This window comes from Schistocerca gregaria, chromosome 10 (assembly GCF_023897955.1).
Source record: "Schistocerca gregaria isolate iqSchGreg1 chromosome 10, iqSchGreg1.2, whole genome shotgun sequence".
Taxonomy (NCBI): domain Eukaryota; kingdom Metazoa; phylum Arthropoda; class Insecta; order Orthoptera; family Acrididae; genus Schistocerca; species Schistocerca gregaria.
In genome coordinates this window covers 70,426,604-70,570,782 of record NC_064929.1, presented here as the reverse complement: position 1 = coordinate 70,570,782, position 144,179 = coordinate 70,426,604, and the positions used below count along the sequence as shown (strand labels likewise).

Here is a 144,179-nt window from a genome sequence, read left to right as displayed (position 1 = left end):
GATGAATGATGAAGCAATTTTCTGTACATCACGAGTGTTACTTGCGACTCCTTCTCAGAAAATATAGCAAACTATCCACTTTGAGGATTGAAACTTGTTACAAAACATGCCTCCTCTAGCGACCCACTCTCTGTTCTCTCATTTAGAATCAAATAAAGTAAAATGCGTGCACTATACTTAGGCCTACAGTTCATACATAACAACTGCTGGACTCCTTACTTCTGAAGTGGCAGAAGTTGAAAGATTTTCATTAGACACCTAAGCACATGTGTCCTGTATGTCTGAATTTGAAATTTCCCCTTAGGAAAGTTTATGAATTACTGTGCTGGTAAACCCCAGTACTGGTAAACACCAGTAAGTGTTTTGCAGTAATAAAAATGGTTCAAATGGCTCGGAGCAGTATCAGACTTAACATCTGAGGTCATCAGTCCCCTAGAACTTAGAGCTAATTAAACCTAACTAACCTAAGGACATCACACACGTCCATGCCCGAGGCAGGACTCGAACCTGGGACCGTAGCAGCAGCACGGTTCCGGACTGAAGCGCCTAGAACCGCGCGGCCACAGCGGCAGGCTTTCAGTAATAAACGGTATTCTATAAGGTACTTGTGCGGTCGTATTCATCATTTAAAGTCGTTAAGATAGTACCTGCAAATTTTATTTATTTGCAATCCTTCATTTATAAATTACAATGTTGCAGTATAAATTCGGAACTGCTGAGTGATAGTAAACCTTCGACCATTCGATTCATGCGTCTATTCATATTGTATACTGCAGACTCGGCAGTATTTGGCTTGTAATGCTTCAACTACGTATCCCAGCCCCTAGGCAACGAAACCAGCCAAAACTTTTTGTATTTCAACTATGAGTGAGAGGGTACGTAGTTGAAGGCCACACCATTTCATTTTATTTTAGAAAGCCCGCAACAAACAGTAGTATACACCAAATTGTGAAACACATTAATGATAATATTTGGAAAGAATGCTATTATTGGCAACTTACGTAATCAGTATAACGAGATAGTGTAATATTCATTCTAAAAATAATTTAATGTCATGACTGAAACGCAACTCAACGTTATTGTTTTTATCTCTAAGAAAATTACATTTTATCACTAAGGACGTAATTACCCCCAGAGTGGGGACGACTGGCTTATAAAGTATTCTCTGTGTTGTAGGAAGCCGGCCGGGGTGGCCGAGCGGTTCTAGGGGCTACCGTCTGGAACCGCGTGACCGCTACGGTCGCAGGTTCGTAACCTGCATCGGGCATGGATGTGTGTGATGTCCTTAGGTTAGTTAAGTTTAAGTAGTTCTAAGTTCTAGGGGACTGATGACCTCAGAAGTTAAGTCCCATAGTGCTCAGAGACATTTGATTTTGTTGTAGGAAGAATGGAGGCAATACGACTTTTAGTAGATAACAGTTTAGCGGCAAGACATGCGCGAAGTTGATACACAGCTCTGTCACCAAGCGCAGGTCGTAGGGTCCTTTCTTGACGCCGATCGTGAAACGTAATAGGTGGAGGTACCTTTTCGCCGCGGAGCGCATTAAACAAACGCACTTACGAAGAATATTCAGAAAGTAATTTCCGATCGGTCAAGAAATGGAAACCACCGTGAAAGTCTAGCAAAGCTTTGAACATGTGTGTTCGACAGTATCTCTAGTATGCCTGTCGGTTACATCACTTCGCTGTTTTCAGTTCTCAGAGCATGGTGAGCACATAAAGATGCGTAGAAAATAGTGTCTCCCACCAAGTATGAGGTCCTGATCAGAGACTTCCGACTGATGGCCTCAGAAGTAGTCGCTTGGTGCTCAGAGCCATTTTGAGAGATTTCCCCTGATGCTATGCAGCCCACATTACATAAATGTCATACGGTTCCTACTTTGTGACAATTCTCGGTCGCAATCTGCAGGGGCAATGAAGATGCTCCTGCTGCGATCACCAACAATACAGTCCGTAATTGGCTCCCTCTGTGTTTCACCCTTGCTCACATTAACTACTGGCTATGAAGACAACATTTTCGCACAGACAACGAGCTACAGATGAGCGTAGAGAATTGGCGAGAAGCACAGGCTGCAGCCTTCTATGACGAGGCCATTGGAAAGTTTGTACAACGCTACGACAAATGTCTAAGTCAGTGTGGTGACTAAGCGGAGCAGTCGCTTGAAGCTGTAGCTAACTGTTGCAGATAAAATATTTCTGATTTTCAAAGTGGTTTCCATTTTGCAGTCAATCGGAACTAACGTTCTGAATAGCCCTGCTATCAGCAGGCAGAGACGCGGAGCGCATCGCGTGCCGAAGCACGGGACCGCGCCGCCACAAATGCTGATGAATATTTAGCCGCGCGCGTGTCGGACCGCGTCGGCAAATAGCAGCCGCAGCCGCCGCGGTGCGTGAGTGCGTGCGTGTTTGCGCGTGCGGCTGGCTTTGCGGCCTCACGCACTGCTCCGCCTCGGTCTGTCCGGCCGTTTCGCCAAACACGCGGGCGCAGGTAGGCGGGCGTCGCCGCCTGCCGCCACAAAAATAAACGCCGCGCGCTATCAGCGGGTTTAGTCGGGCGTGCAGCGGTTCGGTCGCAGCACGCGCCCCCATCATCGGGAGCGCACGGCAAACACGGGAGCGGTAACGTCACATCCAGCGGGCAAACATCGCCGCTACCGGCGGAAATCACTCCACTCCATTTCGGACTACCTGTAGTTAACAGCTCCGGTCTCGGAGTGGACAACTTCCGCCGACCCTCTGGTCTGCATCCAGACCTACATAAAAACTATGTTTCGAAAATGACACTGAAAACGTGACGCTGATAAAGTACAAGACAATAGAAGCTAAGCGTTCCAGTAGATGAGCCGCTTGCGACATAATTCAAATATGAGCAACTCATTTCAGTACGAAATATTGTCCTAGATACCGAAAATGTACTTGAAATGTAAACTTTTCGCTCGAGTCCTCGTCCAACTGGACTAAAATAGCTATTGTGCACTTGTGCAGTACGGTATGAAGACGGGTTTGATGTACACTACTGGCCATTAAAATTGCTACACCAAGAAAAAAATGGAGATGATAAACGGGTTTTCATTGGACAAATATATTATACTACAACTGACATGTGTTTACATTTTCACACAATTTCGGTGCATAGATCCTGAGAATTCAGTAGCCAGAACAACCACCTCTGCCCGTAATAACGGCCTTGATACGCCTGTGCATTGAGTCAAACAGAACTCGGATTGCGTGTACAGGTACAGCTGCCCATGCAGCTTCAACACGATACCACAGTTCATCGGGAGTAGTGACTGGCGTAGTGTGACGAGCCAGTTGCTCGGCCACCACTCACCAGACGTTTTCATTTGGGGAGAGATCTGGAGAATGTGCTGGCCAGGGCAGCAGTCGAACATTTTATGTATCGAGAAAGGCCCATACATGACCTGCAACATGCGGTCGTGCATTATCCAGCTGAAATGTAGGGATTCGCAGGGATCGACTGAAGGATAGAGCCACGGGTCGTAACACATCTGAAATGTAACGTCCACTGTTCAAAGTGCCGTCATTGCAAACAAGAGGTGACCGAGACGTGTAACCAATGGTACCCCATACCACCATGCCGGGTGATACGCCAGTATGGCCATGACGAATACACGCTTCCAGTGTGCGTTCACCGCGGTGTCACCAAATACGGATGCGACGATCATGCTGCTGTAAACAGAACCTGGATTCATACGAAAAAATGACATTTCGCCATTCGTGCACCCAGGTTCTCCGTTGAGTACAACACCGCAGGCGCTCCTGTCTGTGATGCAGCGTCAAGGGCAACCGTAGCCATGGCCTCCGAGCTGATAGCCCACGCTGCTGCAAACGTCGTCGAACTGTTCGTGCAGGCGGTTGTTGACTTGCAAATGTCCCCTCTGTTGACTCAGGGATCGAGACGTGGCTGCACGATCCGTTACAGCCATGCGAATAAGATGCCTGTCACCTTGACTGCTAGTGATACGAGGCCGTTGGGATCCGGCACGGCGTTCAGTATTACCCTCCTGAACCCACTGATTCCACATTCTGCTAACAGTCATTGGATCTCGACCAATGCGAGCAGCAATGACGCGACACGATAAACCGCAATCGCGATAGGCTACAATCCAACCTTTATCAAAGTCTGAAATGTGATAGTACGCATTTCTCCTCCTTACACGAGGCACCACAACAACGTTTCACCAGGCAACGCCGGTCCACTGCTGTTTGTGTATGAGAAATCGGTTGGAAACTTTCCTCATGTCAGCACGTTGTAGGTGTCGCCACCGGCGCCAACCTTGTGTGAATCCTCTGAAAAGCTAATCATTTGCATATCACAGCACCTTCTTCCTGTCGGTTAAATTTCGCGTCTGTAGCACCTCATCTTGTGGTGTAGCAATTTTAATGGCCAGTAGTGTAGTTCTCCACTCTAAGATACCCTGTGTAAAGCTCTTCACCTCAGGATAACATTTCCATCTGCGCCTGCTTACTGCATTCATCCCCTGGTCTCCCTCTACAACTTTTATCCTCCCCCCTCCCCCCCCCCCACACACACACTTCCCTTCATTACCAAATTGACAATTCCTTCTCGAAATGTGTCTTACCCATGGACTTCAGAAACCTCCTGAGCCGGCCATCCTGAGGTAGGTTTTCTGAGATTTCCCTAAATCACTACAGCCATATGCAGGGATGGTTCCTTTGACAGGGCACGGCCGACTTCCGTCCCCGTCCTTCCCTAATCTGATGAGACCGATGACCTCGTTGTCTGGTCTCCTCCCCCAGACAACCTAACCCCACTTCAGCAAGTGACACATGTAGTCCCACGTTACCACTACCAAGCAGTGAGGGTGGCGCATTGTGAGAAGAGAGTACGTATTCCACGTACCCTACAGACATTGTTCTCCTGCGGCAAGGATGACAGGTGCATCGCAGTGTCTGTGTCTGAATTTGCACTTAGCGTTTCTACTACCACTAGGGCCAATACGACTCCATAAGCACATGTATCCTCCTTGTTCGCAAAACTATCCTTTTCAAAACATATGACTTCCTTCCTCTGAGGCAATTGTATCCAACGGTGTTACAACACATAAAAAATTACTCATGGTTTTTGCATTGATTACCACTCAGGTCAATATGATCCTTGAATGTAACATTTATGAAAACAGAATGATGTATGTTACGTTGAGAAGCTCTCACATCAAACACCAACAACACTGATAATATAGTTTACCGCTTATATTAGTGCCCACTGTCAGGGTTTCTTGTATCAGCTGTTGTTGTAAGCTTCCTAGTCGCGATTGGGGTCAATATGACCCCACAAGCACTTTGGAAAATCATATCTCCCTTATTTTCAAAACTATTTTTATCGAAACGTATGACTTTCTCTCTGTCTCTCTCTGAGTCAATTGTATCCAGTTATGTTTTGTCCAGTTTTACATTTACAACACACTAAAATTTATTTTTTGCTCTGAGTACCATTGGGGTCAATATGACTCTAGTCTAACTTCCTTTTTCTTTCTTGAACGTAATATTTATGCAAATAGAATCATTACTGTTATAATAAACAACTACAGCGTATATTTTTATGTCAAGTCATTAATAAAATACTGCCAAAAAAGTGGCGTAAATCACACACACACACACACACACACACACACACACACACAGAGAGAGAGAGAGAGAGAGAGAGAGAGAGAGAGAGATCGTAATCAGCAATTACACATTTCTTTGAAAAACTTTTTAAATATTTTTGCATTTGACATATTTCATTTTTTCAAGAAGGAGAAATCGAGTTTTTGTTGCTGGGCTGCCATGGATACAATCACAAAGTTTATCCAATATTCCGTAAGCTGGTATTGTGTTCACTTAAGAACGGTGTTGATCTACACTGACGCAAAAAAATTCGTAACATCAACAGTGAGTTATGCAAGACAAACGAAACTTGGTGGGCATGTTTCTACGTCTGATACATGACGTCTTTTCAAATTTCCCACCAGTCGCACGAGGGTGGAGCTAGAAGCGCCTCTGTGAGGATGAAAATGAGGTATGGTTTACTGAGGTTGGACATGATGAGTTGATATTATTCAAGAATGGTTCGAATGGCTCTAACCACTATGGGACTTAACATCTAAGGTCATCAGTCCCCTAGAACTTAGAACTACTTAAAGCTAACTAACCTAAGGACATCACACAGATCCAAGCAAGAGGCAGGATTCGAACCTGCGAGCGTTGCAGCAGCGCGGTTCCGGACTGAAGCGCCTAGAACCGCTCGTCCAGAGCGGCCGGCTATTCAAGAATGCCTTTAAGGCAACAAAGACGCCATTTTCAGCACCTCACGGAGTTTGGACAAGGTCGTGTAATTGGGAAGCGAGAAGCTGAATGTTCCTTCTGCAATGTTACAGAAAGTCTTCGCAGGAATGTAACCACTGCACATGTTTGCTGGAAGCGGTGGTCACGGGAATATACAGTCGCAAGAAGGCGAGGCTCCGCACGGTCACCTGGCACTACCGAGAGGAAAGACCATCGTGTTCGGCGTATGGCTCTGGCGCATTGCACTGCATTTGCAGCAGCTGTTTGAGCAACAGTTAGCACTGCAGTGACACGACAGACTGTTACACAACCGAACGAAGTGGCGCAGTGGCTAGCACACTGGACTCGCATTCGGGAGGACGACGGTTCAATCCCGCGTCCGGCCATCCTGACTTAGGTTTTCCGTGATTTCCCTAAATCGCTCCAGGCAAATGCCGGGATGGTTCCTTTGAAACGGCACGGCCGACTTCCTTCTCCGTCCTTCCCTGATCCGATGAGACCGATGACCTCGCTGTTTGGTCTCTTCCCCCAAACAACCCAACACAACTGTTACACATCGGTTGCTTCAAGGACAGCTCCGAGCTAGGCGCAATGTAGTGTGCATTCCACTAACCCCAAACCGCCACCATTTACGATTTCGGTGGTTTCAAGAGAGAGTGCATTGCAGGGCAGGGTGGAGGTCTGGTGTGTTTTCTGATGACAGCTGGTTTTGTATCGGCGCCAGTGATGGCTGTGTGTAGTCTATGAAAAGTGCAGTTGTAGACCTGAAACGAATCTGTGTGTGGCCTAGACACACTGGACCTACAGCTGGAGTTATAGTCAATAAAATTCTTCTGGGATTGTGACCGCATTGTCAACTATAAAATTCTCACGTTTCGGCGACTGTTGCAAGACACCTTCCTCAGGCTGTACTGCTAACTGCTGAATGAGCACGTGTTTGCTTGCTCAAAGAGGGTGTAAATTTTAAGTCGACAAACCAGAGTAACTCGAAAAATAAGCTTCACACGAAAAATGTGTAGAATCCAAAGTTGATTGTTTTCGGGGTGCTAAAATTAGCCCACCACCCCATCCCCCGGCAGGGTGGGTCGGGAGGCAACTTTAAAATTTCAAATGGGAACCCCCATCTTTTATTGCAGAATCAGATTCTACATAAAAAACTACTTACATTTTGTCTTAAACATTTGTTTTGATTCTTGGTAGTTGGCACTGTAATTGAAGAAAATCCATGTTATCATTTTTACGTGGAAAATGGTTACGGATAAATAAAAAATTCTTATTTACTTCGTAGATTTTGATTCGCTAAAACTAAAACTCTCCTTCTCTTCCCATAGGGTGGGGTTTTGGAGAAAGGAATTAGAGTTTTATAAATGTTGACCCAAATATTCATTTTTTCCGCAGATTCGGATACGTTTTGTTTGTTTCATAGTCATGAGGCCACAACTTTTAATTATGAAACAAATGGGAAGAGAGGGAGAGCTGTAGTTTTAGCGTATCAAAATTTAAGAAGTAAATAAATATTTTTTATTTATGCGTAACCATTTTTCACCCAAAAATGAGAACATGGATTTTCTTCAGTTACAGCGCCAACTACCAAGAATCAAAACAAATGTTTCAGACAAAATGTACGTAATTTTTTATGTAGAATCTGATTTTGCAATAAAAAATGGGGGTTGCCGTTTGAAATTTTAAAGGTGCCTCCCGCCCCACCCCCAGGGGGCTGGGGTGGCGGGATAATTTTAGCACCAGCACATGTCCCCCTCGAACATAATCAACTTTGGATTCTACACATTTTTTCGTGTGAAGCTTATTTTTCGAGTTACTCTGGTTTGTCAACTTAAAATTTACACCCTGTATACTATGGAGGAGTGCTGTCACTGGATATGAAGGTGAGGAGGAAGGGTATTAAGTGTAGCCGCTCAGTTTCCCATTCGCCGATTTCCACCAATGGCAAGCAACAAAACAAAGTCCAATGGAAAACGCCTATTTCTGCCAATGACAACACTCAGTGCAAAGACCAATAAAAGAACACCAAAGCAACCAAACAAGTGCTCACTCAGCAGTTAGCAGTACTCCCTGGGGAAGGCAACAGTCTCCGTAAGGACGGAATTTTATAGCTGACAATGCGGCCTGAAACCCAGCAGAAATTTATTGACTGTGACAACGCCTGCGGAAGCCTACGTTTACATTACACAGCTGGAGTTATGTTCTGGTGTGCGATTTCGTATGACAGCAGGAGCACATTCGTGATTATCAAATTACATCAAATGTATAAGTCAGTCAGGTGATTCGACCTGTTGTGCTGCCATTCATCGTTCCATAGGCTGTTTTCCAACAGGATAACACTCGCTCACATACCGCTGTTGTAGCCCAACGTGCTCTACAGAGTGCCGACATGTTGCCTTCATCTACAATTACATGGTTACTCTGCAGTTCACTATTAAGTGCCTGGCAGAGGTATTTTCATACTACTTCTCTATCGTTCCACTCTCGAATGGCGCGTGGGAAAAAGGAACACCTAAGTCTTTCCGTTCGTGCTCTGATTTCTTTTATTTTATTATGATGATCATTTCTCTCTACGTAGGTGGGTGTCAACAAAATATTTACGCATTCGAAAGAGAAAGCTGGTGATTGAAACTTCGTAAATGGATCTCGCCGCAAAGAAAAGCGCCTTTGCTTCAGTGACTGCCACCCCAACTGGCGTATCATATCACTGACACTCTCACTCCTATTGCGCGATAACACGAAACGAGCTACACTTTTTTGCACCCTTTCGGTGTCCTCCGTCAATCCTACCTGGTAAGGATCCCATACTGCGCAGCAAGATTCCAGCCGATGACGGACAACTGTAATGTAGGGTGTCTCTTTATTGGGTTTGTCGCATCTTCTAAGTGTTCTGCCAACGAAGCGCACTCTTTATTTCGCCTTCCCCACAATATTATCTATGTAGTCTTTCCAATTTAAGTTGCTCGTAATTGTAATTACTAGGTATTTAGCCGAATTGACAGCCCTTAGATTTGTGCGATTTGTCGTATACCCAAAATTTATGGGACTTCTTTTAGTAACCATTTGCATGACGTCGCACTTTTCTTTGCTTAGTGCCAATTGCCACTTTCCACACCATACATAAATTCTCTCTAGATGATTTTGTAATTGGAATTGATCGTCTGATGACTTTACTAGACGGCAAATTACAGCATCATCTGCAAACAATCTAAGGGGGCTGCTCAGATTATTAGCTCGAAAATTTATGTAAATGAGGAATAGCAGAGGGCCCGTGACCCTACCTTACGGAACGCCAGATATCACTTCTGTTCTACTCGATGATTGACTGTCTATCACTACTAACTTGACCTCTCTGAGAGGAAATCACGAATCCAGTCTCACAACTGAGACGATACTCCATATGCACGAAATTTGATTAATAGTCGCTTGTGAGGAACGGTCTCAAAAACCTTCTGGAAATCTAGGAATATGGAATCGATCTGAGATCCCTTGTCGACAACTCTCATTGCTTCATGGGAATAAAGAGTTAGCTCTGTTGCACAAGAACGATATTTTCTGAATCCGTGTTGGTTATGTATCAATAAGTCATTTTCTTCAAGGTGACTCATAATGTACGAGTACAGTATATGCTCCAAAATCCTACTGCAAATTGAGGTGAGTGACATGGGTCTTTAATTCAATGGGTTTCTCCTATTTCCTTTCTTGAATAATGGCGTGACCTGTGCTACTTTCAAGCGTTTAGGAACAGACCCTTTCGTCAAGTGAGCGGTTGTATACAATTGCTAAGAAAGGCACTATTGTGTCTGCATACTCTGAAAGGAACCGGATTGGTATAGAAGACTTGTCTTTCTTAAGGATATGAGTTGTTTCGCAACACCTAATATATCTACTTTTATGTCACTCATGCTAACAGCTGTTCTGGTTTCGAATTCTGGAATATTTAGTTCGTCTTCTTTTGTGAAGGAATTACGGACAACTGTATTTAGTAACTTCACTTTACTGGCACCATCATCGGTAACATTTCTATCGCTATCGCGCAGTGACGGCATAGACTGTTTCTTACCACTGGTGTACTTAACATACGACTAGAGTCTCTTTGGGTTTTCTAGCATATTTAGAGACAATGTTTCCTTGTGGAGGACAATTAACAGCATCTCTCATTGACGTCCACACTAAATTTCGAACTTCCGTGTAGCTTAGCCAGTCTTGGGGATTCTGCGTTCTTCTGAATTTGGCATGCATTTTTCGTTTCTTCTGCAACAGTGCTCTGACGTCCTCGTCACCAGATCTGCCTCCAGTCGGGCATGTATGGGACATCTTCACGACAACTCCAGCGCCATCAACAACTGGCCATAACAGACCAAGTGCAACAGGGCATGGGACTTTACCCCGCAAACTGACATCTGGCATCTCTACGACACACTGGATGCATGTTTGTATGCTTGCATTCGACATCCTTGCGTTTGCACCGGCCTTTTGAATACACCGGCCTTTCACATTTGCAATAGCTCTTCTCGTGCTAATACGGGGTGTTCAAAAACTCTCTCCGCAGTGCCGTATGCTTGTTCGCCTGCCTGGGTTACTTCCCTTTAAGTGGACTCTCCCAACATTTCATGTTTCGTTTATCTCAGCCAGAGTCAGTAGTGTCGTTGGTGTGTGTCGTTACGTGCTGACTTGAACGTTTAAGTTTAGTTTCTTTTTTTTCGTTTGTTTCGTTTTTGTCACTGTTAAAAATGCTAACCATTAAAGAACTGTGGTTGTAGTCGAACAGGTGTTCAAAACTGGCGGTAAATACACAGTTTCAGTTCGTCAAAGATTTAATTCAGTTTTCCCGAAGACAGCACTCTCACATCGCGATACTGTGCGAGATTTGAATAAGAAATTTCGAAGTACGGATTCAGTGACAATGGACCGAGAAGTGGTAGTCCTAGCGTTTTGTCTGAGGATAAACTACTCGATATTTCGCAAAAATATCCACGAGTCCGAACAAGTCAATCAGAAAACTCGCCCAGGAAATCGATGTTAAGTGTCGGAACGGCCCACACAGCTGCAAGGAAAAAATTAGAACTTTTCCTGTACAACGTGACAGTCGTGCAAGAACTGAAAAATACTGATCATGGCAAGAGAGTGCATTATTATCAGTGATTCAAAAATTTCGTTCAGCTAAATGGAAGGGATACTCTTAATGAAATTTTTTCGCTGATGGGGCGTGGTTTCATTTCTCGGGGTACATGAACATGCAAAATTCTCGTATGTGGAGTACTGCAAATCCATTGTGTATTCATGAGGAACCACTTCATTCTGTGAAAATAGGAGATTGGATTGCAATTTCTAGACATCGGATTGTGGGTCCCATATTTTTCAACGAAACAATAAACGCACAACGATACTGCAGTGATATTCTGTACCCATTCATAGAGGAACTTGTGTTAACTGAAATACTGAACAAGATGCTGCAACCGTGCATACAGCTCACGTTTCAATGTCACTGCTCGCTGATGTTTTTGGTGATGCATATTTTCACAAGGGACTTAAGCCTCCACGACCGGCTGACCTAACACCACCTGACTTTTTCTTCTGGGATGCGGCGAAAGCAACTGTCTACAGAAACCGTCCAAAATCCACCGATGAATTGAAAATTGCAATATCCACTGTCAGTGCTTCTGTTACAGAAGAAGTGTTACACTTTGTGTGTGGAAACATGATTAGGCGAATTGGATTGTGTATTGAACAACAGGGGGGACACATCCAACATTTAATGTGAAAATTTGTAAGTAAAGATGAATATTCAATATATTAATATCTTGTATTACACTGCTTTTCATTTCGGTATATTCACTGCGGCATACGGCACGCGCGGCTTCAATCATACGACACTGCGGAGAGACTTTTTGAACAACCTGTATAAAACTGTGAACTTGCAACGTTAATCGCCGACCAGAGTAGCCGAGTGGTTCTCGCTACAGTCTGGAAACACGCGACTGCTACGATCGCAGGTTCGAATCCTGCCTCGAGCTTGGATGTGTGTGATGTCCTTAGCTTAGTAAGGTTTAAGTAGTTCTAAGTTCTAGGGGACTGATGACCTCAGAAGTTAAGTCCCATAGCGCTCAGAGCCATCTGAACAATTTTTTGCAACGTTAATCGCTTAAATACATTACCTAGACATGTGTATTCCCGAATTTCATTACTCTCCATTATTTATTTCTTGATGCTGTGGTTTTCTTCCGTCAGTGTCTATCGAAAGTCAAGGAGCACGGCCTTAATGTTACTCCATTACGAACGATCCTCTGGATGTCAAAAATTTACAGAGTAAATTGATTTTCGCACGATCTCTGTCCGATGAATTCACTTCCATCAGTACATTTTCAGTATGCGGAAACATTTGTGTGTTTGTACTAGGGGTCGTTTGTTCATATTTACCGTCAGTTGTGCGTGTGAAATTACCGTATCCGTGCAAGGACGTCAGTATGTCTCTCTTGAGTGGATAAGGCCTTAGCGGTACACGTTGTTGTTGTTGTTGTTGTTGTGGTCTTCACTCCTGAGATTCGTTTGATGCAGCTCTCCATGCTACACTATCCTGTGCAAGCTTCTTCATCTCTCAGTACCTACTGCAATCTACATCCAACTGAATCTGCTTAGTGCATTCATCTCTTGGTCTCCCTCTACGATTTTTACCCTCCAATGCTAAATTTGTGATCCCTTGATGCCTCAGAACATGCCCTACCAACCGGTCCCTTCTTCTTGTCAAGTTGTGCCACAGACTGCTCTTCTCCCCTATTCTATTCAATACCTCCTCGTTAGTCATGTGATCTACCCATCTAATCTTCAGCATTCTTCTGTAACACCACATTCCGAAAGCTTCTATTCTCTTCTTGTTCAAACTAGATATCATTCATGTTTCACTTCCCTACATGGCTACACTCCATACAAATACTTTCAGAAACGACTTTCTGACACTAAAATCTGTACTCGATGTTAACAAATTTCTCTTCTTCAGAAACGCTTTGCTTGCCATTGCCAGTCTACATTTTATATCCTCTCTACTTCAACCATCATCAGTTATTTTGCTCCCCAAATAGCAAAACTTCTTTACTACTTTAAGTGTCTCATTTCCTAATCTAATTCCATCAGCATCACCCGACTTAATTCGACTACATTCCATTACCCTCGTTTTGATTTTGTAGATGTTTATCTTATACCCTCCTTTCAAGACACTGTTCATTACGTTCAACTAATTCCATCAGCATCACCCGACTTAATTCGACTACATTCCATTATCCTCGTTTTCATTTTGTAGATGTTTATCTTATACCCTCCTTTCAAGACACTGTCCATTACGTTCAACTGCTCTTCCAAGTCCTTTGCTGTCTCTGACAGAATTACAACGTCATGGGCGAATCTCAACGTTTTTATTTCTTCTCCATAGACTTTAATACCTACTCCGAATTCTTCTTTTGTTTCCTTGCTGTTTGCTCAATATACAGATTGAATAACATCGGGGAGAGGCTACAGCCCTGCCGCACTTCCTTCCCAACCACTGCTTCCCTTTCGTGCCGCTAAACTCTTATAACTGCCACCTGGTTTCTGTCAAATTTTAAATAGTCTTACACTCCCTGTATTTTATCTCCGCCACCTTTAGAATTTGAATGAGAGTATTCCAGTCAACATTGTCAAAAGCTTTCTCTAAGTCTACAAATGCTAGAAATGTAGGTTTGCCTTTCTTTAATCTTTCTTCGAAGATAAGACGTAAGGTCAGTATTGCCTCACGTGTTCCAACATTTCTACGGAATCCAAACTGATTTTCCCAGAGGTCGGCTTCTAACAGTTTTTCCATTCGTCTGTAAAGATTCGCGTTAGTATTTTGCAGCTGTGACTTATTAAACTAATAGTTCGGTAATTTTCACATCTGTCAACACCTGCTTTCTTTGGGATTGGAATTATTATATTCTTCTTGAAGTCCGAGGGTATTTCGCCTGTCTTATACATCTTACTCACCAGATGGTAGAGTTTTGTCAGGACTGGCTCTCCCAAGGCCATCAGTAGTTCTAATGGAATGTTCTCTATTCCCGGGGCCTTGTTTCGACTTAGGTCTTTCAGTGCTCTGTCAAACTCTTCACACAGTATCATATCTCCCAATTCATCTTTATCTACCTCCTTTTCCATTTCCATAATATTGTCCTCAGTCACATCGCTCCTGTATAGACACTCTATGAACTCCTTCCACCTTCCTGCTTTCCCTTCTTTGCTTAGAACTGGGTTTCCATATGAGCTCATGATATTCATGCAAGTGGTTCTCATTTTTCCAAACGTCTCTTAATTTTCCTGTAGGCAGTATCTATCTTAGCCCTAGTGAGATAAGCCTCTACATCCTTACATTTGTCCTCTAGCCATCCCTGCTTAGCCATTTTGCACTTTCTGTCGATCTGATTTTTGAGACGTTCGTATTCCTTTTTGCTTGCTTCACCAACTGCATTTTTGTATTTTCTCCTTTCATCAATTAAATTCAGTATCTCTTCTGTTACCCAAGGATTTCTACTAGCCCTCGTCTTTTTACCTACTTCATCCTCTGCTACCTACACTATTTCATTCCTCAAAGCTACCCATTCATCTTCTATTGTATTTCTTTCCCCCATTCCTCTCAATTGTTCCCTTATGCTCTCCCTGAAACTCTGTACAGCATCTGGTTCTTTCATTTTATCCAAGTCCCATCTTAAATTCCCACCTTTTTGCAGTTTCTTCAGTTTTAATCTACAGTTCATAACCAATAGATTGTGGTCAGAGTCCACATCTGCCTACATATGTGTATTTTCGAATTTCATTATTCTACATTAATTATTTCTTGATGATGTGGTTTTTTTCCGTCAGTGTCTATCTAAAGTCAAGGAGCACGGCCTTAATGTTACTCCATTACGAACGATCCTCTGGATGTCAAGGACTTACAGAGTGAATTGACCTTCGGACGATCTCTGTCCGATGAAGTGACGTTCATCAGTACATTTTCATTATGCAAAAACATTTGTGCGTTTGTACTAGGGGTTCTTTGTTCATATTTCTTGTCAGTTGTGTGTGTGAAAGTACGGCACCCGTTGAAGAGCGTCTATGTCTCTCTTGAGTGGATAAGGCCTTAGCGGTACACAACACCAGCTAAGCTGTACGGTCACATGTGGTGAACGGGAACAACGGTGACTCCCCCACGTCCACGCTGCGAGCAATCACCCGGCAGATGGCTCTGCGCGCGTGTGTGAACAGCGGGACCCTCTCCCCCACCTGCGCCAGTGCTGCCAACGCCGCACTGCGAAAAACGAGCGGACGCGCGCGCCGCCACAGTAGGTCTGCTCTGTCGATAAATCGCGGCAGGTGCTAAACTCATTCCCCCCTAGCGCTGCAGCCGTTTATGGGGCTCTGCGATGATAGCGGCCAACCGATCAATGGCCGGCGTCATCACAGCGGCGGCCGCGCAGCGAAAACAAACCGCGGAATTTACTCAACGGCGCGGCGCGGCGCCTGTTCAAATACGTCCCTCCCACCCCTCCATCTGCCGGCTATCATTTCACCCGCACACATACACACACACGCGGACAAACAGCATTTTGGACGCACGCCGGTGGCGGCCTGGAGTACAGGTAATGCGGATTCCGAAATCGCAGCCACAACACGGCTGCCTCCCCTGCCCTCTTCCAATTTCCCGGCCCCGCACACACGCAGCTGGCCGGCGCCGTGTATTACGGCCGAAACCGAACTGGCCACCAGCTGGCGAGGTAGTATATCAGGAAAAGTGCGTGGGTGGAGGGCGGTATGTGTGTGTTGTGTACGTGTGGGCGTCTCTGATAGCTGTGTGTGTGTGTGGTGGGGGGAGGGGGGGGGTGGGGGCGGTGGTTATCAAACGTCGATTACAGCAGGATAGGGGCGTCAGCGCGGAAAACACGATATGGCCGAAAAGGGGTGTCCCTGACCGCCCAGCTAAATGGCTTCAAAGGGCACCGCCGACTATTGTGCGCTCGGGCCGGCGATCCTGAAATATTATGTGCGTGCGCGACCACATGTGGTCAGCCGACTCCACTCACACACACACACACACACGCACACACTCACACACATACACAACACATAGGAAGCAGCCTTGTTCTGCTGGAAGTTGTCTCCTGGATGGCTGCTTTGCGCGACACGTATGCTGTTCAAGAATTCTCATTAGTCAGTTGTACAGAGGGGTTTAGTGGATAACGTATTGGTTCAAATGGCTCTGAACACTATGGGACCATGAACATCTGAAGTCCACACACACACACACACACAACACATAGGAAGCAGCCTTGTTCTGCTGGAAGTTGTCTCCTGGATGGCCGCTTTGCGCGACACGTATGCTGTTCAAGAATTCTCATTAGTCAGTTGTACAGAGGGGTTTAGTGGACAACGTATTGGTTCAAATGGCTCTGAACACTATGGGACTCTGAACATCTGAAGTCCACACACACACACACACAGAGAACACATAGGACGCAGCCTTGTTCTGCTGGAAGTTGTCTCCTGGATGGCTGCTTTGCGCGACACGTATGCTGTTCAAGAATTCTCATTAGTCAGTTGTACAGAGGGGTTTAGTGGACAACGTATTCGTTCAAATGGCTCTGAACACTATGGGACTCTGAACATCTGAAGTCCACACACACACACACACACACACACACACACACACACACACACACACACAACATATAGGAAGCAGCCTTGTTCTGCTGGAAGTTGTCTCCTGGATGGCTGCTTTGCGCGACACGTATGCTGTTCAAGAATTCTCATTAGTCAGTTGTACAGAGGGGTTTAGTGGACAACGTATTGGTTCAAATGGCTCTGAACACTATGGGACTCTGAACATCTGAAGTCCACACACACACACACACACACACACACACACACACAGAACACATAGGACGCAGCCTTGTTCTGCTGGAAGTTGTCTCCTGGATGGCTGCTTTGCGCGACACGTATGCTGTTCAAGAATTTTCATTAGTCAGTTGTACAGAGGGGTTTAGTGGATAACGTATTGGTTCAAATGGCTCTGAACACTATGGGACTCTGAACATCTGAAGTCCACACACACACACACACACACACACACAACACATAGGAAGCAGCCTTGTTCTGCTGGAAGTTGTCTCCTGGATGGCTGCTTTGCGCGACGCGTATGCTGTTCAAGAATTCTCATTAGTCAGTTGTACAGAGGGGTTTAGTGGACAACGTATTGGTTCAAAAGGCTCTGAACACTATGGGACTCTGAACATCTGAAGTACACACACACACACACACACACACACACACACACACACACACAACACATAGGAAGCAGCCTTGTTCTGCTGGAAGTTGTCTCCTGGATGGCTGCTTTGCGCGACGCGTATGCTGTTCAAGAATTCTCATTAGTCAGTTGTACAGAGGGGTTTAGTAGATAACGTATTGGTTCAAATGGCTCTGAACACTATGGGACTTTGAACATCTGAAGTCCTCTAGACTTTAGCCGTCGCCGGCCGGAGTGGCTGAGCGGTTCTAGGCGCTACAGTCTGGAACCGCGCGACCGCTACGGTCGCAGGTTCGAATCCTGCCTCGGGCATGGATGTGTGTGATGTCCTTAGGTTAGTTAGGTTTAAGTAGTTCTAAGTCTAGGGGACCAATGACCTCAGATGTTAAGTCCCATAGTGCTCATAGCCATTTTTTTTTTTTTTTTTTTTTTTTGCATCCGAACTTTGAGTGTTGAGCGTGCCGAGTTTCTGACGTCACAGCGTGGAGTAGCACGTTAGGGACTCTTTCCGAACGTGCAGAGCAGTATCTGGCATGTCAGATATTCTGAGCGTGCTTCTGAGAGTTGACCAATGAGATGGCACAACGCCACCTACCTCACACGCACGCCGTCTCCCTTCAGTACAGAGTTGTGAGGCGCCATATTGGCATTCATTTCAAGGCTATATGTATATATGCCGTGTCTGAGCACCAGCAAATTGAGAATCACTCGAAAACCCCTTGATTAACTGTGTGATTCGTTGCAATAAAATAATGAGAAATGTCATATTCGTGACAAAAGAATTATTGTAACTTGTGTGTTATGAGCGTATGTCATTTAAAGGTAGCGACACACAGATGATCCACAAAAGATCCATTTTTCTTGGTGCAATTTGTTATAATTAAATTTCAGGTAGTAACATAGCTACGATTAAAGCACTTGGAATGTGGTAACATGTTAGAAGTGGGCATAGCTCAGCGTGTTCGGTCAGAGGGTTTAGTTATCCACTGTAATAAAAAACTGAGTTAATGGATCAACAACGAACTTAATCGGATGTCTTACGACGTCCACCACGAGCAGATGCAAAGAACAAAATGAGATAATAAAAAAAGTGAGTAACGCCAACGATCCCCGACTAGATGGGTGGTGAAACGATGGTTCGTGCCTCTTGAAACTAAAATATTTTTTCCCCTAACATTCGCGTATTTAATGGGTTCTGATGATTTATTATTAGTTTAATGTAAGTAGGTCAAAAGATACTTGAATTTACGTAAATACAAGTTCACTATTTTTTGAGGAGTGAGTTAGTTCGATTGGTTTAATCTACAAGACAGCTTGCGCTACTTGTATAAAGATATTTTGTTCCTTTTCCTTTTGAGATCCGTAATTCACGTCTTTTGAAGATTCTGCTACTGGGTAGGAACAGTGAGCAAGTAAGACTGACCTTAGGGTTTTAGCAAAATGTAGGAAAGATAAAATAACGTTAATCGTATGTGGAGGACTATCGGAAATTTTGTGTTGTTTGAATTGGAATCCTTATTGATTGGACATGGTACTTTCCTTTTTGTCTTAAAACATGTACATCGATATTGAAGTTTTTGTGTACATTGTATATAGAATAACATGTGTAGGATACAGACAATGGAGGAAACGTGCGTTTTAATGGAACTGACGTGGGAATTTTACGCGCGCCCATTGAGTAAACAGTGTGATTTACGAACTAGAAGCATCCCTCAAGCGCCGCTGGAGTGCGTCGCGATCGCGTATGCCACGTTGGTGCCCACGTGCCGTGTGCACAAGTCGCATCGTTCCTGAGCGTTCAGCAGCACGCTGAACTTGGCACGCTCACCGTTGACGTTCGACAGCACGGTCCGTGTGCCGACGGCTTGAGAACTACTTGAACCTAACCAACCTTAGGACATCACACACATCCATGCCCGAGGCAGGATTCGAACCTGCGAAGGTAGCAGCAGCACGGTTCCGGACTGAAGCGCCTAGAACCGCTCGGCCACAGCGGCCGGCGGATAACGTATTACACACCAACATACGTGATAGGAAAATAAAATTATGGCCATCTTCTTAATAGGATGTTGGTCATCTCTGTAACGCAATGTAGCAGCGATTCTGCATGGCATGATTTCGACAAGTTCTTAGTTGGTTACCAGAGCCATATGGCACGAGATGCCTTCGCACAGGTAAATAACTGGCAGGTGGTTAGTGGATGCAGAGGTGGTGCCAGATAGCATTCCAACAGGTTCACATGAGGCGAATTTAACTTGAGTCATGCACCTCCAATCACTGTGGCATGATCCGGCCTTCTAACACAGACAGTTGTCCTGGTGGAAGCTGCCTTCACCGTCAGTGAAGACAATAAGACGAAATGATGCACGTGTCTCCAGTAATGTTCATAGTCCACAACTGTCAAAGTGCCTTCGACTACTACTACTACAGGTGCAACATAAGCCCAGGTGGATGTCTTCCATCTTCCATAACACCATACTATCCCCGAGGCAGTCTGATGCATTCATTCGCCTGGTTCACGACGTATCTGTACACAGTCATCACTTGCTGAAACTGATGTGCCCTTATTGCAGAATAATTATGCATCTTCCCACTGCAGAATAAAGACAGCTGACTGGCCTCCACAAGTCCCAGCTCTTTTCATGGCCAGGTCGCAGGATTTCCAAAGGTGACGGCCAGATAGCGTCGAGAAATCAGCAATAGTTTTCTTGCCGTAGCTGCAGCTGCAGCATCTTGTCCACGAGGGAATTGGTGTGGAGCAAACTTCGTGTGTACATCAACACTGCGACTACTGCAAGGTGTCCGTGTACTCATAATGCACCAGTTCCTGATTTGTTCTTTCTGGCCGGCCGGCGTGGCCGAGCAGTTCAAGGCGCTTCAGTCTGGAACCGCGCGACCGCAACGGTCGCAGGTTCGAATCCTGCCTCGGGCATGGATGTGTGTGATGCCCTTAGGTTAGTTAGGTTTAAGTAGTTCTAAGTTGTAGGGGACTGATGACCTCAGATGTTAAGTCCCATAGTACTTAAAGCCGTTTGAACTGTGCATCTAGTGTAATATTAAAGAAATTTCGTTTACATATATTCGTGAAAAAACAACTGAAATTATAAAACAGTAATATAAAGAAATATGCATAATGTACAAAATGTATAAGTGCAACTGCTGCACGTGTCTACAACGCAATTTTGTGAACGTCTCTATGGCAACACCTCTATGTAGTTCTATAGACAGTTACTGTTTTCGCCTACAGCCGTTTTAGGTTCGCCTTTGAAAGCTGTCAAATGCACTGCCATGTGCAAAGGGATTTCCTGAAACTGGCTCAACTATAGCACTATGTAAGTAGTAAACAATAAATATATTAAAACTTCATGGATGATGCGGCATTTTTTCACACATCTCAATGTTTATGAAGTCATATATCTTGAACTATGTGCCCTACAATGATATATTTCTTTAAGCACACTTACAGACATAGTTGGGTACTGTCTGCGAAATACGTTGCGAATCGATTTAGTAGCAAAGAAGTAGCAAATTTAAACGTCACTCACAATGCGACAGTTTTTCACGGATATCTGCGTTTTCCACGTCACATCTCCTGAACTATGTGTGCTACCATGGTACGATTTTTTAGCTGCATTTAGCGGCATACATGGATATGTTGTTGTTGCGGTCTTTAGTCCAGAGACTGGTTTCATGCAGCTCTCCATGCTAATCTATCCTGTGCAAGCTTCTTCATCTCCCAGTACCTACTACAACCTACATCCTTCTGAATTTGCTTAGTCTATTCATCTCTTGGTCTCCCTCTACCATTTTTACCCTCCTCGTTTCCTTCCAATACTAAATTCATGATCCCTTGATGCCTCAGAACATGTCCTACCAACCGATCCCTTCTTCCAGTCAAGTTGTGCCACTAATTCCTCTTCTCCCCAATTCTATTCAGTACCTACCCATCTAATCTTCAGCATTCTTCTATAGCACCACATTTCGAAAGCTTCTGTTCTCTTCTTGTCCAAACTATTTATCGTCTAGGTTTCGTTTCCATACATGGCTCCACTCCATACAAATACTTTCACAAAAGACTTCCTGACACTTAAATCTAGTCCAGTAGTTTTCGCACTGAAGGGCCTAAAACCACTCGGCCACAACGGCCAGTATGCACAGTTAATTTTTTTGTTTTCGTTTCTAATAGGAAACTGACAGAATAAACAGACGGGCAATGCCAGATTTGTCAGCTATTAGCTACATAAAATGTTTTGCTACGACACAGAACAAACGAAAAATATCAGTCTGTTCAAAAGAGGAAAGGTCAAGGCTGACGTATGCCATGCCGTAGTTCGTCTGAAACACCAGCCATGTTTATCAGCTGCAAAACAGAAAGACATGTTGACACTGTTGCCATTTACTCTTCAACGGCACACAGAGTTTTACGATAAACTTGGCAAAGTCTGATCCCGGTATTTGAGTTGCGTGAGAAACAAAACAGGTTACTGAGAGAATTTTTTCCTTAACTTTAATCTTGTTATAATCTTAGAAAGAAATTAAAAGGAATGAGAAATTGTTTTTGTTGCCTGCAGGTCTGGCTAAATGGTTCAAATGGCTCTGAGCACTTTGCGACTTAACTTCTGAAGTCATCAGTCCCCTAGAACTTAGAACTACTTAAACCTAACTAACCTAAAGACATCATACACATCCATGCCCGAGGCACAATTCGAACCTGCGACCGTAGCGCCTACAGGTCTACCCGCTAAAATATTACTGCTGTGTTTCTATATTTGTAAATAGAGTGCAGTACCTCTGTACTAATGGCAGTTGAAACAAAAACTTCCGTATTGGCACTTGGAACCTGTCGGGTCCCTTATGCGTCGCCTAGACGTCTTGATAAAATAGTTATTATCTAGAATGAGATTTTCACTCTACAGCGGAGTGAGCGTTGACATGAAAGTTCCTGGAAGCTTAAAGCTGTGTGCCGGACCGAGACTCGAATTTGGGACCTTTGCCTTTCGCGGGCAAGTGCTCTACCACTCAGCTACCCAAGCACGACTCACACCCCGCTCTCACAGCTTCAATTCTGCCAGTACCTCGTCTCCCACCTTCCAAACCTCACAGAAGCTCTCCTGCGAACCTTGCAGAACTTGTCCGCGAAAGGCAAAGGTCCGGAGTTCGAGTCTCGGTCCGGCACAGAGTATTAATCTGCCAGGAAGTTTCAGTTACTTTCTAATTTGTTTCATTACTTTTTGCAGTGATGAGACGAGCAGCATAATTCTATGGTATGAGAATACCTAACCTTTTTTTGAAAAAATAAGCTATGGACACAAGGAGATACACTGTTTTGCGATTCTCCTGATAAAGTCAGATTTAGCGCCTAGACTGATGCCGGCACGGTAGCTCAGCGTGTTCGGTCAGAGAGCTGGTTGACTTCTGTAATAAATAAAAAACAAATAAAAATAAAAAAAGCTTTGTGGAGCGATCAACAAACGAACTTTTGCGGATGTCATGTGACGTCCGCAACGACCAAACACAACGATCAACAACGAGCAAAAAAATAAGAAAAAACATGGATTTTTGACATTTGCACTCTTCACGCGTTGGCGAAATGAATGTTCTATTACGACAAGCGTGGAGCGTTGGCAGGAAGTGTCTCGCAAAACTTGAGCCTCAAAGAGCACATTCCGTGTCTCTGACGTATATTACCCGTGACTAAGAGTCTACAAAACTGCAGTAGTTTTCTGCAGCCACGTCTGGTAGTAACCTGCGGCGAGTACAGAGAGACCATTTTTTCGGGAAATTTACGGACAGTAACTCTGCAGGCAAGGGGGAGACACAGTAGAGGCCCAACCGTAGCTCGTGCTGTCACTGTAGCAGAAGTTTGCACGACGGCGTCAGAAGCATTGGAACGTCCGATGCAGCAGGCGGCTAGAGGCAGGGCAGGGGGACGTACGTAAACAGCGGCACGCAGTAAAGAGAAACAGAGCGTGCAAAACTGCCGTAAAAACTTGACGTAATAAGTTTCCGCAGCAGAAACTTGGTACACGTGGTTTATGCTTCACACACACACACACACACGTAAGCTCCTCTTATGCACAATACATCTGTACTCTGGAAGCCACCTTATGGGCTGTGTAATATACAGGGCGATGGTAATTAAACTTTCGCTAGTTGAACCAGTGTACGCAGAAAACTACACTGAATACAGGTGGCTATTTCGCGAACGAACAGGTGCAAAGCAACGGTTCACCAAGGTGAACGAAACGACCGAAGAACAAATTGCAAGGAACGATCGGTTCATAGTTCACTTTGGTCACGGCGGTCTACTTATAGTTCCCGGGAACGAGGAACGATCGGTTCATAGTTCACTTCGGTCGCGGCGGTCACTTCGGCAGTTCTCGCTCCAGCCTCGGTCGCGTGCTCGTCTCAGCCTCGGCCTCCCTCGGCCGCACTCGTCGTTCTTCGCATGACCACCTGTCTCAGTTCCACTGCCAACTGCTGCTGGTTAGTTCAGTATCCAGTTGTTCGTTTCGTTCGCTGCGCTCGTCCACTTTACATGTGTTCCAAACTGTTCTTGCACTTGGTTCTGGCTATTCAGCGTCCACGACCGGTAATCAAAAAGTATTTTATAGTTACGTAAATTACATAAAAATTACTTTGTATGTAATAGGTACGTCTTTTCAGGTAACAAAAGGGCATATCAGCTCACTTCAGTATATCGATCAACAGCAGAAGATATACTTATAACAAGGCAAGATTTTTTTGTTACTCATATATTTTTTAGTTTCATCGATTTGATTTAGCAACTAACTGTCAATAATTTGCTTAATTTTGTGTAAGAAAATTCATATAGTACGATTTTCGTGTATCTTTCATATACAAAACATTACATTTAGGAAGGCTCTAATTATATTTAAGTTTGGTTGTTTCCAATTAGCATTATCTGCTAGTTTGGTGTCTTTGAAAAAAAAAGTGGGTTTTGGGTCATTTTGGCTCAGTAGGAAAAGCGGTGGCTCTCCATTTGAAAAGACATAGATTGACATAAAATCGTATTTACTTATTATCTCAAAAACATTTGTTCAGAAGGAGCTTTCAAACCAAAAACTGTATTATTGCGAACTTTATTATTATTATTGCAGGCATTAATTTTAATAATGCAACATAAAAACCTAATTTTTACTAAGCGCGTGACGCAAGTATGATGAGAAAAACACATTTTATTTCATGCTTCCATAAAATCTAGGTCGCCTACGAACTCAGAGACAACGTGAAGTATATATAGGGTGTAAACGATTATTGTTTACAACGTAGCATAGCTATGCAGTGGAAGTCAAAACGAAGAATTTTATACAAGACACTTGTGGTCTATTAAGTTGGGAAACAGCCACCAACACGGTTACAAGACTGCTTGAGCTATAGCCCATGCGCGTCGCGTGAGATTTTCATGTTCTCTTCTCCAGCTCTCTACACATCGTCATGGATTGTTTCGCCATTGTTGCTTGCATTAACTTGTTATTTCTTCACTGCCTAATTATAACATGTTTGTCTGTTTGTTGTATCTCCTCGTATCGGGCAACACATCATCCGTAATTGGCGAGCAGTCTGTACTCGGGGCCGGTTTTGCATGCGCCGCCCTGTATAATTTCCCTGCGATCAGCCACACAACGCTACAGTTGGCTAAACGAGAGGTTCTGCAGAATCACAGAAATTATTTTTAAAAGTGTGTAAGAATTCTGTAATGAAGAAAAACTCTATACTCAAGGGGGGAGGCAAATGCCCCCTCTTGGTGCCCTCCATCCTTCAGTCACCTACACTACTAATTTTCAGTTTTTCATAAGAACCATATAGCAAGCACAAATCAACGGTGAACGAGTGAAAATGAACGGTTCCCAGAAAGGGACGACCAGCGGTGAACTAGGTCCCAAGGATGAACCAGTTTGCCCATCTCTAACACTGAAGAGCCAAAGAAACTGGTACACCTGCCTAATATCGTGTAGGGCCCCTTCGAAGTGCCGCAACACGACGTGTCATGGACTATACTAATGTCTGAAGTAGCGCTGGAGGCAACTGACGCCAATCATCCTGCAGGCCTGTCCATAAATCCGTAAGAATACGGGAGGTGGAGATGTCTTCTGAACAGGACGTTGAAAGGCATCCCAGATATTCTCAATAGTGTACATGTCTGGGGAGTTTAGTGAACAATGCAAGTGTCTAAAACTCCGAAGAGTGTTATTGGACCCACTCTGTAGCATTTCTGGACGTGTGGGGTGTCGCATGGTCTTGAAACTTCCTGGCACATTAAAACTGTGTGCTGGACCGAAACTCGAACTCGGGACCTTTGCCTTTCGCAGGCAAGTGCTCTACCAACTGAGCTACCCAAGCACTACTCACGCCCCGTCCTCACAGCTTTTCTTCTGCCAGTACCTCGTCTCCTACCTCCCAAACTTTACAGAAGCTCTCCTGCCAAACTTGCAGAACTAGCACTCCTGAAAGAAAGGATATTGCGGAGACGTGGCTTAGCCACAGCCTGGGGGTTGTTTCCACAATGAGAAAGTTTGGAAGGTAGGAGACGAGGTACTGGCAGAAGTAAAGCTGTGAGGACGGGGCGTGAGTCGTGCTTGGGTAGCTCAGTTGGTAGAGCACTTACCCAGGAGAGGCAAAGGTCCCAAGTTCGAGTCTGGGTCTAGCATACAGTTTTAATCTGCCAGGAAGTTTCATATCAGCGCACCCTCCGCTGCAGAGTGAAAATCTCATTCTGGTCGCATTGTCTTGTTGGACTTCCCAACTCCCTTAGAATGCACAATGGACATGAATGGTTGCAGGTGATCAGCCAGGATGCTTACGCATGCGTCACCTGTCAGAGTCGTATCTAGACGTATCAGGTGACCCACGTCTCCAACTGCTCACGCCTCACACCAATACAGAGCCTCTACAAGCTTGTACAGTCCCCTGGTGACGTACAGGGTCCACGAATACATGAGGTTGTCTCCATACCCGTAAACATCCATCTGCTTCATACGATCTGAAACAAGACGCGTCCGACCAGGAAACATGTTTTGAGCCACCAACAGTCCATTGTCGGTATTGAAGGCCCAGGCGAGGCGTAAAGCTATGTGCCGTGCAGTTATCAAGGGTACACGAGTGGACCTTGGCTCCGAAAGCCCATATCGATTATGTTTCTTTGAATGGCTTGCACGTTGAACTTGCTGATAGCCCAGCATTGAAATCTGCAGCAATGTGATGTGTTGCCGGATTCCTGATATTCACGCTACGCTCGCCGTACGGGAAAATCCCAACTTCATCTCTATCTGGGAGATGCTGTGTCCCATCGCTCAATCGCCGATTATAACACCACGTTCGAACTAAATCTTGATAACGTGCCATTACAGCAGCAGTAACCGATCTAACTGCACCAGACACTTGCGTTATGCTATAGCCGTTGCCGACTGCCGCGCCGTATTCTGTCTGTTTACATATCTCTGTATTTGAATACGCGTGCCTACTCGAATTTCTTTGGCGCTTCAGTGTACTTACGGTATGGGTACCAGATTTCACGGAAATCATTTGCATAGTGTTATGTGTCATAACTTGCCGTTAGGAGCGAGTGCTTGTAGGGTTGAAAGACTAGTGTCAGTGTGCTTTACAGTTGCTGGCAGACAGCAAGGGACTCAAAAACGTGAGCAGGGCTTTACTCGTAAAGCTGCCCTTAGGGAGTATCGATGCATTAAACGAATACGGAGAGGGCCTCTTTCCGCACGGTGTTGAGGAGCATTATGCGGAAGTTCGAATTAACTGATGATTTGGGAATTGCTCCTGGCAGAGGCCGATGGCCAGTTCTTGAAAAACTGTTTGAAACATCCCCTTAGAAAAATTAATGAATTACTATGCTGGTAAACCTTTTACGTTATTTGATTTTCAAACAGCTGAGCACAACTGAACGTACTCAGACATTTCGCTCTTTACTTATTCTGATCGACACTAAAGTGGCACACAATATTTTTAGCGCAACGCAATCTCACATTCAACAATCCCTACAAAAGAATGGCCCTGACTAACAATAACCTATACCTTTCATGAATCACTTACATCAGAAAAATCTTCGTTACTCGAACTACTGCAATACAGCGAGCGCCAATTCTGTCAGCTAAATAAAAGGTTCTAACTACTGAAGGCACTAACTACTGGTAAATATTCAAATGTGTGTGAAATATTACGGGACTTAACTGCTAAGGTCATCAGTCCCTAAGCTTACACAACACTTAACCTAAATTATCCTAAGGACAAACACAGACACCCATGCCCGAGGGAGGACTCGAACTTCCGCCGGGACCAGGCGCACAGTCCATGACTGCAGCGCCTTAGACCACTCGGCAACTACTGATGTTCATGACCTCTAGTGTTACAAATTTACTCTTTCTGATGGACACACGTCCAGATCGTCCGCTCTCAAAACTCCGCCATCTCTTTCCCCACATCCACCACTGCTGGCGGCTCACCTCCAACTGCGCAACGCTACGCGCTGTTCACATACAACTGCCCAACACTACAATAGCGAATATTCCAACAATGCCTCCCAACCACAGACTGCACACAGCACAGCCAGTGATTTTTTTTACAGAGCGCTAATTGGCGTTACCAACATAAAAACCTAAACAGCCTACTTACATGTTGAAGAAGTTGTAACACCGAAAATGCAGGATGCATGGCACCTTCTACCGATACATATATTTTTTTTTTTTTTGCTGAATTGTATGTAAATATTTGTAATTTAAATGCTTTCTTTTAATAAGTAAGGGCATTTCTTCGCTGTATGTGTAAATTTAGGTAGAAGTCTGTTGACATTTCATTGTGTTTATCTGTGTCTTACTGCGAAACATATAAGCTCTGGGGAAAAGCCAGAAGAATTGTTGTTTGCATCGACTGGCAACGATAATAGCAGTGCTTGTGCGTTGTAAAATCTTTGGGTAGGGGGTTGTTGCGCAGAGCACACGGAGGGAGGGAGGGAGTGAGGGAGGGAGAGGGGGGGAGGGAGGGAGGGAGGGAGGGAGGGAGAGAGAGAGAGAGAGAGAGAGAGAGAGAGAGAGAGAGAGAGAGAGAGAGAGAGAGACGGGTTCTAGTGCTTGTTGTGTGCGGAAGTGTGGTGTTAACGCTCTCTCAGTAGAGAGTACCATTTTCGGCGGCATCATGTACGCGCGCCGGCCATATGTCTAGTAAGCAGGAGTAAGGACAGTGGACTGGCAGAAGAGGCTGTATTAATTACGATTGCCCGTCACTGTAATTGGCCGTGGCCCCACAGGATGCTACCGTCTTCAACAACAGCAGCTGTTCCAACAACACAGTTTCGTCGTCGGCTCTGAGTTTCGCCGTATGCACAGCAATGAAGTAAGACTGTTCACTGGAATAAAAAAATAACACCAAACCCAGCAGCACAACTAAATATGATTTGATTGATAAAATTCATTTAAATAATAATCAGTTAAACTCAGGGCGACTGTTTCCTCAGAGATTGTTACCAAGCTGGGTCCTTGTTCCTTTTTTTTTCTTATATGTGAAACAAGTATGATAAGAAGCAAATCGAATAGTTACAGCCAGTTTATTAATGAATAATTTCACTTTTAAGAATTTCAGCCTCAGTCTACTTTCAATTAACTGTTGTACAACAGAGGCTTCAGTATATAAGTAAAGCAATTTCATTTTTCAAGTGTGAGAACGAATCACTGCAAAAAAATCCAAATCTAAAGAAACGCACGAATTAAGTGTGTGGAAGTTTTATTTGTTTTACATAGAGATTGGAGCACGTGGCTGTTTGATTTGGTACGTATTCTAGTATTTAATTCTGTTCAAGTCAGTAAAAAATTCTCAGTTGTTCAGGCGGTAATCTGAAATCGAATATGCAAAATAAGTAACTGCAAAGTAAAAAGTGCCTGCTTTTTTTCTAAATTTCTTTGATGACGTTATGCTGAGGCCACTGAAAGTCATTGCTCACGTACCGAAATTGAGTACTAACATACGGTTTATTTTCATATTTTCAAATAATTACTCTATTGTTTCTTTTTCAAAATTTAATGTCCAACATAACGTAAGAGTGACTTCTCAGTTTTCATAATCATTACATAGTCACTTAAAATTAGTGTCAAAAAAGTGACAACCTTCATTTGCCACTTCAACGTTTAATAGTACATGTTTTTCTTTCCCATCATCTTGTGCAGGATTTTGGATGTAAATTACCCTAGTGGGCTGGCGACCGTTAATTATTTCCTTTTCGATCACTTTCGGATTCATGATCAGTGGTACCCCTTTTCTGTCCAGTGTTGTTTGTGAGTGAATGCTCATTTTTCCAAATTATAGCCCTGTTCGGTTTAATTACTCTTCATTGTTAGTAGACTTTCCCATCACAAGGGTCCGTTGTACACTTTCCTTCTATTTATCTGTAATACATTACTGGTCATTAAAATTGCTACGGCAAGAAGAAATGCAGATAATAAATGGGTATTCATTGCACAAATAATTTATACTAGAACTGACATGTGATTACATTTTCACACAATTTGCGTCCATAGATCCATAGCTAACACTTGGTTCAAGAATCATATACATGGAAGAATCCCGGAGATACTAAAATGTATCAGATAGATTATATAATGGTAAGACAGAGATTAAGGAACCAGGTTTTAAATTGTAAGAAATTTCCAGGGGCAGATGTGGACTCTGACCACAATCTATTGGTTATGAACTGTAGATTAAAACTGAAGAAACTGCAGAAAGGTGGGAATTTAAGGAGATGGGACCTGGATAAACTGAAAGAACCAGAGGTTGTACAGAGTTTCAAGGAGTGCATAAGGGAACAATTGACAGGAATGGGGGAAAAAATACAGTAGAAGAAGAATGGGTAGCTTTCAGGGATGAAGTAGTGAAGGCAGCAGAGGATAAAGTAGGTAAAAAGACGAGGGCTAGTAGAAATCCTTGGATAACAGAAGAAATATTGATCTTAATTGATGAAAGGAGAAAATATTAAAATGCAGTAAATGAAGGAGGCAAAAAGGAATACAAACGTCTCAAAAATGAGATTGACAGGAAGTGCAAAATGGCTGAGGATGGATGGCTAGAGGACAAATGTAAGGATGTAGAAGCTTATCTCACTAGGGGTAAGATAGATACTGCCTACAGGAAAATTAAAGAGACCTTTGGAGAGAAGAGAACCACGTGTATGAATATCAAGAGCTCAGATGGCAACCCAGTTCTAAGCAAAGAAGGGAAGGCAGAAAGGTGGAAGGAGTATATAGAAGGTTTATACAAGGGCGATGTACTTGAGGACAATATTATGGAAATGGAAGAGGATGTAGATGAAGACGAAATGGAAGGTAAGATACTGCGTGAAGAATTTGACAGAGCACTGAAAGACCTGAGTTGAAACAAGGCCCCCGGAGTAGACAACATTCCATTAGAACTACTGACAGCCTTGGGAGAGCCAGTCCTGACAAAACTCTACCATCTGGTGAGCAAGATGTATGAGACAGGCGAAATACCCTCAGACTCCAAGAAGAATGTAATAATTCCAATCCCATAGAAAGCAGGTGTTGATAGATGTGGAAATTACAGAACTATCAGTTTAATAAGTCACAGCTGCAAAATACTAACACGAATTCTTTACAGACGAATGGAAAATCTGTTAGATGCCGACCTAGGGGAAGATCAGTTTGGATTCCGTAGAAACATTCGAACTCATGAGGCAATACTGACCCTACGACATATCTTAGAAGCTAGATTAAGGAAAGGCAAACCTACGTTTCTAGCATTTGTAGACTTAAACAACGCTTTCGACAATGTTGATTGGAATACTCTCTTTCAAATTCTGAAGGTGCCAAGGGTAAAATATAGGGAGCGAAGGCTTTTTACAATTTGTACAGAAACCAGATGGCATTTATAAGAGTCGAGCGACAAGAAAGGGAAGCAGCGGTTGGGAATGGAGTGAGACAGGGTTGTAGATTTTCCCTGATGTTATTCAATTTGTAAATTGAGCAAGCAGTGAAGGAAACAAAAGAAAAATTCGGAGTAGGTATTAAAATCCATGGAGAAGAAATAAAAACTTTGAGGTTCGCCGATGACATTGTAATTCTGTAAGAGGACTTGGAAGAGCAGTTGAACGGAAGGGACAGTGTATTGAAAGGAGGGTATAAGATGAACATCAATAAAAGCAAAACGAGAATAATGGAATGTAGTCGAGTTAACTCGGGTGTTGCTGAGGGAATTAGGTTAGGAAATGAGACACTTAAAGTAGTAAAGGAGTTTTTCTATTTGGGGAGCAAAATAACTGATGGTTGTCGAAGTAGAGAGGATATAAAATGTAGACTGGCAATGGCAAGGAAAGCGTTTCTGAAGAAGAGAAATTTGTTAACATCGAATATAGATTTAAGTGTCAGGAAGTCGTTTCTGAAAGTATTTGTATGGAGTGTAGCCATGTATGGAACTGAAACATGGACGATAAATAGTTTGAAAAAGAAGAGAATAGAAGCTTTTCAAATGTGGTGCTACAGAAGAATGCTGAAGATTAGATGGATAGATCACATAACTAATGAGGAAGTGTTGAATCGGATTGGGGAGAAGAGAAATTTGTGGCACAACTTGACTAGAAGAAGGGATCGCTTAGTAGGACATGTTCTGAGACATCAAGGGATCACCAATTTAGTATTGGAGGGCAGCGTGGAGGGTAAAAATCGTAGAGGGAGACCAAGAGATGAATACACTAAGCAGATTCAGAAGGATGTAGGTTGCAGTAGTTACTGGGAGATGAATAAGCTTGGGCAGGTTAGAGTAGCATGGAGAGCTGCATCAAACCAGTCTCAGGAGTGAAGACCTTAACAACAACCGATCCTGAGAAATCAGTACCCAGCACAACCACCTCTGGCAGTAACAACGGCCTTGATACAGCTGGGGATTGAGTCAAGCAGAGCTTGGATGGCGTGTACAGATACAGCTGCCCATGCAGCTTCAACACGATACCACAGTTCATCAAGAGCAGTGACTAGCGTATTGTGACAAGCCAGTTGCTCGGCCACCATTGACCAGAGGTTTTCAGTTGGTGAGAGATCTGGAGAATGTGCTGGCCAGGGCAGCAGTCGAACATTTTCTGTATCCAGAAAGGCTCTACAGGGCCTGCAACATGCGGTCGTGCATTATCCTGCTGAAATGTAGGGTTTCACAGGGATCGAATGAAGGGTAGAGCCACGGGTCGTAACACATGTGAAATGTGACGTCCACTGTTCAAAGTGCGTCAATGCGAACAATAGGTGACCGAGACGTGTAACCAATGGCACCCCATACCATGACGCTTAGTGGTACGCCAGTATGGCGATGACGAATACACGCTTCCAATGTGGGTTCACCGCGGTGTCACCAAACACGTATGCGACGATCATGATGCTCTAAACAGAACCTGCATTCATCGGAAAAAATGACATTTCGCCATTCGTCACCCAGGTTCTTCGTTGAGTCCACCATCGCAGCCGCTCCTGTCTGTGATGCAGCGTCAAGGATAACCGTAGCCATGGTCTCCGCGCTGATAGCCCACGCTTCTGCAAACGTCGTCGAACTGTTCGTGCAGATGGTTGTTGTCATGCAAACTTCCCCATCTGTTGACTCAGCCATCCGGATAAGATGCCTGTCATCTCGACTGCTAGTGATACGAGGCCGTTGGGATCCAGCACGGCGTTCCGTATTACCCTCCTGAACCCACCCATTCCATATTCTGCTAACAGTTATTGGATCTCGACCCACGCGAGCAGCAATGTCGCGATACGATAAACAGCAATCGCGATAGGCTACAATCCGACCTTTATCAAAGTCGGAAACGTGATGGTACGCATCTCTCCTCCTTACACGAGGCACCACAACAACGTTTCACCAGGCAACACCTGTCAACTGCTGCTTGTGTATGAGAAATCGGTTGGAAACTTTGCTCATGTCAGCACGTTGTAGATGTCGGCACCGGCGCCAACCTTCTGTGAGTGCTCTGAAAAGCTAATCATGTGCATATCACAGAATCTTCTTCCTGCCGGTTCAATTTCGCGTCTGTAGCACATCATCTTCGTGGTGTAGCAGTTTTAATGACCAGCAATGTATTTTTCCGGGGAAGATAGCCTCATCCAATTTATAAAAATCCATTATGCACACATGCGATCCACGGTCATATATTACATCGCAAGCAGGACAGGCCGATTTGTAAGGGGGAGGCTGGAAAGCTACTGTTGCCTTGGCTGAAAAAGTGCTGCAGATAATGTGGAGTCCCCAAGCAGTGCACGAATTGTATCATGACAGTTGAACGTTCCATGGTCCCACGTTCGAGAAGTGCTGCGAACAGCTGTGTAATTGTATCTGCAGTGCGGTTCCAGGCTGTCGTGGGTGCAAAATGTCTTCACATAGAGTAAGGTTTGTAACCCTGACAGTAAACATGGTACACAGTAACAAGTGTTATCCTATCATTTGGAAATTGTGTTTCTTTCAATAGGTTATTCCTTGTTTCTCTTCCGCGTGCCCCGCGGGATTAGCCGAGTGGTCTGGCCCGCTACAGTCATGGACTGTGCGGCTGGTCCCGGCGGAGGCTCCAGTCCTCCTTCGGGCATGGGTGTGTGTGTTTGTCCTTAGGATAATTTAGGTTAAGTAGTGTGTAAGCTTAGGGACTGATGACCTTAGCAGTTAAGTCCCATAAGATTTCACACACATTTGACAATATTTTTCTTCCGCGTGTCCTTACATATGTTTTCATAAAGTTTCCTTGTCCTACGATCACTCGCTTTTCGGAGCCGTTCTCTCATCTAGCGATTGTTTAATTATGATCACCCTGTATTGTTGGTTGCCAACGTGCGTCCGTGCAGGATACGCCTAAAGGGGAGACGGAAGGCAAGTGGACTTCAAAAATTCGATTTTTAGATTTTAGCACATTTGAAATGCCTGGTATTTGCTGCGTGAAACAGTGTTGTATATAAGTACAATTTTTTCGTGAGATATCACGGTTTTCCTGACGCTCTGTGCAATCTGGCATTTAAATTCCACGCCTTCCTTTCTGCGCCATGCAGAGATAATGTACAGCATTCTTTTACTTTTTATATATTATTTCACGATTCTGTTGTTTCATCGCTTCAATTTTTCATACCCTGCATCTACGATCGATACTCGTTTTTCTTTTCGTGTGCTAATGGTTGTATTCTGAAGTTTGTTGTGACTCAAGTACGTAATGATTTGTATTTTATTTGGTTCCGCGTGTTTTTATAAAAATGCAGATAATAAACAAATCCTCGTCTAAATTAAAAAATGGTTCAAATGGCTCTGAGCACTATGAGACTTAACATCTGAGGTCATCAGTCCCCTAGAACCTAGAACTACTGAAACCTAACTAACCTAAGGACATCACACACATCCATACCCGAGGCAGGATTCAAACCTGCGACACTAGCGGTCGCGCGGTTACAGGCTGTAGCGCCTAGAACCTAAATTAAAATTCAGAGGAAATAAATACGTAAAGGTAAATGAGGTTAGTGGGTCAAAGGATCCACGAGTGTTGGACGTAAAGAAAATCAGCACATCAAGAAAGAAACTGCAGTGTCTTCAAGGTATATCAGCTTGTGGAGATGAACATTCGTTTGGAATGCATGCTGTGTGATTTCATTTCGAAAAATACTGTGTGCTGAATATGTGGTGGTGACGTATCTTTGGGTGAGAATCAGCGTCTTCGTGAAGGGATGTCAAACCTGACACTCAGCTGTACAAAATATGGTGCAGTTGCTGCAACAATGACATCAAATATGGCAAATAATAATTTATATAAGAACAACATAAGGCTAGTTTCTAGAAACATCCCCCAGGCTGTGGCTAAACCATGTCTCCGCAATATCCTTTCTTCCAGGAGTGCTAGTTCTGCTAGGTTCGCAGGAGAGGTTCTGTAAAGTTTGGGAGGTAGGAGACAAGATACTGGCAGAAGAAAAGCTGTGAGGACGGGGCGTGAGTCGTGCTTGGGTAGCTCAGTTGGTAGAGCACTTTCCCGCGAAAGGCAAGGGTCCCGAGTTCGAGTCTCGGTCTGGCACACAGTTTTAATCTGCCAGGAAGGCTAGTTTATGGTCTCAGATCTACTGGTAAAGACATGGAGGCAGGCTAATGTCCATTACGCTTATGTCCATTACTTGACATTCCAAATCCTCCTGTAAAATTTATGACTTAAAATAATGTTATTGATACTGCTGCTGCTGATGTTCGAAACATCTCAATGAAGGAAGCAGCTGCAGAAGCACTGAAGGAAAGTGATGACAGTGAAAGTTGTGATATTTGTGCATGTTTTGGTGGCAGCTGGCAGAAGACACACTTCACTAAATTGTGTCGTGACAGCTACATCATTTGATGCCGACAGGTAACTGATGTAGAGATTCTAAGCAAGTGCTGTAAAACTTGTGGCAGTGGAACTGAGAAACAGCATGAACATAACTGTCAGATGAATTATACTGGTCCAAGTGGTGGGATGGAAGTAGCAGGAGTTATCAGGATTTTTAATCGTTTAGTGGCAAACAGAGGTGTCAAATACACACAGTATTTGGGGGATGGTGACAGCAAGGCTTATAACCGGGTATGTGCAGAACAACCCTGTGGTCATAATGCCACAATTTCTAACTTAGGGTGCATTGGGCATGTCCAGAAGAGAATGCGATCCAGGTTGAGATTATTGAAAGAAAAGTCAAAAATAGTATTGGAAGGTGGTAAGAAGATAGGTGGTAAAGGTCGCCTGACAAATGTTGAAATAGATAGATTACAGAATTATTATGGCTTGGCCATAAGAAGAAATTTAGGGAATTTAGAAAACACGAAAAAAGCTGTATGGGCTATTTTTTCCATAATTTTCCACAAATGAAAATTCAATGACCGAATGATCCTGACACTTGGTACAAGTACAGGAGAAGTGCCAGATATGATCACAAACATTGTTTGTCTGGATCAGTAATGAATGAAATTAAACCTACATTTAGAGACCTTTGTAAATATACCTTGTTGAAGAAATGTCTTCATAGGAAAACCCAAAATTTAAATGAATGTGTGAATTCTGTCATTTGGAACCGGTTACCGAAAACTGTATTTGTTCAGCTTACAACCCTCTAATTCGTTGTTTACGATGCTATTTTGTGCTTCAATGATGGTATAATTAGAAAACTGGATGTTTCGTAATTATTGGGCATAAGATCTAGTGGAAATACTGCAAAATCCTTGGTGCAAATAGACAGAGAGGATCTGCAAAGCAGATACCGCTCATTTAAAATGCACAAAAGAAGCCAGACACAAATGAAGAGCGACCAGGAGAAGAAAAGAAGATCAGTGTGATTCAGATGACGCTCAGTACGGTGCAGGAAGATATTAGTCTAAAGTAACTCTCATCAATAACTGTACTAGAAGTGCAACATTAAACTTTAAATGGATTTTTCTCGAAACTACACTTTTTACTGTCAGGTACCATTATTTGATAAATTAATGGGGTGAGGAACATCTGGTCAATTTGTACTGCAGATGGTAATAAGTTATTACATGTAAATTGAGAAACACCAAACAATCAGAAACTGTTTTATAATAATTAATGTACAAAAAAGTTAAATTTTACTAGTGAAAGAATAAAATTTTTTTCTTCAAAACCATGAGGTATTATGTTCATTTTACTTGTAAATTGAGGCATATATGTTATATACAGGGTGGTCCATTGATCGTGACTGGGCCAAATATCTTACGAAATAAGCGTCAAACGAGAAAACTGCAAAGAACGAAACTTTTCTAGCTTGAAGGGGGAAACCAGATGGCGCTATGGTTGGCCCGCTAGATGGCGCTACCATAGGTCAAACGGATATCAACTGCGTTTTTTTAAATAGGTAACCCTGTTCTTTATTACATATTCGTGTAGTACGTAAAGAAATATGAATGTTTTAGTTGGACCACTATTCACTTTTACTTACAGATTTTCACATAAGTTGAAAGTGTCTCCCCTGTTGTTGAATACACAGTTCAATTCATCTAATCATGTTTCCAAACACAAGCTGCAACATTTCTTCTGTAACAGAAGCAGTGAAAGTGGATATTGCAGTTTTCAATTCATCGATGGAATTTTGACGGTTTTTATAGACAATTGCTTTCGCTGCACCACTGAAGAACAAGTTAAGTGGTGTTAGGTCCGGCGATCGTGGAGGCCAAAGTCGCTGTGAAATTATGCCATCACCGAAGACATCAGCAAGCAGTCACATTGAAACGTCGTGCGTGTACCGTTTCGTTTAAAAATATGTGACCCACAATCCGACGTCTAGAAATTGCAATCCAAACTACTACTTTCACCGAATGAAGTGGTTCCTCATGAATACACAATGGATTTTCAGTACTCCACATACGAAAATTTTGCGAGTGAATGTACCCGGATAAATGAAACCATGCCTCATCAGTGAAAACGTTTCATTAAGAATATCCCTTCCATCTTGTTGAACGAAATTTTTGCACCTTTGACAATAATGCAGTCTCTTAGCACATTCATTATTTTTCAGTTCTTGCACGACCGTCACTTTGTATGGGAAAAGTTCTAATTTTTTCCTTACAGCTGTGTGGGCCGTTCCAAAACTAACATCGATTTCCTGGGCGAACTTTCTTACTGACTTGTTCGGGCTCGTGGACATTTTATCGGAAATATCGAGTAGTTTATCCTCAGACAAAACGCTAGGACGACCACTTCTCGGTGCACCTGTCGCCGAACCCGTGCTTCGAAATTTGTTAATGAAATCTCGCACAGTATCGCGACGTGGGAGTGTTGTCTCGGGAAAAACAGAATTAAATGTTCGACGGACTTAAACTGTGTATTTACCGCCTGCTTTGAACATTTGATCGATTAAAAGCACACATTCATCAGTGGTTAGCATTTTAACAGTGACAAAAACGAACAAAGGAACTAGCCATAAAAGTTCACGTCAACGAGACTACTGACGCTGGCTGAGATAAACGAAACAGTGGAATGTTGGGAGAGTCCACTTGAAGGGAAGTAACCCAGCCAGGCGAACAATCATACGGCACTGCCGAGAGACTTTTTGGACACCCTGTAGTTTCCGTCTGAAACTTCCAACAACCACTGGTTCGTTCAATTTATCTGGGTCTTATCACCATAGTTTCCCATCTTTTTCAGTTTCGTCAGTTTTCGACAGCAGCTCATAACCAAGAAATTATGACCGGCGTCCACATCTGCCCCTGGAAATAGAGTGCAGTATCGCAGTTTAAAATCTAGTTTTCAAATCTCTGTCTTACCGTTATAAACTGCCTGAATACCGGTATATGGGTGAATATTTCAGACATCCAGCTATTTAAGATACATCACTTATAAGGGGCTGCTACGTATATGCACGATAGAGCAACCTCAATGCTGGTATATAAGCACCGACGTGTAGGCAAGGAATTAGTTTGACATTTATATCTTTCTGATGTGCATGTGGTAAATGCAGAAATGTGAACTGCGGCAACGTTAAATGCGTCCAAACACGACCAACTTGCTGTTAAGGAAAAACTCCAATAGACACCCGTCAGTGAATGGAGAATTTGTGTGGGGCAGCATGTCGGTCGAAAACCATTGCTGTGGAATAAAGCGCGAAGTTCGGTACTGGTCGCGACTCGACACGAGAGGCCGATCAGTCTTCAATGTTAGCCTCATTACAGACGTCTGACCCTGCTAGGTGAGTGGTCAGCGCGACGGAATGTCATGCCTAACGGCTCGGGTTCGATTCCCGGCTGGGTCGCAGTTTTTCTCCGCTCAGGGACTGGGTGTTGTGTTGTCCTTATCATCATTTCATCCCCATCGACACGCAAGTCGCCGAAGTGGCGTCAATTGCAAAGACTTACACCAGGCGAACGGTATACCTGACGGGAGGCCATAGGCACACGACATTTCCATATATCCATTACAGACAACTCAAGTGAAAGACACTCAAGGACCTTCCCTAAGTCCTCCCCTTGCGACTGTCATGCCTTCAATCCCTTAAAAAAGGCCTTGAAGAATCAATGACTCCTGTTAGATGAGGATGTGTAGCTGGCAGCCATGGACGGCGATTTACCAAAGGGATATCTTTGACAGTACGTAGGTGGGATGATTTTGCCAGATTGGCATGCCTATTCTGAACTGCATGGCCTTTGAACAGCAACTTCTTAAGCGTCCCTTGTGCTTGAGTGTAAACAATTTATGTGAGCATTCCATGCAACAAGGTTTCAATGGCTCTCAGTGAAGAAATCATCAGATTGGGTAATTTTTGATCCATGGTGGTAGTTTCCGAAATGCGGTACGTTCTGGAGGTAAACTTAATGTATCCTAATAGTTTGTTTGATGGGATCATCGATTTGCATTGATGTCCAGTGCACAGAGTTCCATGATGATATCCCCACCTCACGTTGTTGACCACTCTTGAGAGAGAAACAAGGTGCATACTACATTATAGTACTCTTCAGCACAGTCTTGTGTTAGGTTTGGAACTGGATAGAGTCGCCCATACTGTTCACTTCCAACAAATCCCTGCTTGAAGGAATACTTTGATCTAAATACTGAAGAAGGTCTCCTGTGATCTGTTGATTTAAGAGAGATTTTTATAAACTTATAAATGAAACAACTGTCAGAAAAGAAGTGTACAAAATGTTGGAGACCATCACGAAATTCATTTAGTTACCTGCTGGGATGGGTGTTGTAGTGCAGGAGATTGTGATCAAATTTTAAACTGGCCTCCATCTTCAATAAAGTGAATCATTCTGTAGATGACTAAGGTTATGGTGAAGTTTATGAAACATGTTTGTGTGTATATTAGAGCTACCTGAACACATATACCTGTTCTATTACAAGGTTGCAAAAACACATTTTTTAGAGCCAAAGTTATTTTATATTGACATAAATTAGTTGAAGGGTTGCAATTCATATGAAGCTATAAGGTCCCATCCAGATGCATTCCACACACGTCGATATCCAGCTGATAATCCTTATGGCACAGAGCTGGCTAAAAGTAAGTTTACCAGATTGATAAAAGATAAGGCATTAGGTAACTGACTTAAGTTTATAGGCCTCCACTCAAAAATGTGGAGATACCATTCAGCACATGTGCCACACAGAATGGACAAAGGATGTGCAGAGTGCAGTCTCAGAGGCTATCTCAGTTGAGATTTACTTGAAGTGATTGCATGGTAGTGTTGTGGTGTTCACCTCCTCCTTAGGATATGTTGTGCCAACTCAGTATTCAACTGTAAAGACATTAGACAGTGAACTGCAACGGAAAATTGGCCTGTCATGTCATGATAAGTGGGTCATTTGTGCTGATGTGACATACCCTGCCGTATGCACAAGATTCATGTCAGTGGCAGAGTAGATGGATGGATGTATGTATGTATGTATGTGTTTTATATATAGCGAAAATGCATGTTTGCGTAAGGAACAGTATGACCTGCTAATCACAGCGTGTGTGTGGTAGTGTATTATGCGCACTGATGCAAAACAATTGCAGCACTGTAAAAAAGTAATGTAGAGTAATGAAATTTCTGAAATAGATTTGTCTAGGTAACGCATTTAATTAATTAACATTGCACTTCTTTAAGTTAGTGTGATTGGCAAATTCCATAGCAATTGTGAACTGCTGGTGCATTAATAACTGGTGCAACAGCCAGAATATTAAATGTGAACATGCCTGCATTGTATTGTATTGTATTGTATAGGAATTTGATGTCAGTTCGTCAGATGGAATTGCATGCCTGCTGTGCTTGGTTGGACAATACAGTGATGTTTAATGCTGGATATCCATAACGCTGGAACTGCCATCTAATGATGTCCCATATGTGCTCTATTGGTGACAGATCTGGTGACTGAGCAAGCCAAGGCGACATATCGACATTCGGTGGAGCATATTGGGTTAGAAGTGATATTATGGGTGAGTGTTCCTTTTTGAAACAGCTTTTGGAATGCTGTTCGTGAACAGCAGCATGACAGGCCAAATCACAAGACTGACGTACAAACTTGCAGCCATGGTGCATGGGTCAACCACGAGAGTGCTTCTGCTGTCATACGAAATTGCACCCCAGACCATAACTCTACATGTTTGGTTGCAGGATCTCTACTGGGCTGCTCCTAACCAACACATGGCCATCACTGGCACCAGGGTTAAACGGCTTTTATGCGAGAACACAACAGACTTCCACCCTGGTCTAAAATAAGCTCTTCCTTGACACCAGTGACACCGCAAATGGCGAAGGTTTCAGGGCCAATGGAATGAACGCTAGAGGGCGTCTGACCTGTCCTTGAAGTGTGGCACTGGTTTAACTGCTGCCCAAATTCTGACAGAGCGAGGCGGCGCAGTGACTAGCACATTGGACTCAGATTTGGGATGACGACGGTTCAATCCTACGTCCAGCCATCCTGATTTAGGTTCCGTGATTTCCCTAAGTCACTCCAGGCAAATGTCGAGATGGTTCCTTTAAAAGGGCACGTACAACTTCCTTTCCCATCCTTCCCTAATCTGATGAGACCGAGTCCTTGCTGTCTGGTCTCCTCCCCCAAAACAACCCAACCCAAGCCAAATTCTGTTGCAGATGCAGTACGATGCGCCATACACTGAACATGGTGGTCTTTCCTCTGGGTAGAGTCACATAGTCCTCTGGAGCCAAGTTTTCTTGCGACCATATGTTCTCGTCACCACCTCTACCAGCAATCATGTATAGTGGCTACAATCCTGCCAAGTCTTTCTGCGATATTTTCGCGGAAGGAACATCCAGCTTCTTGTAGCCCTGTTATGTGATATTCTTAAAACTCTGTGAGGTTTTGATAATGGTGTTTATGTTGCCTTAAAGGAATTCTTGACTAACATCAACTCACCACCTCCAATATCAAAAGTAAATAACGCTCATAACCGTTACAATGTGTATTTAATGCAAACCTGACTGGATCCTTATAGTGCCTCTACTAGCACCAGCCTTTCAGATGAAGAAACACCTACCAATTTCCATTTATGTCGCACAACGCATCCTGGTACTGCGATTTTTTTCTGTCGGTGTATATTCTTTGCACATTATGTGTGCTACTTGTCCAAGTTCTTTCCTGCTACAAAAATCAAAACTACTTTCCTAATCACTACTCACACATTACCTTTCTTCCTGCCTCAATCCTTCCATAAATAACTGTTTGCAACATGTCCATAAATTTTCATTACATATTTTTACTAGAAGGAGAGACACAGTTACAACTCATTAGAAGTCCTCATTTTTTTAAACTGCTTATGGTAGGCAGACATATGTTTTCCTCTCATATTTTGTAGACGAAGAGATTCATTCATACATTAGAAGTGTTTAATGTCTTCACCCACACTCAACGTTAGGCTAGCAATGAAATTCACACTAGCTCTGCTGCGTGACTTATTGCATGTGGACTTGGCAGTTGTTGGGGGTCTCTCCAACATGAAGTGCACAGTCCCACCATGGTTAAGGACTATAGTGCCCAGAGGCTGCTGACCTCTGCACATGCTCCGAGTGTACAAGTGAGCATCATCCTCCAGCATTTTGTTTAGTAAAACCATAAATATTCATATTCTATTTTTACAGTAAATGCTTAATCCGTACAAGTGAACTCGCAACTGTGTGGTGGAAATTGCTTAAGCATAGTAAAAGTAGACATAAGTTAAAGGAAAATCAGCTACTGGGTTTAAACTAACAGTAAGGAACTGTGATGTCGTAGGAGTGGGGAAACCAGTCATTTTTTTTTTATTTCCCACCTAAGTTTTAGGGCTGTATTCTGCAGTCAGAACATTTGATTCTTGGTTGTAGAGTATCCCTCCCCCACATTTTAAAGCAGTTTGTGGCGTAAGGGAAAAACCTATCAGATATCTTGGATCGCAATCTTGAGTTTGTGGGCCTTTGGACTGTACTCATATTTGCAGGTCCCCCATCTGGGATTCTGAAATTATACAGTGGTGGTGGTGGTTAGTGTTTAACGTCCCGTCGACAACAAGGTCATTAGAGACGGAGCGCAAGCTCAGGTTAGGGAAGGATTGGGAAGGAAATCGGCCGTGCCCTTTCAAAGGAACCATCCCGGCATTTGCCTGAAGCCATTTAGGGAAATCACGGAAAACCTAAATCAGGATGGCCAAAGACGGGATTGAACCGTCGTCCTCCCGAATGTGAGTCCAGTGTGCTAACCACTGCGCCATCTCGCTCGGTGGATCTGAAATTATACAGCTTGGGGAAAACACAGAGGCTATCTTGAGACATACTTAGCACAAGTGGCCTACTTTTAACATGTTGGATTTTCAACCAGTACAATAATTGCATATTTACAGTTTCCCACCAATTTAGGATTAGGACAGTAGGACTGAGTAATGATTTCAGAGGGGTGGGGGAAAACCCTGTGGCACAATGGGGTTGTTTTAAATTTCCCACCAGTTGCTGTATTTATGTCCTTTACATAAGGCAGTTGTCAGATGTATGGGAGGGGTAATCTGGTAACAGTGAATGACATCATCGATGATGCCGTTGGCAGGTAGCGATGAAGCTGGCAACAATGCAGAGTAGTCTTGGCCTCTCTCAGCTGTTCTACTCATATACACCGAGACAGCTTACTTTACTACCATACCAAACAATTTTTTCTTCACCAACAGTTGTGACTAAAGGAGGATGTTTTTTTTGTTGATTTTCTACTCACAGAAGAAATCGAGAGTAGTAATCTGAGTACTGACTGAATTTATTCATCCACCTTCCTTTATTCCAGTTTTGCCCATAAAAAGTCAACAGAACAGGACATTCTACATGCACTCGACACTTACAACAACTAACTTTTGTGGAATGTAGAGTATAGGTGATGTATGAAAATCACAGTGAAAACTTGTCCCTGGACATGCAAGCTGAATTTCTGTTGAATGGAGTGATTAGTATGGCTTTACCCATCATTCATTCAACAATATTAAAAGTAGTACTGACTGTTTCTTGGTAAAATGTGTATGAGTTACACAAAGTTGATTCCAACTACACAAGGTGAAGCAATACCAGAGCAGTAAGGGGAAGCATATATAACTGACAGAGCTCCTTCGATGTGCATATGGTCAGCTCGTGAATGAGAAGTCTTATACAACATATATTCTCAGACACTTGCTTTTCATGATCAAAGCATTAGAATTCTTGCTTACTTTGCATGTTTCCATTTACTGGTATCATACAAAATAATTTTGTGGGGCAATTTCACATAAAGGGAGTCAGTATTCAAAGCACAGAAATGTTCTGTAAGAACTGTCTCCATATTTGAACTTCATGTAGGGAACTATTTAAAAATTGCTCTTACGAAACTCGATGTGCAGATTTAGACAATTTAAAAAAAATGGAAGTACTCGTAAATACAACAGTAGGTCAATAACTATTCACAACTTGACATTACTTTTGGAAAGGAAGGAACAAAATATACAGGTATACAAATATGTGACTAATTCCCTTCTGAATTAAAGGTGCTATTAGATAAATGAAATTTTGAAAACAAATTAAATTTATTTCTGCTTGATAGTTGCTTCTAGTCCAGAGATGTATTTAGGAATAACTAGTATTTGTATGTGGTTGGATAACATTAATCAATTTTTTTTTAAAAATCAAAGAAAAACAGTTACATAATTGAGCAACACAGAGCCGCTTTTATTATACAGAAATATATTATTTGACATATTCCACGTCATATCAAGATATCATTCAGTTAACTGCTGAAACAGGTATGTGGAAGTATGCATTTTTATTGACTGTGATTTTTTGAAAGGAAAAATTGCTAAACTGCAATACAGTAAAGTTAGAGGGAAAGCAATATGTCTCCCACCACTGCAAGGAGCACAGTCTGAATGAGAAGTAAAGAAACTCTGCCGAAGCACGGCACAAGTAATGAAAGTTTATAAAAAAATCATTCCACTGCTGCAAACACTGTATAGCAGTCAGTATGTAAAAGGTGCAGTGGACAGGTAAGTTCCTGCAGACACATTCGTCTGTGTCTCACAATAGATGAAACCACGCACTCACAATAAATGCAGCCTGTAGCAGTGACAACAGGAGAAGGAGCGCGCCCACGCCCAGGGCCTGGCTTACACTGCCCCGCGCACGCAAGTGGCCAGTCTCCCCGCTGTCTCCCTACTTGCCCTTCTTCCGCTTCTTCTTGGAGTCGTCGTCGTCGCCCTCCACGTCGCTCTCCTCGGGAGGCGGCATCTTCTTGACGACCTTGAATTCGTCGTAGTGCGCCTTCCTGCGCAGCTCGAACTCCAGCTTCTTCTTCTTTTCATCTTCCGTCAGCCGCTCTTCGTCCACGTCCGACAGGTCCTCGGCCAGCGACGTGTTGGAGCTGCTGTGGTTCGTCACTGCCGGGTTCTCCACCACCGTCGGCATCGTCGAGCTCAGCGACAGCAGCTTCGACGCCAGGTCGCAGGCGCTCACCGACTGCAACAGAGAGCAAGCCGGAGGTAGGGTTCACACAAATAGCTTCACCCTTACCTGTGCAGATGGCAGAGAAGGAGAGGGGCAATGTAGAGGTTCACTGCATGGGGCTGCCATATGGGGGGACAAATTGATTTGAGCAGCTGAAACCACTCGCGAGCACATACATACGTTAATACTTGTTCCATAGATCATAAAAAATGTAATGCCACTTCCTCGGGCGTAAAAAAAAGGAAACAATAGCAACCAATACCCCAAAAATTTCCCCAAAACAAGTTCCAAATTCCATGAATAGTGTGCGATATTTAACACTAAATTCTTCTCTAACCTTCATATGTAAATGATGCTCTAACCCCCCCCCCCCCCCCCCCCCCGGCTTTTCTAACTCCTACATTTGCTGTTGCACATGGATTAAGAAGAAACGCGAACTGACTGTAATCGACCCTGCAAGTGGAGTAGAAAAGAATTTGGCACCTGCAATAATTTAATTTGATACAGGAAAGTTTCATTAATGTAGAGAGAAATGATATGGTTGCTTTACCAATCCACAGAATGAAAGTTGTGTCCAAACTAACAATTTGATTTATTATGACTAAACTCAAAATAATAAACAAAACACATCAAACATTTACAATATATCAAATTGGATACTCAAATGCTGTGAAGGTGAAGTTGGTCATAAACGCCACAAGCTAGTTTATGGACGAGTGGTATGTGGAGCCAATTCCTTGCAAATCTAATTTTAAGAGAAACACCCAGCCAACCCAACATTAATTGCTGCTACAGTAGTGAGAACTCAGACAATGAACACCCAAGACAGAACCACGTTACAAGAGACGGGAACAGGCTCGTTCTGCTGAGCTCTGATTATCACAGAGCAAACTCTCTAACCTGCCGGTGCTGCGGACATACATTGCCACGCTGTCTTCTTAACTGCAAGGACACGATGTGGCATGCCGGAAGCGATGGCTGGTTGCTTCGACATCCCATCGTGTTATCGTGTTGATGATAATGTCGCCAGTATAGCCCGAAACAAATTATCCTGGTCTGGTTGTTCCAGACTTCCTAGCAATACAAATGCCCCTCTGAGGGAGACGAAGAAGGCTCGCCACACAATCACTGACGGTACAGTGATTGATTTTAACAAGCGAAGTCATACAGTAACTCAGATACAGTCAACTTCAGCCAAAACTGCTCAAGATAGACAACATAGGCCGCTCGTACGCAAAACGCTCAATTGCCAACTGTACTCGGAAAGTTACGTTGCAGTCTAAACTTCAGCAACTTAGTCAAACAGTTACAATTAAATAAAAGTATATTGGACAGCCAACGGAAGGCAGGCTGTCCAGAGCAGCGAGAGCTCAGTCTTGTAACCTAGTCTGACCGAAAGGCGAGAGCCGACCCTCTCAAGAGCACCCGTACAAACCGAACACAGAACATTGCCGCCCCCACGACAGTGGTGGTGGTTGAAGGTTCCAATCAGCAACTCGAAAACTGGCGGAAAATTCCACTCTATTGCCGAAGCACTACTATTCCACCAATGGAGATTGGCGCCAATTTCTGCGCCGCTTTTGCTACGTCACGGAGCTATTCCCTGAGGAAGCCAATCACAGTTATGATTCTGCAGAAAACGGGGGAATTTGCCCGCCAAGACTGCCTGGGAACACAAGTCATTCCCACGCCTCGCTGGTAGCCCGCCAGAAAGTGTTTTCACTGAGTTTCTGCGAAGTAAAGGAATCTCTAGCCCAGCCGCTCCTCCAGGCCCCTGCGGGCGTGTCGCCGCCGCTCTTAAGACAATGTCAGCGTCTGGAAAGCATTCACTCGACTCCCTCACACCCATCGGCTTAACTCTTTCACGCTCAGCAGAACCCGCCTGTCACCGGACCACCGAGATGACGAGTGACTCTGCGTGGTAAGTCCATGTGTGAACGAACAGCCACTTTTCACCGCATGCAATTACAGAGGGAAATCGAATTACTCAGAGTAAAATAGAAATATGAGAGGGGGGCTCATGCCAGCTCTCAAGTGAACAAGTAACCAAAGTTCCATTTGTCTAGGGTGACCAGACGTCCAGCTTAATCCAGGTAGGTCCTTTTTAGCTCTTTGTCCGGGGTCCGGGCGGATTTTTTTAGTGTCCGACTTTTTTCGCAAAGTTGAGCATAATACAGTTAAATTTATAATCCGTTTTGTCCTATTGCTCTTTTCTTAAATACTTTAACTATTGGCACAGCCTTCGTGATAAACACACACGAAGGCGGTATTATTAGGTGGCACCAGGATCATCGATGTTACCGTTGATCGACTATAAGCGAATGCAAATATCGATTATTTAAAATTTTGGTTTTGTATTTTCGCTTTGCATTGGCTAGGCTTCCTGTAGTGCACGTGTGATTTGTGAGTGTAATTTTTAACCGAGTGAGTTACGTAAAATATTTGGCTATGCCTAAACGAAAGTGTACGTTTTCTGATGTCCTTTCCTGCAAATATCCGGCTTTCAAGAAACGGAGGGATGAATTTGAAGCGGATTATAAGATATGCAGAGCGGAACGTACGTCTCAGTGGCCAATAAAGGTAAGAAATAACTAGACATATTAACTGTCATGGTTTTATTTCATTGTTTCGTAGTCATTCAGTTTATTTGTAGTCGGTTGAAGTGCAGTTTACATGTCGTCACCTGCTGCTTGAATTGTAGATGTTGGTAGCAGCGCGTCAAATGAAAGGTGGTGAATGGTCTTACATTTTTCGCTTTGTAAACAATTCCGTCTTGTTGACATAACAGGACGAAAGCAGTAGAAATGTAAAGCCTTTGACATTAAAGATGCAAAATGCTTTGATCAGTTTTGCAATTTCAGGCAAATTCTAAAAAGGAATAATGATGATCCAGAATTTAGGACTTTATCTTGTAGTAAGAAATGGGCAAAGTTTCTTTGTCACAGTAATTAAGTTGACTGTCACTGAAGCTTGGTGAATACTTTTTCAGTATTTCAGGGCTAATGCCGAAAGACTATTTTCTCTAATTACCACACAGTGGACTGATGAGAGGAATAGATTAAACCTTGAATCAGGGAAAGGTCTGTTGATGGTCCAATATAATTTAAAAGAATTTTCGTGTGTGTCATTTTACAATTATCTGTTAAGTAACCCTAAACGTCTGCAAAAAATTGGTTCCTCCGAGAAGTATCAATAAATGTTAAGGAATGTATGTATGTTATGTCTATAAATAATAAACTCATTTATTAAAATTGAACGTGTGTTTGATGGGGAATACTGCAGATGAGGTTACCACCCATCAACTTTGGACAAGTCACATGAAAGCAGCCAATCAGGAGCGGCGTTTAGGCAGCAGTCTTTGTAAATCTTAAAACTAAGCATAAATATAAAAACAATTGATCCCACACTGTCACCACAATCAATGTTTTTAATTTAAAATAAAAAAATATTGCTCAGGGAATCACCACCTGACCACCAGTAACAATTAACTACCAGTTTTACCGGTAATTCCCGGCAGTCACGTGACTTGTCCAAAGCTGACGGATAGTTTCCTCATCTGCAGTTGGCCCGTTTGGTGTGTCCTCTTTTTTCTTCCTTTGTCCTTTTCTAACTGTTGCATCTGGTCACCCTACATTTATCACTATTATTTGGATAATAACCAGTAACGGAAACAAGAACCTTATACTTAGTGATTTATCAACATACACAAGAAAGAATCTCAGTAACCTCAAACTCAGAATCACACTAAATCGCAAAATCATCATCATTAAAATTAGCTAAGTAAGCCAACGATCTCAAAGAATACTTTGTGTGAATACTCTTTGAGAATCATGAGTAATAGTTAAGGAAAATTTGATCCATTGTCACTACGTTACGAGTGTTAGCCGAAGCTGGTCAGACTTGTTTGAATACTCTTATATGTGGGCGCGGTTAGATTGTTTTTCGAGGATTGATAATTGCGATCTACTACGACGCAGTGAAACTAAACACTGACTTCAACTATAACACAGTTTAGAATTCAGATAGAGGACTACCTTATATTAGACCGAAGTGAAGTTTTTAATTAGATACCTTGACACCAACTCTAGCTAGGCATTGAACAGTGATAGACCATTAACTTCATTCGTAATTGCAAATGGACTCTGGAACTTGGCAATAGTTTTAAAGCAAGCAATTTATAAATCCACCACCACCACCACCACCACCACCACCAGGGAAAGCTTCTTCCTCACGGCCTTGTTATTGTGCAATAAACCACCTTTTCGTGCCAATTTACTCATTTGTGATTCCAAATTACAAAATTGTTTAGAGACATAACTGTGATCTTTTGCGTTGCGATAATATTTGACTGAAGCGCTCGGAGCATATATAGAAACTCTTTGACGTTAGGAAGCAATCGCAATGTTACGACTTATTTGAGATTAGAAATTACAATCAAACTATGGGGAAGTTGGTGTCGGTGGAACCGAACTGCATTGAATTTATCATTAATATTTTATTATAAACTGTTAAACCATCGGATATAAATGAGTTAACTACGACGAGTAGCGTAATACTGGTCACAATTGGTGAAGTAAATATCGCGCACACGTCGTGAGTTCAGTTCAGCACTGTTTTTTGGAACGTCGTCTTTACCTAATAAGAGTATCATCGCTCTGCCGACTATCGCCGAGTTTTAGCCAGGGCTGATCAGTACTAATCTATCAACTACCAACTAGAAAAACCGGTGACGTTACAGTAAGACATTTCGTAATGATGTGAAACGTCTCACTTTACACAAGTTTTCTTTACACAAAATAATTAATCAAATTTTTTTTCAGTATGTTATTTTTTTCAGCATATCTAAAAATTCAATAATTGAGTAGGAGGAGTGGTCATTCGTAAATTCCTTTAATTTGTTTTTAAATGTTGGCTGGCTATCCGTCAGACTTTTGATACTATTTGGCAAATGGCCAAAGATTTTTGTGGCAGAGTAATTCACCCCTTTCTGTGCCAAAGATTTAACCCAGAATATCGAATATCATCCTTTCATCTAGTATTATAGCTATGCACTTCGTTTTTTTTTAATTGTGGCGGGTTACTAATAACAAATTTCATAAGTGAATACAGGGTGTTACCAAAAGGTACGGCCAAACTTTCAGGAAACATTCCTCACACACAAAAAAGAAAATATGTTATGTGGACATGTGTCCGGAAACGCTTAATTTCCATGTTAGAGCTCATTTTAGTTTCGTCAGCATGTATTGTACTTCCTCGATTCACCGCCAGTTGGCCCCATTGAAGGAAGGTAATGTTGACTTCGGTGCTTGTGTTGACATGCTCATTGCTCTACAGTACATCAGTACGTAGCATCGACAGGTTAGTGTTCATCACGACCGTGGTTTTGAAGTCAATGCAATGTTTACAAATGCGGAGTTGGCAGATGCCCATTTGATGTATGGATTAGCACGGGGCAATGGCCGTGGCGCGATACGTTTGTATCGAGACATTTCCAGAACGAAGGTGTCCCCACAAGAAAACGTTCGAAGCAATTGATCGGCGTCTTAGGGAGCACGGAACATTCCAGCCTATGACTCGCGACCGGGGAAGACCTAGAACGACGAGGACACCTGCAATGGACGAGGCAATTCTTCGTGCAGTTGACCATAACCCTTATGTCAGCTTCAGAGAAGTTGTTGCTGCACAAGGTAACGTTGACCACGTCACTGTATGGAGAGCGCTACGGGAGAACCAGTTGTTTCCGTACAGTGTACAGCGTGTGCAGACACTATCAGCAGCTGATTGGCCTCCACGGGTACACTTCTGCGAATGGTTCATCCGCCAATGTGTCAATCCTCATTTCAGTGCAAATGGTCTCTTTACGGATGAGGCTTCATTCCAACGTGACCAAATTATAAATTTTCACAATCGATTTGTGTGGGCTGACGAGAATCCGCATGCAATTGTGCAATCACGTCATCAACACAGATTTTCTGTGAACGTTTGGGCAGGCATTGTTGGTGATGTCTCGATTGAGCCGTATGTTCTTCCACCTACCTGTGCTGCTAGAACATGTGCCTTTACAAGTACGACACAACATGTGGTTCACGCACGATGGAGCTCCTGCACATTTCAGTCGAAGTGTTCGTACGCTTCTCAATAACAGATTCCGTGACCGATGGATTGGTAGAGGCGGGCCAATTCCATGGCCTCCATGCTCTCCTGACCTCATCGCTTTCATTTATGGGGGCATTTGAAAGCTCTTGTCTACGCAACCCCGGTACCAAATGTAGAGACTCTTCGTGCTCGTATTGTGGACGGCTGTGATACAATACGCCATTCTCCAGGGCGGCATCAGCGCATCAGGGATTCCATGCGACGGAGGGTGGATGCACGTATCCTCGCTAACGGAGAACATTTTGAACATTTCCTGTAACAAAGTGTATGGAGTCACGCTGGTACGTTCTGTTGCTGTGTGTTTCCATTCCATGATTAATGTGATTTGAAAAGAAGTAATAATATGAGCTCTGACATGGAAAGTCCACATAACATATTCTCTTTCTTTGTGTGTGAGGAATGTTTCCTGAACGTTTGGCCGTACGTTATTGTAGCACACTGTATATGTATTGCCAAGGTACCGTGAATATCCTGACTTCCTTAAATGAATGTCTGCAAGGTGATATTGAGTGGACCCCAGCATTATTCTGATTACACCCTTTTGTGCAATGAATATTTTTTCTCTTAATGATGAATTACCTCAAAATATGATACCATATGAAAGCAATGAATGTAAATAGGCATAGTAGGCTAATTTACCCTAATAGCATAACAAGCTAAATCTGTTTCATCAGATCATCGATGTGTTTCTTCCAGTCCAGGCCTACAAAAGGAAACATGTTCACATATGCCGATATGACCAATAATTCCACAAACCAACAGCCTCTGACACATGTACCAAATAGGACAATCAGTGTATAAACAACTCGCAAAGAGATGTTCCCCGCGTGGCATCGACTTTTTGAATCCACCTGTAGGTGACTGATGTGATAAAATGTTGCTTGCCGTTTTACTCAAGTTTACTGTTGTCTCCTTCAAAGTAGTTCCCTTCTGACTGCATAGACTTTTTCCAGCGCTTCTGCCACTGATGCAACATTTATGGAACTCATCTTCTGTAATACCCTCCAAGACCGTCGTCACAGATTTTTGGACATCTTGTGTTGTTTGAAAATGGTGTCCCCTGACCGCCGTTTTGACTCTTGGAAATAGAAAAAAAGTCTCACGGGGCGATATTTGGTGAATAAGGTGGTTGTGGTAGTAGCGAAATTTGTTTTTAGGTTAAAAATTGCTGTACTGACAGAGCAGTGTGGGATGGCGCATTATCGTGATGCAGAATCCAATTATCAGCAATGCTGGCACGGACACGAAGAACTCTTTTACGAAGTCTTTCTAAAATTTCTTTGTAGTAATATTGGTTAACTGTTTGTCCAGGAGGCACCAACAATTTATGAACAATTCTCTTGGAATCGAAGAAGCACACAAGCATTCATTTCACTCTTGACTTTGACATGTGAGCTTTTTTGGTCTGGGTGATCCCTTTCCGCACCATTGCGATGTTTGGCGTTTTGGTTCTGAATCATATTGAGAAAACCAACTTTCATCACCAGTGATAACACGACTCAACAATTCCGGATTGATTTACATTTGTTCTAATAGATCGGCTGCCACATTTTTCCGTGTTTCTCACTGTTGTGGTGTGAGATATTGGAGGACCATTTTTGCACATATCTTTCCCATACAAAGATCTTCAGTTATTATTTGACGAACCATTTCTCGATTGATGTTCAGTTCTTCTGCAATCATTTTCACGGATAATCTTCGATCAGATCGTACTGGTTCACGCACCCTGGCCAAGTTGACATCCGTCTGTGAGGTCGATGGTCATCCACTGCGGTCTTCATCTTCAACATTCGTTCTGCCTTCACTAAACATTTTATGCCAACAAAAAACTTGAGCTCTTGACATAACCTCCTCTCCAAAAGCCTTCTGAAGCTTACCGTAAGTTGTCGTCGCGTTTTCGCCCAATTTAATGGAGAAAGAAATGGCACAGCATTGCGCAATATTATGCAGTTCCATTTCTGTGATGAGAGACACAAACACTTGTTAACTTATTATAGCACAACTGACGACTGAGCAGTTGCTTCGATGTGCCGCTTGGGCTAGAAGCAGCTTATAGACCAAGGTCAAAGATATTGTGCTTACACAAGCCTGCAGGGTTGCCACATCTTGCGAAGAAAATGAGTCTCATTACTTTACTGTCGCACCTCGTATATTCGTGGAAGTCTTATCACGACTGCCAAAGGATAGTCAGCAAAAAAAAATTAAAACAATTAAAAAATGATAGTATTACAGAAGCGTATGCGTTTGCATCCATGACCAGATTTGAAAGCTGTTGAACCCTTAAGTGCAAGAAAGTCTTCCACATTAAGACTGAAACTACTGAAAATCGTTGAAAATATCTCAAACCTCCCTACAGCTCGCTTCAAAGTGGTCGCTGGACCTCACCATATGTGTAGTCTGCAGAGGGCAGCTGAACTACCTCCAGAACCAGTCCTTGGCTCTGTAGCAACAGCTTCCATCCCAGTTCAGCTCTAACTTTCTGCGTGGTGTCGGTTTGTTCCAAGTCGTGTTCCCCTACCACTTCCGCGCAACGACGCTCTGAGCGTGTTTTTTAGGGAATTGACTAGTTTGAACCTGGGAGCTGTTGCTGGTAAGGAGACGCCAGACCACACATGATATGTAGACTCCAGAAGAGTTCAGTGAGACTAGCGATGATATAACCAAATACTTAAGTTTACCATTGGAAATTTTATTCTACTCACAACACTGTTTATAAATTGCACTATTGATAAAAGGATGTGTTTTAATACAGGATGATAAATACCAACTGCATTAAAAGAAATGTGAACGAATATTCCCTGAATGCGTTTCCAAGTCCTATAATGGATCGAAGGATGACCTATGCCATATCACATCTATAATGTAGGTTTAAATTAACATTCATTAAAAGAGAAAACTATCAAAAATGGTCTGCAGTGACCCTCGATTATCTTTAATTACTTATTTATCTGGTCGTAAAGTACAGTGGCTGATGTGGCTTCTCAGTAATAATATAACAGAGAAATCATCGCGTTTCAGATTTTAACTTCAAGTAGCAAACGTGAATAACACGAAGTTTAATTGACGATCGACAATAGTATTATGTAAAAAGGTGGTGTAACAGATGAGATTCTGCAGTTCTGAGTGAAGCTTCATGTGCTCTTATACGGCATCGCGTGCGTTCATTACCTTGTCGGTGTTTAGGCAGCGTCAGGGCGGCAGGCAGCACAGCTCCACACACCGCGCCGTCTCGGTAGCAACTCTCCTCCTAACTTCTTCTTACTACAATTTACCGAAGTTGCTTTAAAAAAACTATCTGGCTGTGTTTTCATCTGACCAATCAGGGTCTCAATGTTAACCTTAAGCTCCGCCTACAAAAATTCTGTCTATCCAATGAGAAACGTCGTACTTTTCGTGGTGGAGCAATGTTTTTAATGTTTGCTCCGTAACAGAGACGCGTATAGTCTCTCGCTAAAACTTGCCGCTGGCGTGGCCCTTAGTGTTATCGTAAGGTCTATACTGTTCTTCTGGAGGGCTCTATTTTTTAATGTGGGCTGGGTGATAGATCTCTTGGCGGTCGGCCGGCGATGTGAGTGTCCCATTGTCCCGCTCTTATCGTAGGGCCTTCTAGCCTACACGGCTCTGCTCTCGGCTTCTGTTCTCGTTTCTCCCCTCGAACTGCGTCTGTTTCATGGTAGGAAGGTATGACATGCATTTAGGCGTTCTTGTGTTAGTCTGTGGTACTCCATTTGCTCACTCGTTGATCGTATTACTTTCGTTAATTTAATGTCAGGATTTATTCGGAGCTATGTGACATATTGCCAGATTTGCTATCATGTCAGGGTTTTCATGGAAGGTGTTGGATTTGCCTGACATCATACACAGCTCTGCCGAATGGGATGCTGTCGTCGTCAAACTGGAGGCTGCCTGGTTGGACAGTAACTTCCTGCAAAGACAACTCAGTCCTCTGCCTTGTTCTGTTTTCATATGATTAAGCCAATTATAATGACAAATAGAGAGAAGTTATCTTAAAAGATATTTGTCTCCCTCCCCTACACTCATTTCGGATGCTTTGCCAGTGACATAATTCGTAATTCTTGGCACTACGAAACTGTCTCCTACCCTCTCCTTCTCTCTGTTTAAGCCTGAGTCTCAACCAATAAGAGTAGAGCTCTGTAAGAACAGCCTCAGTTATGTGAAAGGATTCGTGATTTTGTGTCAGCCAGGTGACAGTGCAGTCGATGGGAAATCACCGAGTAAAACTGAAGTGGTATCTGCGTTTACCAAGGAAATGTTACAGGCCCTCTGACGTTCTGATATAAACGATGTAGGAGACAATCTGAGCAGTCATCTTTGATTGTTCATCGCTGAAGCTATCATTTATTGTCTAGTAAATAGGTACTGAGTAGAAATAGGAAGACAAGAAAATCGTAGCACTGCGTAACTAAAAGAAGGGCTCGCTTGATAGGACACATTCAAAAACATTAAGGGATCACCAATTTAGTACTGGAGGGAAGTGTGGGGGCGTAAAAATCGTAGAGGGAAACCAATGCATTATGTATGTTGAGATGGTTGTAAGTTGCAGTAGTTATTCGTATGTGAAGAGGCTTACACAGGACAGCATAGCATGGTGAGCTGCATCAAACCAGTCTCCGGACAGAAGACTACAACAAAGAAAGTCATCAGTAGAGCGAAGTAATTGGTAAAATTATTTAGACAATGTATCAGAACGCTGCAAAAAGTGGAAAGTATTACGTCAGCTACATGAGTACTAAAACAAATGCGTTAAATTTCGCTTACACGATAAATCACATAAATCTGAAGGCTGTCAATTCAACTAAATGTCTAGGAATTACTATTACGTACACTTGAAATTTGATCGATCAGGTAGAAATGTTGAGGGGAAGCGGAAGCAAAGACTGTTTTATTGGCAGACCACTTAGAAGACCAAACAGGTCTAGTAAAGGACCTGCCTACACTATTATTATTCGTCCTCTGCTACAGTGCATGGTATTAAAACATTTATTGCTTCGAAACTACAAGAGATAGGAACAAGTCCAAATTTTTATGCATTAATGACAGCACCATGTGTTACACGACAAATATTAAAACGATGGCTCATTCCCTGCCACACATGAAGCAGCTGGCCTCTCGTTATCGACTTCCCATCTTCAACAATGCGATATCGCGGACTTTCAAGAGCGTCAGGACGTAGGGGGGATAGAAACACGGTCTTTTAAGTAACCCCACAGATACCACGTACAAAATGTTAGGTCCGGAGAAGAGTAAATGAAACAAAAGAAAAATTCGGAGTAAGAATCAAAATCCATGGAGAAGATATAAAAACTTTGAGGTTCGCGAATGACATTGTAATTCTCTCAGAGACAGCAAAGAATTTGGAAGAGCAGTTGAACGGAATGGACAGTGTATTGAAAGGAAGATATAAGATGAACATCAACAAAAGCAAAACGAGGATAATGGAATGTAGTCTAATTAAGTCGGGTGATGCTGAGGGAATTAGATTAGGAAATGAGACACTTAAAGTAGTAAAGGAGTTTTGCTATTTGGAAAGCAAAACAATTGATGATGGTCGAAGTAGAGAGGATATAAAATGTAGACTGGCAATGGCAAGGAAAGCGTTTCTGAAGAAGAGAAATTTGTTAACATCGAGCATAGATTTAAGTGTCAGGAAGTCGTTTCTGAAAGTATTTGTATGGAGTGTAGACATGTATGGAAGTGAAACATGGACAATAAATAGTTTGGACAAGAAGAGAATAGAAGCTTTCGAAATGTGGTGCTACAGAAGAATGGTGAAGATTAGATGGGTAGATCACATACCTAATGAAGTGTTGAACAGGAGTGGCGAGAAGAGGAGTTTGTGGCACAATTTGACAAGGAGAAGGGATCAGTTGGTAGGGCATGTTCTGAGGAATCAAGCGATCACCAATTTAGTACTGGAGGGCAGCGTGGAGGGTAAGAATCATAGAGGGAGACCAAGAGATGAATACACGAAACAGATTCCGAATGATGTAGGTTGCAGTAGTTACTCGGAGATGAAGCTTGCACAGGATGGAGTACCATGGAGAACAGCTACAAACCAGTCTCTGGACTGAAGACCACAACAACAAACAACAACAAGAACAACAACAACAACAGGTCTGGAGACCTGAGAGTCCACCAGCGATGAAATTCATCTTCTGCTGCTCCTCCTCTTCCAATGGAATGATGTCATTCAGGTAATGGCGAAAGTGCTTAGAGAAATTCTTCATGCAGTCCAACGTCCTGCAATGGTGTCTTTCAGGTAATTCTCTAAGCACGTACGACGTTACCTGAATGACCCTATTCCAAGGCGTTGGATTGGAAGAGGAAGAGCAGAAGATGAAGATCGCCAGTGGCATCTCAGGTGTCCAGACTTAACATATTGTATCTGTGGGCTTATTGTATATTCGTGAAATATGGGCGACAGTTTCACGGATATGTTGCGGGTGGCAATAATTAAAGCATTAGTGTTTTCTCCTCTTAATGCGAAAATATTTTATTGATGCCAATCTACATAATAAGTTACGATCATCGTAATAAAACAAGAGAAGTCTGAGCTCGCCCAGAGAGTTTCTAGTGTTCGTTTCTCCCACACGCTTTTCGAGAGTGGAGTGGTAGATAAGTAGTTTGAAGGTGGTTCCATAAACCCTTTGCCAGGCACGAAAGTCGAAATTAAAGGGGAGTAGTGCACATGAAGATGTAAATTAACTACACTACTGGCCATTAAAATTGCTACACCAAGAAGAAATGCAGATGACAAACGGGTATTCATTGGACAAATATGTTATACTAGAACTGACATGTGATTAAATTTTCACGCAATTTGGGTGCATAGATCCTGAGAAATCAGTACCCAGAACAACCAACTCCGACCTTAATAACGGCCTTGATACGCCTGGGCATTGAGTCAAACAGAGCTTGGATGGCGTGTACAGGTACAGCTGCCCATGCAGCATCAACATGATAAGACAGTTCATCACTAGTAGTGACTGGCGTATTTTGACGAGCCAGCTGCTCGGCCACCACTGACCAGACGTTTTCAATTGGTGAGAGATCTGGAGAATGTGCTGGCCAGGGCAGCAGTCGAACATTTTCTGTATCCAGGAAGATCCGTACAGAATCTACAATATGCGGTCGTGCATTATCCTGCTGAAATGTAGGGTTTCGCAGGGATCGGATGAAGGGTAGAGCCACGGGTCGTAACACATCTGAAATGTAACGTCCACTGTTCAAAGTGCCGTCAATGCACACAAGAGGTGACGAGACGTGTAACCAATGGCACCCCATACCATCACGTCTGGTGATACGCCAGTATGTCGACAACGAATACAAGATACCAATGTGCGTTCACAGCGATGTCGCCAAACAAGAGTGCAACCATCATGATAATGTAAACAGAACCTGGAATCATCCGAAAAAAAATGACATTTTGCTATTCGTGCACACAGGTTCGTCATCCAGTACACCATCGCAGGCGCTCCTGTCTGTGAAGCAGCGTGAAGTGTAACTGCAGCCATGGGCTCCGAGCTGATAGTTCATGCTGCTGCAAACGTCGTCAAACAGTTCGTGCAGATGGTTGCAAACGTCCCCATCTCAGGGATCAATATGTGGCTGCACGATCCGTTGCAGCCTTGCGGTCATCTCTACTGCTAGTGATACGAGGCAGTTGGGATCCAGCACGGCGTTCCGTATTACCCTCCTAAACCCACCGATTCCATATTCTGAGAACAGTCATTGGATCTCAAACTACGCAAGCAGCAATGTCGCGGTACGATAAACTGCAATCGAAATAGGCTACAATCCGACCTTTGTCGAAGTGGGAAACGTGATGGTACGCATTTCTCCTCCTTACACGAGGCATCACAACAACGTTTCACCAGGGGACGCCGGTCAACTGGCGTTTGTGTATGAGAGACCGTTTGGAAACTTTTCTCATGTCAGCACGTTGTTGGTGTCGCCACCGGTGCCAACTTTGTGTGAATGCTCTGAAAAGCTAATCATTTGCATATGACAGCGTCTTCTTCCTGTCGGTTAAATTTCGCGTCTGTAGCACGTCATCTTCGTGGTGTAGCAATTTTAATGGCCAGTAGTGTATAACTTGAGAAGTCGGAGCTCGCACAGAAAGTTTTAAGTGTTCATTTCTCTCACGCGCTTTTCGAGAGTGCAGTGGTAGATAAGTAGTTTGAAGGTGGTTCGATGAACCGTTTGCCAGGCACTTAAGTCTAAATTAAAGGGCAGTAGTGCACATGTAGGTGTAAATTACATAACTGCCGCCAGTGTAGTTTACTATTACAATTTGGAGAGGGTGCGTTCCTACAGACCTACAAGAGTCAAAGAGGACATTACTTCCTCCTCTACATATCTCGCGCAAAGACAATTCAGGTAAAATTAGAGGGATTTGAGCTCATATGAAGGCCTAGCAACAGTCTTCGTTGTGACACAACTACTGACAGGAGTAGCACAGAGGGTAAGTGACAGTGTTACATGAAATACCCTACTCCTCCACACATCGTCGCGTGGAGTATGGGTGTAGTTGGGAGTGAAGACGGCGTCACCTTTCCCACGTGTTGTTCGAGCGGCTGTGTAAGATACCTCGAGAGATGCCGTGTGACCAACCTCGGCGGTGGCGGAGGTCCCCTCGCCCAGCTCCCAGTTGAAGGGCGTCTTCGGCTCGTCTATGGCGTCGTGGCCGTAGTCCTTGTCGGTCGGGTGCAGCGTCGCGATGATGTTCATCTCGTCGAACCTGGCGCTCTTCTTGCGCTCCATTTCCTTCTTTTTCTTCTTCTTTTTCTTTTCTGGCAAGTGAAGAAGTAGTGGAGAGTTACATCAGGAAACTGAGGAAGCAGTGAAATCAAGTGAAAGGCGAAGTATATACGATATTCTTAGCTGCTTTAGACGCGGTATCTTAAAGCTACGGACAACATATAGTGTAGTGTATTCCACACGCGTACAAGACCGCAGGTGATGGCACAGCAGCCTGCTCTTCACTGGCCTGGTACGAAAGCGATAGGGCAAACCAATTTCGTCTACAGAATGAGATTTTCACTCTGCAGCGGAGTGTGCGCTGATATGAAACTTCCTGGGAGATTAAAACTGACTCGAACTCGGGACCTTTGCCTTTCGCGGCCAAGTGCTCTACCATCTGAGCTACCCAAGCACGACTGACAACCCGTCATCACAGCTTCAATTCTCGTCTCCTACCTTCCAAACTTCACAGAAGCTCTTCTGCGAAACAGTTGTAATCTGCCAGGAAGTTTCATATCAGCGCACACTCCGCTGAAGAGTGAAAATCTCATTCTGGTAACCTCCCCCAGGCTGTGGCTAAGCCATGTCTCCCCAGTATCCTTTCTTTCAGGAGTTCTAGTTCTGCAAGGTTCGCAGGAGAGCTTCTGTGCCGGACCGATACTGTAAAGTTCTGCGAAGTTTGGAAGGTAGGAGACGAGGTACTAGCAGAAGTAAAGGTGTGAGGGCGGGGTGTGAGTCGTGCTTGGGTAGCTCGGATGGTAGAGCACTTGCCCGCGAAAGGCAAAGGTTCCGATTTCGAGTCTCGATCCGGTGCACAGTTTTAATCTGGCAGGAAGTTTCAATTTCGTATAGGTTTCAATGATAACAGATGTTACCTCCTCTAATGATACAACCATTGTATAGTCATGCGGCACTCACTCACAAGAGTACCGTACGAACTGCCCATTACCAGTCTGATTCATACTGACAGCACGTGTAGGACTTCAACATCTGTAAATCAGATGACTCAACTCCAAACCGTATCCGAAAAATACGAGTTAGAAAATTTGAGGCGTCCTTGCATGCTTTGTATCACCGCTAGCATCGAAGGAGTCTGCAGTTGAGTGAATAAGTGGTTAGTTTTGTAAGCGTGATGACTCTGGATCGTGAAGGTCAAATCCCAATATCAATACTCCATAGCTGTTCGTTGTAACTCCTCTAAATACGTCACAAAGTCGACCTCCAAGTTTTTCGACCACCTTGAATTCCATAACCCAAGGTCATTGTTAGGAAAGGCCCCCTAGGTCTTTGACAATGTCGCTTATTAGTATGTGGACCACCTTCGATCTTCAGATGATGCACCATTTTAAACAAAGTTACATGTTTTACGACTATGCTTTAAGTGAAAAATACTTATTGATTGAAAAATTAAAGATATTGGTAGCGCCTGACATCAGTAATCGCTGGTTCGAGCCCCGTTTCGTCCCATATTTCTTTTATTCTTTTTACAATCCTTTAAACATTAAATTCATCAAATGTATGCACGTCTCATTTGTAATTACATATCATACACAAAAAAGCAGTTTTCATTGGGAAACTGATACCTCAGCAATCTGGATTTCGTCCAGGTAAAAGCTGTACTGGACAAATGCTAAAGCCCGCACAGTATATAGAACATAGCTTTAAAGCTCGGTAGGTGACAGGAGTGGCATTTGTCGACTTGTCAGCGGCGTATGATACAGTGTGTCACCAGCTACTACTAGTCAAGGTCTACAATCTGACCAAAGATTTAGGTCTAACCAGACTCATCGCCTCTTCTGCAGAATCGCAGGTTCTTCGTCGACTTTCAAGGACAGCGTAGTCGATGGAGACTACAGAAGAACGGCCTCCCGGAAGGAAGTGTTGTGGCTCCAATTCTGTTTAATATATATAAAACCACGAAACTATAGCCTCAAACATCAGGATCTTCTTATATGCTGCGACCTCGCTCTGCGCTCAGAGCACAGATTTTGAATCAGTAGAGAACAGCCTCATGAATGACTTTTAAAATCTATCCAGATACTACAACACAAACAAGCTTAAAGCAAACCCGTCAAAGACCCAAGTGTGTGCCGTTCATTTGAGAAACAAGAGAGCCATTCGCAAGCTGAAAATAGTATGGTCGGGGGTTGAACTGGAAAACTGAGAAACTCCAAAATACCTAGGAGTGACACTTGACGGATCTGTCACTTTCAGAAACCACTGCATGAAATGCATGTCGAAACTTTCCACCAGGAACAATCTCCTACGGAAACTGACCGGATCACAGTGGGGTAGTCAACCTGAAACAATCGGAACATTTGCAATGGCACTGTGCTATTCTGCGGAAGAGTATGCCCGTCCTGTTGGATATAATTCAACTCATGCCGAACAGGTGGATGTAGCTCTCAACGAAACCTGCAGAATTTTAACAGGTTGCTTGAAATCCACTCCAGTCGAATGGCCTTACCGCCTCGCAGGAACATCGTCACCACCTGTTCGAAGAGAGATAGCTGCGAACAAGGAGAGAAAGGCAGTGGAACAGGAGATTACTCGTCGTCTGTATTGGCATGAACCGCATCCGCAACCACTGAAGGGAGAGGTTCCTTAGGCCATCAAAGAACTTAGAACCACTGCTGGAAAAGCTAATTTACAACTATGGAGGGCAGCGACATATTCTTCCCCTGCTTGGAAAAAGAGTTGAAGGCTTACATCCAGGCTATGACAGGGAATTGATCACTTGGAAGTCCCTGAATGGACTGAGATCCGGAGTCGGGAGATCAAAAGTTAACCTGTTATAATGGGGATACACTGATCCAAATGACATTCGGTGTGACTGTGGAAAAGAACAGACAGTCCGGCACATTCTTCGGTGTCGATTGTGTACAGTCTCCTGTGCAGAAGATGGTTTTCAACAAGCAACAGAAAATGGCCAAGTTTTGGTCAAAAGTAATTTAGTCATAACTGTGTCAAATGTACGTACATGAACCTCTATGTTTCTGACACGAGAATAATAATAATTAGGAATATAAATGTTAGAAGCTGATATTTTACGAAGGACTTTTAATAAATACCGTTTAATTAAAAAACATTACAAATTAAATTTTTATCGCCTGTATGTATTTCACAACAGAAATGGCCGTAGATTGAGTTTTATTTAAAAATATTCAGTGGAAAGGAATCGAAAGCATGCTGTCGACAGAGTATTCAAGCATAATACTACAGGTCCACACAGTTCACCGAACAGTCAACCTTGAGTTAGGGAATTAAGGGCATTCGAAAAACTTCAAAGTCGTATTGCCAGAGAATTTTTGAGAGTAAAAAATACAAAAAACTGGATTGCCGCATGGTGTCCGTGTAAGTTACACTCGTAGTAGACGTCTTCTACTTGCCATCACATCTCGCACTGCCCTTGACGTAGCTAACCACCACACTTCCTGGTGTGTACTCAAAAGAGACACGGAACACAGCCTCACTTAGAAGATTGCCGAGCTGCCTAGTACTGAGGTGCAACTTACTAATTATGGTTCAAAAAAATTGATTTTTTAAATTGCATTTTTGGATCCATAACAGTGTTTAGAATCCACCCCTGAAACGGCTTTTCTGAATAGGGAACGGAAATGTTTGCTATTCGTGGTTGAGCCAAAAAATGCACCTGCCTGAAATCGGCCTCTTTCACGCACCAGTTTTTTTTTCTTTCGGAGGACGAGTTATTGAACCGGTTCTTGAGAGGAAACACACAAAACTCAAATGAAAGTTTGGAAGTTAGCCCCAAAGCATTTGCATTCTGGTGCGAAGACTGTAGAGATTCCGAGTTCCCTGGAAGTGAGCAGCTTCAACGAAGGGTATTCAGCAATTCTGAAGACCATGACAACGATGGACGTCACCCTGGGACTCTATTCGACGCAGTTCGCCAAGCATTCGGACGACTACCGGATTCAAGCGGCCGAGAACCGCTTGTCGCCGGCCGTACGAGCGGCTCTGGAGCAGCGCAGGATGGCCCAGATAGAGCAGAACGCCCTCTATGAGGAAGAGGAAGGACTGGTTCATGGACCCGGAATAGCAGATTGAACGATCGTTGCATAATATTGCATTTATATGTAGTCAAAACTTCAAACACGTTGTTCTCGAAATGATTGTTTTCTATCGCGCGGTATGGTAACTTCAAATCTGCTAAACCGATTGGCATGATTCTTTCTTTACGACGAAGCTAACTAATTCATCTAGGAGTTGTATACCACTTTTATTCCGATCCATCAACTATAAATATTTTTACTTGGCCGGCGAAGTCGAAAAATCGATGAAAAAACCCTATTTTGTTCAAATGGCCGCCATTTTGTTTCCTATGGTCCAAATAACTTAAGCGAGGTACAACTCCTAAAGAATCTTATATGCTTCGCTAACGTCAACTCAATTTTCATTTCAGACGAGCCGGCTGACCTGTGACATATCGCGTGTGGAGGTCTACATCGGAATTTTGTTTCTTTTCGGGCCAAAGATAGTAAACCTCCCCTTAGGGCTACTCTCCAGCACAGGGCACCGCACAGCAAGGACTAGTTTATGATCTCGCCATACGTCACTCATTTATAAAGTTTCTGTTGAAGGGTGCTGTTGCAGCGTACATGCAACGCAGTGCGACGCCGGCGCGGCTATGTAAGCACCGACGTGTAGGCAAGGGATTAGTGTCGCATTCGCGTATTCCCGACGAGCATGTGATAAATACGTGAACATGATATATGGCGACGTTATTACCAAACGGGATCAGAGTGTTGCTATTCTTTTCTTGTCCAACACCGGTAGACATCCATCGGAAAATGAGTATGTATGAGGCAGCATGTCTGTCGAAAAACCAGGGGACGCTCAAGTAGTCTACCCATGTGATTATCGTGTCTTTGGTCGCTTAAAAAAGGCCTTGAAGAGTCTACGATTCCTGTCTGACGAGGATGTACAGCACGGAGTTATGGAATACTTCTGTCAGCGGAACACGGTGTTTTCAAATGGCCCTGAGCACAATGGGACTTAACATCTGAGGTCATCAGTCCCCTAGTCTTACAACTACTTAAACCTAAGTAACCTAAGGACATCACACATATCCATGCCCGAGGCAGGGTTCGAACCTGCGACCGTAGCAGTCGCACGGTTCCAGACTGAAGCGCCCTGAACCGCTCGGTCACGACGGCCGACCGCGGTGTTTTAGCAAATGGTTATCTTCAACCAGCTACTTTGGTGGCACCGATTCTGCCTTACTGATTCTGGACTAAACGCCCTTGGAAAGTAAACTTTTTGGTCGCCCCTTATAACTTCTAAGTGATATCAATCCGCCAAACGTGAATTTAAGCAGGCACTGGCGCATGCAGTTACTATCCACACACTACCCTCCCACAGTAATACCATTATCCACAGTACCTCAGGACAGCATCAGCATCAGGATCGTATCTACATTCGCTACCAAGAACCCGACTAGATATTTTAGACTACAAGTGATATTGATATTCGTCCACTGGACTCAAGGATTGAACTCGTTAAAATTAGTGCAAGTGCACTAAAAACAATCACGATGTAACATTTTCAGACTGAAGTTAAGCTACACTCATGCTCATAAATTAAGGATAATTGCAGAATGTGATGCCACACAGCGTGGCACTACACAAAACTGGTGATAATAGCATAGGCACATAGGGAACACACGCGACACAGAGCTGCAAATCCACAGTATTGGTGATAAGTTGCTATGTGCTACAATACGTCACTGTTTCCTGCGCATGTACCCCGAAATCAATATGGGATATGATCACCATGCTCACGTACACAGGCCGCACAACGGGTTGGCATACTCCGGATCATGTGGTCGAGCAGCTGCTGGGGTATAGCCTCCCCTTCTTGCACCAGTTTCTGTCGTGTTCCTGAAGTGTCCTAGGAGTTTGAAGAGGTGCAGCGATACATCGACAGAGAGCATCCCAGACGTGCTCGATGGGGTCTAGGTCTGGAGAACAGGCAGGCCACTCCATTCGCCTGATATCTTCCGTTTCAAGGTACTCCTCCACGACGGCAGCTTGGTGGGGCTGTGCGTTATCATCCATCAGGAGGAAGGTCGCACCCACTGCACCCATGAGCCACCGCTGTGACCGAGCGGTTCTAGGCGCTTAAGTCCGGAATCGCGCTGCTGCTATGGTCGCAGGTTCGAATCCTGCCTCGGGCAAGGATGTGTGTGATGTCCTCAGGTTAGTTCGATTTAAATAGTTCTAAGTCTATGGGACTGATGACCTCGGATGTTATGTCCTATAGTGCTCAGAGCCATTTGCACCTGTGAAATGGCGAACATACTGGTGCAAAATGACGCTGCGATACACCTGACCTGTTCCTCTGTTCAAGACATGCAGGGCTGTACGTGCACCAATCATAATCCCACCCTACACATCAAACCACGACCTCCGTAGAGGTCCCTTTCAAGGACATTAAGGGGTCGGTATCTGGTTCCTGGTTCACGCCAGATGAAAACCCGGCGAGAATCACCGTTCAGACCATACCTGGGCTCGTCAATGAACATAACCTTGGACCGCTTTTCCAATGACCACGTACTGTGTTCTTGACGCCAGGGTTACGGGCTCGCCTGTGAACAGGTGTCAGTGTAATGGACCTTGCAAGTCTCTGGGCGAATAAACCGTGTCTGTTCAGTCGTTTGTAGACTATTTCTCTGGAGACAACTGTTCCAGTGGCTGCGGTAAGGTCCCGAGCGAGGCTACCTGCAGTACTCCGTGGCCGTCTGCGGGCACTGATGGTGAGATATCGGTCTTCTTGTGGTGTTTTACACTGTGGACGTCCCGTAGTGTAGCGCTCGGAATGGTTGCCATATTATTGAGGTCGCACTTTGTGCACACGGAGGGCCCATGCTACGACCTTCTGTTTGACCAGCCTCCAGTCGCCGTAATATTTCACACCTCATAACGTCATCAATGTGTGTTCTTTGAGCCATTTTCAACACACAGTCACCATTGACACGTCTGAAAACGTCTGCACACTTACTCGCTGCACCGTACTCTGACACGCACCAACACACCTTTGCGTTTGTAGACTACTGCCAGCGCCGTCGTCCAACGACCGCAGGTCAAATGCACCGCATGGTCATACCCCGAGGTGATTTAAAGCAGCAAACCGCCCACCAGAGCGTTGTTTCACCATTTATCAACATTATCATTAATTTATGAGCGTGAGAGCATGTAACATCTCTATTAATAAGTATTGTAATTAGTTGCTAATCGATGTTGCCAACCTTTTTGTCGTAGTGTTGCCTGACCCCATTTGACCCTGCGTCCGAGCTGTCTAGTCGCTGCGCGGAAGCAACCGCGTCATAACAGCAACCACTTTCGGCAGTGAGGTATATCCCTACCTGCCACATAGTTGTGTGTTACACATAGTGAATACAACAGTTTCTTTGCTGTGTGCTAGGACTTCGTGCCTGTCGGGTTGCAACTGTAGAGTGCTCACATGCATGAAACTCACGAGACAATTAGTGAAGCCAAGTCGCGTGAAAAGACATTCATGGGGCAACGAGCGCAAGAGACGTAGTTTCGTCAAGTGCATGCATTTGTCTAGTGAGTAGTAGTTGAACTTCCGTGACTATAAGGATCTTGATTCATCTAAATATCTAGGGATTGCAGCTACAAGCAGTTTAAAGTGGGACGATCAAATTGGAAGTCATGTTGGAGAGGCCACCACAGATTGCTACTCATGTAAGATCAGTTCACTGGTGCAACAAATCCATTAAAGCAATTGCTTGCACTACACGTGTTCATGCTATTCTACAGCGCGGCTGCACAGTTTCTGATGGTTGACAAATGAAACTATATATATGAAGATGGTATCTGTTCTTTCGGTCACGTCCGGAAGAACAGATACCATCTTATATATGTAAATAGAGTTAAGGCTCACCGGCCATTTGACCATCTTTTCCTGTGCAGATACATAAACAGTACCCGAACTCTTACGTGAATCGGCGGTAAAGCCGCGAGTAATGAGTATAATGGGGAAGGGCACTATGAATATAGTGCGGGACAATAAGTTGCGAATGTGGTCTCTCAGGAGGTGTGCCAGAGGTAAGTCCCTGCAGTCACATTATGCTCTGTGTCCTCGGTGGCTCAGATGGATAGAGCGCCTGCCACGTAAGCAGGAGATCCCCGGTTAGATTCCCGGTCGGGGCACACATTTTCACCTGTCCCCGTTAACATATCAACGCCTGTATGCAGGTAGGAGTATTCATTTCATTACAAATAGAACTGACAGAAGACATCAAATAGGACAAAGAAGGGTGGCGCCTTATGTGTTACGCGGAATAGGGACGAGAGTGCCGGAAATGAGTTGGACAAAAATACGAAAACACAGAGAGAACTGAATGCTTGAACATGAATCTAGATGCTAGCCAAGCGTGCAGATTGCGCTGTTTGACCTCTAAGGGCACCTTGAAGAGTCCTCAAAACGCTGCCAAGCGTCACTCGTTGTCAGAACAGAGTTCTTAAAGTTTGTGAGTGCATTATGTTCCAACTAAGTGAGTTTCGATGTGGGCACAATGTTGGTGCTCTCATGGTTGGTGCTTCTGTAACCAAGGAAGCACAGGTGTTTGGTATTTCAAGAGGCACCATGTCTTAGATGTATACCGCATGCAGGGTAGGACGAGAATCATCATCTGCTAATCACAGCACGGACGACAATGTGCTTAGAGTGATCGTAACAGACAGTCACTGAAGAAGATTCTGACGAAACATACGAGGACGACAGCTCCAAAAGCCACTGCAGAACTAAATGTGGCGTTCGCAAACACTGTCAGCACCAAAATAACACGAAGGGAGCTCCAGGAGCAGGGAAATGCTGTTCCAGAACTACACATAAATGATACAATTGTCCATAAGAGGAAAACCTCATGGGGAAGCCACAAAACCTCGGCTATGGCTCAGAGGAGGAAAGCCATTTGGTTGGATGTGTCCTGTTTCACACAGTTTCCAACTTCTGGCCGTGTTTAGGTCCCAACAAGGCTGGGTATCCGTAATGATTTGGGGAGTCATACATTGGCATTCGACGGACCCTATGGCCACTTTGCAAGGTTACGTTATTGCTTATAACTATATGACTAATGTGGCTGATCAGGGCCAGCTCATGCTACAGTATTTTTTTACCCAGTGGTGGAGCTGTGTTCCAACACGACAGGGCGTCTGTTCACAAAGGTCTCACCGACCAGACGGTTCTGTGAGCACGGGAATGAAGTGTCGCATCTCCCGTGACCGCCAAAGTTTCGTGAAATTTTGGTCTTATGTCAAAGCGGTAGGTGGATCGAAACAAAATGTCCAGACACTCTGTGACCAGAATTGCACTGAAACAGAGGATGACAAACGGAAGCCCGAAATACTAAATGTCTATTTCCAAAGCTATTTCACAGAGGAAGACTGCACTGTAGGTCTAGACTGTCGCACCGACGACAAAATGGGAGATATAGAAATAGATGACAGAGGGATAGAAAAAAATTTAAATCGCTCAAAAGAGGAAAGGCAGCTGGACCTGAAGGGATACCAGTTCGATTTTACACAGAGTACGCGAAGGAACTTGGACCCACTTGTTACAGCGGTGTACCGTAGGTCTCTAGAAGAGTGTAGCGTTCCAAAGTATTGGAAAAGGGCACATATCATCCCCGTTTTCAAGAAGGGACGTCGAACAGATGTGCAGAACTATAGACCTATATATCTAACGTGGATCAGCTTTGAATTTTGAAACACGTATTATGTTCGAGGATAATGACTTTTCTGCAGACTAGAAATCTACTCTGTAGGAATCAGCATGGGTTTTGAAAATGACGATCATGTGAAACCCAGCTCGCGCTATTCGTCCACGAGACTCAGAGGGCCATAGACACGGGTTCCCAGGTAGAAGCCGTGTTTCTTGACTTACGCAACGCGTTCGATACAGTTTCCCACAGTCGTTTAATGAACAAAGTAAGAGCATATGGACCATCAGACCTGTTGTGTGATTGGATTGAAGAGTTCCTAGACAACAGAACGCAGCATGTCATTCTCAATGGAGAGAAGTCTTCCGAAGAATGTGTGATTTCAGGTGTGCCGCAGGGGAGTGTCGTAGGACCGTTGCTATTCACAATATGTATAAATGACCTTGTGGATAACATCGGAAGTTCACTGAGGCCTTTTGCGGATTTTGCTGTAGTATATAGGGATGTTGTAAAAATCGAAAATTGTACTGAAATGCATGAGGATCTGAAAAGAATTGACGCATAGTGCAGAGGATGGCAATTGAGTCTCAATGTAGACAAGTGTAATGTGCTGCGAATACATAGAAAGAAAGATCCCTTTTCATTAAGCTACAGTATAGCAGGTCAGCAACTGGAAGCAGTTAATTCCATAAATTATCTGGATGTAGGCATTATGAGTGATTTAAAATGGAATTAACATATAAAGTTGAATCCAATGGAAGACCTTTGGAATGAGTTAGAACATCGACTTTGCTCCAGACCGCAATGTCCAACTTCACTATCTTCCTACCATTACTGGACAGTCATTCAGACACCTCATTGAAAGTGTATCCAGCAGAGTCCAAGCCTCTATAAAGATGAAGATCAGGCAAACTCCATTTTAATGTCTACTTATATGAGTCCAGATACTTTTGATCAAATAGTGTATATCGGCGCGAGTTACAGATTCGCGGGTCCGCTGATGGGGGCTGAGTTTTGAGACGGTGCAGGCTGATCTGTCGCACCTGCCTCCGGCGGCGCCTTGGGCTGCGACGGCGCGCCAGCCTCGGTGGAGCTGGTCTTCTTGAGGATGCCCCTGGGGGGCGGCGGCGGCAGCTTCACCTGCGGCCTGCGGTGCTCCCCCTCCTCCTCAGAGGACGTCGACTCCTGCATGGCGGCCGCGCTCTCCTGCGGGAACGGCAACAGTGAGGCAGGCGACAATATTTGACAAGATATAACTCTCAAGCGTTTTGTTAACACAGAAATAAATCCCGCAATATACCCTACTGGCCATTAAAATTGGTACACCAAGAAGAAATGCAGATGATAAACGGCTATTCATTGGACAAATATATTGTACTAGAACTATCATGTGATTACATTTTCACCCAATTTGAGTGCATAGATCCTGAGAAATCAGTAACCAGAACAACCAGCTCTGGCCGTAATAACGGCCTTGATACGCCTGGACATTGAGTCAAACAGAGCTTGGATGGCGTGTACATGTACAGCTGCCCGCGCAGCTTCAATACGATACCACAGTTCATCGAGAGTAGTGATTGGCGTATTGTGACGAGCCAGTTACTCGGCCACCATTGACCAGACGTTTTCAATTGGTGAGAGATCTAGAGAATGTGCTGGCCAGGACAGCAGTCTAACATTTTCTGTATCCAGAAAGGCCCGTGCAGGACCTGCAGCATGCGGTCGTGCATTGGCCTGCTGAAATGTAGGGTTTCGCAGGGATCGGATGAAGGGTAGAGCCACGGGTCGTAACACATCTGAAATGTAACGTCCACTGTTCAAAGTGATGTCAGTGCAAACAATAGGTGACCGAGACGTGTAACCAATGGCACCCCATACTATCATGCTGGATGATACGCCAGTGTGCCGATGACGAATACACGCTTCCCATATGCGTTCACCACGATGTCGCCAAACGCGGATGCGACCATCACGATGCTGTAAACAGAACATGGATTCATCCGAAAAAATGATGTTTTGCCATTCGTGCACCCAGGTTCGTCGTCGAGTACACCGTCGCAGGCGCTCTTGTCTGTGATGCAGCGTCAAGGATAACCGCAGCCATCGTCTCCGAGCTGATAGTCCATGCTGCTGCATACGTCGTCGAACTGTTCGTGCAGATGGTTGTTGTCTTGTAAACGTCCCCATCTTTTAACTCAGGGATCGAGACGTGGCTGCACGATCCAGTACAGCCATGCGGATAAGACGCCTGTCATCTCGACTGCTATTGATACGAGGCCGTTGGGATCCAGCACGGCGTTCCGTATTACCCTCCTTAACCCGCCGATTCCATATTCTGAGAACAGTCATTGGATCTCTACCAACGCGAGCAGCAATGTCGTGATATGATAAACCGCAATCGCGATAAGCTACAATCCGACCTATATCAAAGTCGGAAACGTAATTGTATGCATTTATCCTCCTTACACGAAGCATCACAACAACGTTTCACCAGGCAACGCCGGTCAACTGCTGTTTGTGTATGAGAAATCCGTTGCAAACTTTCCTCATGTCAGCACGTTGTAGATTTTGCCACCGGCGCCAACCTTGTGTGAATGCTCTGAAAAGCAAATCATTTGCATATCACAGCATCTTCTTCCTGTCGGTTAATTTTCACGTCTGTACCACGTCATCTTCGTGGTGTAGCAATTTTAATGGCCAGTAGAGTAGAAAAAACTGCGACTCAGGTCAGTCATCCGAGAAACTTTTTTCTGTCGTTCCTCATCTCATCTTCAGCTAAATGAAAGATCTCTACAACATATACAGGTACACACATATTTCGCAAACCACTGTGAAGTGCACAGCAGATGGTAATTGCGAATTGTGTCACATATATGGGCTTGCTGCTAAGTCCTTGGCTTTGTAAGGAAAAGACGTTGCTATAGGTATGAAATAGATTCTTTACGTAACGGTATCACCATTGAGCTGAACATATTCCAGCTTTCTGAACCCATCTAAACACAGGGAAAAAAAACTGTATGGACTGAAGCAACCACTCATTCACGGCACTGATCTGTAATGTGACATTTGGGAATCCATTTGGCTGAGGGCTTTCTGAAGCCCAAAATCTCATGAATATTATGACTAACATGTCCTCGGGATATGCGCAGAGTTTCTGCAGTATCTTTAGAAGTTATCCTCCTATCATCCAGGATCTTGGAATGAACAGCATCCACGGCTTCAGGAACTGCGACCTGAGTTGGTCTTCCAAAACTGTCTTCATCTTCAGTAAGCCAATTACTGATCATGTAGCAGAATGGGCAGTTACCACCCAGTGGGCAAGACATGTCAACATAAATTTGTTTGGCCGTGTTCCCTTTAATAAAAAGATACTTAGTCAAAGCACGAATCCCTATTACTGTAAACTCTTTTCACTCGAACCTCCTCAGAAAAATAAAGGCCAATGTTACTGTTACGCAGTTACTCTCACATGTAACGTCAAGAAGATGGTTTGATGCCAAAACAACAGAATTATCTATATCAGTTTTAACTAAGAAAAGCCAAGGACGCACCAACACCCCCTGTGCAATCATCGTATGGCATGCAGGACGTGCGATTGCTTAAACGTCTTTCTTAAACAGAAAAAAATGTTGCTATTTGGTATTTTTTGCGATCATTGCAAGACGTTTGACTGTGTAGATCATGTTAGACTCTTAATAGAACTTAAGTTCACTGGAGTCATACTTATGAAGTAGAATTCTGGAGTCATACTTATGAAGTAGAATTCAAAAAGCTGTGCTGAATAATAGCAACAGTGTTAGAAGACTAGAAAACCTTAGTGACTTGGAATAAATCACAGAGGGATTCCCACAGGGTTCAATTTATTTACTCTCCTATGCCTCATATGTGAAATACGTCCAGCTTAACATCTAACAAGTAGAACTGACATCTTTCGTAGACGATACTAGTGTTATAATAAATAACAATTACAGATGAAGTCCCAGAGGAGATAGTCAATGTTTTCAGAAGATTATATATATATATATATATATATATATATATATATATATATATATATATATTACGGTGCAGTTAAAAGGTTTGAATGCTTGATGACGTACCTACATTACGACTGCGGGTGAAGACCACATAATATTCTTACTGCTCACTTTTCTGCAATCAGTTGTCAGAGAATTTATATATATATATATATATATATATATATATATATAATTTTCTTTAATGAAATTCGTAAGTAATCCATCGCAATTTGAGATTAACAATAATGCCCATGTCTACAACACTATAGGAAAAATGACCTTTATTATTAATCATTAAAGCTGTTAGTAGCTCAGAATCAGAAAGGAATTCAATACGCAACGACAAAAAAATTTCGTCATTTGTCGGTTAAAACAAAATGTCTGGAAGGTTTTTCTCATTCCAGGGGTGAATTCCTATTTGCAAACTTCTAGCCGGAAAAGAAACTGTTTTTAAGTGTAGATGTGTGAGCAGGAATTAAAAAAATGTGTCCCTCACTGTTAATACCAAGTATGTGTTGAAAATATCAGCAACCAGTTGCCTAAAACAAATTTTACTTTTTTACCTGTTTCAGACACGTAGCGCACTTCTACAGAGGGGTCGAATCCTAACATTATTAGCGAGCGCTAAAAATTAACAGGTGTATGTAGTCAGGTGGATCATGTACTGTGCTTCATACACCTGCTTATTTTTGATGCTTACTAAAAAGGGGTAATTCTAATCCCCTGAAAAGGGGCACTAGGTGCCTGAAACCAGCAAAGAAATAAAATTTGTTTAAGACAACTGGTTGCTGTTTTTTCCAACAAATGTACTTACAGTTTATACAGCCTATACATGTCTTGTAAAGTGACCAGTTCCGCTTCATTTCCATAAAATAATCTTTCAAATGCTTTATGGAACGTGCAACTAACTAACCTTAGCACTATTCTCAGATGAGATGCACGAGTGTTTTGTAAGCAATCCCTTTTGTAGACTTAATATAATTTGCGAGTAACGTGCCAATGAACCGAAGTCTGCCACTTGTCTTATAGACGAATGAGATTACCTGAGATCATTCCAGTTGGGATCCCTTCAGACTGTTATACTCAGGTGTTTGTAACAATTAGTCATCTGATTCAAGATGTAAGTCACTGATGCTGTTCCCATAGGCTACCACTTCTGTGCGTTTTGTTAGCTGCAAAGTTTTACGTTTCCCAACATTTCGAACTATTTGCATATCTGTCAAGCACTTTGAAATATTATCTTGATGTGAACGTTAGGAGCTGAAGAGTTTCATGGACCACGACCTTACATCCCGGAAGGTTTACCAGAAAATATGTCATCCGGTCGTGAAAGCCTTCATACTATTACCAGAAGATATGATTGGATATTTCTTCAAATTTCTTTCACATAGTATTTTATTATACGTAACTGCAACGTTTGCAACAAGCTTGAGATTTCTGTTGTCTAGTGGACCATTAATATACACTCCTGCTCATACATTAGGTATAATTGCAGAATGTGGTGCCACACAACGATGCACTACACAAAACTGGCCCTAATAGCATAGGCACATGGGGAACACACACGACACAGATCTTTAAGTCCACGGTACTGGTGATAAATTGAGAAAACCATCCCGAAAGACATGTGCTACAAAACGCCACCGTTTCGTTCGCATGTACCCCGACGTCAATATGGGATATGATCACCATGCACACGTACGCAGGCCGCACAACGGGTTGGCATATTCTGGATAAGGTGGTCGAGCAGCTGCTGTGGTATAGCCTCCCATTCTAGCACCAGTGCCAGTTGGAGCTCCTGAAGTGTCGTAGGGGTTTGAAAACGTGCAGCGATACGTCGACCGAGAGCATTGCAGACGTTCTCGATGGGGTATAGGTCTGGAGAACAGGCAGGCCACTCCATTCGCCTGCTACCGTCTGTTTCAAGGTACTCTTCCACGATGGCATCTCGGTGGGGCCGTGCGTTATCATCCATCATCAGGAGGAAGGTGGGACCCACTGCTCCCCTGAAAAGGCTGACATACTGGTGCAAAATGACGTCTCGATACACCTGACCTGTTACAGTTGCGCTGTCAAAGACACGAAAGTGTACGTACACCAATCATAATCCCACCCCACACCATCAAACCACGACCTCCATACAGGTCTCTTTCAAGGACATTAATGGGTTGATCTGGTTCCTGGTTCACGACAGATGAAAACTCGGCAAGAATAACTCTTCAGATTATACCTGGAATAGTCCGTGAACATAACCTGGCACCACTGTTCCAATGACCACATACTGTGTTCTTGACACCAGGCTTTACGGGCTCTCCTGTGACCAGGGGTCAGTGGAATGCACCTTACAGGTCTCCGGGTCAATAAAGCATGTCTGTTCAGTCGTCTGTAGACTTTGCGTCTGGAGACAACTGATCCAGTGGCTACGGTAAGGTCCCAAGCAAGGATCCTGCAGTACTCCGTGGCCGTCTGCGGGCACTGATGGTGAGATATCGGTCTTCTGTGGTGTTGTACACTGTGGACGTCCCGTACTGTAGCGCCTGGACACGTTTCCTGTGTGCTGGAATCGTTGCCATAATCTTGAGATCATACTTTGTAACACATGGAGGGCGTGTGGTAAGATCTGCCGTGTTTGACCAGCTTACAGTCGCCCTAGTATTCTACCCCTCATAACGTCATCAATGTGTGTTCTGTGAGCCTTTTTCAACACACAGTCACCTTTAGCACCTCTGAAAACATCCGCACGCTTACTCGCTGCACCGTACTCTGACATGCACCAACACACCTCTGCGTATGTGGACTGCTGCCAGCGCCACCGTGCGACGACCGCAGGTCAAATGCACCGCATGGTCATACCCCGAGGTGTTTTAAACCACCAAACCGCCCACCAGAGCGTTGTTTCACCATGTAGCAGCATTATCCTTAATTTATGATCATGAGCGTACAACATGACAAGGGTCCTAACGTAATATCTTTGGACACGACATGTTCCTTCTACTTCTGTCGCTAACACTGCCCCCAAGGTACCATGCTGCGACCTGAATACACAAATTTTGTTTTATAAGCCACATAATCCTAATTTTGTTAGTAATAATTAATGATATTAATTAAATAATAATTAAACGAGTTCCCCAATTTAAATATCTCTGAACACATTCAGGAAAATGAAATCGAAGCAAAATCAACAGAAATTACATACCAAAAATAGACTGCACACCGACTTACCCAAAACATCTGCAACAGGATTGGGTCTCCAAGCACACAAAACTAAGACATTACAACATACTCATTAAAGCAGAGTGTTTACATCGATCAGAAATAATTTTTTGAACAGAAAACAGACACTGAAAACATTGAGAAAAAAGAACGCAAAAATCGTAACAAAAAATCTAGGCCCAAAACAGTACCGACTCAGAACTAATCAGGAAGTGAAACGGTACACAAACATCTATAGTTTCGTTAGGAAACGGAGGTTAAGATACTATGATGGACACAGTCTACTTTTTAGAATAGAAGCAAAACCAAAAGGAGAGACGATGATACCAACTGGCGAGATGAATACTAGTCTGAAATTGCAAAGTATTACTCCAAAAAATGTTCAAAACCGTGAAATCTTCAGGTCCAAAATTTACAAATGGTAAGTTGCTACGAGGAAAAACGAAAGAAGATGAATGTAACACTGGAACAAAATGGGCTGAAGAGCAGAAGGAAGCCCACAGGGAGAGAGCGAACGAAATATGGTCACGGTGGAAGACAAATGCGCTCTTCTAAGTGCTTTGTTTAGTGCTAATGGGCTTATTCGTAAATAATGAAAATAATAACTGTAGGTAGTGTACCGAGTCAAACGGTTTTTGGAAGTCAGGAAGTACTGCATCCACCTGACAGCCTTGAACCATTATTTTCAGGATTACATCTGACCGAAACACAATTTGGGTCTCGCACGATCGACGTTTCTGAAATACATGCTAGTTGGCATGGAAGAGGCCGTTCTTCAGGTAACTGTTAATGTTTGAGCTCTGAGTAGGTTCCGGGATTCTGTAACAGATGGACCTCAGTGAGGTAGGGCGACACTGTTGTGGAGCAAATCTGCTATCATCCTCGTAGACGGGTGTTACTTGCGCTTCATTCCATACTCTCAATGTTTTGTTCAAGGAATCCACGATATAGTATAGTAAAAACGCGAGCGAGCTCTGCCGGCCGTTGTGGCCGAGCGGTTCTAGGTGCTTCAGTCCGGAACCGCGGGACCGCTACGGTCGCAGGTTCGAATACTGCCTCGGGCATGGATGTGTGTGATGTCCTTAGGTTAGTCAGGTTTAAGTAGTTCTACGTTCTAGGGGACTGATGGCCTCAGAAGTTAAGTCCCATAGTGCTCAGAGCCATTTGAACCGTTTTTGAGCGAGCTCTACTGCAATTTACGTACACAATCCGACAGATTCCATAGGGCCATAGAATTCTGTTTAATATTATCGATCTTAGGTATTCCTCAACGTCACTGATGTGTGTGTATCGCTCGCATTTACAATGGTACAATAATTAAAGTGGGACAATTTTCCTGGCTCGTTCTTTGTGAAGACTCTGCAGGAGAGACGCTCAGTAGCTCGGTACGGGCTTTTGTTAAAGTTTCGAGAACATACCTTCACCGCAGAGTCAAGCAGTATATTGCTCCCTCCTACGTATATCTCGCGAAGAGACCATGAGGATAAAATCAGAGAGATTAGAGCCCACACAGAAGCATACCGACAATCCTTCTTTCCACGTACAATACGAGACTGGAATAGAAGGGAGAACCGATAAGGGTACTCAGGGTACCCTCCGCCACACACCGTCAGGTGGCTTGCGGAGTATGGATGTAGATGTAGAGATGTAGATGTAGAAGGACCAGATGAAAACGCAGTTTAGCATCTTTGTTTTTGCCTTGTTATTCTCAATTTCGGTCTCTGTGTCATCCTCGAGTGTCTGGACACTAAATTCTCAATGAGAGTCTTTACGTATGACCAAAATACCTTCAGGTTTTGTGAGATCTTTCTATTAGATTCTGTACTCTTGTATTATGCTAGAGACCAATGTCCTGTCTACGCTTTGTCCTATTCCTTTCCCTACGACCTGAAGGGCTGTTACTTTCCCCCCCACGTAAAATCGGTACTAAAAGAAGATGACGGTTTTATTCAGATGTCGTTTCCCTTCTGAATTTTGCTCTTTGCTGACACGAGGTGAAATAACACTGTCAAACAACTCAAGGAGGAATACATTTTTGAACGTACGTTTCTAGTCACATCTCAGTTATACCACCTAAAATGGATCATTGCAAAGATTATTAACCTGCAGAACTTATTTGCGGAGTCCCCCAAAGAAGTATAATACGACAGTTACTGTTTACAATGTACGTAAATGATCTACAAGATAGTGTCGGAAACTATTTGACACTGTTCGCAGATAATGCGGTTGTCTGTAAGAAAGTAGCAACGCCATACGATAGTATCGATTTGCAGACTGACCTATAGAAGACTGATGAATGAATCAGTCTCTGGCAGCTGAACCTAAACGTAAATGAATATGACATATTGCGCATACGTAGGAAAAGGAATAACTGCAACTGTTGATGACAAATTGCAGGAAAAAGTACATACTGTAAAATCTACGAATAACTATGCAGAGTGACCTTAAGTGGAATGACGATATAAAACAGAGGGAACAACAAATGGTTCAAATGGCTCTGAGCACTATGCGACTTAACTTGTGAGGTCATCAGTCGCCTAGAACGTAAAACTACTTAAACCTAACTAACCTAAGGACATCATACATATCCATGCCCGAGGCAGGATTCGAATCTGCGACCGCAGCGGTCGCTCGGCTCCAGACTGCAGCGCCCAGAACCGCACGGCCACTCAGGCCGGCAGGGAACAACAGATGCAGACAGATTCATAGGAGTAGTCTGAAGGAAGTGTAACCCACGAAAGAAGCGGCTCACGAGGTACTTGTTCAGCCGATTATTGAGTACTGTTCGACAATCTGGGACCCTTACCACATAGGACTGATAAGAGAGAGAGAGAGATAGAGAGAGAAGATCCAAAGAAGGGAGGCGCGTTTCGTCACTGGATCGCTGTCACCGCGAGAGGGCTAGAAACACCAGTGGCAGGCGTTTTGCGTCACGGAAAGGTTACTACTGAATTTTAATGAGAGTGCTTTTCGAGAAGAGTCTGACAACATATTACGTTCTCACACATACATCTCGTGAAATGACCAAAAAATTCGAGAAATTAGACGTAGTACAGTGACTACCGACAATCTTTCTTCCCACGCGCCAGTAGCTGGTGGAACGAAAAGGGGGTATCAGTGGCACCGGAAGTAGCCTCGGCCACACACCCTCAGATGACTTGCGGAATAATGAGGTAGATGTAGATATACCATATATCTTGTTGTTGCTTAAGTTACAGACTGTTTATATGGGTAGGAAGACAAGAGATAAAGCAAGTTGTAGTAGAGTTAGAGAGGATGAATGTGTTAAAACGTTCGCGGGATTATGGGATGGGGGTATATATACAGCGACAGACTTAAAGAAAAGCTCTTGAATTTTGCAACTGAAGCTCACTCTCAATTCGGCGTATCACAAAGTTAAGTGCCAGAAATTTTCATCTTAAGCGGAACTTGTGGTTCCTGCAGAAGAAAGAAAGGAAAGAACATTAGTTGGCTCTGAGCACTATGGGACTTAATATCTGAGGTCATCAGTCCCTAGAACGTAGAACTACTTAAACCTAACTAACCTAAGGACATCCATGCCCGAGGCGGAATTCGAACCTGCGACCGTAGCGGTCGCGCGGTTCCAGACTGAAGCACCTAGAACCGCTCGGCCACATCGGCCGGCAAAGAACATTAGTATTTAACGTCCCGTTGATAACAATTTCATTATAGACGGAGCACAAGCTTGAATTGTTTGAAGGATGGGGAAGGAAATCTGCTGTGCTCTTTTACAAAGGAGTCATCCCGGTATTGGCTGAAGCCGTTTTTTGCCAGTGTAGTTCCGAGTACGCGGTAGACGTTTCGCTGGGAAGCCCTTACACATTATCCATGCCGTCCTGATCTCTCCCTAAGAAATTTCCACATTCTGCAGCCCTGAAAAAAGACATTCGTGGCCATAGATTTGCTTCGTACGATAAGGTGCACGCCTGATCAGTAGGCAACCGTAAAAAATTTTCCATGAGGTAAGTGACCACCTTGTCTCACAGTGGGATAAATCTACGAGTACTAACAGTTATGATGATTACTCATCAGTAAACACTTCCGGGCTAAATTGCCGTGGTCGATCTGTAGAACTACTTCTCCCTGACGTTTCGTTCTCAACTATGGAGAAAATTTTCCGAGGTGAGTCGACGACTGGTTGCTAGGAGCTGGGGCCGCCGCTTATATGGAGATCGTAGAGGGCGCCACCGCACGTCACGTGGCATCGATGTGTAGCTATCTCTGGCTATCGTCTGTTCTCTCGATTGCAGGCAATCGATTGTCACGTGATTGATGCAATTTCGACCGCCATATTTTGTCCAATTTTAATCCTTCTTCTTTACGATTAAAATTGTATTGATGTTTGTGGGTTTCAATTGCCTCTCTATATATATACGTATATAATAATGCACTGTCCTCGCTAGCACGCTTGTCTCACCGAATTTTATTTCGTGATCTCCATCCTTAGAAACGTATTCCGCTACTGCCGATATGTCCCAAGCGACAGTTTCTTTTGTGCTCCGTCAAACGTGTATTGATGCTTCTTTTTGTAGTTCCTATGTAAACCCTGCCGCAACTACACGGAATTTTATTTACCCCTGGGGTGGATAGGAGGTGACGATCATCTTTTGTTGATCTTAGGCATTCACTAATTTTCTTAGTAGGTCTGAAAATAGTCTCCACCTGAAACTTGGCTAGTACTTTCCCAATGCGATCCGTGATGTTATGGGTGAAGGGAAGAAATACTGATGGTTGTTGCTGTCTCCTATTTTTAGGCATTTTTCTACTTGGGTGAAGTGCTCGGTTAATCTCGTTTTTCGTATAGCCATTTTTCGCGAAAGCCATTCGTAAATGATTTAGTTCTTGTAAGTAGCCTGGTTCACAAATAATATTGGCCCTATCCACTAGTGTTTTTATGACCCCCTCTTATGCCTAGGGTGGTGGTTTGAGTTCTTATGGAGGTAGCGATCAGTATGTGTACCTTTCCTGTAGACCTTGTGGCCTAAGGTCCCATCCGGCCGTTTGATAACTGATACATCCAAAAAGTTAAGTTGCCCATTATTCTCTTTTTCCATGGTAAATTTTATCTTTGGGTTGATGCTATTTAAGTGCACAAGGAAATCATTCAAGTCCTCTTCCCCATGACTCCATATGACAAAGGTATCATCCACATACCGATACCACTTCGAGGGGCTATTTGTGGCCGACTGCAGTGCTTTATGTTCAAAATATTCCATGAATATATTCCCAATTGCGGGGCTTAGGGGGCTTCCCATGGCTACCCCATCAACCTGTTCATAAAATTCACCATTGTACTGAAAATAGGCCGAGGATAGACAGTGTTGTAACAAGGCCACTGTATCAGTAGGGAACGTATCGGCTATTGAGAGAGAGCTTCATCAACTGGAACCATAGTGAATAAAGACACTATATCAAAACTGACAAGGATGTCATTCGGACCGACAGTAATTTCCCTCAGTTTCTCAATGAAGTGTAGAGAGTTTTTAATATGACTCTCAGTTTTGCCTACCTAAGGTTGTAACAAAGAGGCAAGGTGTCTGGCTAGTTCTTGGGTAGGAGCTCCAATCGCGCTGACTATTGGTCTCAAAGGAACATCAGGCTTATGCATCTTTGGTAATCCATATGATCTCGGAGGATAAGTTTCGTCTTACAAAAGTACTTTTTAACTTCTGTAGGAATGGAAGACTGTTTTATCAGACGATTGGTGGCATTCAGCACATTCGTTGTGGGATCCTTTTTCAACTTCTTGTATGTGCTGGGTTCTAGGAGATCACTGATCTTGTTGTGATAATCCTCAGTATTCATTAAAACAGTAACATTTCCCTTGTCAGCGGCAACTATAATAACATTCTTATCTGCATTGATCTCCCGCAGTGCCTACCATTCCCCTTGAGACAGATTGCTGTTGGGTGACTTAGCTTTACGTAATATCCTGGAGGTTTCCATCCTAATTTCATCAGCAGAATATTATGGTAACTGACGAATTCCTGCCTCTATATTAGCAATAATGTCCTCCATAGGAACCTTGGATGGAGTGATTGCAAAATTCCCTCTTTTAGACAGAAAAGAAGTTGAGAACGAAACGTCAGGGAGAAGAAGTTCTACAGATCGACCACGGCAATTTAGCCCGGAAGTGTTTACTGATCAAGACGCCGGCCGTGAAAGCCAACATGGGATGATATGATGATTACTGTTGAAATAATAAACAGTTTATTTACTTTTCTTCCATCTCCCTCGCTTTCATTTGACTGTCCTTTATGGCTTTTGCTCAAAACTGATGGCGGATTACCATTGTATACTCATCCGGTGTTCGATAATTAAAGCCTTTAGTGACTTCCAACAAACTTTAAACATAATATGAAACCTTTATGAAGCTTCCTTTTCGTTGACACACTCCACAAAGCGATGAAAGAAAAGTTCAACGCTCACTGAATTTTCACTGTTCAACTTTACAGCATCACGACATTTTAATTTATGACTTTTACTACTCGCTCTATCTGCAATATACTTTGCTGACAGTACCCAAATGCAGCACTAATGCACGTGCAAAACTATGTCGTTTTACGACACATAATTCAAGAGATATGACGTCATGTATATTGAAATACGTAGAAAACTAGCTTGTGCTTACGGGGCCATGTACATAAAGTTGGTCAAAACGTTGAAATTTTTTTGCTACCAGATATTTGTGTAACATGTTAGAAATATTGTCTCGAATTTCCAGAACTTAATTCGTCCGACAAATCATGTGAAAGCCACCTTGTTTCAACAAATACGCAATGCCAACCCCCTTTTCTAGACGACTCTGTCCATGTTTGCGATATTTCGTTGTTTCCTGCCATCACAGAAGACTAGTAGACTATAGAAGGGTGTGAGCCCATTTACAATGCGGTTAATTACGATTTATTAAAGAAATGTATATATATGGTGGAACTCAAAACCCAAATGACAGCATTAATAACGTCATTATAAGAGATGTCCGAAGACAACATTTTGCTCATCTGCTGTCATTAAAATTTTCTCATGTGATGTTTTTCTGTTCAGTGGTGATAGCACTGGAAGAATCAGGCCCCTTACGAGACGAGGTCTCGGTCCGGCACACAGTTTTAATCTGCCACGAAGTTTCATATCAGCGCACACTCCGCTGCAGAGTGAAAATCTCATTCAGGACCTCCATAAGCTCCTCGTTTTTGACAGAAAAGTGCTTCGGAAGGTCTTCGGTGTAGTTGTGGGGAATGGAGGATCAGACACAACCAAGAGCGAGGAACTATACCAGCAGCCCAACATAGCAGTTAACTGTCAAAGCCAAACGAATGCAGTGTGGCAGCCATATGGCCCGGATGGAGGATCACAGATGGCCTCGGAAGCTCCTGGATTTCACACCTACAGGAAAGAGACCGCCAGGGAGACCCGAGAAGCGTTGGAGGGATGGACTCCATGAATATTTAAACTGTCAATAGACGTGAATAGATGGCCGATAGCAGCAATGGACAGAATACAGTGGAGGAAGAAACTTGTAGCAGTGTGTAGTCCACTGGGCCTCGTCTCGTAGAAGAATATATCATACAGATTAATTTAAAATAATGCTGCGAGAGCTCTGAGATTAATACTACAAGACTAGTACACAAATCTGTTTATATGAGTACTAATAATGACCTACCATATTTTGAAAAGTGATAAGTAAAGTGATATTTGAGCAAAAGTTTCTCACAGAGTGTGTTCCAAAAGTATCCAGAAACATCCTGATGAATTATTTGACAATAAAATTGAAGAACAAAATCTAGATTATAGCCATTAACAGAATGACAACGTATGAAAAATTTCGTTCAATTATCTCTGCAATAGTAAAACGTTCCATTAGGTTACATGTAGTCATGTATTTTCGTATGCGCCCAGCCATAAAACAGATTCCAAATTACCCAGACTATATTCTACTATTGTTTCACAATGCGAGCATTGAGGGACTTCAATTACACTTAACACATAATTCCGAAACACTTCTGAAGTTTATCTCGTGTACATGTTTAACACCAGATACTTAACACATTAACTTCTTTGTAAAGTAATTTCTTTGTAAAGTAATCAGATGTTTGAAGCTCTGTTCTACATGGTAGTTCGATTCTTTAAACAATCGTGGGTTTACTGGTTGCTATGGTAAAATTTTCAATTAAATTTATTTTTATTGTTATTAAAACCTAGGAATCTTCGAAACGCTAAATGAGTGTATGACTGTATTTGGAGAGACGGGGGGCAGAGGTGGGGGGGGGGGATGAGAGGTAGAGGTAGAGAGAGTAAAAAAGCATGAGACCCCACAGAAACGAACTCTGTGTTCGCTCTTTGTTCATGCTGCTCGCCTTCAAAGTAGGATCAACGTGAGTCTATACACGTTTGCATAGAGGTAAATACATTCCTGTGTATCGTTATTGCGAGACCACGCAGAAATATTCGAGAATACTCTACGGGGTGTTCAAAAAGTCTCTCCAAGTGTCGTATGATAGATAGCCGCGCGTGCCGTATGCCGCAGTGAATATACCGAAATGAAAGTCAGTGAAATACACGTTATTAATTTATTTAATATTCATTTTTACTTACAAATTTTGGCATTAAATGTTGGAAGTGTCCCCCCTGTTGTCGAATACGCAATTCAATTTGTCTAATCATGTTTCCAAAGAAAAGCTGTAACATTTCTTCTGTACGTTTAAATTCATTGATGGATTTTGGACGGTTTTTATAGACAGTTTCTAAACATTCACGGTGGTGTCTGTCTGTTCTATATCGTGTCTCCCTACCACTTTCGCGCAACGACGCTCTGAGCGTGTTTTGTTTAGGGAATTGACTAGTTTGAACCTGGGACCTGTTGCTGGTAAGGAGACGCCAGACCACACATGACATGTAGAATTCAGAAGAGTTCAGTGAGACTAGCGATGATATAACCAAATACTAAATGATCTCAGCGTCAGTTCCACTGCACTCCCTGTAAAAGAATCGTAATACTAACTAAATTTAGTGGAAGGGATCAAGGCTTTCCTATTTTTAGTTAGCTGGTAAAATAACGTCGAAAAAGCGGTTGAGTTTACCATTGGAAATTTTATTCTACTCACAAAACATTTTTTATAAATTGCACTATTGATAAAAGGAAGTGTTTTATTACAGGATGGTAAAAACAAACTCTGTTCAACAAAAATATGAACTAATATTCCCTGAATGGGTTTCCAAGTTCTACAATGGATCGAAGGATGACCTATGCCATATCACATCTATAATCTAGGTTTAAATTAAGTTTCACAAAAGAGAAAAACTATCAAAATGGTCTACAGTGACCCTCAGTTATCTTTAATTACTTATCTAACTTGTCGTAAATTACAGTGGCTGATGTGGCTTCTCAATAACTATATAACAGAAACAATATCGCGTTTCAGATTTTTGCTTCAAGTGGCAAATGTGAACACCATGAGCTTTAATTGACGATCGACACTACTATTACGCAAAAAAGAGGTGTAACAAATGAGACTTCTGCAGTTCTGAGTGAAGCCTTATGCGCTCAAAAATACGGCATCGCGTGCGTTCATTACCTTGTTGTTGGTTAGGCAGCTTCGTGGGGACAGCGGCCAGCGCAGCAGCCATCCAGCTCGCCGTCTCGGAACGAACTGTAACTTCTCCTTACTACAATTTACCAAAGTTGGTTTAAAAAAACTATCTGGCTGTGTTTTCATCTGACCAATCAGGGTCTCAATGTTAACCTTAAGCTCCGCCTACAAAAATTCTGTCTATCCAATGAGAACCGTTATACTTTTCGTGGTGGGGCAATGTTTTGAAAGTTTGCAACGTAACAGACACGCGAAAAATCTCACGGCAAAATTTGCCGGTGGTGTGGCCCTTTTTGTGTTATCTTAAGATCTATACTGTTTTTCTGGAGTGCTCTAGCTTTTAACATGGGCTGGGGGGTGGTCCTTGACGTAACAGAGACGCGAAAAAGTCTCACACTAAAACTTGCAGCTGGCGTTGTCCTAGTGGTTAGCTGGCGACGTGGGTGTCCAGTCCGTCCCTTATCGCAGGGCCTTCTAGCTTAACACGGTTCTGCTCTCGGCTTCTGTTCTCGTTTCTCCCCTGGGAACTGCGTCTGTCTCACGGTGCGAAGGTATGACATGCATTTAGGCATTCTTGTGTTAGTGTGTGGTATTCCATTTGCTCACTCATTACTCGTATTACTTTGGTTAATTTAATGTCACGATTTATTCGGAGCTATGTGACATACTACTGTATTTGCTTATTATGTCAGGGTTTTCATGGAAGGTGTTGGATTTGCCTGACACCTTACAAGTTGCTTTCGCTGCACCCCAAAAGAAAATGTCAGGTTGTGTTAGGTCAGTTGAACGAAATATTTGAACCATTGACAATAATGCAGTCTCTTGCCATGATCAGTGTCTTTCAGTTCTTGCACGACTGTCACGTCTAATTTTTTCCCTGCAGCTGTGTGGGCCGTTCCGACACTAACATCGATTTCCTGGGCGAGTTTTCTTACTGACTTGTTCGGACTCGTAGACATTTTGTCGGAAATATCGAGTAGTTTATCCTCAGACAAAACGCTAGGACGACCACTTCTCGGTCACTGAACTCCTTACTTCGAAATTTGTTAATCAAATCTCTCACACTATCGCGATGTGGGAGTGTTGTCTCCAGGAGAACTGAATTAAATGTCTGACGAACTGAAACTGTGTATTTACCGCCAGTTTTGAACACTTGTTCTACTAAAAACATACGTTCTTCACTGATTAGCATTTTAACAGTGATAAAAACGAAACAAAAGAACAAAGGAACTAAACTTAAACGTTCACGTCAACTCGTAACGACACACACCAACGATACTACTGACTCTGGCTGAGATGACCGAAACAGTGGAATATTGGGAGAGCACACTTGCAGGAACGTAAATCAGGCAGGCGAACAATCATACGGCACTGCGGAGAGACTTTTTGAACACCCCGTAGAACATTCTAAAACAATCCTTAACACTGGAGATCATTGTAGCAGAATCTTCAATATTCCCCCCCCCCCCCTCAAAAATATATTCTACATCCACATAACATACTCCGCAAGCCACGTATGATGCGTTCTGTTCCACTAGAAAACAGAGCGAGGGAAAAAAGCAGAATTCAATGCGACGCATACAATCCGTATCAGTTAATTCTTGGTGGAGGCTGATATGGTAAAGTTATTTATGGCGATGTAGAGCACGAACAACACTGCTCTAGTTCATTCCACATTCCCTTGCGGTTTGACGCAACCTCGAACCACAGTGGCGGGAGTACTAATTTTCGTTTCCTCGTTAGTAACTTTGCTTTGCTGCATATGTTTCCGATGTGTTAAAGATCCAGCTGTTCTCTGTTCATCATATATATATATACACGACGTATACGGTGAGAAGGTTGAGGATATCTTTCAGCGTATAAGTCTCTGGCTCTCACTGAACTTCGTTGGCACTCTCCGTAAATAAGAAACATATCAACTTGTTCTTCGAAGGAATACATAATTCACATTCGCTTGAATCGAAGATACTAGTCATACCGTTCCTATTAGTGTTGTGTTGGAAAACCGTCGTATGGTGTTTACAAGTCAATAGCACGTTAGATGGATAGGTCGTATTCGTCGAATATTTACCATTTGCACGGTATACGAGAGAGAATTGTCAGAGCATGTGCTTCGGTAAGTTCCGAAGCGATAAGCAATACCACTCAATCCACGATAATAAGATTGCAGCAACGCATTGATACCAATGGTAATCACTTCGAACACCTCCTGTAAATGGGCGTTCATGCCACCTTTTTGACCTTCGTTGACCTTGAAAGACATCATTAGATTCGTCTCGATAGTCGCTACCGGAAAATAAGTAGCAAACTATAGCATCCAATTCAAGAAAACAAAGTTGACCTTCATATCTCTAACGCGACCCACCTACCAACAAAAACCAACGTCATATTATGCCCCCGTTGTCCCATGCAGCATTTGTCCCACAAACGTTTCAGCTACTATCATACATTCGGAGTTATTCTAGGTGGCAATAGTTAGTGACTCACCTGTATATATATATATATATATATATATATATATATATAGCGAAAGTTGTTCTTGTGATACCTATCTCAAAGTTTTTCTGATGTGTGCATGCATTCGTAAATTTGTATCGCAGTCTCCAGTTAACCTTCGTAGCTAAATTTTATTTTACGTCACCATCTTCTACCACCTTAAGACAAATATTTTTTAAATGTTCATGCTGTTTATTGTGTTACCTGTTAAAGCTCTAGAGATTCTTTTACGATGCACAATTCGTTTTCTTTGCGGTAAATATTTCTCTTATTAATCTGTGATAGTACTTGTAACGCTTAATATTTCTTTTCCAAATGTAGTAAATTCCCATAGTAAAAACGGTTGTTTTAATTTGGTATCAAAAACTTGTCTAGGATATAAGGTTACAGTTTCCATGTCGTTTACGTCATCTGATGTATGTTCACTACATCAGTGACCGTTGCCTAGTAAAACATTTTCCACTTTATCCAATATCAAATTCGATATATCCTCGGTAACTCAGCCACTGACAAAGCAATCGCCTATCACTCAGAACTCACCGTTAACTCGTTTTACACAAACTCTTACATTGACCACGAATTCAGGAAACTCTCTCTCTCTCTCTCTCTCTCTCTCTCTCTCTCTCTCTCTCTCTCTCTCTCTCTCTCTCTCTCTTTTTTTTTTTTTTGTACATTTCCCCAACACACAAAATCACGTTGACGAATTCATAAGAAACAAGAGACGTGCGACAGGTCGTAGCTTAGCAACAGACCATTGTTTCTGGCGAACTAGTGCACGGGAATCTTACGCCCAAAAGAACGTCTGCGAACGATGGGAAAAGCACAAAGCGGAACATAGACTTCCCATGTGGAAACGATGACAGGCATGCTGAGGTAAAACAAAAAACAGCACACCGCGAGTAGCGCGTATAAGCATAAAAAGCGTTGTAGTTTTTTTAGTCCTGTTTGTTCTAACACTTATTTCCGTTCTGTTTCAGGTAAGTGCGTCGCTACAACAATTATTAAAAATGGCCGCAGTTTCGTAAGTACCTGTATCGGGTATACTTTAAGTACTACTCACTAATGTAAGGCATGGCAAAAATATTACTCGTGTAGCTTATATACTTTCATAATTTAAACTGTTAAAAAGTTAACAACGAGCTCTGTTACTGGCTTTTTATTCAGGTTAACATGTTGGACAAAGAGCACCAACGAGCACGTTTTTAACGGTGAAGTTCATTAAACAGTCAAAACTCGCATATAACTGTCACTACATTGATTTCGATTAGACTTCCAGCATTTCATGGAATGAAATTTGGTTTACGGTTGGTTCATCATGAAGCGTCATACTTATGCCTGCCGGCTAGAACCTTGTGTGTATGGTAACATATTACTGACCTCACAGACAGTATTAATAGTAACCTCAGACTTTTCGCAGATGATGCTATTGTCTATATTGAAGTAGCTGCATAAATATTCGGTCAGATCTTGACTAGATTTTAAAGTACTGCAAGCATTGACAACTGCCTTTAAATGTTTGTAAATGTAGAACTGCGTACTTCACAAAATGAAGAAACTTAGTATCCTGCGACCACAATATGAATGAGTCACAGATGGAATAGTCAACTCATACAAATACCTTGGTGTCATACTTTGTAGGGATATGAAATGGAACGGGTACATAGGCTGTGTCGTGGGTGGAACAGGCTATTGCTATAATACTGGGAACATGCAGTCAGCCTGCAAAGGAGATTAATGCAAAACATTCGTGCGACCCATCCTACAATAATGATCAAGTGCTTGGGACCCGTACCAAATAGGCCTAATACGAGGTATAGAACGTATACAGAGAAGGGCAGCAGTAACGGTCACAGATTTGTTTGACCCGTGGGGGAGTGTCGAAAGAGTTGCTGAAGGAACGAAGTTGGCAGACACTTTAAGACAGACGTAAAACTATCCCAAAAAGCCTTCTTACAAAGCTTCAAGCACCGGCTTATGGTGACTCTAGGAGTATACTGCAACCCTCTACATATCGTGAGGACAAGATTGAAAACACGCACAGGCATTTAAAAATCATCCTTCTCGGGCTCCCTACGTGAACGGAACTAGAAAATCCCTGATAACCGGTGCTGCGGTCCAAATGGCTCTGAGCACTATGCGACTCAATTTCTGAGGTCATCAGTCCCCTAGAACGTAGGACTACTTAACCTTAACTAACCTAAGGACATCACACACATCCATGCCCGAGGCAGGGTAACTAATTATCTGTGTTACTATCAATAGGTAAACAAAATCATTTTAGGTTTATATTTATTAACAAAAAGTCTACATTTACACAAAACCACAGCGGCGGACAGGTAATACTTTTACGGAATTTTTCAAAAATAGAAAAACAGAAATGGGCACTCTTTCGTTCACCTGCGCTTTAAGAGTACGCAAAACATGCCCACAGAGTACGCACTTAGCAAATGTCACAAATGAACGCAGTATCACCCTCAAATGTAGAGAAATGTTTGTGCCACCATATCTTACAAATCGTCTGTAAATGGTTGGTGTGGTAATCCAGTGGTGTGAAAGAGATCCTCAGTGACTGTTTCCTGTGAAATAGTGCATGCTCTTTGTCTTTAAAACGTACACTAATGAAAATGGCCACTAGTAAATATAGTTGCTGTCTAAACCATCCCGACAACTTTTGTATGTGTGTGGGATACTCATTCCAAAAGCCCGAAGAAAACCATTCACTGATTTGGTTAAGAAGGCATATAAATTGGATTTTGACTATCCTGTTGGTGATCAAGATAAAAGTTTTGCACTTCATATTGCCTGCATAGCTTGTACTACAAACTTAACAGAGTGGTTGAAAGGAAAACGCCGAGCTATTCCCTGTACCGATGGTGTGGTGTGAGCCTAATGACCAATTTTCAGACTGTTACTTCTGTCTTACAAATATTTCGGGACATTCAAGTAAAACTAGACATAAAACAAAGTACCGGTATCGAAATGTACCTTCGGTGCATTTGCCTGTCCCCATGATGAGGGGTTACCTGTTCCTGACTGTAACTTCAAAGCCACGGAACCAGACACCATGTCAAGTGAATCAAAGTATTGAACATATAGAAGAGCACTGCCCTCAATATGACACTTCGCCCCAGCTCTTAAATCAAAAGGAATTGAACGATTTGGTTCGCGATCTAAGACTTTCGAAACAGCAAGCTGAACTCTTGGGGTCGAGACTGCAACAACGGAACCTTCTAGCTCCAGGGACAAAAAATTCCTGTTTGAGATCAAGAGGTGCTTCCTTCGCCCAATATTTCGATATGCAGAATTCAATGTGTTTATGTAAATGTGTCAATGGTCTGATGATGCAGCTAGGTGTGCAACATAATCCACAGGAGTGGCGACGAAAAACGAGCTTGAAAGCAGTACTACTGTGTAATGGCAATGCATTTCCATCGGTACCTTTGGCTTACGCAGTAGACATTAAAGAAACTTTTGGCTTTGCTGCTAGAGGCAATCAAATATAAGGATTATGAATGGCAGCTTTGCTGTGATTTAAAAGTTGTTGCACTCCTTACAGGTTTACAGGCTAGGTCCACGAAATACTGCTGTTTGTTGTGCCTTTGGGACAGCCGTGACACCAAGAACCACTATACAGTCAAGGAATGGTCTATAAGGAAATCATATATTCCTGGAAACATAAATGTGAACAATACTCCATTGGTTGAGCACGATAAAATCATTTTGCCTCCCCATCATATCAAGAACTTTGTAAAAGCTTTGGATAAAGAAGGTTAGGCCTTCAATCACTTAAGTTTCCCAAATTAAGTGAGGCAAGCTGAAAGAAGGTAATTTGTTGGACCACAGGTAAGGAAATTGCTGAAATATCCAACCTCTTATCAGAGGTTACAGATATACATTTAGCTGCTTGGTCTTCTTTTAAAGCAATTGTGAAGGACTTTTTGGATAACAGAAAAGACAAAAACTGTTACCATTGTGAATGATATGTTGGACAGCTGTAAGATAATGGAATGATAATTAAATCGAGACCCTACGCTGCCGAGAGGCGTTGATATTCATCAACGGGGACAGTTGAAAATGTGTGCCCCAACCGGGACTCGAACCCGTGATCTCCTGCTTACATGGCAGTCGCTCTATCCGTCTGAGCCACGGAGAAGACAAAGGATAGTGCGGGCGCGGGGTCTTATCCCTTGGACGTTACCCGTGAGACCCACATTCCCAACTTAAAAGTCCACACACTACATTCATAGTGCCCTAGCCCATTTCACTCATTACTCGCGGCAGACAATCTTACAGAGTCCCTAAGAGTTCGGGCAACGCGTGTGCATCCACACAGAAGGAGGTCAATGTCCGGTTAGCCTTAACTATATACAGATGGGGTGTAGAATGTCGCTTAAAATTCACTTTTTACATTCGCACCTTGATTTCTTCCTGTAAAATTTGGAAGCCGTATGCCACTGGCACGGTGAACGCTTCCACCAAGACGTTCTTACCATGGAACACCGTTACCAAGGCAATCGGAACCATTCAATGTTGGGTAAGTACTGTTGGGTTTTGTTAGGGAGAACAATAAAAAGGCAAACAAAAGAAGTTCTCTGTCGTCGCGTTTTTCAGAAACTAAAGACGACTAAAGGTGAAAATGTCTTCTGAACTAATTTGGATCATTTATTGGCATCATGCCCATGTATACATACAAAATAGTTTTGATTGCTAACGTTCTGAATGTGTAATTTTCTTTGACTTAATTGTGTCAATTTTCGCTATTACCATTTATTCTGCTGTGTATCTAGGAAATGTGACGTCATAGCACAGCACTCCGTCTGCAGGCCTCAAGTGGCCCACCGGGACCATCCGACCGCCGTGTCATCCTCAGCTGAGGATGCGGACAGGAGGGGCGTGTGGTCAGCACACCGCTCTCCTCGTCGGTATGGTGGTTGTCTGTGACCAGAGCCGCTACTATTTGGTCGAGGAGTTCCTCAATTTACATCACAAGGCTACGAGGCTGAGAGCACCCCGGAAAAAGGCAACAGCACATGGCGGACGCGATGATCACCCATCCAAGTACTGGCCACGCCCGACTTGACTTCAGTGATCTGACAGGAACAGGTGTATCCACTGCGGCAAGGCCGTTGCCGACGTCATACAGAAAAACTGATTTTACCAGTGTATTCATCACCCCAAAATTAGGTATATTCACCCATTTACAAACCAGCTGCGGAAAAAAGTTTAAATTTGTTTACTAGTGTTATTGTTATTGTGGTTTTATGGGACTTTTAAACTATCATGGCTCTCAAAGTTCATTAACATAAAACTAAAATTAATCTCTGTCTGAACGGGCCTCAGAAGATCCAATAGTACCAGTCAACCGCCGAGTCATCCTCAGGCGATTGGTGTCACTGGATGTGGATGTCGAGAACTATGTGGTCAGAACAACGCTCTCCCGACAGTTATCAGCTTTTGTGACTGAAGCCGCTACTTCTCAGTCAAGTTGCTCAACTGTCTCACAGGCCTGAATGCACCCAACTTTCCAACAGCGCTCAGCGGACCCTGATGGTCACCCATCCAAGCGTTAACCGAGCCCAACAGCGATCACCTTTGGTGGTCTAATGGGAACCTGTGTTACCACTGCGTCAAGGCCGTTTGCTTATTAATATAAGATGTCGAATTTCTGTTTTAAGACATGCCCCATTACTCGGCCATGCTCATCATCTCTTCTCAGCACTATGTCCTGTGGTGTTACTGAGTTACTGATGTGTGGATTACTGAAACACGTTTCATTTCTTTTCGTAGCAAAAAAATGGATCAAATGGCTCTGAGCGCTATGGGACTTAACTTCTGGTGTCATCAGTTTCCTAGAACTTAGAACTACTTAAACGTAACTAACCTAAGGACGTCACACACATCCATGTCCGAGGCAGGATTCGAACCTGCGACCGGAGCGGTCGCGCGGTTCCAGACTGTAGCGCCTAGAACCGCTCGGCCACACAGGCCGGCTTTTCATAGCATCCAGGACACTTCGTACATTAATAAAATGTGATGTGACTGCACTTCTCCAGCATGCTTGATTTCGTTAAGAGCTGTTCCAGTGCACGGTATTAACAGCTTGTGTCCACGACGTCAATTGTATTGTATTGTATGTTAACCGGGGACCTAAAAAAGACGGAGAGGCTCCGTCCCCGCCGCAGCCGCAGTGGTCCACAACCCCACGACGACTACCGCAGTCCACTTCACCCCTCCGCCGCCCCACACCGAACCCAGGGTTATTGTGCGGTTCGGCCCCCGGTGGACCCCCCAGGGAACGTCTCACACCAGACGAGTGTAATCCCTAGGTTTGCGTGGTAGAGTAATGGTTGTGTATGCGTACGTGGAGAACTTGTTTGCGCAGAATTCGCCGACATTGTGTAACTGAGGTGGAATAAGGGGAACCAGCCCGCATTCGCCGAGGCAGATGGAAAACCACCTAAAAACCATCCACACACTGGCCGGGCGGATTCGAGCCGGGGACCAGGCGCTCCTTCCCGTCCGGAAAGCGGTGCGTTAGACCGCACGGCCAGCCGGGCGGGCACGACGTCTATAGAAATGAAGTAAAAGAAGCTACAAGGCGCGTAGGGAAAATAATGATGTTTCTTGACAAGCAGAAAACTATTATTGTAGGAATTCCACACAGGTGCACCCTCCCAAATTTCTCCTGCGTGAACAAAGATTAAGAACGCCAGAAAACTGATTTTATAAAATCTGCCAAACCTTTCCTAATTTATTTTTTCTCCTGACAGGAGATATGGACCGAGAATACCTTACTGGAAAAACTTATTTGTAAAACGTTTGCGGGATTGCTCACTGCACATCTAGTACACCTGCTTTCCCCCTACCTCAGGAGGATCCAGATAGTTTCACAATGAGCAGACCAAATTCATACCACGTCCAGTGACGAGTTGTAACCCACAGGGCCGGCATCAGTAGCAGAAACAGTAGCGGCCCCAGTATCGGCAGGTGTGGAAACATCGCTCTGCCCTGCAGAAGAAGAGACATCACTGAGCCGACCAGAGGAACAAACACTATCACCATCAAAACTGGGAAGGAGAAACTGACAAGACATTCAGATACCTGAAGGACCAGGACTTTTTTGTACAAGCAGCTCGCGAAAAAGCTGACATAAAAATTTAGATACAAATATAAATGTTTCTACTGTCAGAATTCCACAAAAGAATGTTCAATACGTATGAAGTAAATCAGGTATGACCTTACTTCTGCAGATCTGATCATTAAGTTAGAGGAGCTGCAGTGTAGGTACAAAATGAAACGAAAGACTGCAATCCATAGTCTGTGGAAAACCGTACACGAAAGTTATTTGAGTCAGAAGCCACACGCACAACGTTCAGACAGGAAAGTTTTTAATATTAGTGCTATACAGATCATCAAATGGCCAAATAAATGGTTTTCTAAAGGAGCTGGAAGTGCTGCTAGACAAGACTATCAGGGAATTCCCATACATAAAGGTAGGAGGTAAATGGAAATGATCGTATGGCATTTTTGCCCGGGAGGCCCCATTCGGGGGAGTTTTGCAAGTCTTTTTTAGCTGACACCACTTCGGCGACTTGCGAGTCAATGAAGATGATGGAAATGATGAAGGCCACACAACACCCAGTCCCCTGCCGGGAGTCGAACCCGGGCCCCCTGTGTGGTAGGCGGTAACGCTACGGAAGCGGACAAGGTAGGAGGTGATCCAAATATTGGCGCACTGAAAGACAACTGTTACATAGTACAAGGAGATTCAGTGATCTAATAACCACATATCACTTTAATTTAATAGTAAATAGTCAAACAATTTGCAACAAAAATACAGTGACACAAATAGGTCATTTATGTATCAATATAACATACTACAGACAAAAAGTACAGCTTTAAAGACAAGCATTGCAGATCACTACTGGTTATTAATTGAAATGCCAGAGTAGAAAACAAGGTCAGAAATAGTCGCTAAAGACTTGCTATAAAGGAAGCCAGCAAACCTAGTCGGGGTACAACGATTCTACACTCTGAGGACTGCAGTGACAAGCCTATGTGCTTCACAGGAAAAACAAAGAATGGGAATTTTTTGCAAAACATTAACCTGCTACATAAATCTTGAATGCCTAGGTGTATATGGAAACACAAATAAAAAGTTTAATAAAAACTGAGTCACAACAGGCCCAATAAAGAAGAGGAAAGAGCTAAAAACGAGCTATCATTGTTGTCAGACAAAACCAACACGAACAAACGGTGATGCCTTGGGGTTGAGAAGAGATAACATAAAAACTGGTAAAAGGAAACAAACCCACATACTAGAAAAACAACACTAAACCTTCTAATGTCAATGACGATATGGTGCCACATCAAGAAGCAGAGGGAAGGTGTAGGCACGAAAACTGCCGGTAACTAACTTCACTGGTGCCCATAATTAAAGCAACAAACTGCTATTTCTCCTGTGTCTAATTCACTATATAATCATACAAATTGTCAACAGATGTTACGATCGCGTTCTGCGCGCAAGATGGCATTCCGATCAACGGACAACCACACCAGCAATGGCGTCAGGGCACCTAACACGCGGGGTAGTGTTTGCAGGGTAATCACACGTCCACAGTCGCTGTGTATGTAGTCACAGACGGTGCAGTATGCTATAGAGAAGCCGCCTACAGCCTCTGTACTGTGGAGGGAGAATGGAAACAGGGCAGTCGCAGACTGAAGTGGCCCGAAGGCTTAGTGTGAATCGTTCTCATGTTGTGAATTTTAAAATTTTCCCGGCGAATTGACTGTTCAAACAACCCTGACGTAGTGGTATTGAAAGCTGACAAAGGTAATGCAACTGTTTTGTTACCTCCTGGTGTGTATAAACATGTATGGTCTGCTAAGTGACTCTACCTATAGGAGGATTGATTACGATCCTACAGGAAGTGTGCAACGAAAAACTTCAGCACTATTAAATTCCTCCTCCTTACCGCAAGAGACCATCAAGAGGTCAAGACCACATGGTTGTGTACCTCCAAGACTGTATGGCCTTCCAAAGATTCATAAAGAGGGTCTCCCTCTGCGTCCAATAGTGAGCAACATTGGAGCTCCTACATATGATTTAGCTAAACATCTCGCTTCCTTACTGAGACCTTTCGTAGGCAAGTGCTCACATGACATACGAAACTCAGCTGATTTTATCAACAGACTGGGGGCTCTTCGTCTTAGCAGTGTAGACCTTCTAGTAAGTTTTGATGTGGTCTCACGTTTTACAAAGATTTTTTGACAGTGATTGGTAACATGTTTCCTGTTGATATCACTGCCAGTCGGGGCGTGGAATGTCAGAAGCTTGAACGTGGTAGGGAAACTAGAAAATCTGAAAAGGGAAATGCAAAGGCTCAATCTAGATGTAGTAGGGGTCAGTGAAGTGATGTGGAAGGAAGACAAGGATTTCTGGTCAGATGAGTATCGGGTAATATCAACAGCAGCAGAAAATCGTATAACAGGTGTAGGATTCGTTATGAATAGGAAGGTAGGGCAGAGGGTGTGTAACTATGAACAGTTCAGTGACCGGGTTGTTCTAATCAGAATAGACAGCAGACTAACACCGACAACGATAGTTCAGGTATACATGCCAACGTCGCAAGCTGAATATGAACAGATAGAGAAAGTTTATGAGGATATTGAAAGGGTAATGCAGTATGTAAAGGGGGACGAAAATCTAATAGTCATGGGCGACTGGAATGCAGTTGTAGGGGAAGGAGTAGAAGAAAAGGTTACAGGAGAATATGGGCTTGGGGCAAGGAATGAAAGAGGAGAAAGACTAATTGAGTTCTGTAACAAGTTTCAGCTAGTAATAGCGAATACCCTGTTCGAGAATCACAAGAGGAGGAGGTATACTTGGAAAAGGCTGGGAGATAGGGGAAGATTTCAATTATATTACATCAGACAGAGATTCCGAAATCAGATACTGGATTGTAAGGCGTACCTAGGAGCAGATATAGACTCAGATCACAATATAGTAGTGATGAAGAGTAGGCTGAAGTTCAAGACATTAGTCAGGAAGAATCAATACGCAAAGAAGTGGGATACGGAAGTTCTAAGGAATGACGAGATACGTTTGAAGTTCTCTAACGCTATAGATACAGCAATAAGGAAAAGCGCAGTACGCAACACAGTTGAAGAGGAATGGACATCTCTAAAAAGGGGCATCACAGAAGTTGGGAAGGAAAACATATGTACCAAGAAGGTAGCTGCGAAGAAACCATGGGTAACAGAAGAAATACTCCAGTTGATTAATGAAAGGAGGAAGTACAAACATGTTACGGGAAAATCAGGAATATAGAAATACAAGTCGTTGAGGAATGAAATAAATAGGAAGTGCAGGAAAAATGTGAAGACATCGAAAAATATATGATTGTCGGAAGGACAGACTCAGCATACAGGAAAGTCAAAACAACCTTTGGTGACATTAAAAAAAAGCAACGGTGGTAACATTAAGAGTGCAACGGGAATTCCACTGTTCAATGCAGAGGAGAGAGCAGATAGGTGGAAAGAATACATTGAAAGCCTCTATGAGGGTGAAGATTTGTCTGATATGATAGAAGAAGAAACAGGAGTCGATTTAGAAGAGATAGGGGATCCAGTATTAGAATCGGAATTTAAAAGAGCTTTGGAGTACTTACGGTCAAATAAGGCAGAAGGGATAGATAACATTCCATCAGAATTTCTAGAATCATTAGGGGAAGTGGCAACAAAACGACTATTCACGTTGGTGTGTAGAATATATGAGTCTGGCGACATACCATCTGACTTTTGGAAAAGCATCATCCACACAATTCCGAAGACGGCAAGAGCTGACAAGTGCGAGAATTATCGCAGAATCAGCTTAACAGCTCATGCATCGAAGCTGCTTACAAGAATAATATACAGAAGAATGGAAAAGAAAATTGAGAATGCGCTAGGTGACGATCAGTTTGGCTTTAGGAAAAGTAAAGGCACGAGAGAGGCAATTCTGACGTTACGGCTAATAATGGAAGCAAGGCTAAAGAAAAATGAAGACACGTTCATAGGGTTTGTCGACCTAGAAAAAGCGTTCGACAATATAAAATGGAGCAAGCTGTTCGAGATTCTGAAAAAAGTAGGGGTATGCTATAGGGAGAGACGGGTCATATACAATACAAGCAAGAGGGAATAATAAGAGTGGACGATCAAGAACGAAGTGCTCGTATTAAGAAGGGAGTAAGACAAGGCTGTAGCCTTTCGCCCCTACTCTTCAATCTGTACATCGAGGAAGCAATGATGGAAATAAAAGAAAGGTTCAGGAGTGGAATTAAAATACAAGGTGAAAGAATATCAATGATACGATTCGCTGATGACATTGCTATCCTGAGTGAAAGTGAAGGAGAATTAAACGATCTGCTGAACGGAATGAACAGTCTAATAAGTACACAGTATGGTTGGAGAGTAAATCGGAAAAGGACGAAGGTAATGAGAAGTAGTAGAAATGAGAACAGCGAGAAACTTAACATCAGGATTGATGGTCACGAAGTCAATGAAGTTAGGAATTCTGCTACCTAGGCAGTAAAATAAACAATGACGGACGGAGCAAGGAGGACATCAAAAGCATACTCGGTATGGCAAAAAAGGCATTTCAGGCCAAGAGAAGTCTACTAATATCATATACCGGCCTTAATTTGAGGATGAAATTTCTGAGGATGTACGTCTGGAGTACAGCATTGGTATGGTAGTGAAGCATGGACTGTGGGAAAACCGGAACAGAAGAGAATCGAAGCATTTGAGATGTGGTGCTATAGACGAATGTTGAAAATTAGGTGGACTGATAAGGTAAGGAATGAGGCGATTCTACGCAGAATCGGAGAGGAAAGGAATATGTGGAAAACACTGATAAGGAGAAAGGTTGTAAGTGCTACTCTGAGATGAAGAGGTTGGCGGGCCGCATCAAACCAGTCAGTAGACTGACGAGAGAAAAAAATCACTGCTTTGTTCGGCACGCACTTTCCTCAACTAATTTTATGTTTAATCAAGAATATTTAGAACAGACTGACGGTGTCGCCATGGGTAGCCCCCTGTCTCTTTTGGGGCCAACCTTTTTATGGAGGATTTTGAAGAGAGAGCGCTTGAATCAGTTGCCCTGAAGCCAACAGTTTTTTGGCGGTATGTGGATGACACTTCCATAGTGTGGCCTCATAGGTAAGTTAAATTAATGGAGTTTCTACATCACCTCAACTCCATTCATAGCAACATCCTGTTTACCATGGAAATAGAGAAAGATGGTTGTTTGCCTTTCTTGGATGTCCTGGTTCGACCGTAGAATGATGGTTCTCTAGGGCATTCAGTTTACCGGAAACCCACTCATACTGATTTGTACCTGCAAGCATCGAGTTGCCATCACCCATCGCAAACCATGAGTTTGCTTAAAACACTTGTTCATAGAGCTCATACTGTCTCATACCTAGATAGCTTACCTCAAGAACTCTCCCATCTAAAGACAGAATTCAGCGCAAATGGGTATTCCATCCGGCAGATTAACCGGGCACTAACAGTTAAAATTAAGAAGCAGGAAGTGAATAAAGAGGAGAACATGCCGGAACAATCTTTAGCTTTTCTTCCTTTCGTTGCCAACACTTCGTTTAAAATAGCAAGAATCCTCCGAAAATTTCAGGTAAAAGTGGTTTTCCGCCCACCATCGAAGATTGCGAACCTTGTGGGATCAGTTAAGGACAATCAGCTATTACGAAAGGCCGGAATTTACAAGATACCGTGCCAATGTGGTATGGCTTACATAGGTCAAACCACACGCACCGTGAAAGAACGCAGCACTGAAAATCAACGTTACACCAGCCTTTTGCTGCCAAGCAAGTCCACTATTGCTGAACATTGTATTTCTACTGGACATTCAATGGAGTATGAGAAAATGATTTTGTCCACAGCAACGTCTTTCTGGGACCCCATTATTAAAGAATCCGTAGAAATACGACTGGCGGAAAATCTGTTAAACCGTGGCAGCGGCTACCAGCTGGACAGTGCACGGAATCCCATCCACGATTTGCTCAACTCGAAGACGACAGAGTGCGTCGACGGCCGTGGCAAACAGCAGCTCTCACTGAGTTCCGCTATTCCACCAGCGAGGGCGCTGCCGGCGGGCAGTGTGGCTCAACTATCAAGTTTTCGGCGCATGCGCAGAACACTTACAGCACGCTATATATTGCGGGACGGAGGACGTTTTCGCCAGTCTGCGACGGCTCAGCTGAAGATGGCTGGCAGGTGCCCAGTATTGGTGCCCCGTGCGAAGTATTGAACGACGACCGCTTACAAGCCCGAAATTTGCAGCAGCTTAATGCCCATGGGGAGGGGGGGATCACACAAGTTATTCTTCTAATGGTATGTACCCAAGCTTTATAGTGTTTTAGAGATTGCTCCTTCAAATTGATATAAGAATGTACTATTCTATTTTCTGAATGTAGTAAAATTTTGTTTCCTCACAGCAGTGTCTTTGCGTTGCGTGGCTGCAATTTTTTTTTTTTTTTTTTTTTTTTTTTGCCCATCGGATGTCCTTTTGGTGGAAATAACACCCACCAGCAGCTTGATAGCCTCGAGTGAGGGTGGGGCGGAAATCGCACAAATTATTCTTCTAATGGTATGTACACAAGCTTTGTAGTAACTTAAAGATTGTTCCTTCAAGTTCATATAAGAATTAACTGCTTTTTGTCCAAAATGTAGTAAATCTTTGATTCCTTATGGCAGGGTTTTCGCATTGCTTCGCTGCAATTTTTATTAGTCCATCAGCTGGGCTTTTTGTGGAAGTAACACACTACCAGCAGCTTGATGCCCATGATAGGGTTGGGGGGGGGGGGGGGGGGGGGGATCGCGTAAGTTATTCTTTTATTGGTATGTACTCAAGCTTTATAATGTTTTGAAGATTGTTCCTTCAAGTTCATACAAGAAAGTACTATTTTATTTCCAAAATGTTGTAAATCTTTGTTTGCTCACAGCATGGACTTCGCGTTGCATGGGTGCAATTTTTATTTGCCCATCAGGTGGGCTTTTGTTGGAAATGACACACTACCAGCAGCTTGATGAACTGGGGTGGGGTGGGGGGAATTGCACAAAATATTCTCCTATTTGTATGTACACAAGCTATATAGTGTTTTAAAGAATGCTCTTTCAAAGTCACATAAGAATGTTTCCCGGGTCCGCCCCCGGTAGCTCAGTGGTCAGCGCGACAGAATGTCAATTCTAAGGGCCCGGGTTCGATTCCCAGCTGGGTCGGAGATTTTCTCCATTCAGGGACTGGATGTTGTGTTGTCCTAATCACCGTCATTTCATGACCATCGACGTGCAAGTCGCCGAAGTGGAGTCAAATCAAAAGACTTGCACCTGGCGAACCATCTTCCCGACGGGAGGCGCTGGTCACACGACATTTCACTTTCATGTTTCTCGGATGAGGCGTCAGTTTATAGAGACCAAAACTGTATCCCGGAGACCAGAACAGGGCTACGTGTGACTTCCGAAAGAGTGGACCGTTGTTTAGCGGTAAGGGCACGACCTTACCGCCTCAGTACTGCACTGCAACTGGCATCTGACCTCGCAGCATCAACTCGAGTGTCGTATCGAACCAAACGGCTTCAGCCGAGTGGCCTTTATTGCTGTAGACCTGCTGCCTGTTTACCTGTGGCGCATCTTCACAGAATGCAATGTCTAGAATGGAGCAGTCAACATACTACCTGGACAGTCGAACGGTAGGCCAATGTTCTTTTCACAGGTGAGTCCCAATTTGGCCTGGAGAGTGATTCTCGACGGATTCGTATCTGGAGGGCACGGGGAACACGATTTCGAGACCCAAACTTCGTGGAAAGACACCAATATCGAGGAGGATCCCTAACGGTGTGGGCATGGATTATACTGACCACTCGAACATCTCTTTATGAAATTTTGCAGGTGAATCAGCAAGATTTAACTGCGTTCAGGTACCATGAGGAGAGCTTGGAATATCATGCGCTATTTTTGCGAGGTGCTACGGGTTCAGACTTCGTATTGATGGACGATAATGCTCGCCTTCAGAGAGTACTGGTCCTTGATGTTTTTTTTGGAAACGGAAGATACTGCACGCTCTCCTGATTTGAAACCCATAGAGCATGTCTGGGATCCACTAGGGAGACTGTTTGCACCATGTCTGCATCCACCAACGACTCTCCAAGACTTGTGAGCAGCTCTGCGTTATTGCCTCAACATGAGATTGAAGACATCATTCGCAGCATGTGCCGTCGTTGTCAGGCCTGTATTGGTGCCACAGGTGGTCACAACCCTTATAGAGTTAACCAGTTGTCAAGAGGTGTGTGCAAATCCGTTAAACTGAAAAAAACTAACAACATTTTTGTCTACCAAAAAATGGTTCAAATGGCTCTGAGCACTATGGGACGTAACTTCTGAGGTCATCAGTCCCTAGAACTTAGAACTACTTAAACCTAACTAACCTAAGGACATAACACACATCCATGCCGAGGCAGGATTTGAACCTGCGACCATAGCGGTCGCGTGGTTCCAGACCGTAGCGCCGAGAACCGCTCGGCCACTCCCGCCGGCTTTTGTCTTCCGTTATACATGATGCAGCTGATAATGGCCTGTATTCTCTACGTTGTTTCGACGTTACTATCACCTGTTTATAAAACTTTGTAACGAAATAAACACAACCTTGGAAAATTTCCGTTTGTTGTTTGAATTCTTGACACCAATGTATTAAGGAGAACTTGAAGAGAAGCACTGACTTTCAATAAATCAGTAGGATTTTAAACTAACGTTATATTAACATACTGCATAAATCAAAATGAATACAAGGAACTCCTCATTAAATAAAATGTTCATTCCTTTTCCCAACAAATAAATCTGAATTGGTAAAAACAATACATAGTTTTCAAAAATACTGAAGCACTAGACGATATATTTGTTACATTAGTTAAATTCTACCTGCAGAAGGTTGTAAAGCCTTTCTTGCGATGGAGGAAGGATTATTTCCAACATTTTTAAAAAAGCAGTGAAGTGATCCTTAAATAGAAATCCCACAGCAAGGAAGAACTAGTGTGGGGTGCACTCATCCTCTTGAAGCCAACTGAAGAGCTAATCGACTGATTGGTCAAGAAACCCGACAACGACCGTGAGAGAGGTGTGCTGACCACATGCTCCTCCATACCAAATCCAGTGCCGCTACTGGCAGAGGATGACATGACGGTCGGTCGGGGCCCATATGTCACATATAGGACCAGAACGTAGAATTATACCCTAAATTTTCTTATCGCAAAATGAGCTCAATTGAAAGAGGCGCTCGGGGATAGATACTGGTGTGCCACAGACTGACAAAGGGGAGGTCCTTTTGTACGTCATTTACGATATGATTGTTTTGTATTTGATTCGAAAGCTTGAATGTATTTAAATTCCAAGGTAAATAGTTGAACAATCTGAAGAAACGAAGTAAAATAACAATTAGAAAAAAAAAACTTGGAGGTACCTGGGAATCGACCGCAGGTCGCCTGTTTCGTAAGCAATACACTTGACCGTAACGCTACGCCGTTAGCGACGAGAATAGCGCTGAATGAGGTATATAGTGGTATCGGAAAATGTTTCGAGAGCATTTTCTCCTTTCCTAAGGCCCAGTCAGGTGAAAAATTAAAGCACTTAAAGTGGACACCCATCTCATTCTACACACGCAATTTGGGAGAAATCGGCGTGTCCTTAGGAAAGGAGAAAATGCTCTCGAAAGTTTTTCCGCTAGCAGTATACAGGGTGTTACAAAAACGTACGGCCATACTTTCAGGAAACATTCCTCACTTACAAAGAAAGAAAATGTTATGTGGACATGTGTCCGGAAACGCTTACGCTCCATGTTAGAGCTCATTTTATTACTTCTCTTCACATCACATTAATCATGGAATGGAAACACACAGCAACAGAAAGTACCAACGTGACTAAAAACATTTTGTTACAGGAAATGTTCAAAATGTCCTCCGTTAGCGAGGATGCATGCATCCACCCTCCGTAGCATGGAATCCCTGATGCGCTGATGCAGCCCTGGGGAATGGCGTATTGTATCACAGCCGTCCACAAAACGAGCAAGAAGGGTCTCTACATCGGGTACCGGAGTTGCGTAGACGAGAGATTTCAAATGCCCCCATAAATGAGAGCCAAGAGCGTTGAGGTCAGGAGAGCGTGGAGGCCACGGAATTGGTCCGCCTCTACCAATCCATCGGTCACCGAATCTGTTGTTGAGAAGCGTACGAACACTTCCACTGTAATGTGCAGGAGCGTCATCGTGCATGAACCACATGTGTCGTACTTGTAAAGGCGCATGTTCTAGCAGCACAGGTAGATTATCCCGTATGAAATCATGATAACGTGCTCCACTGAGCGTAGATGGAAGAACATGGGGCCCAATCAAGACATCACCAACAATGACTGCCCAAACGTTCACAAAAAATCTGTGTCGATGACTTGATTGCACAACTGCGTGCGGATTCTCGTCAGCCCACACATGCTGATGTGAAAAATTACAATTTGCTCACGTTGGAATGAAGCCTCATCAGTAATGAGAACATTTGCACTGAAATGAGGATTGACACATTGTTGCATGAACCATTCGCAGAAGTGTACCCGTGGAGGCCAAACAGCTGCTGATAGCGCCTGCACACGCTGTACGTGGTACGGAAACAACTGGTTCTTCCGTAGCACTCTCCATACGGTGACGTGGTCAACGTTACCTTGTACAGCAGCAACTTCTGTGACGCTGACATTAGGGTTATCGTCAAGTGCACGAAGAATTGCCTCGTCCATTGCAGGTGTCCTCGTCGTTCTAGGTCTTCCCCAGTCGCGAGTTGTAGGCTGGATTGTTCCGTGCTCCCTAAGACGCAGATCAATTGCTTCCAACATCTTCCTGTCGGGACACCTTCGTTCTGGAAATCTGTCTCGATATAAACGTACCGCGCCACGGCTATTGCCCCGTGCTAATCCGTACATCAAATGGGCATCTGCCAACTCCGCATTTATGAACATTGCACTGACTGCAAAACCACATTCGTGATGAACACTAACCTGTTGATGCTACGTATCGATGTGCTTGATGCTAGTACTGTAGAGCAATGAGTCGCATGTCAACACAAGCACCGGAGTCAACATTACCTTCCTTCAATTGGGCCAACTGGCGGTGAATCGAGGAAGTACAGTACATACTGACGAAACTAAAATGAGCTCTAACATGGAAATTAAGCGTTTCCGGACACATGTCCACATAGCATCTTTTCTTTGTGTGTGATGAATGTTTCCTGAAAGTTTGGCAATACCTTTTTGTAACACCCTGTATAACGCATTCAGCATCCACTTGGCCGTTAACGGCGTAGCGTAAGGGTCAAGTGCATTGCTTACCCATCAGACGACCTGCGATCGATTCCAAGATGCCTCCAAGTTTTTTCTGTTTTTTCTAATTGTTATTTCACTTGGTTTCTTCAGGTTATTCAACTATTTAAAGTAGAATTTAAATACATTCAAGCTTTCGAATCAAATATAAAACAATCATATCGTAAATGACGTACAAAAAGGTTAGAAAACAAAATATTATTCTTATTATGTATATGACGCTAACAAACATTACCCTAGCTGACCACTGCAATCGCAAGCGTCTCGTCAGCTATCAGACTGTACTAGATTTCTCACCGGTAGTGTCGCGACTGTATTAGACTGTCATTCTGTTGTCAGTTCGCAACGATTCGTGTAGCTGAGTATCGTCGCGCCAAAATAAAACATGGCGACCCAACAAAAAGTGACTGCTAACCTCGAAACGTTTGATGAAGATTTCAAAGCAAACTTCATCAGTGTTCTTTCCGACGCTTTTTCAATTTATAAAGAAAGAGTGATGATCACTGACAATCCTCCTTTGTCCTTCAGTCCTACAGTAATTCCACAGGTGAAGAAACTGCAAATGCAGTTATCAACGATATGAATACGCATTTCATAGAGCACGGCGAAGATCTGATACTATGCACAGAGCTTGATGAAGAAAATATTTATGAAGAGGTACGTGGAACATCTCTCTCTCTCTCTCTCTCTCTCTCTCTCTCTCTCTCTCTCTCTCTCTCTCTCTCTCTCCACACACACACACACACACACACACACACACACACACACACACACGTACGTACGTACGTACGTTTATCATATGCAACTGTCACAGGTGACTTCCGCAAGAACAGATGAGGATTATACTCCGAAAGCACGAGTTTCTCACGTACATCAGCAACATTGCCTGACAAAAATGAAATCGTCGTATGGCATTGTTGGCCGGGAAGCCCCATGCAGCGAAGTTCGGCCGCCGCATTGCAAGTCATTTTTAGTTGACGCCAGTCTTGGAATTTGCTAACGCTCATCCGAAATGGAAATTTGCAACACCGCAGTCTAGATTCCCAATCCTGAAGAAAATTGGAGCAGAGAAGTACACCGCCGGCCGCGGTGGTCTCGCGGTTCTAGGCGCGCAGTCCGGAACCGTGCGACTGCTACGGTTGCAGGTTCGAATCCTGCCTCGGGCATGGATGTGTGTGATGTCCTTAGGTTAGTTAGGTTTAAGTAGTTCTAAGTTCTAGGGGTCTGATGACCACAGCAGATGAGTCCCATAGTGCTCAGAGCCATTTTTAGAGAAGTACACCAAGGTGGCACCAGACTTGAAAAGTTGTCCTTAATTGACTCGTAAGTGTGGGAAAAATTTCAAGATGCACGACGCTTCTATGAACAAGTGACGACTAGAACCCTACAGCAATGGGCAATGACCGCTGTTTTCTCGCATTTGTCAGAGAGTTTTACCTTCGGTGCTTCTAACACTTGGGCAAAATCCTTCAAGATAAAATATTCGATAAAGCAAAAAAAAAAAAAAATCACGAAATTCGTCAGCAAATATGGTGTCGCAACTTTGGACAAAGCAGTGGCTGCAGCAGAAGAGAAGTTTCGTATGCAGATGAGACATTTAATGCCACATTTCAACATCGACTGAAGTATGAGTCAACGTACAACAGGTCTCTGGTGTCATAGGTGCAGAGACTGTTATGGTGAAGAAACTCAAATCTATCTAAGACCAACCACTCTTACACAGTACAGTACAGTTTAACCGCTTCAGGGAAACTTTTACCCCTTGTGTTTTTATGTTTGCAAGAGTCTGTGAATAAATTCGGTCCTCGGGTAACCGCCACTGTCAAAAAATTAGAAGACGAGGAGGAAAATGTTACTTGTTCAATGTCAGCGAAAGTAACAAAAGAGCTTTATGCAACATTCTTGGAAACAACATTGAAGCCATACGAAGCAGACAAATTTCTTCTGTTGGTGGATTCTTGGAGCGGCCAAACAGATTCAACATAGTATGATGAGACATTTAGGAATGAGCTATGCGAGGCAATGTGTACCATGAAGGTCATTCCACCAAGATGTACACCGTGTGATGTATATTTCTATCGCCAAGTCAAAATTGTAATTAAAAGACTACAAAGTGCCCTGAATTGCTCCGACAACAACGAGAAATATAATCAAGAGAATATGCAATTAAAGTACATTCGTCCGCCCCCCGGGTAGCTGAGTGGTCAGCGGGACAGGATGTCACTCCTGAGGGCCCGGGTTCGATTCCCGGCTGGGGCGCACACTTTCTCCGCTCAGGGACTGGGTGTTCTGTTGTCTTAATCATCGTCATTTCATCCCCATCGACACGCAAATCGCCGAAGTGGCGTCAAATCGAAAGACTTGCAACCGGCGAACGGCCTACCCGACGGTCCTAGTCACACGACATTTATTTATTATTTATTATTTAAAATACATTCGATCGTGCAGTATCAATTCAGTGCTCCCGTGTTCACCCCTATGATCCGGTACGCTTGATTTGTATTCAAACCGTCGTTTCCAAACACTAATTGTCCTTTCCAATGACGCATGTTTAGCAAAATGTAACTACTCAAACAATGCATTCATAAAATGTGCCTGGTGTGAAACATATGTTTCACATGTTTCTATGATCGATGTTACCATAAAAATTGCAAACCAACTGTGATAATGAATAAAAAGTGCACATAATCACAAGAATCTTTGGAAACTATTTTCATTAACACTTTCGCCTGATTATATAAATATACTGCTTCAATCTGTTTAATTTCTACGGTAAATAGTTGAACAATCGGAATAAACGAAGTAAAATAAATATGGGAAAAATCAGGAAGCACCTGAGATTGATACCTTTTTTTCTGTATATGGAAATCTCATTCCGTTCTTTGCATCTGTTCGGGGAGGACGTCGTAAGACATCCGTTTAAGTTCGTTGTTGATTAACTTTTTTTTCAATGCAGAGGGCAGCTATCTCTTTGACCGAACACGCTGAGCTACCGTGCCGGCAAAAAATTAGGAATCACCAAGGATTGATCTAAGGTCGCCTGTTTTGTAAGCATTGCGCTCAACCATTACGCTACGACTTTAACGAACAACAGTGCACTCAATACAGTATATACTGCCATCGGAAAAACGTTCGAGAGGATTTTCTCCTTTCCTAAGGCTCGCTCAACCGAAATCTTTAACGCACGTGATGTGGAAACGCACATCCTCCTACACAGGCAATTTGGGCGAAATCTGCGAGTCCCGATTGGCGACCTCCCCTTGTGAGCGAAATTGAGATTTTTACTTTCTAAGGTAATTATACGGCCGCAATTAACCATATACGATTGTTATACTAGCGTTGCGTATCACTTAATTCCCGCTATAGGGGTTATTGTGGCTTGTCATTATACAGCTGTTAAATTTCTGTATTGTTCTAGTCATAGCCACAAGGCTTGCCACAACGCAGCTTTTTTTATTGCAGTACTGCTCGGTGTAGATTTGTAGTTTATGTTGTTGGTAATTCTTGCATTCTTTTTGTCTTCCGTAAGGAGGCAGACTTCACACGTGTAGTAAGACAGGTCCCCATCTCCCCTGCTAAGGATGGAAGGCATCGACGGCGGCAGCGGGCACAAGAGTAAAAGCGCTAAACGTATACACCGGCATAATCTAGTGCAGGGGTCTCCAAACTTTTTAGTCCGTGGGCCAGATTGACTTCTCCATGAAGTCATGAGGGCTAAGATCTACCTAGTGGGATTAAAGCACCCTAGCACTCCACGATCGTCGTAATGTAAGGCTAAAAGTTACAGCTACATAAAAGTCACTAATTATCACTGAGATGTTAAATTTCTTTACGTGAATACTCTGACTTTTCAAGATATAAATTAATTACAGGTATTTTTATATTTCAGTTACAACTAAAATATCCAATATCATTATGTACACCAGATATTGTATTTTCTTTTCATTGCCTTTAAATAAAGATATTTTATACGAATTACTTGCTATGTGTACTTTACGACGTAATCAAAAGAAAGTGAAACCTCGCTTTAGAAGCATCTTCCATAATGATTGATTACTAGGCTAGTCGCCGAAGTGGCGTCCATTTGAAAGACTTAAGCCAGAGTCGTGAGTAGAATAACATGCAAAAAATTTTTTTCCTTATAATGTTTTCGCCAAAGTAGTCTGTTTAACCGTTCTTTTTTTTCTCGCTATCTCAAGGAGAATGGTCTGTCTGTCTATTGTGGATAGCCACAAGTTTAGCCATGATCTTCCGCTTTGTAAAGGTAGAGCTCCGACTATGTCGCGCTGTATTGGTCGCGATAGGCCTCGAAACTCAATTGTTGGCAGTATAGGCACCACCTCAAATATTTGGCGGGACGGAAACCGGGGATGTCCGGCCAGCTAACGCGGCCCGGTTTGCCGGCCCTCGCGGGCCGTAGTTTGGAGACCCCTGATCTAGTATACACTAAAATGAAGCTATTAAACAGACTCAAAGAATAACGATATAATTTTACTTAAATAATACCAATTATTAATATAGTTACTTCGGAGAGCCAGCAGACAACAATATTATTGTACGTAACGCGATTTTTTCATAAACAAGTTACAACATTGAAATCATTTTTATTTTTAAGAGTCAAACCAACTAGCCAGAGAAATGAAGCCTTCACGTCAGTGAGTCGGAAATGCACTGCGAAGATTGGAGAACCAGCTTCCAGAATATTCCATGACTTCTGGAACTTTGGACATTTTGATGCACAAAATAACTACATCTTTTCATGTATCTCAACGGCACCACCAAAACGCTCCCGCCCGAAAAAAGGATAAAGGCGCAGTCTTCTCGAATGATCGCTACAGTGTATTCTGTTAAGGGGAGGTTTACTATCCTTTGCTTCAAAAAAATCTATGTTGTTTTAAAATTGCATGTTTGGAGGCATAAAAGTGTTCAGAATCCACCCCTGAAACTGTTTTTCCGAATACGGAACGGAAATGTTTGTTACTCGCGGTTGAACAAAAAAATCGGCCTTTTTCATGCACCAGTTTTTTATTTTTTCGGAGGACGTGTTATTGTACCGTTGCTTGGGAGGAAACACACAAAATTCAAATTGAAGTTTGAACGCGTGTGTTTGGAAGTTGGCTCCCAAGCGTTTGCATTCTGGTGCAAAGACTGGAGATTGCGACTTTCCTGGCTGTGAGAAGGTTCAACACATAGGGAATTTAACAATTCTGGAGACCATGACAACGACGGACGTCACCCTGGGACTCTATTCGACGCAGTTCGCCAAGCATTCGGACGACTACCGGATTCAAGCGGCCGAAACGTCTAGTAAGGTCATCCGAAGACCAGTATCAGCTGCAAAGCGATTTAGAAAAGATTGCTGTATGGTGTGTCAGGTGGCAGTTGACGCTAAATAACGAAAAGTGTGAGATGATCCACATGAGTTCCAAAAGAAATCCGTTGGAATTCGATTACTCGATAAATAGTACAATTCTCAAGGCTGTCAATTCAACTAAGTACCTGGGTGTTAAAATTACAAACAACTTCAGTTGGAAGGACCACATAGATAATATTGTCGGGAAGGCGAGCCAAAGGTTGCGTTTCATTGGCAGGACACTTAGAAGATGCAACAAGTCCACTAAAGAGACAGCTTACACTACACTCGTTCGTCCTCTGTTAGAATATTGCTGCGCGGTGTGGGATCCTTACCAGGTGGGATTGACGGAGGACATCGAGAGGGTGCAAAGAAGGGCAGCTCGTTTTGTATTATCGCGTTATAGGGGAGAGAGTGTGGCAGATATGATACACGAGTTGGGATGGAAGTCATTACAGCATAGACGTTTTTCGTCGCGGCGAGACCTTTTTACGAAATTTCAGTCACCAACTTTCTCTTCCGAATGCGAAAATATTTTGTTGAGCCCAACCTACATAGGTAGGAATGATCATCAAAATAAAATAAGAGAAATCAGAGCTCGAACAGAAAGGTTTAGGTGTTCGTTTTTCCCGCTCGCTGTTCGGGAGTGGAATAGTAGAGAGATAGTATGATTGTGGTTCGATGAACCCTCTGCCAAGCACTTAAATGTGAATTGCAGAGTAGTCATGTAGATGTAGAAAACAGTTTGTCACCGACCGTACGCTCGGCTCTGGAGCAGCGCAGGATGGCCCAGATGGAGCAGAACGCCCTCTATGAGGAAGAGGAAAGACTAGTTTATGGACCCGGAATAGCAGATTGGACGTGCGTTGCATAATACTGCATTTATATGTAGTCAAAACTTCAGATGCGTTTTTCTCGTATGGACGTATCTTTTATCGCGCGATATGGGAACTTCAAATCTATTGAACCGATTGTCATGATTCTTTGTTTCTGACGAAGATAATTAAACTGTCTAGGAGTTGTACCACTTTTAATCCGATCCATCAACTATAAATATTTTTACTTGGCCGGCGAAGTCGAAAAATCGATGAAAAAACCCTATTTTGTTCAAATGGCCGCCATTTGTTTCCTATGGTCCAAATAATTTAAGCGGGGTACAACTCCTAAATAATCGTATATACTTCGCTAACGTAAACTCAATTTTGATTTCAGACGAGCCGGCTGACTTGTGACATACCGCCCGTGGAGGTCTACATCGAAATTTTGTTTCGTTCCGACGGCACTTGTTTGTAGAGGGAATATCAACAAACATTTTCATTTTCACAAAATTTGACATTGATGTCTATAACACACACCGAGAAAAAAATTCTCAAAAAACGTGTTTTTTCCGAGCAAAGGATAGTAAACCTCAGCTTAAGATGTAAGACAGTCATCAACGTCTGTAAGAAGGCCTTTCTCTCCGTTCATGGACTGCATAAAGCAAGACGATGAGTGTAAAACATCATAGAGCAAGTTGTTAGTGGCACACAGTTTGTAAAGAAAGATCAAAGGTGTATCCCACGTGAAGAGACAGAAGGTGTCCACGACCATATACGAAACATACAGTCATTACAGCAGGCACAAGAATCCCAGAAAGGTTTATTTTGACTGCGAGAAGACATCACTTCTCAAAATCGGTATCATTATCTACACTACTATGAGGAAAAGAAAATTTACATTCTTACAGAAAGAAAATACAGACGGATTTTCTGCACAGAATACATCATACGCCTCAAGATGCCACTTTCTGACAGTTGTAAAGTATGCTACGAGCTTGATACTGAGATTAAATCTTGCACCCTACCTAATGAGCAACAAAAAGTCTATGACCTGTGGAAGAAGAGAGATCTACATCACCGGAAAGCAGATAGCAATGCAGGCTACTATGACAGCAAATGTCGCCAGAGAAAAGACCGATTCCAGTATCATGGTCATCCCATCAGCCCTCCTGTTGCAAAACTTGCTGCTCGTCCAGCTTTTTAGAAGCAAAAACTATGGATGTACACTGTGGGTATACATGATAGCGGAACGGGCATCGGACACATGTACGTGTGGGCTGGGGATGTAAACCATGACAATGATATATAAATTTCTCCAGACAAACAGCAGTGTTTCCGGAGTAATACGTTATTTAGATGATTCTGCCAGACAAAATAACTGGACTGTTAAGTGCACATGGTTGTCACTAGCACGTAGTGACAAATTTAAAGGAACTGGACACAGATATTTGATACCTGGTCGCACACGGCTCCCATCAGATTTTACAGCCATTGAGAAATACCAAAAGCGCCATGCGAGCCATGTTTTCTCGCCCTTGCGTGCATTGATATTGTCGAGAAAAGCAGAGAAGAATAGAAATTTGCTGTGACAAGTTACGAAACAAGAAGATATCCTAGAGCTCAGTAACATGTCTTCTCAGCCCATCACAAAAAGAAATACAGCAACAGATGGGCATCCTATAAACTTTTCAGAAGCTACAGTGTTCAAATTTTTGGCCGCAAATCCTGATTCAGTTTTACTGAAGCACCCTGTTCATGGAGGCTTCAGTGAAGTTAATGTCCAGAAGCGTGGCCGTCCAATGCAGACATCTTGAATTAAGACCTTAACATCAAAATATCGTAGACCTACTCCTGCACAACATAAACTGTCTGACGTCATGACATTGACAGCCCAAAGATGAAATTTCATCTTTGGCACTGTCAATGTCATCATTTACTACTGTACTTTACAAGTATCTGGACGTAAGTTTAAGTACTATAGTACAGCCAGATTAATCTTTAAACCTGTCACCCAAGTTTAAAAGCAATCTTTAATGCTGTCAGTCAACTTTACACTATATGTTCTGATGACGCGCTTGTTCGTTTGAAAAGAGAAACCGGTAAATAAAAAATACGAAGTGCAACTTGTAGCTGTTGTCGAAAACTTAGTTTTAACCGTCGCTCCCCCTGCTGGCAATACCTGCTCTTCGTGAGCATGAATTCCAGTAATTCAGCCTAAAGTTGTCTAACTCCACGTAACACCCTAAAAATCCTTTGAATATGTGTGTTTATAAGTACTCATTAAAATAGTCATTCATTTTGTTGGCATATCCATGTAATGGCATAGATTTAAAAGTTATAATTGTGCAAAATTAAACTTCTAATTGTGTTTAACTGCATGTAAACGTAGCGTGCCCAACAGAATTCTACTAAATGGTCATGGACAAATTAAACTATTTTTATATTATTTTATTTTACCATCTTGCAGCCATTACCAATACGTTACTGGTCAAAGACAACTACCAGTACTGCAAATTTCACTTTACTCAAATATTTGGTTTGTTTTATTCATTTACGATTACACAGTTTGTAACAGTAGCCTATCTGGAAGTAGTCGAAAATCACACACCCTGAGTGAGTGACAGTATATTACGTACATGTATTAGTACGGACTAAAGGAACAGACATCCACACACGTAGACACGGTATCACTAAGGACCACGAATAACGGCTGCAGTTATTTTGGAGGGCATATTTGGTAAGAAGAAGACAACGTAGCTTCAATCAGTACAGATGATGCTTACTCCTATTGAACGATTTAAAAACAGACTGAATTTTATCGAGGAGACACACGCTGACGGTATTTTATCGGCACCTAATACGTTTCATTTACGAAAAAAATTGGTAACCGAATTCAAAAGAAACGGCTTGTCTTTTCTCGCAATGTGAATGGTCGAATTAATACGACTGTGGTGTACAGACGAAACAATTTGGGCACTGGACGGAATAACACCCCAAAAGGGTATTATGCATGAAATTTACAAATTTCTTACCTTTCAAATACGCAAGGGACGTAGAGAATCAGTCTTCTTTGTTGACAGAGAACAGTTCCATTCTTGTTCGCGAGTCTTGCATGTAAGAGCTTTCGAATCTCTTTCCGTTAAACTGCCAGTATGGTGCTATTGATATTCGCTGTATTTCGCACTCTTCATAACAAATACGGCACATCACGCATGGTGCAGTTTCCAAGGTGAAATTTACTGCAAAGATAATGAGGGGACGAAGATATGGTTGTGCAAACAAATGACTCTTGCTGCAGCATTGAATGTTCGTTTGAATTTCGTATTGTATCACGCTCGTAAGCTGTTGTTTAAATGTCCTCCTTCTGTGGAGTGTCTTACTACATATGCTACTAAACTGTATAATATTTTCAGAAAATTTAAAGATCCAGTTCACAAGAGCCCTCTACAATTTACGGTAATTTTGTGTGGTGTTGGCTGGCCTATGTTTCGTACGGCTTAACTTCAGTATTAGTAGGAACGGAACGAAAGTTGGCAATGACAAACGAGAGCTGTTATAGGAAGTAATTTAATACTCTCATTTTCAGATGTCTTAGAGTTGTGTGGTTGCATGTTAAATAGGAGACAATTTCATTATGCTCTGCAGAATATTATTTATTTGACCAAGATACCGCGACAACTGAACGTTGCAAACACAGATAAAATAACGTGACACTTGCAAAGACAGTAGTCATACAGTTACTGATACGGAAGTACGTAATATCCAAGATTGCCTATCGAAGTCGCGGGGTCCAAACGATACATATCGAACGTACGATCATAAATCGATCATGCGACTCTGGTGGCGGGCGTTATGAGTATGTTTACGTTGGTCACTACAGCGACGACAAAACAAGAGTGTTACAAAAATACTTGTAATTGGAAGGGAGACGACTTACCTTACTCGTTGTCGGGGCTGTCGTCATGTAAAAGTCCATTCGGTGGTGTGGATGTATAATTTGAAAGTGTCGAACCATGTATTCTTCCTGATACTCGATCGTTTTCCGCGCTGTCCATAATGAAATTGTAACGGTATTTCAGCATCGAAACTGTTCTTACGGAGTTTTACACGCTTCGCACCGCCACAGTCCGTTCTTTCCTCGTCCGGTAGTACTCCATATTTACGCAAAAGTTCGAACAATTTTCTACGCTGGATAAACATGTAATTAGATTCTTCCATGTGAGAGAATCCGCCGAAGAACACCAGAAATCCCACTGACTAACGACAGAATTCGTCTGGATTTCCCTAGCAACTCACAAATAATTCGCGGAGGTATGTAATTTAGAACAAGTAAGGGAACGGCGGAAAACAGATAAAAATAAAGATCACAAATAATTGATCACAACGCCCACCACCGGAGTCGCACGATCGATTTCCGATCGCACGTTCGATGTGTTTCGTTTGGACCCCGCGACTTCGCTAGGCAATCATTCTTTGAAATTACCAGAAAGTATTACTGTGGTATTGCCACAGTCTAATGTTAGACTGTTGTATTACATTTTGATGTTATGCAAAAACCGTTAAATTTAACAAAAATTAAAAATAAATTTCATGTCGAGATCGTCATGTTACAGCAGATGTAAAACGAAGTTAAATCTAACATTTGCGTAATAGAAACTTTATTTAACAGATGGAAAAAAAGAAAATTAATTTTGGCCATTTGTAACTAAGCTGGCATTCAGTGTTAAATATTTAAAATAGTGTGTCTTCCTGATTTCTTAACAGTATGTAAAATCTAACAACCTATATTATTTGCAATGAGTGATCTCTCGTTGAGAGCTGTTCCATAAAGGTTGAATCTGTCTTTTCAAATGGCCAACTTCTCTCGTATTCTTGTAATCTTAACAACTGCAGCTCTGCCTGACGGACCAACGTATACTTTTCCAGTGTTCTTCTATGTGACTTTCTACACACATACTCCCCAAGCCTCCTAACGGTGCGTGGCGGTGGGTGCCTTTTACCAATACTAGTCATTACCTTTACAGGAGTGAGCGAAAAACGATTGTTTATTTCTCTTGTCTTCTCGGTCGTTACTCGAAATATACCTTGGCGGCAGTAGAATCGTTCTGCAGTCAACTGCAAACGCCGGTTTTCTCAACAGTTTCGCGAAACTAACATCATCTTCCCTCCAAGGGTTCCCATTTGAATTCACGGCGCCTGTTGGTCAAACGCCGGCCATTGTAGCTGAGCGGTGCTAGGCGTCTCAGTCCGGATCCGAGCGACTGCTACGGTCTCAGGTTGGAATCCTGCCTCGGGCATATGTGTGTGTGATGTCCTTAGGTCAGTTAGGTTTAAATAGTTCTAAGTTCTAGGGAACTGATGACATCAGCAGTTGCGTCCCATAGTGCTCAGAGCCATTTGAACCATTTTTTTTTTAATTACCACAAGACGTCCGAAACGTTACAGCTAACACAGAAGTTACCGACAATAATTTTTTCCACGCGCCCAAACCATCCCCCGCTACCCACCGTCAGATGCCCTGCGAAATACTGAACACGTAGAAACTGACCATTCTTCTTCCCTACCACCGACAATATGCGCTTGTCACATTCCATATCGCTTTTCAACGTTACGCGTAGATACTTAATCGACGGCCGGCCGCGGTGGTCTAGCGGTTCTAGGCGCTCAGTCCGGAACCGCGCGACTGCTACGGTCGCAGGTTCGAATCCTGCCTCGGGCATGGATGTGTGTGATGTCCTTAGGTTAGTTAGATTTAAGTAGTTCGAAGTTCTAGGGGACTTATGACGACAGCAGTTGAGTCCCATAGTGCTCAGAGCCATTTGAACCATTTTTGAACTTAATCGACTTTACTGGAGGAGCGAGACAGAAAATGTTGCCTACTTGTGGATAGTGCACCCGTTTTAGTAAGTACTGACTTGTTCCTGTTGAACAGTGTACAAAAATGAGCAAACATTATGCATTTTCTTTTTCCGTAGAATATAATCAGTCAAGTAACAGACATAGCCGTTACTGGGAGCGATAAATTTGGTAGTCTGTGTTTCGGTTTGACTGACAGATACAGATTACGGAAGTGATGTGAAGCAATTAACTACGAAATGTGAAGCTGAAAGTGTGTGACTTTGTGAGAGCTTGGAGATAGCGACAATTACAGTAGCGGTACCTGTTTTTGTGCAAAAGCTAAATAGTGTTTCTTTGTCTAGACGAAGTTTCGCGAAATTTGCAGAAGAGTGTCCAAGCTTCATTGTGAAGGGAATTTTGTCATGTTCGGAGCTTTAATGTTATAGGAATGTGATTAATAGACTAGTTGTGGCCAAGTAAATAATACTTTGCAGAAATTCAGCAGAGTGTGTTGTCATTGAAAACCAAGCTGACATTCTGTGTAGTATTCTGCCAAGCACCATCGGAACATTGAGCAAATGTTAAAAATAGGTAGTGTAACTAACAGAACATATTGAATAGTATAAACACCTTTGGACGTTAGCGGAGGTGGTAGTACGAATACTTTCAGGCAAAAGTATACATGTGGACATACCCCGAATTGTTAGTTTCTATGGAGGTAGCTGTTACTCATTAATCAAGTTCTGTGACAATGACCATCATCTCAAAAATGACAATCTGATTCATTGAGTAATACCCCGACCCTTGCATAATCTGCCCATGCTATAATCAGATTTTCACAAATCCAGTCACTGATTTTCATTTGCTTGAGATGAATTCTGGTACTGACATCCATATGCGTAACGAACAACTGCTTAAATGCATCGGTGCGCACTGCATTTACCCTAATCTAATTTTCCCAGTCCCATCGGTAATGATATGCAGTGGGAATGCAATCTATCCTTAGATTCCTCACTTAAAACTTGTTCTTGAAACTTTGTAAGAAGACTTTCGATAGATGGTTAGAATCTATCCTCAAGCGTCTATAACCCATTCAAGAATAAACCTGATGTAAACATTGCACTGTGTATTCTTCCGCGTTTGCTGCAACCTCATTGGATTTCCGTTTCACGTGGGACTGCAGCCACAGTGTCTCGAGCACTGTCAAGCACGAGAATAAGGGCACGTTCTGTGCAGTGCGTTACGCGCACATGGACTTAGCGATAATGCGGGACAACAGCTTTCCCGGCGCATTTAACTTGGACAGCACTAGCCGGTCAGCTGGTACAGCCAGCGTGCAGTGGCGTAGCCAGCTGCAGTTCACACGTAAACAGAGACGGGCAGAGGGGCAATACAGCTTCTAATGTCATTTAATTTTTAAGTAGCATGAAATAGTACACTGCAAATCCCCTCAATACGCTCGTTAGACGACTAGACGAAAACCCAACGCGTTATCGTTTTTAGCTAATGTACTACTGTAATTAAAAACAAGAATGATGAAACTTCCTGGCAGATTAAAACTGTGTGCCCGACCGAGACTCGAAATCGGGACCTTTGCCTTTCGCGGGCAAGTGCTCTACCAACTTTTTTTTTTTTTTTAATCTCATTTTGTTCACTTTGGTTCGTTGCATCTGCTCGGGGCGGACGTCGTAAGACACCCGTTTAAGTTCGTTGTTGATCCATTAACTCATTTTTTTTATTACAGAGGGCTGCTAACCCTCTGACCGAACACGCTGAGCTACCGTGCCGGCGTACCAACTGAGCTACCGAAGCACGACTCACGCCCGGTACTCACAGCTTTACTTCTGCCAGTATCTCGTCTCCTACCTTCCAAACTTTACAGAAGCTTTTCTGCGAAACTTGCAGAACTAACACTCCTGAAAGAAAGGATATAGTGGAGACATGGCTTAGCCACAGCCTGGGGGATGTTTCCAGAATGAGATTTTCACTCTGCAGAAGAGTGAGCGCCGATACGAAACTTCCTGGCAGATTAAAACTGGTAGAGCACTTGCCTGCGAAAGGCAAAGGTCCCGAGTTCGAGTCTCGGGTCGGGCACACAGTTTTAATTTTGCCAGGAAGTTTCATATCAGTGCACACTCCGCTGCAGAGTGAAAATCTCATTCAAGAATGATGAAAATGCCCGACTTTGCCACACAGCAATTTTTCTGCGTAAGCTGTGTGTAACGTAAGAGAGTATTGAAGGATTTCACCGTATAGTTAAATATAGAAGCCGCTGAAGGTATTACTTACAGCCAGTCGCCTGGTAATCGCTGAATTCCTTCCATATCTGAATCCGAGGAGTACATACCCCTACTCGAACTGTCATCTGCTACGTTCATGACGACGCTATCAACAACAGCATCCACGAAACCATCCAAGCTCCACAGTTTCTCCTCTTTAACGACGTGCTGTTCTGCATCCCGCCAGTGTACGGCAGTGACGTGCGACAAACTTTCGCAGCATTAGTTTAAATACGTGTGTCTGCTTAAATGTTGTTTCTGGCGACAAACCCCTCCTCCTGGCTCCAGATCAGTTCTGTAGGGTTGAGATTACAGTAGTAAACTAACGGCAGTGTTATCTGCCGACTTAGCAGCTTCATCAACAATGTATTGGTCTACGGTATAACGTTCAGCGTGTTGCAACAATTCAATCTTAATTGCGGTAAGATCGACATTGGCTCCAGTTTCTACCAACCACTTTTCAATGTCTTGCTTTTTCCAAGATTTTTGCGGCCTACGCTCAACTTTCACTCTGTGATAAGATGCGTTGCCATTACAATAATGCTGGAGGGCTCTCATTTGGGCGGAACATCTTTAAACCACTTAAGAAACATTTCACCATTCATTTCTTCATGATAACCTCCTGTTTTCTTAGATTCAAAAATTAAATCACCATTTTCCACAAAACCGCAGTTGCTACCTATATGCACACTAATTAACCTCTTTCCTGTTCCCGTCTGGTTCTTTATCCCTTGTGACAAACCTGCAACAAAAGCTTGCCTCTTGTCGGTAACTTGTGTCAGTCCATACTCTTTGTGTGACACGTCCCGCATTAAGCCAGGTCTCATCAAGGTAATAAATATTACGTTTTACGCGTCTAAAATCGCGAATCTGATGAAGATAACGACTCCTCCACAAAGAAATATCATCTCTGTCTGTTACTATAATATTACGTTTCCTTTTCTCAAACTGGAAACCAATGTCTCGCATTAGTTTCTAAAATCTTATCCTTTTCAAAAGTGGGCAAATTATCGTCATTTACCAGCTTAACTACCTTATCTATAGTGGACGCCTTGTTTCTCAAGAAAAACGCATGCACCTTTGACCGCACAGGACTTTTCACAAACTCATCACACATTCGTAAGACACACGATTGACGTTTCCGCGTCTTCCGTGGTGTGGAAAGTTTGCCGGTATTCTGTTTTTCTTTCTGCGCACTCACAACACTTGACACAGAAATACGAGTAAATTCAGATGTCATTTCCGCAATCTACCGTATCGCTAGCGGCAGATACTTTTCTGTAAACTTGTTGAAAACATTCAGAACAACCTGTTTCTCACGCGCGAGTTGCACGACGGAGCTGGAAGCAGCCTCAGCCATTTTCACACTACGTATTAACAGCGCAACAATTAGAGCACAACAGCAAAGAGACCGAGACTGTACGCGATTTTTGAAGTAGAAACTACGTAGCTAAAGCGTGATTAAGAAAAATGTTGGTGGCTGTAACTACGATACTTATCTCCCCCTGTAGTATAAATAATTGTCCAAATAAAAGTGATTTAGTTTTTCATTTTTGCCTTAAAAATAAAATTGTTATGTTTTGTTAATGTAAACAACTTTTATTAACAGTCTGAAGGACTGAAGGAGTCATGTACCTCCGCCATTTCCGTTGATACTTTTTGATTCAATATTTTTTAAATGTTTAAATAAACAAGCTGCTCTTTATAGGCTAGTCTCCTGTTTTGTAATGGTTTATCCAGCGATGTTAATATTTTAAAAGAGCTTTTTTTTGTAGGGCTCATACTTATTCGAATTTCTTTTAGTGTTATTATAGAAACTTTTTGTGAATCTTCATATTAGAATACGAATTTGTTTTTTATTCAGTTATTTTGATAACAATGTGTTTTGAACGCAGTTATCGCTTTTGGCTATGCAATAGTCATGTTCAGAATCTACGATGGTTCTAAAAGTAAATATATTACCAGCTACTACATTAATAGACGAAAATCGTATGACAGGACTTATAATAAAAACTGCACTTCAACAAGTCAAAATATATATGAATATAACACTACTCAAAATTGGCATGCATTCTTGAACCACTTATATATAGGACGCAAAGCATCGTAGATGTCGCTGATTCGTACATAAGGTACCGATAATTATAGAAAGTAGTTAAAGGAAGATCATTTAAAACTATAGTTCTTTAAAATATTCTCAGTTATGTGTAAGCAAGTAAGATTTTTTCAGAAAGATTTAACCACATGAAAAATCTTTTCGTCATCTGAGAATCTAATGCTGGTCAGCATTTAACAGAATGTTCGAACATTAAAACTGATAATAGAAATCTGTCTAAAACTAAATAAATTTGCATAGCTCTAGGATCAGTCTTACTGTATAAAGGAAGAACACGGAAGAAACTTCGAGAACAGGTGTATTGAACTGTGTCTCACATTCTAGTTTATATTTTGATTCGAACAATAAGCACTAAAAATGAAAATGAAATGGATGTAAAGTGACAAAAAAAGTAAATTACAGGAGTATTTTAATAAAATGAATGAGAGATAGGATAATATAAAGTCGGAAGGTGCTTTGCATCGTATATGTAACTAGTTGATGCATAAATGACAATTTTCACTCGTGTTAAAGGACCTTGTCGTTGGTGGGGAGGCTTGCGTGCCTCAACGATGCAATAGCCGTACCGTAGGTGCAACCACAACGGAGGGGTATCTGTTGAGAAGCCACACAAACGTGTGGTTCCTGAAGAGGGCCAGCAGCCTTTTCAGTAGTTGCAGGGGCAACAGTCTGGATGACTGACTGATCTGGCCTTGTAACAATAACCAAAATGGCCTTCCTGTTCTGGTACTGCGAACGGCTGAAAGCAAGGGGAAACTACAGCCGTAATTTTTCCCTAGGGCATGCAGCTTTACTGTATGATTGAATGATGATGGCGTCCTCTTGGGTAAAATAGTCCCCCATTCGGATCTCCGGGCAGGGACTACTCAACAGGACGTCATTATCAGGAGAAAGAAAACTGGTGTTCTACTGATCGGAACGTGGAATCCCAGATCCCTTAATCGGGCAGGTAGGTTAGAAAATTTAAAAAGGGAAATGGATAGATTAAAGTTAGATATAGTGGGAATTAGTGAAGTTCGGTGGCAGAAGGAACAAGATTTTGGTCAGGTGAATACAGGGTTATAAATACAAAATCAAATAGGTTGAAACGTCCCCTTTGAAAAACAGTACTAGACTGTGCTTAAACTGACGCACACTATTTTTTTTGCGCAACGCAATCTGACTTCCAAAAATCCCTACGAAAGAATGGCCCTGACTAGCATTAACCTATACGTTTCAAAAATCACTTACCTCACAAAAATCTTCGTTACTCAAGCTACTGCAATACAGCGAGCGCCACTACTGCCAGCTAAATAAAAGATTCTAACTACTGATGTCACTAACTACTGATAGGCATAGTTAGCAAATGAAAGATTTTAATAGAGAACAAACAATGTATTTACCTCACTAGTCATAATATATATAGCAGTTCATGATACCAATTCTTACAAATTTCAAAACTCCGCCATCTCTCTCCCCACGTCCACCACTGCAGGCGGCTCACCTCCAACTGCGCAACGCTACACGCTGTTAGCATCCAGCTGCCGCTGCCCAACACTACAATGGCAAGTATTACAACAATGCCAACCAGCCACATACTGCACACGGCACAGCCAGTGATTTTCATACAGAGCGCTATGTAGCGGCGGCGTTACCAATAAAAAAAACTAAACAGCCTACTTACATAAGTGTAATGCAGGAGTAGGTTTAATAACGACTAAAAAAATAGGAGTACGGGTAAGCTACTACAAACAGCACAGTGAACACATTATTGTGGCCAAGATAGACACGAAGGCCACGCCTACTACAGAAGTACAAGTTTATATGCCAACTAGCTATGCAGATGCTGAAGAAATTGTTGAAATGTATGATGAGATAAAACAAATTATTCAGGTAGTGAAGGGAGACGAAAATTTAATAGTCATGGGTGACTGGAATTCGAGAGTAGGAAAAGGGAGAGAAGGAAACATAGTAGGTGAATAGGGACTGGGGGAGATAAATCAAAGAGGAAGACGCCTGGTAGAATTATGTGCAGAGCATAACTTTATCATAACTAACACTTGGTTCAAGAATCATGAAAGAAGGTTGTACACATGGAAGAACCCTGGAGATACTAAAAGGTATCAGATAGATTATATAATGGTAAGACAGAGATTTAGGAACCAGGTTTTAAATTGTAAGACATTTCCAGGGGCAGATGTGGACTCTGACCACAACTGTAGATTAAAACTGAAGAAACGACGAAAAGGTAAAGGTGGGAATTTAAGGACATCGAACCTGGAGTTTCAGGGAGAGCATAAGGGAACAATTGACAGGAATGGGGGAAAGAAATACAGTAGAAGAGGAATGGGTAGCTTTGAGGGTTGAAATAGTAAAGGCAGCGGAGGATCAAATAGGTAAAAAGACGAGGGCTGGTAGAAAACCTTGGGTAACAGAAGAAATATTGAATTTAATTGATGAAAGGAGAAAAATATAAAAATGCAGTAAATGAAGCAGGCAAAAAGGAATACAAAAGTCTCAAAAATGATATCGACAGGAAGTGCAAAATGGCTAAGCAGGCATTGCTAGAGGACAAATGTAAGGATGTAGAGGCTTATCTCACTAGGGGTAAGATAGATACTGCCTACAGGAAAATAAGAGACCTTTAGAGAAAGGAGAACCTCTTGCATGAATATCAAGAGCTTTGATGGAAACCCAGTTCCAGGCAAAGAAGGGAAAGCAGAAAGGTGGAAGGAGTATATAGAGGGACTATACAAGGGCGATGTTGTTGAGGACAATATTATGGAAATGGAAGAGGATGTAGATGAAGATGAAATGGGAGATACGATACTGCGTGAAGAGTTTGACAGAGCACTAAAAGACCTGAGTCGAAACAAGGCCCCCGGAGGAGACAACATTCCATTGGAACTACTGACAGCCTTGGGAGAGCCAGTACTGACAAAACTCTACCATCTGGGAGCAAAATGTATGAGACAGGCAAAATACCCGCAGACTTCAAGAAGAATATAATAATTACTATCCCAAAGAAAGCAGGTGTTGACAGTTGTGAAAATTACCGAACTATCAGTTTAATAAGTCACAGCTGCAAAATACTAACGCGAATTCTTTACAGACGAATGGAAAAACTGATAGAAGCCGACATCTGGGAAGATCAGTTTGGATTCCGTAGAAATATTGGAACATGTGAGGGAATACTGACCCTACGACTTATCTTAGAAGAAAGATTAAGGAAAGACAAACCTACGTTTAAGGCTATTTACAATTTGTGCAGAAACTAGATGGCAGTTATAAGAGTCGAGGGGCATGAAAGGGAAGCAGTGTTGGGAAGGTAGTTAGACAGGGTTTTAGCCTATCCCCGATGTTATTCAATTTGTATATTGAGCGAGCAATAAAGTAAACAAAAGAAAAGTTCGGAGTAGGTATTAAAATCCATGCAGAAGAAATAAAAACTTTGAGGTTCGCCGATGACATTGTAATACTGTCAGAGACAGCAAAGGACTTGGAAGAGCAGTTGAACGGAGTGGACAGTGTCTTGAAAAGAGGGTATAAGATGAACATCAACAAAAGCAAAACGAAGATAATGGAATGTAGTCGAATTAAATCGGTTGATGCTGAGGGACTGGATTAGGAAATGAGACGCTTGCAGTAGTAAATGCGTTTTGCTATTTGGGGAGCAAAATAACTGATGATGGTCGAAGTAGAGAGGATATAAAATGTAGACTGCCAATGGCAACGAAAGCCTTTCTAAAGAAGAAAAATTTGTTAACGTCGAGTATAGATGTAAATGTCAGGAAGTGTAGCTATGTATGGAAGTGAAACGTGTACGATAAATAGTTTAGACATGAAGAGAATAGAAGCTTTCGGAATGTATTGCTACAGAAGACTGCTGAAGATTAGATGGGTAGATCACATAACTAATGAGGGGGTATTGAATAGAATTGGGGAGAAGAGGAGCTTGTGGCACAACTTGACTAGAAGAAGGGATCGGTTGGTAGGACATGTTCTGAGACATCGGAGGATCACCAATTTAGTATTGGAGGGCAACGTGGAGGGTAAAAATCGTAGAGGGAGACCATGATGTAGGCTGCAGTAGATACTGGGAGATGATGAAGCTTGCACAGGATAGAGTAACATGGAGAGCTGCATCAAACCAGTCTCAAGACTGAAGACCACAACAACAAAGACCTAACGATCGCTCTCCAGATTTTTATTTTACGCCAAATTCTATTCAGAACAGAAGTAATTGATATTAATCATATTATCGCTTCTCTGACCGACGTCCTTTCTAGAGTCATAAAAACAGTATGAGGTTCAATTCTTGCACTGACGCCGGCCGCTGTGGACGAGCGGTTCTAGGCACTTCAGTCCGGAATCACGCTGCTGTTACGGTCACGTGCTTCAATCCTACCTCGGGCATGGATGTGTGTGATGTCCTTAGGTTAGTTAGGTTTAAGTAGTTCTAGGTCCAGGGGACTGATGACCTCAGATGTTAAGCCCCATAGTGTTAGAGCCATTTGAACGATTTTATTAATCACTGTTTCTTCTTATATCATTTAATGGACTTACTATAGTTGTTAATGGAGGTAAAAAAAACTACTATGTTTGAGTGAAAAGGAAAAGAGGACTCCCACATTTTCACCTTTCCCTTTATTGTGGCTGAAACTGCAATCCGAAAACTTTTCGTTTGATGAGACTTCAAAAAGTAGGTTACACATTACTATGGCAGGAGAAGTGACTTTTTAATCAATGCAACACTACACTTCAAAATGACGAAAACATACGACACTATTTTTCAACGTAGTTACCACTGTTTTCCAACGTTGTTGTTGTGGTCTTCAGTCCAGGGACTGGTTTGCTGCAACTCTCCATGGTGCTCTATTCTGTGCAAGTTTCTTCATCTCCCAGTAACCACTGCACCTTACATCCTTCCGAATCCGCTTGGTGTATTCATCACTTGGCCTCCCTCTACTATATTTGCCCTCTACGCTGCCCTCCAATACCTAACTGGTGATCCCTTGATGCCTCAGAACACGTCCTACCAACCGATCTCTTCTTCTAGTCAAGTTGTGCTACAAATTTCTCTTCTCCCCAATTCTATTCAGTACCTCCTCATTAGTTATGTGATCTACCCATCTAATCTTCAGCATTCTTCTGTAGCACCACATTTCGAAGGCTTCTATTCTCTTCTTGCCCAAAGTATTTATCGTCCATGCTCACTCCCATACATGGCTACACTCCATACAAATACTTTCAGAAAAGACTCCTTGACACTTAAATCTATACTCGATGTTAACAAATTTCTCTTCTTCAGAAACGCTTTCCTTGCCATTGCCAGTCTACATTTTATATCCTGGATATTTTGACCATCATCAGTTATTTTGCTCCCCAAATAAGCAAAACTCATTTACTACCTTAAGTGTCTCATTTCCTAATCTAATTCTCTCAGCATCACCCGACTTAATTCGACTGCATTCCATTATCCTCGTTTTGCTTTTGTTGATGTAAATCTTATATACTCATTTCAAGACATTGTCCATTCCTTTCAAGCGCTTTTCCAGGTCCTTTTCTGTCTCTGACACATGTACAATGTCTTCGGCGAACCTTAAAGTTTTTATGGAATTTAATACCTACTGCGTATTTTTCTTTTGTTTCCTTTACTGCTTGCTCAATCTACAGATGAATAACATCGGGGATAGGCTAAAACCCTGTCTCACTACCTTCCCAACCACTGTTTCCCTTTCATGCCCCTCGACTCCTATAACTGCCATGTGGTTTCTGTACAAATTGTAAGTAGCCTTTCGCTCCCTGTATTTTACCTCTGCCACCTTCAGAATTTGAAAGAGAGTATTCCAGTCAACATTGTCAAAAGCTTTCTCTGAGTCTACAAATGCTAGAAACGTAGGTTTGCCCTTCCTTAATGTATCGTCTAAGATAAGTCGTAGGGTCAGTATTGCCTCACGCGTTCTAAAATTTCCACGGAATCCAAATTGATGTTCCCCAAGGTCAGCTTCTACCAGTTTTTCCAATATGGTTAGAAAATCTGTGTAAACAACGGACGGGACGTTCTGCCATTCGTTCAGTTCTTCGGCGACAGGAATCCGCTCCTTCGTCACGGAAGTATTCGGAAAGCGCTGTGTCAACGTCCCCATCGGTGGAAAGTCTGCGTCTTTTGCGAATCATTACCTCGGCTGCTCGTACATTGCCGTCCGTGGTCGATGCCGACGGCCGTCCACCACGATCAGCACCCACTTGTGTGCAGCGTTGGCCAAATCGTTGGTACAGTTTCACTACAGTTGTAAGTGACATTGCATTTCGTCCATAAACCGAGGGACGTCACGTTGAATCTGTGTGCAGTTTACGCATTTTTCCCGCAAGAACCGCACTGTTCCATCTGCTTCAACTCTGGAAATCTGTGCTAAATTCCTGTAGGACCCAACTACTGAGGTAATCAGCCCCTAGGTTTAATCTACCTTAAACTGCCGCACGCTAAGGAGTACACACACACCCACGTCCGAGGGAGGACTTACCTCCGGCGGTGGGAGCCGTGCGAACCGTTGGAAGAAGCCGAAGACCGCTCGGTTATCCAGCTGTCTCGCCGTCTCACTTGCATTCTGTGACACACCTGTTATTGTACCGCAGCACAACTATACCTGCAGCAAACCAGGAACGCGTTCTCTCTTCAGACTCTGCGACTCTCTTGTTGCGCAATGACCTAAGCGTGTGGCGACATGCGTCACTTAGTTTTTGACGTCCCCACGTATGGGCTCCATTCTGCTATTTTTCTATGAAACTGCTACAGACAATTAATTTTTCAGTCAAAGCAAGATAGATTTTGTATATTCATCGCACCGCACAAATGTGAAACCCTTACATCTGGGTAATCCACATCTGTAACTACACTCATGCTCATACATTAAGAATAATTGCAGAATGTGGTGCCCCAAAACGTGGCACGACACAAAACGGCGCTAATAGTATAGGCACGTAGGGAACACACGCGACACAGATCTGTAAGTCCACGGTATTGGTGATAAGTTGAGAAAACCGTCCCGAAACACATGTGCTACAAAACGCCACCGTTTCGTGCGCATGTACCCCGACATCAATATGGGGTATGATCACCATGCACACGTACACAGGCCACACAACGGGTTGGCATTCTCTGGATCAGGTGGTCGAGCAGCTGCTGGGGTATAGCCTCCCATTCTTGCACCAGTGCCTGTCGGAGCTCCTGAACTGTCGTAGGGGTTTGAAAGACGTGCAGCGATACGTCGACCAAGAGCATCACAGACGTGGTCGATGGGGTTTAGGTCTCGAGAACAGGCAGGCCACTCCATTCGCCTGATATCTTCTGTTTCAAGCCATTCCTTCACGATCGCAACTCGGTGGGGCCGTGCGTTATCATCCATCAGGAAAGAGGTAGGACCCTCTGAACCCCTGAAAACGCAACATACTGGTGCAAAATGACACCCCGGTACATCTGACCTGTTACAGTTCCTCCGTCAAAGACATGCAGGGGTGTACATGTACCAATCATAATCCCATCCCACACTATCAAACCACGCGCTCCATACAGGTCCCTTTCAAAAACATTAAGGGAGTTGGGATCTGGCTCCTGATTCACGCCAGATGAAAACCCGGCGAGAATCCGTGACCACTGTTCCAATCTTGTGACCAGGGGTCAGTGGAATGCACCTTGCAGGTCTCCAGCCGAATAAACCGTGTCTATTCAGTCGCCTGTAGACTGTGTGTCTGGAGACAACTGTTCCAGTGGCTGCGTTAAGGTGCCGAACAAGGCTACCTGCAGTACTCTGTGGCCGTCTGTGAGCCCTGGTGGTGAGATGTCGGTTTTCTTGTGGTGCTGTACACTGTGGACGTCCCACACTGTAGCGCCTGGACACGTTTCCTGTCTGCTGGTTTCGGTGCCATAATCTTGAGATCACACTTTGTGGCACAAGGAGGGCCCGTTCTACGACCTGCTGTGTTTGACCAGCCTCCAGTCACCTACCCCTCATAACGTCATCACTACTTGTTCTTTGAGCCATTTTCAACACACAGCCACCATTGGCACTTCTGAAAACGTCCGCACACTTACTCGCTGCATCGTACTCTGACATGCACCAACACACCTCTCCGTATGTGGACTGCTGCCAGCGCCACCGTGCGACGACCGCAGGTCAAATGGAACACATGGTCATACCCCGAGGTGATTTAAACCCGCAAACAGCCCACCAGAGCGTTGTTTCACCATGTATCAGAATTATCCTTAATTTATGAGCATGAGTTTACTTTTCTGGGCCCTATTAACACCATCTCAGATAGATGGCATGGAACATCCTTGCTGTTGGCACAGGCTTAGGTGTTCTGAGGGGACATCGTTGCCATCGCATTCCTTTTCTTCTTCACTTTCGTCTGCCTCTTGTACATCAGATTGTGAATGTGAAAGAATATATCACCACTCCAGAACGTGCTACATCGAAATCTATCAACGTATTGCTGCGAAGAAATAAACAATCACTTTCTGGGTAGTGTAGGGTACATCAGAATCTTAGAGCATATTATAGACACAATATACACGCGCAAGAGAATTAAAGAATCAGTTTTTCAAAACTCCGCAACTGTTTCCCATAGCGACGCTGAAGAGAGTTGCAAGGCCAAATCGTTAGAGAACGACTGAAGAGTCAGGGAGGAGAAGTGAGCAGTATCAGAGATTGTCAAGACTGTCTTCCCGTTGCTCGTTTAACTGCGAACTGTCGTTTCCAACCGCAAGATGTGCGGGAACGAAGGCCTCGAGGGAAGGTGTGCTTTCGTTGACGCCCTTTATACCAACTGCTGAGCCCTTTTCGTGTGGATTCTGAGCGGCGGTGTGTCTGAAATGTTTTCCTCGTCCACCCGTAAGGAAACTGTGTGCTTTCAACGCTGGGATTCTGACCTCCATCAAAAAAAATGGTTCAAATGGCCCTGAGCAGAGAAAATCCCTGATCCCGGCGGGAATCGAACCCGGGAACCCGGGTGTGGGAAGCGAGAACGCTACCGCACGACCACGAGATGCGGGCTGACGTCCATCGCAGAGACGTCAAACAAAGGGGTCAAATGTGCGTAAAAGGGGCCGTAACACGTCCACAGCGGCGTTTGGCAGAATTGTGGCGAAATTCTGTGCGAATGGAACATTATTAACCCACTTTACAAGCCATATGAAATTCGGAGCTGTGTTCTTTTTACCGCACGTGTCGACAACTTTCCATCTGAAGCGCCGACGACCCCGTTGCAGGGCGCCACGCTTTTGCACCACCGCAGAGGGAGACTTTAGGTACCTCTGAGCCAAATTTCAAACTTCTGAGTCGCAATGTGAGACAATTACGACGTTTCGAAAAAGTGATCCTTCTGTTCTGTTGTCCAGTATAGTCTAAACTTGAAAAAAGCAAGCACTTTATTTCTCACAGCCATGCGATAAACAGGTTTTATTAATCAAATGCCGTAACCTATTGGGAGCTTACAGGAACAAAAAAGAAGCAACGAACAGAAGGCACACGCAACAGTAGGGGCACAGCAGTTTGCCATTTAAATAATGAAACACTGCACCAGCAACGTATTTTTTCACGATTAGTACGACGTGTTTCGAGAATTTATTATTTACGTAAATATTCCCACTTCCTACTAACCGTGAAGTACCAGTAGAGATGGAAACAGAGGACGATACCGTGATTGAAGATCGAGGGAATATAAAAGATCTCTGGAAAGAACATTTTAAGAAACTGTTAAAAGCTGAGGAGCAGGTACACGAGGAAACAACAAATAATGGAAAAATTGAGAGAAGTTGAGAAGCAGGATTAGGACAAATTTCACAGAAAAGGAGCTGAATGAAGAACAGCTTGGGTTTAGGAAAGGAAGAAGCACGATCGACCTGATATTTTCTATCCGTCAACAGATGGAAGAAAGCTGGGAGTCTAACAAAAGGGAAATGATGGTTTTTATAGACATAGAAAAGGCATATGACAGTTAGCAGGGAAAGACTCTGGGAAGACATGAAGTAGATAGATATAGAAGATGGATACATGAATGTAATAAAGACAATGTACAGAGAACACAATTGTAGATTCCAAATAAGACAAGGACTTAAGCAAGGAAGTATTCTATCTCCTGCACTTTTTAATGTTGTGATGGAGGGAATGAATAGGGCAGTTAAAGATATAGTAAAAGTAAAAGACAAAAAGATGATTTTTGAGGATAGTATGCTAATATGGGCTTGATGGACGGAGGGAGGTAATGAAAAGTGATGGATTAAAAATAAATAAATATAAGAGTGAAGTAATGGTATTTGGAAGAGAGAATGGGATCAACGGAAATATTACCTTCAATGGAGAACCTGTCAAAGTGGTAGACAGTTTCACTTATTTAGGGAGTGAAATATCTAGGGATGGAATAATAACTAGCGAAATTAATAGGAGGTTACATAGCTGAGGCAGTTTCTACAAAACAATAAAACCCCTGATTTGGAGTAAGGAAGTTTTAGAAAAAGCAAAACTCCTTATATATAACAATCACCACTTCCCTGTTGTTACCTATGGTGGAGAGACATGGACAACGACAGAAAGGGACTGGAGCAGACTGCAAGCAGAGGGAATGAAATTTCTCAGAGCAGTTAAGGGAAAGACAAGAATGGACAGAGTAAGGAATGTAGAGATTAGAAAGGACCTTAAACAAGAAAGTATGAGAGAAGAAATTGAAAAAAAGAGATTAAAATGGTATGGGCATGTTAAGAGGATGCATGGGCAGAGACTCCCCAAAATTATGGAAGAACTGAAGGTGGATTGGAAAAGACCTAGACGGAGCCCAAGAACACGGTGGAAAATAGGAGTGAGAATATATGTGGAAAGGAGAGGTGTGACCTGACAGCAAGTGGAGGAAGAAAAGTGGTGGGAGGACCACGCCGAGTGGAGAGGACAAGTCAGAACTCAGACCCGGCAGTACCTGGAGCGGGATCCGGATATAGGTAGGTAGATAGACAGTTAGACTAACCGTGAAAAACTACGTGACTGGTGCAGTATCACACTAGTTACATCAAGTTTTCGAGAACATCGATTACAATGAATGAAATTACGGCAAGTTTACTGAATAGCATGAACTATAAAAAATAAAAAAAAATTGGGTGTAGCATATATGCTACATATGTGTAGAGGCTAACAAAATCCGCAGCTAGTTTCCGTCCTCAGCCTCTTCTCTGTAACTTGTAACCCTGATGTGCTTTTCAGCGCAGCACTGTCTGGGCCTTTGAGCGGTCACGTTGTTCGCCCGCTGCACGCAGTGACCGCTGCAGGGCGAACTGTTGCCTCCAGTGGGCTGGTGGAGCGGTGGAGGGGGAAGCTGGACTGTCCCCCAGGGCACAGTGTTTTGATTGCGGTGAGCCGCCGACCGCAACATCAGCCAAGCCCCTTTTGACGGTCTGCAAGCGAAGGTACTTACGCCTGCCACCTAACACACTGGCCGCGGACACACACACACACACACACACACACACACACACACACACACACAGAGAGAGAGAGAGAGAGAGAGAGAGAGAGAGAGAGAGAGAGAGAGAAGGGGGCAGGGGGATGGACAACTCATCATTAGACAAAGTATTTATGACTGTTCAAGCACTAAAGAGGACACACCGACTGTCCATAATGTTCTGAGAATGATTTTATTTGTGGCCTTCAAGTGGCATCAGCTCACTACGCTGGCAGCTATAACTAACAAGTGTTACGGCACATAATTATAAGGGGTAGAAATGAGAAAAGTTTTTTGTTACAGCTCACTGACATTGTCACAGACAAATTCAAATCATACCTGAAACAGAGGCGGAAGGAGGAAATGAGCCATTATTCATTAATTAAGCCCTCTATATAAGCGGGACCTCCAGCGCCTAGCGGTCAGTCGCCGACTCACTGCAGAAGATGTTGCCCGCAGTAGGCAACGAAACGCCAAGAAGAAGAAGAACTTTTATATATGGACCACGGCAATTCAGTCCGGAAGTTTTAATTAATGTAGACGCCGGCCGTGAAAGCTTACGTGTTATGAATGAGCCATTATGTCGCATGTGCGTCAGATCGACGACACTGCCAGTCATTTAAGGAATAAGCTTTCACGAGAAAAGACGACGGAATAGCAAAGCAGGTGAGACAAGCATATTCGTTAGCTAGTAAGGCGTGTTGCAATAAACTGTATCTGTTTCGTAATAGCACATAGCGAGGGACCGAACCAGCAGTTAACAGCCTGTTACGTTGATTGTTTGGATCGATCGCATTCCCAGTGACAGCGTTCGATTTCATTATTACGACACTGAAGTAATCTATGTCCTATGTGCTCCAGCACAGTCTACAAACTAGCCTAAGATGATCTTAGCATGATAGCCTTCACCAGATGAACTTCCTGCTTCTCGCTGCCTGATCGAGAAACTGCATCGCAGAGCTATAAATTTAGACAACATTGTCAATGGAGTGCAGCGACATGGTGCTATATATAGACTAAAACCAACAATCGAGATCGCAATAATATTTCTATATAATATAATAATATTTGTTTATAATATTTATAAACATCTTACAGGAAATTAGTCAGACAAACACCACAAACTGGACAGAACTTATGGACGTCCTCAAATCCACGATGAAATTGGGTCAACCCCCGAGAAGGAGAAAACACAGGTGGTGGAATATAATATGTGACCAAGCAATAGAAGAAAGGGCCAATCCCTCGAAAAACTTCAATAGTCGCAAAACATCAGAAAAATGGCAACAATTTCTAGTAATCCGAAAACAAACATCGAAAACTATTCGGAGGGAAAAAAGAGATTATGACAAACGGCGACTAGATGAGATAGAACAAGACTTTAAGAAGAACAACATCAGGAATTTTTATAAGACGTTTAAAGAACATATTTCAGGATACCAGCCACCCAATCTTTGTTTCAAGAAACCGGATGGTACACTAGAAACTAACACGAAGAATAACTGCCAAATCCTCGCAGACTATTTCAACAAACTTCTCAACTGCGAAACACCTACAGAGGATATTTACTATGAGACGTCTACACCAAATCCTGACGCTAAACCGCCAACCATCAATGAAATAATAGAAATTATCAAGTCACTCAAAAACAATAGAGCCCCAGGAGAAGATGGAATTATTGCAGAACTATGTAAACTAAATGATGAAAGATTAACAGGAAAAATTCACAAAATCATATTAAACATTTGGGAAACAGAACAGATCCCTTCTGAATGGAAATGCGCTCTCACCCATCCACTCCACAAAAAAGGCGACAAAACTGAACCAAATAATTACAGGGGTATCTCACTCGTACCGGTCACATATAAAATCCTATCAAAAGTTCTCATGAATAGATTAGAAGAACAAGCTGACCCACAAATAGGAGAATACCAGGCTCGTTTTCACAAGGGACGATCATGCATAGAGCAGATCTGGAATCTGAAAATGATTCTCCAGATGAGAAACACCCGAAACACAGTGGTTACTTTTGTAGATTTTAAAAAAGCCTACGACTCAATAGACAGATTAGTGCTCTGCAAGACGCCGGAAGAATTCAGCATTGACAAAAAGACAAGAGCAATCATTCGGGAAACATTAACTGACACAGTCTCCAAGGTTAAATTTATGGAGGATATCTCGGAACCATTTGAAATCCAAACTGGAGTGCGACAGGGTGACGGACTTTCACCATTACTCTTTAATATCATTCTTGAAAAAATTATCAGGACATGGGAAAAAGAAGCCAAAGGAATCCAAATTGGCATTAGTTTTTGCGGATGACCTTGCAATCCTCACAAATAATAGAAAAGAAGCCACTAACGCCATAGAGAAGTTACACGAAATTGCACAAAGAACTGGCCTGCAAATCTCATATGAGAAAACCCAGTACATAGAAAGAGTGCCACAAGACAAATTGCCTATTGCGACAACCCATGGGAAAATCGTACAAGTACCACATTTTAAGTACCTGGGAGAAATCACCCAGCCATCAGGGATCAACCTAAAGGCCAATGAGGAAAGAATAAAAAAAACTACAGAAAGCATATAAACTCACGTGGAACAATTATAACAAAAAGTCCATATCCATTAACGCAAAATTAAGTCACTACAACACTGTCGCACTTCCGGAGGCACTGTATGCATCTGAAACAACACAAAAGGTGGGCAAACTAAAATCAAAGAAATAGAGAAACAAGAAAGGAAAATTCTCAGGAAAATTTTTGGCCCGATACAAGAGCAAGGAATCTGGAAGAAGAGACCAACATCAGAATTATATAAATACACAGACAAGATTACGGATACAATAAGGAATAGAAGAATGCAGTTCTACGGACATATCCACAGGATGAATGAAAACAGAATTTCAAAGCGAATTCTTAAAGTCATCAACTCAGGCAGGGGAAAAACGAAATGGATAAAAGAAGTTGAAGAGGACCTCAGACAAGCACACATAACAGCAAACGATGCAGAAAATAGAAATGAATTCAGGAACATCATCAAAAAACATAAATTTGACACCACAACACAGAAGAGGCCAGGATGCAAATGGACAGCGGAGCGAAAGAAACAACACAGTGAACACATGAAGAAAATTTGGGCTCAGAAAAAACATAAACAATCATCATAAAGGAATTCAAGTTCAAACGCTCTCGTAAATGGGAATAATCGAAAATAATAATAATTTATAAACAAACATTATTTCTGTCTCGACTGTTGGCTTTAACCTAAACATCGCAGAATGTTACCAAAGTGAATTGTCCCTGTGATTTCAAGCATTTCTGAATTTTTATAATCAGTATGAAAAAATGCCAACGGCCTCGCCGCAGTGGTAACACCGCGTCCCGTCAGATCACCGCAGTTAAGCGCTGTCGGCCTGGGCTAGCACTTGAATGGGTTGACCTTCCGGTCTGCCGAGCGCTGTTGGCAAGCGGGGTGCTCTCAGCCCTTGTGAAACAAACTGGGGAGCAACTTGACTCAGAAGCACCGGCTCAGGTCTCGTTAACTGACACACGGCCGGGAGAGCGATGTGCTGACCACATGTGCTGACCGCATCCAGTGACGCCTGTGGGATGAGGATGACTTGGCGGCCGGTCGGTACCGTTGGGCCTTCGAAGGCCGGTTCGGACGGAGTTTAGTAGTGAGTATGAAAAAATCAAAAGAATTCATCCTTTGCACAAGTCTTTGCATAAAGTCTGAGACCAATCACGGACATAAAAATTTAATTGATCGGCGTTGTTCGATGTAGCAACACTTTCAGATCCTAAATCTACATCTACGTATATACTTCGCAACATACAGCATGGTTCGTGGCGGACGTATCCGGTACCACTACTAGCCATATCTTTTACTGTTTCACTCACTATCAGTGGTAGGGAAAAGTGCCCTAAGCCTCCGTATGAGCCATAATGAGCCTAAATGGGCTGGCGTTCATCATACAGCTTTCTAAGGAATCCGGTAGTCTGCTCGGCGATGGTGCTGCACGTAATATCAGGAGCTGAAATGTTAAAGGTATCATTAAACGAGCCGCGCGGTCTTAGGGCGCCTTGCCACGGTTCGCGCGGCTGCCCCCGTCGGAGGTTAGAGTCCTCCTTCGGGCATGGGTGTGTGTGTTGTCCTTTGTGTAAGTTAGTTTCAGTTAGATTAATTAGTGTCTAAACCTAGGGACCGATGACCTCAGCAGTTTGGTCCCATAGTCCTTACCACAAATTTCCCAAAATCATTAATTGACCTGTGTGTGCATGTATGAAACGTGGATAGTAGCGTCCAATACGTAGATATAAAAAACCTAGATAACCGTATTCCTCGAGGAAATACGTACATTCTTCATGAATTAGCACTATCTATGACACGGTGTAGGATATCGTAATGACAAATCTGTATTTCTTGAAATAAAACTACTGCGTACCTTTAAAACATTATCAGAATGTATTATGGAATGAGAGTCCACTTTCCTGTAAAATTCGACTTAATTCTGTATCTACTGATTCGTAGTATTTCATAAATAATTTACTTGAACTGAAAATATAGTACAGGCGGCTACTAACAATACATCCATTACAGAAAAGAGCCTATGCCCGATATATCGGCCTACTCGTAAGGTTTCTCAGACATAAGTGTCATTACATTACACTGAAGTCATAAAACTCATAGGATACCTCCTAATATCGTGTTTGACTTCTTTTTCCCGGCGTTCGGCAATAACTCGACGTGTCATGGACTTCTGTTTACGCTATGTGCATATCGGTATCCCATGGCTTTTGTCATCTAAGTGTTCGGTTATAATGTTAAAATCGGTTCCTTCACGCAGTAATGCTACTATACAACGAACGCTGAACCCTCTCGCAGCCATATTGATCCCACTCGTAATATATATCGAACTAATGCGTATCTGGGTCGTTTAATTATTTAACGAAGATTACTACCGTCAGTCATATTATAAAAATTAACAAGGTAAAGCAAATTGCACAAATGTTGCGTGTGAAGTACTGAATAAGGTCGTTACCTCAATTTTCGTGTGGGCGAACGGAAACCACAAGATCAATATTATGAACGCTTCTTCTCGTACGCTTTCTTCTGCATTTGACCTTGTAATCTCTTTCCACACGTGGTTTACGACGTTCTTCCAATTTTCTGGAGTAATTCGTGTGACAGCCTTATTTACCAGCCTCTCTGTGTCTCGCAGCGTAAACATCTGCTTTTATTTGAGCCCAGATGAGTTCAGTTGCGTTGTAATGACAGCGGTACGGTGGAAGACACATAACTTTGTGGTCGTAGTTCTCTACTAATGTATCAATCACATAATTCGTCTTCTGTGGCTTGCATCGTTTAACTGATTCCGTAAGTTCTGCTTTCCGAACATTCTATTCAAAGCCTATATTATCAATTTCCAACCAGCTGACAATTTCGTCTCTCCTTGCAGCAGCCGTTGGTGCCTTATTTAGTTTTACAAAAACACTACCACAACTGATTTTTGGTAGCAAACAAATAACGAACGAGTCTTTGAATGTATCTCCATTCATCTCCTCGTGGAAGTCAACAGTTTTTTGACTGAAACTTCATCATAGTTGTTGTTGTTTTGGTCTTCAGTCCTGAGACTGGTTTGATGCAGCTCTCCATGCTACTCTATCCTGTGCAAGCTTCTTCATCTCCCAGTACCTACTGCAACCTACATCCTTCTGAATCTATTTAGTGCATTCATCTCTTGGTCTCCCTTTGCGATTTTTACCCTCCACGCTGCCCTCCAATGCTAAATTGCTCTCCAATTCCATTCAGTACCTCCTCATTAGTTATGTGATCTACACATCTAATCTTCAGCTTTCTTCTGTAGCATCACATTTCGAAAGATCCTATTCTCTTCTTGTCTAAACTATTTATCGTCCACGTTTCACTTGCATACATGGCTACACTCCATACAAATACTTACAGAAACGACTTCCTGACACTTAAATCTATACTCGATGTTAACAAATTTCTCTTCTTCAGAAATGCTTTTCTTGTCATTGCCAGTCTACATTTTATATCCTCTCTACTTCGACCATCATCAGTTATTTTGCTCCCCAAATAGCAATACTCATCTACCACTGTAAGCGTCTCATTTCCTAACCTAATTCCCGCAGCATCACCCGATTTAATTCGACTACATTCCAGTATTCTCGATTTGCTTTTGTTGATGTTTATCATATATACTCCGTTCGAGACCATGTCCATTCCGTTCAGCTGCTCTTCCAGGTCCTTTGCTGTCCTATTCTCGTTTTGCTTTTGCTGAAGTTTATCGTATATCCTCCGTTCAAGACCATGTCAATTCCGTTCAGATACTTTTCCAGGTCCTTTGCTGTCTGTGACAGAATTACAATTTCATCGGCGAACCTCTTATCCGAGGATTTTAATTCCCACTCCGAATTTTTGTTTTGCTTCCTTTACTGCTTGCTCAATATAGAGACTGAATAACATCGCGGATAGGCTATAACCCTGCCTCACTCCCTTTCCAACCACTGCTTCCCTTTCATGCCCCTCGACTCTTACACCTACCATCTGGTTTCGGTACAAATTGTAAATAGCCTTTCGCTCCCTGTATTTTACCTCTGCCACCTCCAGGATTTGAAAGAGAGTATTCTAGTCAACATATTATCGGCCATAAATCCGTTCACAGAGCCAGCATGAACTATAATTAGTCGCCCTGCCTTACCAGTTGGCACACTTCGAGTTCCGTGGCTCGCGCCGTCTCTCCATGAGGCGAAACGTGCAGGACGCACGTTCACCCAAGTTTCGTCAATCCATATTACATTTCCCGGATACACTGTTAGCAACCCGCTGCAGGAGACGACAAATGGTTGAAACGGCTCTGAGCACTATGGGACTTAAACTTCTGAGGTTATCAGTCTCCTAGAACTTAGAACTACACTCCTGGAAATTGAAATAAGAACACCGTGAATTCATTGTCCCAGGAAGGGGAAACTTTATTGACACATTCCTGGGGTCAGATACATCACATGATCACACTGACAGAACCACAGGCACATAGACACAGGCAACAGAGCATGCACAATGTCTGCACTAGTACAGTGTATATCCACCTTTCGCAGCAATGCAGGCTGCTATTCTCCCATGGAGACGATCGTAGAGATGCTGGATGTAGTCCTGTGGAACGGCTTGCCATGCCATTTCCACCTGGCGCCTCAGTTGGACCAGCGTTCGTGCTGGACGTGCACACCGCGTGAGACGACGCTTCATCCAGTCCCAAACATGCTCAATGGGGGACAGATCCGGAGATCTTGCTGGCCAGGGTAGTTGACTTACACCTTCTAGATCACGTTGGGTGGCACGGGATACATGCGGATGTGCATTGTCCTGTTGGAACAGCAAGTTCCCTTGCCGGTCTAGGAATGGTAGAACGATGGGTTCGATGACGGTTTGGATGTACCGTGCACTATTCAGTGTCCCCTCGACGATCACCAGAGGTGTACGGCCAGTGTAGGAGATCGCTCCCCACACCATGATGCCGGGTGTTGGCCCTGTGTGCCTCGGTCGTATGCAGTCCTGATTGTGGCGCTCACTTGCACGGCGCCAAACACGCATACGACCATCACTGGCACCAAGGCAGAAGCGACTCTCATCGCTGCAGACGACACGTCTCCATTCGTCCCTCCATTCACGCCTGTCGCGACACCACTGGAGGCGGGCTGCACGATGTTGGGGCGTGAGCGGAAGACGGCCTAATGGTGTGCGGGACCGTAGCCCACCTTCATGGAGACGGTTGCGAATGGTCCTCGCCGATACCCCAGGAGCAACAGTGTCCCTAATTTGCTGGGAAGTGGCGGTGCGGTCCCCTACGGCACTGTGTAGATCCTACGGTTTTGGCATGCATC

At 43.1% G+C, this 144,179-nt stretch overlaps 1 protein-coding gene and 1 non-coding gene across 3 annotated transcripts; both read right to left on the bottom strand.

Moving 5' to 3' along the window:
- Positions 1–43,727: 43,727 nt before the first annotated feature.
- Trnav-cac (transfer RNA valine (anticodon CAC)) lies at positions 43,728–43,800 on the bottom strand. Its single transcript has one exon. It is a non-coding gene; the product is annotated as a tRNA-Val (tRNA).
- A 1,435-nt stretch (positions 43,801–45,235) lies between these two features.
- On the bottom strand, positions 45,236–118,114 carry LOC126293461 (protein phosphatase inhibitor 2-like). Of its 2 annotated transcripts, XM_049986704.1 has the most exons (5): positions 117,603–118,114; positions 96,905–96,999; positions 71,699–71,861; positions 60,821–60,999; positions 45,236–46,042 (listed from the first exon to the last, which is right to left on the bottom strand). In XM_049986704.1, the coding sequence occupies exons 3-5, from the start codon at positions 71,844–71,846 to the stop codon at positions 45,740–45,742; spliced, it is 630 nt and encodes a 209-aa protein (XP_049842661.1). In that variant the 5' UTR covers positions 71,847–71,861; positions 96,905–96,999; positions 117,603–118,114; the 3' UTR covers positions 45,236–45,739. The 2 variants fall into 2 exon arrangements, with proteins under 2 accessions (XP_049842661.1, XP_049842662.1); XM_049986705.1 differs by lacking the exon at positions 96,905–96,999 and having other exon boundaries at positions 117,603–118,081.
- Positions 118,115–144,179: the final 26,065 nt, after the last annotated feature.

Bases quoted from the DNA above. Each gene is read 5' to 3' on its own strand.
- LOC126293461 (XM_049986704.1), bottom strand. From the start codon at position 71,846: ATGCAGGAGTCGACGTCCTCTGAGGAGGAGGGGGAGCACCGCAGGCCG. The intron at 61,000-71,698 runs GTGCGACAGATC...TTCACTTGCCAG, and splicing joins CAAGGCGCCGCCGGAGGCAG to AAAAGAAAAAGAAGAAGAAA. The intron at 46,043-60,820 runs GTTGGTCACACG...TCTCTGTTGCAG, and splicing joins GGACCTCCGCCACCGCCGAG to TCGGTGAGCGCCTGCGACCT.